The 130,776-nt window shown below is 43.4% G+C and overlaps 3 protein-coding genes across 4 annotated transcripts; 1 reads left to right on the plus strand and 2 right to left on the minus strand.

The window, feature by feature from the left end:
- Positions 1 to 1,312: 1,312 nt before the first annotated feature.
- On the minus strand, positions 1,313 to 6,872 carry LOC134370911 (uncharacterized). Its single transcript, XM_063087853.1, is given in 1 exon segment — positions 1,313 to 6,872. A coding segment is annotated over 1 exon segment (5,037 nt). The 3' UTR covers positions 1,313 to 1,835.
- A 21,919-nt stretch (positions 6,873 to 28,791) lies between these two features.
- On the plus strand, positions 28,792 to 99,859 carry SVOP (SV2 related protein). Its single transcript, XM_063087739.1, has 16 exons — positions 28,792 to 28,826; positions 47,692 to 47,852; positions 50,783 to 50,868; positions 51,905 to 52,003; positions 55,595 to 55,666; positions 63,284 to 63,408; positions 75,564 to 75,627; positions 78,007 to 78,132; positions 79,851 to 79,979; positions 83,103 to 83,176; positions 84,871 to 84,947; positions 91,863 to 91,970; positions 94,570 to 94,681; positions 95,527 to 95,608; positions 98,310 to 98,399; positions 99,653 to 99,859. The coding sequence occupies exons 1-16, from the start codon at positions 28,792 to 28,794 to the stop codon at positions 99,857 to 99,859; spliced, it is 1,647 nt and encodes a 548-aa protein (XP_062943809.1).
- A 6,833-nt stretch (positions 99,860 to 106,692) lies between these two features.
- On the minus strand, positions 106,693 to 116,933 carry DAO (D-amino acid oxidase). 2 transcript variants are annotated; one of them, XM_063088050.1, is made up of 10 exons: positions 116,740 to 116,933; positions 116,205 to 116,319; positions 114,877 to 114,953; positions 114,147 to 114,212; positions 112,668 to 112,722; positions 111,302 to 111,406; positions 110,174 to 110,256; positions 108,987 to 109,104; positions 107,820 to 107,918; positions 106,693 to 106,824 (listed from the first exon to the last, which is right to left on the minus strand). In XM_063088050.1, the coding sequence occupies exons 1-10, from the start codon at positions 116,931 to 116,933 to the stop codon at positions 106,693 to 106,695; spliced, it is 1,044 nt and encodes a 347-aa protein (XP_062944120.1). The 2 variants fall into 2 exon arrangements, with proteins under 2 accessions (XP_062944120.1, XP_062944121.1); XM_063088051.1 differs by lacking the exons at positions 106,693 to 106,824; positions 108,987 to 109,104 and having other exon boundaries at positions 107,858 to 107,918.
- Between the last annotated feature and the right edge of the window lie 13,843 nt (positions 116,934 to 130,776).

Here is a 130,776-nt window from a genome sequence, read left to right on the forward strand (position 1 = left end):
CTGCACTTACCCTGTCATTGATGAACTGGACTAACCTATTGATGATGCAGGGCCCGAGGGTAAACAACAGAAGGAGGAGCAATAGGGGCCCGGCGATGGTTGATAGGAGGGTAGTGAACCAAGGGGAGCTATTGAACCACCCTTCATACCAGTTTTGGTTTTTCTGGCGCTCCAACTGTCTTTTATCTAGTCTCTCTTTGAGTTTTCTCATGGAGTCTCGCACCACACCTGAGTGGTCTACATAAAAACAGCACTCTTCTCTTAGGGCCGCGCAGAGGCCTCCTTCTCTTAGGAACAGTAGGTCAAGGCCTCTTCTATTTTGGAGTACTACCTCCGATAGGGAAGTCAGCGAGTCCTCCAGCTTGCTGATTGAGTCCTGGAGGACCCGGAGGTCAGTATCCATGGCGGTCTGGAGGCTGGCTAGGCCTTGTTGGAGGTCTATGGGCCCTTTAACTAGGGCGGATGCGCCAGTACCTATACCTGCTGCGACCCCCAACCCCAGAAGAACAGCTAGGGTAAGTGAGACAGGCTCTCTTTTAACCCTGGGGTGAGGATCGTCATAGGCCTGCAACAAAGTTTCTTCAGAATGGTAATAGATGCGAGGGACCAGCTGGATCAGGATACAGAAATCTTTAGACTGATTAAAAACTGAGGTGGAGAGGCAGGGGGTGAGGCCGGTGCTGCAGGCCCACCAGCTATGGTTGGTGGGGAGCAGGTACTGATGTTCCGTGGAGGAGTTGATGGGTAGGGTCTGGTTGCAAAGATGCTGATGGGTAGAGGGCACCTTTCCTATGCACGACCCGTGTCCTGAGACCTCAGTGAGGGTAAGCTTTCCTTGGCTCTCCCAGCGGCACTGGGTATAGTTGGAGGTATAAGTGAAGGCCCCTCCTAAGGAGGCAACTCCTTCATAATAAGGGGGACCCAAGGCCAAACAGAGCCAGCAAGACTTCGTGGCGTCTGGGTCGGTAGCATTTAAGGCTAGGAAGGCCCCCCTCACAAGGCCAAAGAGTCTGTCGCCCGTGGTGGGAGACAGGGTGTTCAGGACAACACTTTCCTCCAGTACCGTGGGGACTTGGCTAGGAGCCGCCGAGGGTTGAGAGATGGGCGGCGCTTCCCTCGTTGGGGAAGGGGGGTTTTTGTTAGGGGGTCCTTGTTTCGCAAGGACGGAGTTGGGGCCCACTGTCTCAGCTGGCTTGCTGGTGATCTCTAACCGAATGGTCAACTGTACGCCTGGATATCCAGACACATAGAATCCCAATCCCCAGGTTTTTCCCATTATCCACTCTTTGGATTGCCGTCCCTGTTCTGTGAAATTTATTTTAAGGGGGTTACACCAGCCGGTTTTTTCACAGGTTGCCAGTAGGGCACCCCATGATCGCTCTGTGTCATTCCATTTTACAGTTATGAGGTCCCAGGAGGACGTAGGTTGCCAATAAACAGTCCCCGTGGTTTCACAACCCCATTCTTTACAATACAGGGATTCTAGCCCTCCACACCTTCTAGCTTCTGAAAGGGACCGGCCATCCCGGGGACACACGTAGAAGGTGGAACTTGCCATTCTGGTCCTAGCCTTAGGGTAGCTGCATCCTATGGCTCCCCAGGTGATCTGTCTATAAGCGTTCTCATAGTTTGAGTCAGGGGGTCTGACTCTCTTAGAGGTTGATACATCGGTTTCTGGGATATCCCAGGACTCAAGACCGGCCGCCAGGGCACATACATCAGGTGTAAGAATGGGCCACCAAGTCCAAGGGGGCTGGACTTTTTCTGTCTTCCAGACAACGTTCCCAGTTTGGGACAGTACCTGCCAGGTGAGGGTCACAGGCTGGTGAGGGTTTTCACTCCAACTCGTTCTGCCGCCGCCGAAAACGCAGCTTAAGAGGATGATCAGTCTTTTCCAGCTCCCAAGACTCATCTGGTGCCGAGGGTGGTGCAGGCTTGAGGTGAGAAGCATGGACCCAGGCAGCGATACCGTCGACTTTTACTGCGGTCGGGGTGGTCAGCAACACCAGGTACGGGCCTTTCCACCGAGGCTCAAGGCTGCTGGGTCGGTGGCGTCTGACAAGCACTCGGTCTCCGGCCTGGAACGGGTGGGGGATTGTCACGGTACCGGGCTTGTACACCTCTTTGATCTGGTCCCAGATCTGGGTCCTCACAACTTCTAAAGCCTTTAAATGAGTAAATAAGACAGGGAGAAAATTATCATCGGGACCCAATGTCCCTCCAGACCCGAGTATGGGGGGCGGTCCCCCATAGAGAATTTCATAAGGAGTTAGACCAAACTGGCCAGGGGTATTCCTGGCTCTGAGCAGCGCTAAGGGAAGGAGGGCCACCCAGTCTTTTCCACCGGTCTCTAAGGCTAATTTGGTTAAGGTCTCTTTGATTGTCCTGTTCATTCTTTCTACCTGACCTGAGCTCTGGGGTCTATACGCACAGTGTAACTTCCAATTTATCCCCAGTTGAGTGGCCAGTCCCTGACTTATCTGAGCAACAAAGGCTGGGCCATTGTCTGACCCGAGTACCTTAGGGATCCCGAAGCGGGGTAGAATTTCCTCTAATATCTTTTTGCAGACGGTCAGGGCCGTTTCAGTTTTGGTAGGAAAAGCTTCTACCCATCCGGAAAAAGTGTCTATGAATACCAGCAGATACCTGTTTCCATACCGGCCAGGCTTTACCTCTGTGAAGTCTACCTCCCAGTATACGCCGGGTCGATCTCCTCGTTGTCTCTTTCCGATCTCTCGGTAGGTTGGGACCGCATTAGTCATGACACAAGCCTGACACCGACTGGTGACCTCGCGAACTACAGACTGGAGGTTCGGGATGAGGAGGCTGGTGCGGTTTACCAATTGGAGAAGCTTTTCTGGTCCTAAGTGTGTCAACTGATGCAACCGCTGAATAAATTCTTTCCCCCGGTCAGGGGTGAGCTCTCTTGGCTCGGCCTTAACCTGGGTGGGTTCGATTAGCTCTTGAGGTTTTGTAGTTTCTGCCAGCACTCTAGTCGACAGGGCGGCTTGTTTTGCAGCCTCGTCGGCCCTCCGGTTCCCGGTGGCCACAGGGTCATTTCCCCTCTGGTGGCCGGGGCAGTGGATAATGGCGACCCGCTTAGGGAGGTGAATGGCCTCTAGCAGGGCTAAAATTTCTTCCTTGTTTTTAATGTCTTTTCCTGCAGAAGTGAGCAACCCCCTCTGTTTATATATTGCCCCATGAATATGAGCAGTGGCAAAAGCATACCTGCTGTCGGTGTAGATGTTGATGTTTTTTCCTTCGGCCAGGCGTAATGCCTGCGTCAAAGCCACTAGTTCGGCCTTCTGGGCTGACGTACCTTCTGGCAGGCTGCTTGTCCACACCGTCCGCTTGCCATCTACGATGGCGGCCCCTGCTCTCCGTTTACCCTCCGCGATGAAACTGCTACCGTCCGTATACCAGGCTGGCACCCCGGGCAATGGCTGGTCCTTCAGGTCTCGTCGAGTTCCAGTTTCTTCGGCGAGGATCTCTGAGCACCTGTGTACTGGGGTGGCTTCCGACTCGACTGGTAGGAGGGTAGCTGGGTTCAGGACGGCAGGGGGTGCAAACGATATCCTTTCATTTAGCAGCAGGCTCTGGTAATGAGTCATCCTGGCATTGGTCATCCACCGGTCGGGGGGCTGCCGCACAATGCTTTCGAGGCTATGGGAAGCAATCACAGTCACATTCTGTCCCAAGGTTAACTTATCTGCGTCCTTGAGAAGGAGTGCCACGGCTGCAACCGCTTTCAGGCAGGTTGGCCACCCGCTAGCCACCGGATCCAATTTTTTTGATAGGTAAGCTACTGGCCGCCGCCAGGGTCCTAAAGTCTGAGTAAGCACTCCCCGGGCCACACCGGCCCTCTCATCTACGTATAGAGTAAATGGTTTGGTGAGGTCTGGGAGGGCCAAAGCGGGGGCTGACAGTAAGGCTTTTTTTATGTGGTCAAAAGCTTTCTGATGTTCCTCAGTCCAGGTAAAAGGGATGCTTTCCTTTGTTAAGGGATACAGGGGTGCAGCTAGGGAAGCAAACCCAGGGATCCAGAGCCTGCAGAATCCTGCAGTGCCCAGAAATTCACGGACCTGTCTGGGGGTCGTGGGAGCGGGGATCTTCATAACAGTAGCCTTTCGGGCCGGGGTCAGCCATCTTTTTCCCCCTTTGAGTAGGTACCCCAGATAGGTGACCTCTCTTTGGCAGAGCTGGGCCTTTTTAGCCGATACCCGGTACCCTAATTTACTCAATTCCTGTAGGAGCTTTTGTGTCCCTTCTTTGCAGTCTCTATATGTGGGGGCTGCCACCAAGAGGTCGTCTACATATTGGAGTAGCACTACCTGAGGGTTGAGGGCCCTAAAGGGGGCCAAATCTCGGTGGAGGGCCTCGTCGAAGAGAGTGGGAGAGTTCTTGAACCCTTGGGGCAGCCGTGTCCAGGTCAACTGACCTGCGTTACCTTTTTCTGGGTCTTTCCACTCGAACGCGAATAGCGGCTGGCTGCTGGGGTGTAGCTTGAGGCAGAAAAAGGCATCCTTGAGATCTAAGACTGAATACCAAGTGTGGCAGGGCGGAAGGGAACTCAGAAGGCTGTAAGGGTTTGGGACGGTGGGATGAATATCCTGTACCCTTTTATTAATTTCTCTCAGGTCTTGGACTGGCCGATAGTCATTGGTCCCTGGCTTTTTTACAGGTAGTAGAGGGGTATTCCAGGGCGATTGACAGGGCACCAAGACCCCTAGGTCTAAGAACCTCTGGATGTGGGGTCTGATACCTTCCCGGGCTTCCTTGCTCATTGGATATTGTCGAACAGCCACCGGTGAGGCACCTGATCTTAGTTCCACTACCACTGGTGGGACTTGATTGGCCAGTCCCATGCCTGCCCTCTCTGCCCATACAGTGGGAAAAAGTTGGAGCCAGGATGGGTCGATAGAGGAGGGACCTGGCTTTTCATGTAGCCGGTATTCTTCTTCTAGGTTCAGGGTCAGGCACAGTGTAGGGCGGTCTTCCCATGTTACTTGTGGGCCCTCAGCAGAAAACTGGATCTGGGCCTTTAGTTTGGTTAAGAGGTCCCTACCCAACAAAGGGGCGGGGCACTCGGGTATGACCAGAAAGGAGTGGGTCACCTGCTTATGTCCAGCCTTTAAAAGTCTCTTTGTGGTCCAGGGGTAGACTTTGCTCCCTGTTGCTCCTTGTACGACTGTCCGTCTGGACCCTACCCTTCCCAGGGGTTGGGTCAAAACCGAATGTTCAGCCCCTGTATCGACCAGGAACTCAATGGGAGTCCCCTCCACGGTCAGTGTTATCCTAGGTTCGGGGAGGGGGTCCGAACCTTGACTCCCCTAGTCATCTAGGGACAGAACTTTGGCTTCTCTGACGTTTTTCTTTCGGGGACATTCTCTTGCCCAGTGACCCTTTTCTTTACAGTATGCGCACTGGTCTTTGTCCAGAGGAGATCTTTTATCCCTAGGTGTCTTTCTTGCCTGGTTGCTCAAATTCCCTGTCTGCCTATCTTTAGAACCTTTTTCACTTACCACTGCGGCCAAAATCCTAGTCAAGTTTTTTTCTTGGCGCTTATCGCGCCGCCTTTCTCTCTCTTCTACCTCTTTTTTTTGTCTTTCTTCTCTTTCTTCTTCTGTCTCCCTTTTGTGGTACACCTTTTCTGCCTCCCTCACTAAATCTTGCAAGGAATAATCTTGGAGCCCCTCTAGCCTCTGTAACTTTTTTCTAATATCTGGGGCTGACTGTCCGATGAAGGCCATGGTAACTGCAGCCTGCTGCCCCTCAGAAGAGGGCTCAAACGGAGTGTATCTCCTATAGGCCTCCATTAGGCGTTCTAAGAAAACCGAAGGGGGTTCTGCCGGTCCTTGTAAGACCTCTCTTACCTTAGCCAAATTGGTGGGGCGCCGAGCTGCCCCTTTGAGACCTGCCACTAGAGTCCGGCGGTAGACCAGGAGACGCTCCCTACCTGCGGCTGTGTTGTAGTCCCACTGAGGTCGATTGAGGGGGAAGGCCTCATTAATGAGGTTGTCGAGTTGAGTAGGGGCCCCGTTGTCCCCCAGGACATTCTTGCGGGCCTCAAGGAGAATCCTTTCTCGTTCCTCCGTGGTGAAGAGAATCTGTAGGAGCTGTTGGCAATCGTCCCAGGTGGGCTGATGAGAAAACATAAGAGACTCAAGGAGCCCCGTGAGTCCTGCTGGATTTTCAGAAAAAGAAGGATGATTAGATTTCCAATTATAAAGATCTGCTGAAGAGAAAGGCCAATATTGCAGAGGGACTAGGCCATTGGGCTCGGCTGGGGGTCCTATGGCTCGGAGGGGTAAAATCACAGTGGAGTCAGGACCCGAGTCGTCTGCCGGACTGCGGGCACGGCGACTCCTGGTCCCCGCGGCTGGTCCCTCAGGATCGGAAATATCGGGCGCCTGGACCGGCGCCGGTCCGACCGCCTGAGGGGCCAGAGGAGGTGGCAGGGCTGCCGGATAGGGCGGGGGCTCAGAGAGAAGGAGCGAGTCGTCTGTTGCCGGGTAGATGGGGGGTCGGGGAGGAGCGGATGGCCTCTCTGGACTGGAGACGACAGCGACCTTGACAGAGGGCGGCATCCATGGTGGGGGACTCTGGGCGAGGTCTTGCCACACCACGATATATGGAACTTGGTCCGGGTGTCCCCCGATTTCCTGAAAGACAATCCTTTTAACTGCGGAAATGACAGAGACATTAAAAGTTCCTTCCGGCGGCCACCCGACACCGAACGTGGGCCACTCGGAGGAACAAAAGGTCCGCCATTTTCCCTTTCTGATTTCCACGGACAGATTGTGAGCCCTTGCTCTCACGTCCCTCCAGTGATCTAGAGTGAGGGAGAGAGGGGTAGAGTTATTTTGTCCCATTTCGAAGAGAGGGACCACGACACAGAGGCCTATCAGGAACAAAACAAAAAGAAACCAGAAACGGCGGCGAGATCGAGTAGCGTAGAGACAAAAGAAGGAGTCAGATGGCAGAGCGCGCCTCTCTAGACGCGGCAGTGGGATCAGAACATAATGATCCTCTCCTGAGGGGTCCACCAGGCGTCCCTGGTCCTCCCCTGATCCTGGGACGTCTCCCAGGATTACCGGGCGGTGAGCCCCCGAACACGTCTGTTCGCTACTCACACGTCGCTCCCAGAGCGATCAGCCCGGAACAAACTGAAACCAAAATGCGCGCACTCAGAGGGACAGTCAGAGTTACGGAGTCAGACACAGAAACGAGACACAGAGCGATCGCTGGCCAGCTTACCTCCCGTTGGTGGGTCGGTGGTCCTTGGGTGGGGGTCTGATCCCGGACGAGCCCCCAAATGAGAGACGCCTGATTTGGGCAATCAATCAGTCAGGAGAGACCCTCCCAAGGAACAACGAGACCACGGCTCCGGATGCAATTAGCAAGAGGTTTTATTGAACATACGGGTACCCGGGCGGCTCAGTCTCTCGGTAGACTGGCGCGCCGAGTAGAGTTTTTGAGCTTGTTTTATAGCAAAAAGCGCGGGTACAGAAGCGAGAAGCAAGGTAATTGGTTGGTTTAAACAAGGCCAGGGAAAAGCGCGGGTACAGAAGCGAGAAGCAAGGTAATTGGTCGGTTTAAACAAGGCCAGGGAAAAGCGCGGGTCATGTGGGAGTTCTTGAAACAGCTGAAGGGCGCCCTGGAAACTGCTGTTGATTTTTTTTTTTTTTTTACTAGGGTATTTTTCTGTGCCTTGCGGAATGGCGTTACTGCGGCTAGCTTGGAAAACACTTCTTTCACCTTCAGAATTGTTCTTTTTTTTAAAGAATGTTTTGACTATTTGGGGTCCCTTGAGATTCCTCATGAATTTAGGATGCATTTTTCTATTTGTGCAAAAAATGTTGGGATTTTGATAGGGATAGCATTGAACCTGTAGGTTGCTTTGGGTAGTATTGACATTTTAACAATATTATGTCTTCCAATCCGTGAGTATGGGATGTGTTTCCATTGATTTATGTCTTCTGTAATTTCTTTAGCAATGTTTTCTAGTTTTCGTTGTATAAGTCTTTCACCTCCTTGGTTAAGTTAATTCCTAAGTGTTTTATTCTTTTTGATGCTATTGTACAAGGAGTTGTTTTTGTAATTTCCTTTTCAGATTTTTTATTGTTAGTGTATAAAAATGCAACTGATTTTTTGTGTGTTGACTTTGGTATCCTGCTACTTTGCTGAACTCATTTATTAGTGCTAAAAATTTTTTTGTGGAATCTTTTGGGTTTTCTGCTTACAAGATTACATCATCTGTGAACAGAGATAATTTTACTTTTTCATTTCAAATTTTACTGTCTTTTATTTCTTTTTCTTGTTTAATTGCTTTAACTAGGATTTCTAGTATTATGCTCAATAGAAGTTGTAAAAATTGGCATCCTTGCCTGGTTCCTGATCTTAAGGAAAAGCTCTCAGTCTTTTACCAATGAGTATAACATTCTGCAGCATTGTCTTTAATAGTAAAAGATTGGAAGCAATCTAAATATCCAGCAAAATTATGATATACCCACACAGTGGAGTATTACGTAGCTATAAAAATAGTGAGCCAGCTTTTTGTGTGCCATTAAGGAAGATTCTAAGATGTATTGTTAAGAGAAAATGGTAAGGTGCATAATAATGGTGAAAGAATGCTATCATTTGCATGAGAGAATACACAATTGTTTCAAAATAATCAAGAATCTGGGAACACTACCTCTGGTAAGGGAACTCTGTGACATAGGATAGGGAAGAACATCCTTTTGTCCTTTGTGAATTTTATAACATGTGCTTGCCTTATTTATTCAAAAAATAATTTAAAATTTAAAACTTGAAAAACACAGGGGAAACGCAGCATCAAAACATTCCATCTAGTCAAAAATGCTCATTCAACATTTATGCAATGTGAAAAAAGCAGGCCACCTAATAGGATAAATATGATCTCAAATAGGTAAAAATATATCTATGTATGAGTGTCACAGGAAAATGACTGTAAGGATATACCCCCAAAGTGATAACTCTGTTATCTCTCTGTGGTGAAATTAGTAGTGATTTTTATTTTGTTCTGAATGCTTTTTCCATGTTATATGGGTTTCTATAATGATCGCTTTTTTTTTTTTTTACATAATTAGAAAACAATTTTTAAGAAAAGACTATATAAATTTGTCTTTCATTGTTTTTTTATTTTTTATTTTTGTGGCAGCTGGTCAGTACAGGGATCCAAATCCTTGCCTTGGTGTTCTAACACTATGCTCTAACCAACTGAGCTAACCAACCAGCCCCAAGTTTGTCTTTCTTTATGCAGAAGTTCTGAGTTGGTGCAACCTTTGTAACTCAAATTCTCTTTTTCTGGTTAATCTCCAATTGGCAGAGAGGGATCCTAAAACCAAGATTTTACACTTTCCTTGCCTGAGATCCTCATAACAGTAAATTCATAGTTAAACTTTCCTAGGTAGATCATCAAAGAATGCTATGATAAATCCTTTACAAAAATACTTCACAATGGGATAATCATTACCTAACTTATGTAATTGATAAGTTCATACTTCACATATGAGGGGTCTTCAAAAAGTTCATGGAAATATTCATATTATCTTTTAATTCTATTTTCCCACGAACTTTTTAAAGTGCCCTGTATATTTATTTTCTTAAATCAGCAAGCCCCTACAAGCTTTCAGGAACTTGCATATGATTAATTGTGCTTGTTTCCCTCTATTGATGTTAATTTGTGTGTTGTCAAACAGTGACTGGATTCCTTTTCCGCCACTCCCCCATTAAGAATGGCATTCACTTCAAAGTTAACTCCTCCTGTTCAAATAGAAGTCCTGTAAGTCTTCAGCACATTGCTTCCCCGAAAATTTGATCCTAAGGAATCACAGGCTATTATAAGTCACAATTGTTTCCTTTTCTAATTTGGAAGGTCCCAAACTGAAGAGGCCACCAGAGACTAGCTAATTTGGCTGATGAAGAAACAGAGGCCCAGAGAAGATAAATTGAGGTAAAAACTGGAACCAGTCACCCCATTACCTGGCAGACACTCTGGGTTCTTTCTCCACTGTCTTTTCTGAGAATTTTGACCATGTGAGACAATGTGAAAGAGAAGCTGAGTGTGGTAGCCAGCCTCTAAGTTATTCCCCAGTGACTCCCCATGTCCCAGATTCACAGCCCATATTGAATAAGGCTGACATGTGCAACCAAAAGGTTATTGTGAGAATGTGATATGTAAATTCCAAGGCCAGGTCATAAAATATATTGTTGCTTCCACTTTGCTTTTTCTTCGAATACTCACTCTGGGAGAAGCCAGTCACCATGTTGTAAAGATGCTTAGGCAGCCCTGTGGAGAGGTCCATGTGGCAAAGAACTGAGGCCTCCTGCCAACAGCCATCACGAACTTACCAGTCATGTGAGTGCACCATCTTGAAAGTGGGTCCTCCAGCCTCCGTCAAGCCTTCAAATGAGACTGTAGCCCTAATCAACATCTGACTACAACCTCCTGAGAGCTCCTGAGCCAGAATCACCTAGCTAAGCTGCTCTTGGATTCCTGACCCAAAGAAGCTATGTGAGATAATAAATGCTTATATTTTTTTAAGATGCTAAGTTTTGGGGGTAATTTCTTATGCAGCAGTAGATAAAGGAGCAATGTTCCTAAAACTGTGGGCCTTATAACATCTACCTCAAAAATCCCCTCAGTTGCCTGTTAAAAGTGCAGGTTCCTGGTCCAGTCCCAGCCAACTGAATTAGAATATGTCAGGGCTATGCCCAGGAATTGGAATTTTTTTTTTTTTAAAGATGACTGGTAAGGAGATCTTAACCCTTGACTTTGTGTTGTCAGCACCACACTCTCCCAAGTGAGCCACGGACTAGCCCAGAAACTGGATTTTGACAAGTTCCCCTAATTGTTCCTATGGACTCTATGGAGTCTTCCCAAACTGCAGCTATTTTGGTAGCACTTCAGCACATAAATATTTAAAAGTTTTTTAAAAAAATTATTTTCACATGCAGAAAAAACACAATATTTTCCTAATATATGCTAAAACATGAGCACTGTTTCCTGTCTTCCTGCCCATACCTTATGGCAAAATATGACTCTCCTCCATGGCCAAAATAAACCATAAAGAACTAGAGAATAGGACATGTAAAAATACAGAGGACACATTATCATAAAACACTGTAATAAGACACACAAACTTGAAATGTATTATAGATCTAAGTGCAAAAGCTAAACCTATAAAACTTTCTGAGGAAAACACAAAGGAGAAAAATCTTTGCAACCTTGGGGTAGACAGATTTTTTGATCTCACAAAAAGCACAAACCATAAAAGGAAAAAAATGGACACATTGGATATTATCAAAATTTAATATTTTTTCTCTTTGAAAGGCGCTGTTAAGAAAATAAAAATGTAAGCCACAAAATTTAAAAAAATATTTATAATACATATATCTAACCAGGATTTGTATCAAGAATATATCAAGACTTTCTCTTAAGAATGAGAACAAGAAAAGGATGCCCATTCTCACCACTCCTATTTAATGTAGTATTGTAAGTAGTAGCCACAGCAGTCAGGCAAGAGAAGGAAATACAGGGCATTCAGATTGGAAAAGATGAAGTCAAACTGTCCCTGTTTCCAGATGACATGATCTTATATGTAGAAAAGCCCAAAGACACCACAAAAAACTCTTAGAGTTAATAAAGGATTTCAGTAAAGTTGCAGGATACAAAATCAACACACGAAAATCAGTAGCATGTTTATATTCCAAAAACAAACTAGCAGAAAAAGAAATCAAGAAAGCTATCCTGTTTACAATAGTCACCAAAAAAATGAAATACCTGGTTCTCAATTTAGCTGAAGAGGTGAAAGATCTCTACAACAAGAACTACTAATCACTGCTGAAAGAAATTAAAGAGGACATAAAAAGATGGAAAGACATTCCATGCTCTTGGACTGGAAGAATTAATATTGTGAAACTGTCCATACTACCCAAAGTCATCTACAGATTCAACACAATACCTATGAAAATACCAATGACATTCTTCACAGAAATAGAAAAAAAAAAATCCTAACATTCATATGGAACAACAAAAGACCCCAAATAGCCAAAGCAATCCTGAGCAATAAGTAAGTAAATAAATAAAAAAGCTGGAGACATAACACTACCTGACTTCAAATTATACCACAAAGCTATAGTAATCAAAACAGCATGGTACTGGTATAAAAGCAGACACTCAGACCAATGGAACAGAATAGAGAACCCGGAAATCAACCCACATACTTACAGCCAACTGATCTTTGACAAAGGCACAAAGAACATGCATTGGGGAAAGACCATCTCTTCCATAAATGGTGCTAGGAAGACTGGACATCTATATGTGGAAGAATGAAACTAGACCCATACCTCTCATCCTATACCAAAATCAAGTCAAAAGGGATAAAAGACTTAAATATAATACCTGAAAGTATAAGACTACTAAAAGAAAACATGGGGGAAACACTTCAGGAAGTAGGACTGGGCAAAGTCTTTACGAATACAACCCCCAAAAAACAGGCAACAAAAGGAAAAATAAACAAATGGGATTATATCAAACGAAAAAGCTTCTGCACAGCAAAAGAAACAACAGAGTAAAAAGACAACTTACAGAGTGGGAGAAAATATTTGCAAACTATGCATCCAATAAAGGATTAATATCCAGGATATATAAGGAACTCAAACAGTGTAACAGTAAATAAACAAATAACCTGATTAAAAATGGGCAAAAGAGCCAAATAAGCATTTCTCAAGGGAAGATATACAAATGGCCAACAGACACATGAAAAAGTGGTGAACGTCACTAGGCATCAGGAAAATGCAAATCAAAATCACACTGAGATATCATCTCACCCCAGTTAGACTGGCTATTATCAAAAAGACAGAAAATAAGAAATGTTGGCAAGGATGCAGAGAAAAGGGAACCCTCCTACACTGTTGGTGGAACTGTAAGTTGGTGCAGCCATTATGGAAAATGGTATGGAGTTTCCTCAAACAACTACAGATAGAACTGCCTTGTGATCTTTTTTTTTTTTTTTTTGTCGTTTTTTCGTGACCGGCACTCAGCCAGTGAGTGCACCGGTCAGTCCTATATAGGATCCGAACCCGCGGCGGGAGCGTCGCCGCGCTGCCAGCGCAGCACTCTACCAAGTGCGCCACGGGCTCGGCCCAGAACTGCCTTGTGATCTAACAATTCCAATGCTGGGTATATACCAAAAGGAATGGAAATCATCATGTCGAAGGGATATCTGTACTCCCATGTTTATCGCATCTCTATTTACAATAGCCTAGAGTTGGATCCAATCTAAATGTCCATTACTGGATGACTGGATAAGGAAAATGTGGTGTATTTACACAATGGAATACTACTCTGCCATAAAAAAGGATGAAATACTGCCATCTGCAGTAATGTGGATGAACTTAGAGAAAATCATGTTAAGTGAAATAAGCCAGGCACAGAAAGAGAAATACTGCACATCCTCACTTATAAGTGGTAGCTAAAATAAATAAATAAATAAACAAATATAATTTTATTTTATTTATTTATTTATTTATTTTTATGTGACCGGTAAGGGGATCGTAACCCTTGGCTTGGTGTCGTCTGCACCACGCTCAGCCAGTGAGCGCACCGGCCATCCCTATATAGGATCCAAACCCGCGGCGGGAGCGCCGCACTCTCCCAAGTGAGTCACGGGGTTGGCCCAATTTTTTTTTAAAAAGTAATCATACTAATATGCTGAACTTTCAGAAGAAGAGAACAGAACCAAGGTTACCAGAGGTGGGGATGGGAAGGGAGGTAAAGGAGGAATTGGTAAAATGCCACAAAAATTGATTACATTGTGTTATGTTGAATATACTAATTATCCTGATTGGAACCTCACATATTGCATGTGGGTATTGATATACAGATATGTACAATCAACTATGCTGTACCCAAATGATATGTACAATCATCTTTGTTCCAATTAAAAATAAATAAATAAAAATAAAATGAGTTAAGTTCTCAGGAAGTAGAACACTACAGCAAAAAAAAAAATAATAATAATTCCAGTTTTCAGCAAAAAAATTGTGATACATGCAAAGAAACAAAATGTATGCCCTACACATTGGGGGGGGGGGGTAGGAGGGGACAACAGAAACGGTCCCTGAAGAAGCCCAGTCATTGGACTTAGTAAACAAATACTTTGTTTACTAAGTCCAAAGAGCTCAAGAAAACCAGATATAAAGAACTAAAGGAAAGAATGAGAGCAATGTCTCACTAAGTAGAGAATATTGATAACAAGATAGAAATTATTAAAAGGAATCAAGGAGAAATTCTGGAGTTAAAAGTAAAATAATGGAAATAAAAAATTCACTAGAGCAGATTTGAGCAGGCAGAGAAAGAATCAATAAACATGAAAATAGGTCAGTTGAGATTATTCAGTCTGAGGAAGAGGAAAAAAAAGGTGAAGAAAAAATAAGCAGAGCCTCAGAGACTGTGGGGTGCTGTCAGGCATACCAACGTGGGCATAATGGAATCCTGGAAGGAGAGGAGAAAGAGAAAAGGGAAGAAGTAATATTTGAAGAAACAATGGCTCAAAACTTACAAAATTTCATAGAAAACACTAATCTACACATTGAAGAAGCTCAATGAACTCCAGAGGAGGACAAATTCAAAGAGATCCACACCTAGATAGATCCTAATTGAACAGTAGAAAGACAAAGACAAAGAAAATTTTGAAAGCAGAGAGAAGCAACTTTCACATACAAGGAATGCTCAATAAGATAAATAGCTGATTCTCATCAGAAACCTTGGGGCTCAAAAGGTGGTAGGATGACATATTATTCAAGGTTCTAAAGAAAAAAAGCTGTCAACGAGGAACTCTGTATCTGCCAAAACTATCTTTCAAAAATGAAGGAGAAATTAATACATTCCCAGGTAAACAAAAACTGAGAGATCTGTCACTAGGAGACCTGCCCTATGAGAAATACTAAAGAGAATCCTTCAGGCCAAAATAAAAGGGCACTAGACAGTAATTCAGACCTATGTGAGAAAATAAAGAACATCAATAAAGGTTGCTACATAACTAAATATAAAAGATGGTATAAGGGTATTTTTGGTTTGTAACTCCTGTTTATTATCTGATTTAAAAGACAACTGCATAAAGTGATAATTATAAATCTATGTTTGTGGGCACACAATGCATGAAGATGTAATTTGTGACAATTACAGCTTAAGTGGGGGAGGAATGGAGATATATAGGAGCAAAGTTTTTGTATAGTATTGACATTAAGTTGGTATTAATCCAAACTAGATTGCCCTAAATTGAGGTGTTAATAGTACTCTCCAGGGCAAACACTAAGAAAATAACTCAAAAATATATAGTGAAATAAATGACAAAGGAAAGAAAATGGGACACTAGAAAATATATATTTAATACAAAAGAAGACAATAATGGAGGGACTGAGAAACAAAAAGACTTAAGACACTGAAAACAAATAGCAAAATGGCAGTGTAAATCCTACATTGTCAGTGATTACATTAAATTTAAGTGTATTACTCTCCAATTAAAAGTCAGAGACTGGCAGAATGGATACAACACCGTGATCCAAGATATATTCTATCTACAAGGGTCTCATTTTAGATTCTCAGACACAAATATGTTGAAAGTAAAAGGATGGAAAAAGTTATACCATGCAGAAAGTAAACAAAAGAGAGCTGAAGTGACTATGCTGATATCAGACAAAATAGACTTTAAGACAAAAATTGTCACTAGAGACAAAGAAGGACTTTTTATAATAAAAGAGCCAATCCATCAAGAATATATAACAATTGTAAGCATACATGCACTTAGTGACTAAGCCCCAAAATAGCGCTGAAGAGAAAAAGGACAGATTTGAAGGGAGAAATAGACCATTCAATAGTCGGAGATGTCATACTGCACTTTCAATAATGAATAGAACAACTAGACAGAAGATCACCAAGGAAATGGAAGACTTGAACAACACAATAAACCAACTATTTCTAAGAAACATCTATAGAACACTCCACCTAACAACAGCAGAATACACTTACTTCTCGAGTGGCTCATGGAATAGTCTTCAAAACAGACCATATGTTAGACCATAAAACAAGTCTCAACAAATTTAAAAGGATTGAAATCATATAAAGTATTTTCTCTGACCACAATGGAATAAAATTAGAAATCAGTAACAGATGGACATTTGGAAAATTTATAAGAATGTGGAAATTAAACAACACACTCCTAAGTAACAAATGGGTAAAATAATTAACGAGGAAAATTAGAAAATACTTTAAATGAGTGAAAACAAAAACACAAGTTTTGAGTCACAATACTTGTATCGTGGAGAGAAAACCACCATTTCTTCAGTGATGACTACTCAGATACCCTGAGCTGCTTCTGCTTGATGAGCTATTCCTTAGGTCTGGCCAGGTTTACTGGCTGCAAACCACCTCTTTCTCCTGCTTATTAAAACGCTCTCTGGGAACACATCCTTTTAAAGGTCATGGTATTATTAGGAGTGTTTTGGAGTTTGTCTTTTGAGCCAGCTACATAGTTGTTCTCTCTGTCCTCTTTACGTCTCTCTCTTCTCATTGATTAGACATCTTGTATTTTATGGAGCAATAAAATGTGACAAAGGAATTGTTTAAAATTGTACACTTTTACATTGTTTAACAAGGTCTTAACCTCCTAGCCAAGATGCCTTTCTGCTGGCTTCTGTGACAAAGTCAGGAGGTACTTAATAGACCCCAGCACAGTGCCGGTGACCTGGGAGTGACTCTAGATGGAAATAACCCACTGGCTAGCAGATCGGGGGACTACCACCAAAGATTTATTTTTCCCTTTTCAGTTTACTTAATCGGATAAGATTTAAGTTCCAAAGAAAACAAAACAAATCTTGTAATGAATTTAAATTCATGGGCTTCCTTTTTTAAAAAAAAATTAAGTGCCATTTTCATAACTAGTAGAATATTGTCTTGACAAAAAATAGGATTTAGAACACAGTTGTTTGGGAAACTGCTTGTACATAGCAAATAGTTTTTATTTTAAGTATTTCAGGCTAAGGGGCAGCTTGTCAGTCTATTCTGGCCTCTATTTTAAAATATTCACTTTTGTTTTAAGAATCCAAGGGGAGGAAATCGTGATGCATTGCTCTGGTGTGAAATAAAACCCATCTGGCTTTTGGCATGTCCCCATTTTCCAGACAGATGGGTAATGTGGTTGGCTGTAGGCAGCTGCCTTTACAATATTTCTATCCACTCAAGGGTGTCTCAAAGATCAGAGATATAAATGAACATGGGCTATATTTTTCTTGGCCAATAATCTAGTTCAGACATAGCTTTAGAACAGGGGTTCTCAGTGTGGTTTCAAGTAGAAGCATCGCCTGGGAACTTGTTAGAAATGAAAACTCTCAGGCTTCACCCTAGTACTGATGAATTAGAAGACTCTGGGGGTGGGGCCCAGTGATCAGTGGTTTAACAGCTCTCTGGTGAATGCTGTCACATACTCAAAGATAGAACTACTGCTTCAGAAAAATATAACAATGTTTCTAAGAAATGTAAGAAAAAATATAGCAATTAATTCTCTAAGGTATTTTTTTTAGCGCTTACTGTGTACTAAGTACTGTGCTCCCACTTTTCAGGGGGTGCCCTTGAAAGGCCTCCCTAGAGGAGGCAGGGAATATCCAGGCACAAAGCTGGCTGTGGGCTGGCTACAGTCTGGACAGTCTGGGGCAGACTGCTGCGAGGCCTCAGCTGCTGTGTCTGAACAGAAAGTCAGGCCCAGTGGAGGAACACTGCCCCCTTTTCCCCCAAGATGCTGATAGTCCTCTTATGTGAAATCTCTCACTTTAAATGTTGGAAATTAACTTTAAAAGTAATTATTTTGAAAAAACAGCTTTATTGATTTATAATTCTCATACCATCAATTCACCCATTTAAAGTGTACAATTCCATTTTTTAGTATATTCACAGGGTTGTGCAACTATCACATCTAATTTTAGAACATTTCTCCCCTCTAGAAGAAACCCCACATGCATTAGCAGTCAATACCCATTCCCCATCTCCACCCCCACTCTTAGCAACAACTAATCTATTTTCGGTCCCTGTGAATTTGCCTGTTTTGGGCATTTCATATAAATAAAATCATACAATATGTGGCCTTCTGTGTCTGCATTGTTTCACTTAACACAATGTTTTAAAGGTTTATCTGTGTTATAGCATGAATCAGTACTTCATTTCATTTTATTGCCAAGTAGTATTCCATTGTATGAATATACCACATTTTATGTTTTCATTCATATCAGTTAATGAACAATTTTTGGCATTAGGAATAATGATGCTATGGGCAATTGTGTACAATTTTTTTTTTTTTTGCAGCTGGCCAGAACAGGGAACTGAACCCTTGACCTTGGTGTTACAAGACTGCACTCTAACAACTGAGCAAACCGGCCAGCTAGTGAACAAATTTTGTATGGAGTGTTTTTATTTCTCTTAGGTATATACCACAGATTGGGATTGCTGGGTCATATGGTAAGTCTATTTTTAACTTTTGAGGAATTGCCAAGCTGTTTTCCATAGTAGCTGCACTATTTTACATTCCCACTAACTGTGTACAGGGATTTCTATTTCTCCACATTCTTGCTAACACTAGTTATTGTCTGTCTTTTTAATTCTAACCATTCTCGTGGGTTTGAAGTGATATCTCACTGTGTTTTTGATTTGCATTTTCCAAGTGACTAGTGATGTTGAGCATTTTTTCAGGTGCTTATTGATTACTTATATATCTTTGGAGAAATGTTTATTCAGATCCTTTGCCCATTTTTAAATTGGGTTATTTGTCTTTTTATTATTGAGTTGCAAGAGTTGTTTATATATTTTGAATGCAAGGCTTTTATCAGATAAACGATTTGCGAATATTTTCTTCTATTCTGTGGGTTATCTATTCATTTTTTTATGGTATCCTATACAATATAGAAATTTTTAACTTTGGTATAGTCCAGTGTATCTAGTTTTTTCTTTCATTGCTTGTGCTTTTGATGTCATGTCTAAGAAACCATTGCCTAATGCAAAGTCATGAAGGTCTACTCCAATACTTTCTTTTAAGAATTTTATAGTTTTAACTCTTAAATTTAAAAGTAATTCTTTCTAACCCTCCAGACTACTCAAAACACATCTTTATACCAGATTTGGCTTACGGTCACAAGGTGACCAAATGTCAAGGTTTGCTTGGGACTGAGGGGTTTCCCAGGATGTGGAACTTTCAGTGCTAAAATTAGAAAAGTTCTGGGCAAACCAGGATGAGTTGGTCACCCTACTTATGGTCCTCCAACTTGCAACCATGATATACACCATTATCCCTGCTTTTCACAGATTAAAATAGATCCTGGATCCCTCCCTACCCAGATGAGAGATCGGTTTGTTTCAAATCAGTTTGACAAAAGTTTAAATTCAGTTTAACAAATAGTTTAATAGTTTAATTCAACTTAACAGATAGTTTAACTATTTATTGAGTGCCCACACTGCAAAACTCTGAGGTTGAGTGTAGTGAGGGGTATGACAGTGAATCAGAAGTGAATTCTTTGTTCAAGGTTATTCCCACAGCCTATAAGAAATTTTCTTTCCAAAATAGTTCTGATTTACTTTCTGACTTTTCAGGTCCATTTTTTTGCTTCTGCAGTTTCATGAAAACTCCAGGTGAAAGTGGGCTAAAAAATGGGTGGAATAATAATTACCTAGCAAGTATTTGAGGGAACATACTAAATTTAGGAAATCTCCATTTCCCTATTTTGAAGGAAATTTTATAATAAAAGAAAAAATTCTATAATATAAGGAAGGAGAAATCTTATATTTGAGACCTTACAGAATCACATTACAAGGTGTGTGTCAGCTCTTTATTTTAAGGAACATCTAATAGCTGAAATTATAATCTGCTTACTTTTGGATATTGAGAGGTTATCTAATGAAATTAGTGTTTTTTTCAAGGTGGACAATGAAATGGTTTAGTTATTGATTAGTTAATTAAATTGATTTAGTTATTATTCCTGGGCATATGACCTCACATTGCAGGGGTCTATAGTTACTGTAAGCCAAGTCTTTTTTAAAAATCACTTAAAAAAAATGATACGATAAGTGGTTAAGTTGTGGCAATGACAAATACAAATACACACAACTGAGGAAAGCAACTGTCTTCATGTTTTCTGGAATGGTGCTCATGGGTTGGCTTAACATTGTCAGTGGCTATTATTTTAATTGTGGTAAAATAAACAGAACATGAAATTACCCTTTAATCTTTTTTTTTATAGTAAAAAACACGTAATATCAACTTTACCTTCTTAAGCACTTTTTTTTTTTTTTTGGCAGCTGGCCAGTACAGAGATCCAAACCCTTGACCTTGGTGTTACACCACCATGCTCTAACCAACTGAGCTAACTGGCCAGTGACCATTTTAACCATTTTTAAGTGTACACTACAGTAGTGTTAATTATATGCACATTGTTATGCAACAGTTCTGTAGAACTTTTTCATCCTGAAAAACTTAAATTCTTTACCTATTGAACAATTCCCCATTCACCCCTCTCCTCAGCCCCTGGTAACCACATTCTACTTTCTGTCTCTATGTTTGACTACTTTTCATACCTCATGTAAGGGAAATCATACACTATTTGTCTTTTTGTGACTGGCTTATTTTACTTAGCAACATGACCTCAAGTTTTATCCGTGATGTAGTGCATGAAAGGATTTCCTTCTTTTTAAAGGCCAAATAATATTCCATTGTAAGTATATTACACATTTTCTTTATCCATTCATACATCGATGGACATTAGGTTGCTTCCACCTCTTGGCCATTGTGAATAATGCAGCAATGAACACAGGTGTGCAAATATCCCATCAAGATCCTGTTTTTAATTCTTTGGAATATATACCAAGTAGGGGGATTGTTGGATCATATGGTATATTAGTCCATTTTCTGCTGCTTATAACAGAATATCTGCAACTGGGTAATTTACAAGGAAATGAAATTTCTTTCTTACAATTTTGGAGTCTGTGAAGTCCAAATGCCAAGGGTGCATCTGGTGAGGACATTCGTTTTTCCTTTCTTTTTCTTTGGGCAGGGGGGAGTGGCGCAGCTGGTTTGTATGGGGAACTGAACCCTTAACCATGGTGTTAACAGGCTGTGCTCTAACCACCTGAGCTAACCAGCCAGCCAGCAGTGAGGGTTTTCTTGATGGGGACTCTGTACAGAGTCCTGTGGCGGCTCAGGGTATCACATGAAGAGGCTGGCAAGAGCTCTTTTATGTACTCTCCTTATAAAGCCACGAGTGCCATTCCCATGACAGCCCACTGAACCATTAACCCATTACCCCACGAACAGATTAATCCATTCACAAGGCATAGTCATCATGATCTAATCACCTCTTTAAGGACCCACCTTTAAACACTGCCATAGTCTGGTTTCCCACTCTCTTAATACCCTTACAATGGGATCAAGCTTCAATGAATTTTGGGGGAACATTTAATCCACAGCATATGATAACGCTGTTTTTAATTTTTTGAGGAATTTCCATACTGTTTTCCACAGCAGCTTTACCATTTTACGTCCTTTAATTTTTAACTCTATAATTCAGTGGCATTAAGTACCCTCACAATGTTGTACAGCCATCACCACTACACATTTCCATAACTTTTTCATTGCCCCAAACAGAAACTCTGTACCCATTAAACAATAGCCCCAATTTCCTTCTTTCTCCCCAGCCCCTGGTATTCTCTATTCTCCTTTCTGTCTTTATAAAAACTGTTCTATTTTAGGTACCTCATATGAATGTGATCACACAATATTTGTCCTTTTATGCTGCCATATTTCACTTAGCATAATGTTTTCAACATTCATCCGTGTTGTAGCATCTATCAGAATTTCATTTCTTTTAATGGCCAAATGATGTTCCATTGCATAGATATACCACATTTTGTTTATTCATTCATCTGTTGGTAGACACTTGGGTTGTTTCCACCATTTGGTTATTGCGAATAGTGCTGCTATGAATGTTGGTGTACTAATAACTGTTGAGTCCCTGTTTTCAATTCTTTTAGTTGGAAGTGGAATTGCCAGATCATATAGTAATTCAATGTTTAATTGAATTGCCAGATCATATAGTAATTCAATGTTTAACTTTTTAGAGAAGCCTCAGTGGCAAATTTTAAAAGTGATATAGCTCAAACAGCTGAGATGGAAGTGAAGATGATATGCTCTGGAAAAAACTGAGTTAAGTGAGTCAAAAAGTAGATCTAGCATGATAAAGGCACTGCCATTGAAGATGTATGTCTATGGCTCAAATAAAATAGCCACATAAATATAATGGAGAAAAGGAGTATTTATAAATGAGTTACTGTTTATGTAATATGCCATTTTAAATGTATATAGCCACATTAATAAATTAAAATTTTTAACAGTCATTGAACATTTTTATCTATTGCTATAGAATGTACTATATTAAGTTGGCTCAAAAGTTGTTTTCTTTACTTTTTTAAAATTAAACTTTTATTTTTAAAAAATTTTTATTAGCATATTCATTGTTACAAATCATACTTATTCTTTATGCCCCTTATCCAATCACCCCGTCCCCTTCCCATCTCCCTTCTCCCTACCCCTTCTCCCTCTTCTCCCTCCCTCTTCTCCCCCTGCCCCTGCCCCCAATAACCAAGTTTTGTTCTCTCCATTTGATAGATTAACTGTCCCTCTGTTGGTTTGTTGCCTAGATGGTCTGTCTGGCACTGAGACAGGTGTGATCAAGTCCTCCCTTATTATCATAAATCAGATGCTTCTTCTATTACTCAAAGTGTGCTTTGTGAAGAGAGAGGACCTCTGTTTTTTTTGGTCTCCACTGACAGTTGAGAGTCTGGTGTGTGATCTGCAGGGTGGCTGTGACTGCTATTATAGAGACTAGCCGTTTTTGTGGCAGCCATTGCAATTGCAGTGGCTGTGGTTGACTACCTATGTGGAAATGGTGTTTTTGGTGTGCTCTTTACCTGGTTGAAGCTGGGTTTGGCTTCTCCTGGCTCCATACCGCAGGACCCCGGCAGGGCCCCAGGTTGGTGGCAACAGCTTGCCTAATTGTAGCTGGGTTCGGCTTCCCCCCGCTCCGTGCCTCAGGACCCCAGTGAGGCCCCGTGGTGGTGGTAGCAGCTTGCCTAGATGGGGCTGGGTTTAAAATTAAACTTTTAATTTTGGATTTATAGGAGAGTTGTAAAGATAGAACAGAGTTCCAGTATACCCTTCACTCAGATTTTTCCTAATTTTTTGATATTGTATATATTTAAGATGTACAACTTGATGATTTGATATATGTATACATTGTGAAATAATCACCACAATCAAATTAATTAACATATTCATCACTTCACATATATTAGTCACCATTTTTGCATGTGTGTGATAAGAACACTTAGGACCTACTCTCTTAGCAAATTTCAAGTATTAGTACAGTATCATTACCAATAGTCACCATACTAAACATTAGAACTACAGAATTTATTCATCTTGCGTAACTGAAGCTTTGTGCCCATTGATCAACATTTCCCCATATTCCTCTCTCCCCAAAAGCTTGCTTATATATCTTATATCTCAGATCCTGCTTATAATGGGAGGTTGACATATATTTGGGCCCATATAATAATTGGTTATGCACATGAATATTCATTGTCTAGTTTAATCTTTATAACAGACCTGTTGGTGGGTATCATTGTCCCTATTTTACATGGTGCAGCTGAGACTCAAAGTGGTAAAATAACTTGTCTGTGGTCACACAGGTAGTAAGTCACAGAGCCAAGTCTGTCTGACTCCAAAGCTGGTACCATTACACAGTGGCCAACAGCTTGGCAGGGTGATAGCCTCCTTGTAGGGTGGGAGGGAGGTATAGAACAGGTGCCCTGCCTTGATCTTACAATGTAACTGAGAGAGAGAAGGCATACATGTATTCAACAACAGAAAATATACTTCAAAACTTGAATAATGATTAGCAGGAATAAATACTTGCTTGGTTAAGAATGTAGAGAGTGCTTGCTTAGAGCACAGCCTTTTAACACCAAGGTCACAGGTTTGGATCCCTGTACCAGCCAGCCACCAAAAAAAAAAAAAAGAAGAACCTAGAGAGTGCTGTACAGATAGGAGGGGAAGGATTATGGAGGGCTGGAGAACTTTGGGAAATTTTGCAGAGGCCTTAGTGAGTAGGGTATTATCAATGTCAATCAAAGCTTTCCCCTCTCACTCTACCTTCTAGGAATATCCCGCACCCACAGCCTCTGTCACCTCGGCAGTTGTGTTTTCTGTTATGGAGCTTCCATATACCCGGCCCACAGCTGATTGGTCCAGAGGTAGTCACTTGAGCCCAGTTGCAGTCAATCACTTTCCGTGGGAACTCTCCACAACTCATATAATCTGGTTTGAAAAGATGTACTGCAGCAGTCAGAAGCTTCTCTTAGAAGGTGGGAAACTGACATGATTAATAACTGAGCAGGAGTTGTAAGGATGCCATGTAGTTGAGTAAGGGCCACACCAAGTTAATATTTTTATTATATATTAATTTCTTAAAAATCAAAGAAATTCCTTAACTCAACAGCAAAAAACAAACAACCCAATTAAAAAAATGAGCAAAAGGCTTATATAGACAGTTCTCTAAAGAAGATATACCAATGGCCAATAAGCACATGAAAAAATATTCAACATTATTAGTTATTAGGAAAATGCAAATCAGACCACAAAGAGAAAACACTTCACACTACTAGAATGGGTATTATAAAAAATAAATAAAAAATAACCAGTGTTGAGGAGGATGTGGAGAAATTGGAATTCTTGTGCATTGCTGGCAGGAATGTAAAATGGTGCAACTGCTGTAGAAAACAGTTTGGTGATTCTCAAAAAGTTAAACATTCAGTTACCATATGACCCAGCAATTCCACTCCTATCTATATACCCTAAAGAACTGAAAGCAGGGACTCAAGTAGATACTTGTACACCAATGTTTACAGCAGCATTTTTCGCAATAGTGAAAATGTGGAAACAATCCAAGTGTCCATCAACGGATAAATGAGTAAGCTAAATGTGCAGTACACATACAGAGGAATATTATTCAGTCATATAAAAGAACGAAATTCTGATCGATGCTACAACATGGATGAACCTTGAAAACATTGTACTAATTAAAATAAGCCACACAGAAAAGAACAAATATTGTATTATTCCACTCACATGAATCACCTAGAACAGACAAATTTATAGTACATTAGAGGTCACCAGGGTGTGTGTAGAGGGAGGAATAGGGAGTTTTTGATTAATGGATACAGAGTTTCTCTTTGGGATGATAAAAAAGTTCTGGAAATAGATAGCAATGTTTATACAACAATTGTGATTTATGTAATATGGTTCAGTTAATGCCACTGAATGATATACTTGAAAATGGTTAAAATGGCAAATTTTAGTTATATATAGTGCCATGGGCTGAATGTTCATGTCCCTCCAAAATTCATATGTTGAAACCTTAACCCCCATTGTGATGGTATTTGGAGATGGGGCCTTTAGGAGGTAATTGGGGTTAGATAAGGTCATGAGGGTAGGGCCCCATCATGGGATCAGTGCCCTTGTAAGAAGAGATACCACAGAGCTTGCTTTCTCTCTCTATGCATACACACTGTGTATGTGAATACACAGTGAGAAGATTGTTGTCTTCAGGGCAGGAAGCAAGCCCTCACTAAAACCCAATCATGTTAGCACCTTGATCTTGGATGTCTCAGCCTCCAGAACTGTGAGAATTAAGTTTCTGCTGTTTAAGCCACCAAATCTATGGTATTTTGTTATGACTGTCTGAGTTGGCTAAGACATATTTTACCACAATAACAATTATTTGGAAAAATCTCACAGCAATAGCATTCACATGGTTTTAAAAAAATAAAAATAGCACCAGAAATTTACTGGCATATTTCTAAATAAGATGCTTACATACCTGGTTTTTGGTTTCTCAATTTTGAACATTTTCTGTGGATTTCCATAAGCTTGATGAAGACTTAGCTTTCTCCACACCACCTTCCCTTTCTATCCTCCATAGGCCGGTTAATATTTTGAAGGAGCAGAAAACATATTGGGGATAGGGGCAAAGAGAGATACATAATAATAACCGCTAACACTTTATTGTGTCTTTAATATGTGCCCCATAATATGTATGTATTTTATCCTTGATCTTCATTACCACCCTATGAAGTAGGTACAATTATTTATTCCTGTATTACTGAGAAAACTCAGGCACAGAAAATTAGATAACCTGCTCCAGGTCACCCACCCAGTAAGAGGTGGAGCTTGGAAGAGAGTTCCTGCAGCCGGTCCTGATCTGACAACTCTTCCAGTTCTGCCCTCAAACTCCCTTTTCTCTGAAGGAACTTGAGTGCACCTCTGTTGAATCTCCAAAAATCCTGACATGAATATAACCTAAAATTGGCTGGTAAGGGGACTAATTAGAATAAGCACACTGAATAGTCTCAGAGCCCTGCAGAACCCCACCTGGCTAGAAGGATTGAGGGAAAAGAGGGGTAGGTAGAGCAAAAGTCTTCAGAGACATTTGAATCTATCACTGAAAGATACCAGAATGCCCACCTGTCTTTCCCAGATAGGCAACCAGGGCTACAAACACGCACTTGGATTAGATGTCTACAGGTTAGTGTCCAAACTCTGAACCAATCAGCTGTGGCTGAGAGTCATGTGATACCAAATGTGCACAGCAGAGGCAGATTCTGTTAGAAATGAGTGTAGGTGGGGCAAGTTGTTGTAACTGACTCTCTCCCATGTGAGGTCAGAAGTAGCCAGGAATAAGTTGATAGAAATTATCATGGTGTAAGGCACAGAGTTGTTTAATTAATATTTGCTGGATGAATAGTGCCAATGCATAATTGGTTTCCCCAACATTCAATTTGTTTAAAGTTGCTCAATGTTTCAATAATTAAAATTTCTACTATACCCACAACCGATGGTTTCTTTTGAGATTCTCAAAGAAGGCCTAGCACTTAAAGGTGTGGGCTCTGGAAACAGACTGGAGAAGCCTGGGTGTTAATTCCAGATCAACTCTTTCCTGTATGGGCGACCTCATGCAAGTCACTTGCCATTCTTTGAGTCTTGTTTTCTCATCTATAAAAAGGGTATAAATCATACCTGCTTTATAGGATTGTTGCAAAGATCAAGGGCAACAATGTGGATGAAGCACGTTCTTGGTTGCCTGGTACACACTCACTCAACTCCGAATTCTCAGGTCCTTTTTGGACTTGATATGAGATTGTGATGTGTGTTTGATGTGAGATTGTTTCCAGTTCTCAGATTGGTTTTCTTGCACCCTCTCCCAAACCCTCTCCCCCACTTAGACAACAATTAAAGAAAAAAATGTTTCCCTCTTCCTTCTCTTCCATGTGAGCCTCCATTTGATTATTGTTCTTATACTTCCAGCCAGGTGCCATCATGGGTCATCTTTGTAGGTTTCTGTTGCATAATTTCTCTTCATTTGTTGACACTAAATCAGAGATTTTCACTCCAGCTTTCTGGGGAGCTTTTTAAAAAATACCCAGGCTCAGACCCCACATCCAGAAAGTTGAGTTCAATTGGTCTGAGATGGAGCCAGGTGATTCTTGTGTTTAGCTTGAATTGAGAACCATTCAATAAATAAATATTTAATGAGCATCTTCTATGTGCCAGGCACTGTTCTAGGTACTTGGGATACATCAGAGAAGTCTCACAAAGCTTAAGTTCTAAAGGGGGCAGGAATTCTAGAGAGGAGGGCCAAGGAAACCATTGAACTAGACAGGGAGGACCTCGAAGGAAGGCAGAAACATTGTCTTATCCTGATTCCTCAGTCAGGGCTGTAGAAATCACTCAGTGATGCTTGTTGAGTGAATTAATGAGTGAACTTTGGCTTTCTCATAATTTACTTTTTTATTGATTCACTTCACTAGACCTTCAGCTCCACGATGACAATGACATATCAAATTTGTTCTGTCATATGCCCAGTGCCTATTACAGTGACTGGCACACAGAAGGTGCTCAATAAGAAGTACTTAAATGCATGAATATATGTATTTTAAATGCATACCTGTATTTGTTATAGCAGCCTGGGTTTTTTTTTTTTTTTTTTTTTTTTTAAATTTTTTTTTATTATTATTATTATTATTATTGTTGTTGTTGTTGTTTTTTTCGTGACCGGCACTCAGCCAGTGAGTGTACCGGCCAGTCCTATATAGGATCCGAACCCGCGGCGGGAGCGTCGCCGCGCTCCCAGCGCAGCACTCTACCAAGTGCGCCACGGGTTTTAAGAGGATCATACTAATAACATTAATGAATACCTACAAATAAACATTAAAGAGGTGTAGTCAACCAAAGGGCGCTCATTGGTACCTCGACAGCCATTTCTGAGGCTGCTGTGCCCCAAGGCACCCCAGCAAAGCACCACCAGCCACAGAGAGGCTGTGGCTCCTCCAAGCAGAAGAGCCCTCCCCGCCCCCTCTCTCCGCCCCCTCTCCCCGCACAGCCTGCTCTGCCCTCCGCCCCCTCCTCTCCGCCCACTCGCCGCGGTCTCCTGGCGGCGGCGGCTTTGTCTCGTGGGCTGGTCCCCGGCGGCTCCCTCCCCCGAACAGCTGCCGGCGGAGGAGCGAGGAAGTGGCGCGGGAGCTGTCCGGCACCCCGGTGCTGAAACCCAAGCGCTCATCATCCACCACTACCATGTAAGGGCCATGAAAAGGGCTCGTCCTGGCGCAGCGCGGACATGGAGGAGGACTTATTCCAGCTCAGGCAGCTGCCGTGAGTATTATGGGGGCGAGTAAGAGGCAGACAGGCTTTCTTTTAAAAAACAAAAACCTGCGGTGGGTGGGGAAGAGGGTGCATCTCTGCATGGCTTCTGGAATATAAAGGGAACTGTTTCTGAGAAGGGAATTAGGCCCGGAGGAGACAAGCCATTTTCCTAACCCAACAGCCCAGCCTCTGTATCTGTGACTCTTTTTCAGATCCGTCAGGATTTTATGGAGAGCCACGAATGTTATGCTTTCCCTTTTAGTTGCTCTCAATCCTAAAGGGATTTTGAGGTCTGTGCTTTAAGAAAGCATTAGCTGCTGTTTTGCAATGTGGACTGGATTGATGAGTCTATGCAATGACATCGGTTCTTTCCAGCCCCTCTCCTATGCTGTGAAATTCCTAATTTCTCTGCAAGGTCTTTCGGAAGGCAAAGATACTGATGTTGCAAACTGGTTTCTAAAAAGCCAGGATTCCCTTCTAGAGAAGAGGCTTAGGCGAAGTCCTGTTGTTTATGAACTGTGTGAATGAGAGGGCTGTGCACTGTCGCTGAAACCTCTTGCCTCCTTCTGAATGAAAGGTTTTTGTAACAGCTAGCTAGAGTGAGACTCACCATTGGGAACACCAGGAATACAGTCCTTTGAGGATTAGAATTTTTAAGGGACACCAAATTTGCTCTGATAATCTTGGGGGGAAAAGACCAAGCAATGGAAAGGACAGGGGCCTTCTAGAGGGGCTAACGGATTTTTCCTACTACAAGCAGATGGTGATTTGTTAAGCAAGTCAAGAGTATGAGAGGGGGCATTAAAATGAGCATTTGGGGGGGGGCTTTAATTTTTGGAATCACTAGCCATTTGGATGGTAATAGTAGACTCTATTTGGGTTTGTTGGAAAGGATACATTATCATTTAGCATGTATGTATTTTCTTGACTTAAAAAATGGTGTGTTTTTTTCTCTAAGCTATTGAGGAATTCTCCCAAGTGACTTTTAGTGTGACTGATACAGCTCTCGGAGGCTCTGAGTACTGAAGGGGATTGTAATGTTTGTTTCTCAATAAGTGTAAAATTAATTTTCATTTTAAAATGTTAATTAACTTAAATTTTACTTTTAAGCTTTTATTAATTGATCCACAAATAGCATATTTTGTTATGTAATACAGCATTATTTCACAAATGCTAAGGAATGCTCAGTTATACTATCCAGAGGTTGATGTATGAGTACATAAAAATGTAAATGTCTGAGTGCAAATCTCTCAAAGAAAACATACCACTTTCATTTCAAAATCAATCTCGTGCTAAAAAACCAAACTATTATCCTCAAATTTTAAAAATATCAAAGACAGAAATATGAAATTTGGTACTCAGAATAAAAATACATATTGGAACTGCAGTTGTACTGAGATAAATTTTCAGATAATGTCAGAGCATATGAACTTTGCAAAAGATTAGTGTATATTTAATCTACTAATATATAGACATTATATTATCATGACAATTTCTTCCTTAGTTAAAAAAAGTAAAAATTGAAAGAGGTTTTTACTTATTTTAATTTTAATTTTAATTTAGTTTCTTATATAAATACATAATGTAATGTACCGAATAGTATATATGGTAAACAAAGCTCAAAGAGAAGCACAAGAATGAAAAGTAAGTCTCTCTCTTCCCAAACCCCAGTCTTTTTCCCCATAGTTAAGTTTCTTGATCATTCCTTCTGATGAATATAAATACATACAATACATATTACAGAGACCAACTTGTGTACTGGTTGAGAACATTGGTTCTTGAGTCAGACAGACTTGGGTTCAAATCCTGACTCTGCCACTTTCTGCTGTGTGATTTTAAACAAGTAGCTTAACCTTTCTGAGACTCAGTTTCTCTAGCCATAAAGTGAAGATCATAATAGTACTTGATTCATAGGATTATTGTAAAGATAAAATGAGATATATGCTAAATGTTTAGCAGACACAAAGCACTCAACACATATTAACTATTATTAGTATTATATCTGAAAAATCATTTATGAAAACAAAATATGTAGGTTCTCTGTGCTGGACTTCCAAAAATTGTAATCTGCAAACACCAAACCATATTTGAAAGAAGTCAGAATTAGCCCTGAAATTTGTTGACTTCAATTTATATAAAAAAGAGTAAGCTAAAAGGACCAGCCTAGTGAATCTGAGTGGGTTATAAATCACGACTTAGATGTTTTTACACAACACCCTGTGAATATTATGCACAGATTGCAGGCAGCAGATTTCCTGAGAGCAATATGGTTAAAAAAAAATTCAGAGTGCCTTGTAGAAGGTTGGCAAGAGTGGACTTTGGAACAGGCTCAGTCCTGTAGGAAGCTGAGTGTTAATAGATTATAACCCACTAAGTAGTTTACAGGGTCGGGGGAGGGGGAAAGGGGATGCGGGTGCCTAAGAAAACAGTCCTTTCTTGCACTTGGAGGCACCTTCACTCAGTTCTGGGGTGGTTCATTGAAACAACAAACAACCCTTATCTTTCACCTGCTGTCCACTCAGGGACAGGACCATGTACAGAAGATTTCGGAAGCTGAGATTTTGCATCCAGTTCTGCTTTATTGTATGACCTTGTGTGAGTCAGACTTTTCTGGGTTTTCCCTTTCTAGGATGATTTTTTGAAAGCAAGTTTTGCAGAATACATTGATTGGTTGATTGATTCACTCATTCATTCATTGATTTACTTGGGTATCATCCTTGGTATGAAAGATTCTACAACTGAACAAGGTACAATGGTACCTGCCCTTAAGGAGCTCACAATCTAGAGATGCAGTGTCCTATATGATAGCCACATGTCTTTGCTATAACTACATGTGGCTATTAAACTTTAATTAATTTAAATTATGTGATTTGTACATGAAATAATTTATATAGTATAATATACAATATAAAATATGAGCAGTTTTAAAAATCAGTCTCTCCGTTGCACTAACCACATTTCAGATGCTCCATAGCTACATGTGGCTAGTGGCTACCATATTGGACAGCATAAATCTAGAATATTTCCATAATTGCAGCAAGTTTTATTGGACAGCACTGGTCTAGTGGGAGAGGCAAACATTGAACACATCACTGCACAAATAATTGTGAGAATTTTCTTAAGTGCTATAAAGGACTAGTGCAGCAAGGATAGTCATTCTAGATGGGGTGGGGGAAGATAAAGGAAGGCTTCCTTGAGGAAGTGACATTTGAGCTGAGCCCCCAAAGACATGTAGGAGTCTTCCAGGAAAAGGAGATGGGATGAGGAGCATTCCAGGCAGAGGGAACTGTATGGGTAAAAGCCCTAAAGTCAGAAAAAGCATGGTGTTTGTCAAAATCAGCCAGTGGAGCAAAATGAACAGGTGGCTCAAAGGAAGACTGCAAAGGACGACAGGGACCTGGCCATACAGGGTCTTGTAGTACATGACAAGGAGTTGGGACTTCATCTCATGTTTGCTCAATCCACTCTCTCTCTCTCCTTTCTTACAAACCCTGTCTTTTGAGATTGAGCTTCAGTTCATCACTTCATTGAATCTTCCCCTGATTTCTGCTGGGCTTAATCAGCAGCAGAAGTTAAAACGTGGGATCTGAGTCAGGCAGACCTGGGTTCAAACTTTGGCTCTGCCACTTATCATCTGGGTGGCCTCAGGCCAGTGACTTCATCTTCCCAAGGCTTGGTGTTCATCTGGAAAGTTGGGAGAGTGATAGTATCTGCAAGGTAGGGCTGTTGTAAAGACCAGGGAGATAATCACTGGGAAGCTGTGAGCACAGTGTCTGGCTCTGAGTAAGGGCTCAATTAATGGTGCTGGTGTTACCTGTCTTCCTCCACTGTGTATTTGTTTCCCTTATCTTCCAGCTTGTTTGGGGAATAAAGCACCTGGAAGCCATAATTTTCCTTGCAGAACAGAAAATGTCTGATTTGGTGTGAAGGTACATGCCTTTTTGGTCTTTTGTCCATGTTGCTTCTCTTTCATCTTCACCCATCTTAGTATATGATGACTCCATGCATCCCATTTGGGCCAAAAACTTAGGAGTCAACTTAGACTTCTCTCTTTCACTCACATTTCACTTTCAATCCATCAGGAAATCCTATTGGTCCTTCCCTTAAGCTATACCCAGACTCCAATCCCCTCTCTCCACTTCTACCATGATCCCATGGTTCATTCCCCCATCCTCTCTCACCGAGATGATTGTAATAGTCTCCTTGCTGATCTTACTGCTCCTGCCCTTACCTCACAATAGCCCATTTTCAACACAGCAGCCAGAGAGATTCTTTAAAAATCAGTTCATGTTCCTCCTAAAAGGACAAATGCTCAAAACGCTCCCATGGCTCCCATATCACCTCATCTCTTCCACTCTCCCACCCACTCATGCTGCTCCAGGCACCTGGCTGCCTTGTTCCTCAAACACACCAGGCAGGCTCCTGCTTCAGGATCCACCACCCCCTCTGCCTGGAAAGCTCTTCTCCAAGGTATCTGCTTCACCTTCATCCAGTCTCAAATGCCACCTTCTCACCAAAGCCTACCCTCATCACCCTCTTTAAAATCGCAGCCCTCTCTCCCACACATATGGATGGCTACTCTAAGAAAAACAACAACAACAAAAATAAGCAGAAAATAACAAGTGTTGGTGAGGATGGGTAGAAATTGGAATTCTAGTGTACTGTTGGTGGAAATGTAAAATGGTGTGGCCACTATGGAAAACAGTATGGCGGTTTCTCAATAAATTAAAAAGATAATTATCATATGATCCAGCAACTCCATGTCTGGTTATATACCCAAAAGAATTGAAAGCAGGGTCTTGAAGAGATATCTGTACACCTATTTTCATAGCAGCATCATTCACAATAGCCAAAACTGGGAAGCAACTCGTGTCCACCAATGAATGAATAGATAAAATGTGGTATATCTGTACATTGAAATATTATTCAGCCTTAAAAAGGAAGGAAATTCTGACACACACTACAACATGGATGAAACTTGACGTTTTTCTAAGCAAAATAAGCTACTCACAAAAGGACAAATACTGTATGATTCCACTTATATAAGGTACCTAGAGTAGTCATATTTGTAGAGACAGAAAGTAGCATGGTGGTTGCCAGGGACTTAGTGGGAAGAGGAGATGGGGCGTTATTGTTTAATGGGAACAAAATTTAAATTTTGTAAGATAAAGAGAGTTTTGGAGATGGATGGTGATAATGGTTGCATATAAATGGGAATGTACTTAAAGCCGTAGAACTGTACATTTTTAAATGGTTAAGATGGTAAATTGTATGTTATGTGTATTTTACCATAATTGGAAAAAAAGGAACTTCTTTCTCTGTCTTCGCATACCCTGTTCTCCTTTTTCTTTTTTTCAAAGCAGTTGTCACCTTCTAATATACCATATAGTTTACTTATTTGTTGTTTAGTGTCTGTATTTCCTCTCTAGAGTGAAAGCTTCACAAGGGTGGGGATCTGATGTATCCCAAGTATGTGAGACTTTGCTGTACCATTGTTAAGTTTTAGCAGCTCAACAGCTCAGTGCGTCTGGGAAGGTCAGACATAGCTTTGTTTCTTACATTTGTCTTCTGCTTCTCTGCCCCCTTTGACTGAATCAGGGAGGTTGGGAGAACAGCTGTTTGACTTACTGACTACATGACTATTTTTTAAAGTTATTTTTTTAAATTGACAAAAAGTGTTTATATTTATGGTGTGCAACATACTGTTTTGAAATATGTATACATTGTGAAATGGCTAAATCGAGCTAATTAATATATGCATTACCTCATACACTTATGTTTTTGTGGTGAGAACATTTAAAATCTACCCTCTTAGCAATTTAATCACCATGTTATACAATAGATCTCGTGAACTTATTCCTTCCATCTAACTGAAATTTTGTATCCTTTGACCAACATCTCCCAATCCTCCCCATCCCCCAGTCCCCTGGTAACCATCATTCTCTTTGCTTTTATGAGTTCAACTATTTTAGATTCCACATATAAGTGAGATCATGTGATATTTGTCTTTCTGTGCCTGGCTCATTTCACTTAACATAATGCCTTCCAGGTTGATCCACATTGTTGCACGTGACAGGATTTTCTTATTTTTAGGTTGAATAGTATTCCATTGTGTGTATATACCACATTTTCTTATCCATTCATCTATTGGTGGACACTTAGATTGATTCCCTATCTCGGCTATTGTGAATAATACTGCAATGATTACATGACTATTGTTCTTGAAATTGTCTCAGGTGAACTCTTTGGGCCCTCCTTAACCCTGGTAAGGATTTGTATTTTGAGTTCTAGAGGAGGAGCTAGCAGCAGCTTCTGTTTCCTCTAACCGAGGAGACTTCTGCATAGAAACACAGGATCAGAGTAGGTGGCAAAAGCACACGTGAGACTTCTCGCTGGCTCCCATCCCCCTGAGGCCCAGTGGGACAGAAGGGGAGGATCCCTGGCCAAGGAGGAGAGATAGGGGTTCATTGTCACCCTCTTCAGGCACAAAGTAAGGAGTTATTGTAATAGCCTGGGGATCCTCAAAGGTAACGCACCAAAGCCTTTAAACCCTCAAGCTCAAAGCCACTCATACTCCTTCATTTTATTTTATTTATTTATTTATTTATTTATTTTTTGTCTTTTTCGTGAGCGGTACTCAGCCAGTGAGTGCACCGGCCATTCCTATATAGGATCTGAACCCGCGGCGGGAGCGTCGCAGCGCTCCCAGCGCCGCACTCTCCCGAGTGCGCCACGGGCTCGGCCCATACTCCTTCATTTTAAACACATTTACATTTTATGCCAGCCAGCTTCACCCCTAAGGAATGTGTGTTTCAGTGACATAAGGGGAGCTGTCTGGAGGCCAAAGAAAAAAAAATTTTCTTGCAAAGAGGTCATTGCTTGAGTGGCGTTTGGTCTTAAGGAGGATTGTTCCAGGGCCTGCTGGTCTACAGAATGGCTTTACAGCCCCAGCCAAAGTCTTCTCTGGGTTGTCTACAGAATTATTCAGATTTACATGTGAATCATAATGTAATCTTGGGCAATCTATTCAACTTCCCTGAAACATAAAGGGGTGCTTGGGTCACGTTTAAGGACATTTTCAGTTCTAAAAGACTGTGATTCTAAGCTCTCTAGATGTGTGTGCCTGGTATCATTCTGGATATGGCGATTGTTCTGGAGTAACTATTAGTAGTATCTCTTTCACTCCTTAACCCAGGATTTCTTGACCTTGATACTATTCACATTTTAGACCGAATAATGCTTTGTGGTGGGGGCCCGTCCTATGGCATCAGAGGATGTTTAACAGCATCCCTGGCCTCTACCCACCAGATATCACAAACCCATCCCCACCCCAGTTGTGACCATCAAAACTGTCTCCAGACATTGCTCATGTCCCCTGGGGGGCTAAATCGTCCCAGGTTGAGAACTACTGCTCTAAAATGTTCTACTTTAGATGATAAATCGTTCGGTCACTCTATAGAGCATCTTCGGATCTCTCTTAAAACCTCACTTCTCTGATTTTAGTCATGTTGGAACTCTGGTACGTGTTCTCTCAGCAATGTGTGTATCTTCCACAATCCTCAATGTACCTTTGGTAAAAGGCCAGAAATGAGGGCAAGAAATTGGCCTGACACAGAGAAAGTCCTCACTGCATGCTTGTTGAATGAACGAGTGAATAAATAAGTTACAAAGACAAATTACCTGGAAGGTTATAGCACAGGCCTTCTGTTCCTCCAATCAGAAGAGTTACCCACCTCCTCCACTGAGGCCATGTCAGAGAATGATTAAGTGAGTGGGCTGTCCACTCAAGTAGACTTGGGCTCAGATCCTGACTTCCCTGCTAACTTGATGGGTAACCTTGGGCAAGTTACTTTTCTTCTTTAGGCTTCAGTTTCATCATCTGTAAAGTGGGGACAGCAATGGCACCCACCTCATAGGACACAAGGGTTCCTTGAAGTGCTCATAAAGTGCTTAGCAAAGCTACCAGCACCTGGTAAGGGCTTCATGAATGTTGACTATTACTGATTTTTTATCATTATTTTTGGTCCAGAGTATAAGCTAGTGGTCTACTATCCAGGGAACAAGCTCATTGATATTCAGGTTGATGGGCATGGCAGGAAAATACAAATAAATAAAATCCACATAGAACTAAAATTTCCATTAATTATACCCTTCTAGATATTTGAGTGCGGAAAGGACCTTAAAAATCATCACATCCAGCCCTTCATACCCCATGTCCCCAATTCAGGGCAAGAAGGCATCAAGCAGTGACTTTCAAACTTATGTGGCCACCAGCAACATCTTATTAAAATTTATACTCTTGGGCCCCCTATGCAGAGATGTAAAAGCATTAGGTCTGCAGTATGGCCCAGAAATTAACATTTTAATCAGTTCCCTATGGGTGTTCTTTGCCTCAGTTAGAGAAGCATTGGCTGATCGGTTAAGATCACAGGTTTTGGAGCTACTTGAGCCAGGGTTCTAGTACACTCTATACTGTCTAAGAGACCTGAACCAATTAGTCTAAGCTCTCTGAGCCTCAGTTTGCTTGTCTGTTAGCTAGGGATATTGATAATACCTCCCTCCAAAGGTTGTTAAGGGTTGTTATGTAAGATAGTTCATAGCAGTCAGGCTTGGACCTGGCAGGTTGAAATGATGCATAAATATTAAATATCATTACCCCTGAGCCAATCCCATGGACACCTGTCTCTCCTGGAATCCCTGTCCTGAAGGGGAGCCCACTACTTCTTAAATTAGCCTTTTTCATATCTGAACTTCTCTGCTTGAGAAGACTCCTCCTTTTATTGAGTTGAAATCTGCTTCCTTCTTCCTTATACCCAGAAATTCAGGCTCTGTTCTTGGGGTCCAAGATGAATGGGCACCTTCTTTCACATGCCAGGACGTCAAATATTTGAAGACAGAGGTCTGTTCCCTGAAAAGGCTCTTTCCAAGTCACATGGATCAGGGAGTGCCCCAGGTCTTGTCTTGAAATAGACAAAGCAAGTCCATAGGTTAGTGACCTTGGCAGGTTCTGCTGCTCCAAGTGCACAGTATCTAACTCCATTAGGCCAGGGTTAAGGGGGTTAGGTTTCAGACTCCAAAGAAGCCCAGTGCCACATAGCCAGGGTATGTGGAACAAAACTGAGTGGTGCTGGTTGTCAGTGTTTTTTACCAAGTTCCCCCAAAATGGTGGACCCTTGTTATATTGTGGCCCTCTGCTCAGGAATTGCAGATGAGTCTCTCTATGAAGATGTCTCCCTATACTAATAGGAAAAATGTGAGGAGAGAGAAGGACTCCTATATAATGAAAGCTTCAGTCCTCCACCTCTGCAAGCCCTGAGTCCAAGCCACTGACCACACAGCCTCCTCCCTGGTCTCTCTGCTTCCTCTCTAGCCATATGTCAGTATTAACCATGACTTTGATTTTCTGTATTCTCATGTTTTGACATCTTGGGGGCTAGCTGATTCTGAAATGTCTGCCTCTCCCAGAGTTTACTAATTCCTAGAGATAGCAAACAGCTCACCAGCGAGTGTGCCTTTCATATGCAAACCTACCAATCCAGAGCCCACAAACCCTACCTACCACCTCCTTTTTTAGGTTCTTGCAGGGCTCTCAGATGCTCAGCCACATTGACCTGCCCTTGTCACCCCAGATCCAGGTACCAGACATCTAAGGACAGCCCCTATACTCCAGAGTCTGATAAACTTACTCAAGCTAGCCAATCCTAAGCCTGCTTACCCTGCCTCTCCCAATCCTTTCCATGGAAAGCACAACAAAAGCTCTTGCCCACGCTTTCTCTCTGCCTCCTGACTGTCCCTGGTGCTTCCCCATGTGGTCCCCCATGGTGTGGTATGCCCCTTCTTCTTGGGATCTGTAAGTATAACTGAGTATGTCTTTTCAATGGCATTCTTCTCCTGATCTCTTGACCTAACCATACCAAAATAATAATAAAACCTATATTTAAAATGCTTTCCACCATTTCTCCTCTTGTGGAGGAATGTGCCTGTGTGACCTTCTCAAAACTCAACTCTGATCATCTTCCACCTTCTCACTGCTACTTGAAACCCTTCAGTGGTGATCCATTTGTCTTGAGAAAACACTAACAGTCCTCACCGTGGTCTCCAGAGCTCTGCATGCTCCAGCCTGTTTCTCTGACCTTTGCACTAGCTGCTCTCTCTACTCTTTCCCCATCTGTGTGTGACTGTCCTTGTTCCCCTGACCTCAGTCTCCTCAGGAAGGTCTTTTCTGACCACTTCTCACCCCAATGGTTCTTTACTATGGCACTCCATTTGCTTCCTTCTCAAGATACATTTATTTGCAAGTGTGTAATGATGTATCTGTTTACTTGTATGTTAAGCATCTCCCCAACTACAGCACCCACTTTGTGGGCACAGGAACCATGTCCCTTTTGTTCCCCTTTGTGTTCTGGCACTCAGTACATAGTCAGCCCTCAATAAATGCTTATTAAAATACTGAGAGATTGTTCCAGGTTCTTCCAGCTGCTCTCTGTACATTGACTCCTCTCATCTCCATGGCAACCCTGTGAGGTAGGAATTACCATCTCCATTTTACAGGTGAGGAAACTGAGACTCAGACAGGTAAAGTGACCTACCCAGGGTCACACAGCTACTGAATGGCAAGGGAAGGTGGATTCAAACACAGGTCAGTCTATTTGCCAGAGTCGGGCTCTCTTCTTTCCTAGGGTAGACCACTTCTCTTCATGCAGGACTTTAAATGCTGCTCCACCATTATCACAGTTCAGTTTAAGCTTCCTTTTAAGTCTGATAGATTCATGAACTCCAGGGCTACAAGTCCAGAAGCTCGGATGAAAAGAGAGAAAACTTCTTTATCCAAAATACTGTAATCAAGTCACAGGCCCTAATTTAAGGTTCTAAGATAAATTATATGATGGTACCAAAAAAAATATCTTTAAGTTGACAGCTATTTCCTCAAGTTTTTCTCTGCCTTAAATAGCAAAATTATGTAAAATAGATGTTCCTTGCTATTTTGGTAAATTATATGCCATATATATACATACGTATATATATATACACACAACAAATGCCAAGAAATTGTGAGCCAGGCTGTTTTGAAGCCCTCATATATTTAACATATGCCACTGCTATTTTCTTTTTCTTTCATATGACATCTTTTTTTTCTTGAGAAATCTTGGCTCATGTAATTGTTACATACTTTTAGTAGCCCGACTGATTCAAAATGTAGTCTGGCTTTCTGAGTATAATGTCAGACGGCCCTCTTTATCTCTGTCTTTGCACCAGCAAAGGTGCCCTGGTCTCCAGTGGTTTGCCAGAAGAAGAAATGCGAACAGATCCTGGTTTAAAACTGCAGGGAGCTAAGCCGTTTTCTCAAAGTCACATTTTACAGAGGTCAATGTACTCCATGCTCAGGGTAGAGAGGTGACTTGGATAAAGCTGGTCGGAGGGAAGCTAATATTTACTCAAATGCTCATGGTTTTCCTGGTCATCAAACTCACTTAACCCTCACGAGGGTGTGTGTGTGCACGTAGGCATGTGTTCATTGTGGTAAAATGGACATAACATAAAACTTACATTTCGACAATTTTAAATGCACTGTTAGTGCCATTAAATACATTTACAATGTCGTGCAACCGTCACTACCGTTCATCTCCAGAATTTTTTCATCTTCCCCAACTGTACCCCAGTAAACACTAACTCCCCACTCTCCCTTCTCCCCAGCCCCTGGTAACCACTATTCTACTTTCTATCTCTGTGAGTTTGACTATTCTAGGCCTCTTCCTATAGGTTGAATCATATATTTGTTCTTTTGTGAATGGCTTATTTCACTTAGCATAATGTCTTCAAGGTTCACTCATGTTGTAGCATGTCAAAATTCCTTTCCTTTTAAGTGCTGGATAATACTGTATTGTATGGATATACCACATTTTGTTTATCTATTTATCCACCAATGAACACATGGATTATTTTCCCCTTTGGCTATTGTGATACAGATCAACTTAAAAGTTTTTTTTAACATTTTCTTGAATGGATGTGCCATAATCAATTTAATTTCTCCCCCCACGATTGTTTCTAGTTTGTGCTATTACAAGCAAAGCTGCAACAGCAGGCTAGCACCAGAAGAGAATATCACAGAGTGGCAGGGTGTGGGAACTCTGAAGTCAGATGGCTTTGCCAGAGCCTGGCTTAGACACTTACTGTGTGATCTTCAGCAATCTCCCAGCCCCTCTGTGCTTAAGTGTTCTCATCTGAAAAATGGGGATAGTGACAGTGAAGATTAAATAAAATAAACCATACAAAGCACTGAACTCTCCACCTGGCACGTGGCAAACTAGCAATCCATATCAGTCATTTGTATTGTAAATCATTGCCTGCTGTGTCTGTCCCTATAATGAATTGCCAGCAGAACGGTTCTGGGTGGGAGCACAGAGCATTTAAAATTTTCGAAGATATCATAAATTACCTTCCAAAAGGGTTGTGGTGGTCACTATTAGTCACAGAGAAAGTGGGGCACCGTGGACGGTCCTTGAGGAGGAGATGTGATAAAAGCAGGCCACACAGTCATTTCCTCCTGTCATTTTATCCTCAGAGTCAAGAGTGATCTATTGACCTTCCCTTCATCCCTAAAAGTGAATTGTTACTGTATGTAAATGTTCATTTCCTTCCTTCCCCTAACAGTTCTCTATGTTTACATCTTCTGTGAATTCCTGGGGGAGGACTGTTTGTTTTTGATTTGGGGGTTGCTTCTTGGGACAGGGAGCCCTCTTCACTTGTAGTTCCCTCCCTGAAACCCATTTCACACCAACCCTTACTTCATGGGTTCCAGACTTGAAATGTCATCCTCACCACAAGCCTTTCACAGCACCCAGTTTATTTATTTATTTTTTTTTTTTGCAGCATTTCATGTGTTTTAAACGCCTGTCCCACTCCATGTGGACTATGAGCACTGCAGCAGCACCTCTGGGCCTGGCACAAGGCAGGTGCTCAACAGATATTTGTTGAATAAATGAACAAATGGATTCCAGTAATATCTGTGGCAGTGCTAAGAGTTAATGGGGTTTTTTTTAGATGGCAAAATATACATAATGTAAAATTTACCATTTTTACCATTTTAAAGTGTACAATTCAGTGGCATTTAGTATACTCATAATGTTGTGAATTTTCATCACCCCTAAAGGAAACCCCATACCCATTAAGCAGTCAGTCTCCACTCTCTGACAGTCTCCCAGCCCCTGACAACCACTAACCTGCTGTCTGTTTCTATGACTTTACCTACTCTGTATGTTTCATATAAATGGAAACATATATATGTGATCTTTTGTGACTGGCTTCTTGGATTCAGCATAATGTTTTTAAGGTTCATCTGTATTGTAGCATGTGTCAGTAGTTTGAGGACATTTTTTTACAGTGATGTGTTACAGCCTGCTCATACCAGCTCTAGAGGGCAGATTTTTAAATATTCAGGAATTTTTGGAGCCTGTTATTTAACCATTAGTAGCTTGAAGTTGGCCATCATGGAGTATTTACCCCATGGATATTGGCAAATGTTATAAACCAATATTTTGCAGAGGTGGGGGGCGGGTATTGGAGAGCCGTTTTACAAGCACACCACTGGCTTTACAGCACCCCCATAATTTCCATCAGCATTCCCCAAAAGCTACTCTGAATAAAATTGTGCTCTTGCTGGACAAGTGCTGTTTAAGAGATACCCCAGGTCCCACCTTCTAACCAGATGTCTGGGCCTAAGGCAGTCTCTCTCTAAGGCTTTGCTACTAAGTATCATCTGCCTTCCAGCTGTAAGTGATGCCCCAGCTCCAGACTGCAGGGACGTTTGTCTGAGTCCTGTGTCATGGGTCTCTTAGGTAAGGAGGGTGGCCTGTGGGTACCCAGCTCAGCCACCCGAGACTGGGGGTTCCTCAGGGCTCGGTCCTTTAGCATGACTGCTTCATGATGAGGCGTGGGGGTGGGGAGCAGCAGAATTATTTGTCTGCCTCTGATGCACGAAAGCAGTCCCCAGATCAGCAGCATCCGCACCACCTGGGGATGTGTTAGAAGTGCAAATTCTTAGTCCCCAGCAGAGACCTTTTGAATCAGACCTTCTGGGGGCATCTGTATTATAATCAGCTGTTGATGGGCTGAGGCTCCATCAAGTTTGAGAACTTCAGCATTTAAGTGACAGTCTGAAGAGCTATCAGCCAGGCTGGAATTGAGCTGTGTCTTTTGATTCCTGCCCCAGAGCACACCATTTTCCACTGTCTGGCAAACACATCCACATAGGCCAGCTCAGTTCTGGCCAGACAAGTGAATGCTTGGGAGAGGCACTGACTTGATGCCCAGTGATTGGGACCAAGGACTCTAATACCAATGGCAACCAGGCTGAAGCCTCAGTTTCTTCAAGCTGTGTGACCTAGGGCAAATGCCTTAACCTCTCTGAGCATCTGTTTCCTCATCTATAAAATGGGTGTAAAAATAGTACCTAACTCATATATTATAGGTTAATTTTCAGGGTAACAGAAGGTAATATAAAGAGCTTAACATTGTTCTTGGCTTATAGCAAGTGCTATATACTAGCTGTATGGTTTGAAAGCTTTTACCTAAGGAGTATGAGGGAGCATACATGTATCGCTTTTGAATGAATTCATATAATGATTTATTTGTCGCAGATACAGTTGGTACCCATCACCTGGCTGGTACACCCCCAACTGTTGCCAGTGTTGGCTGTTCACAGCTCACAGCTGCAGTCTTCTCTAGAGGGTTGCTCTAGGGCAAGGGAGTCACCTTGCCTGGGAGGTTGTGCCCTCCACCCCTGGGGATGGGGTGGCCAAGGACTGGTCAAGGATGATGAGGGTATAACAGCCCAGACCCCACACCCTTGGTGGGACCATCTCAGCTGTACGATTCACACTCCAGAGTTCCCTGTGGGATCAGGCTGAGAGTAGACTTCAGCAGGAACCACATCCTTGCTTAGATTTCTCCCCTGCCTTATCCTGCTTCCCTTAATTCCATTGGGTTTCTCTTGAGAGCACTTCCTAAGGAAATCACTTGCATAAGAATCCCATCTCATTTTTTTGCAAAAATATAAAAATCCATCCTAAAATTAATATGGAATCTCAAGGGACACTGAATAGCCAAAACGATCTTGAAAAATAAGAACAAAATTGGAGGTTTCACACCTCCTGATTTCAAACTTACTACAAAGCTATGGCAATCAAAACAGGGTGGTATTGGCCTAAGTACAGACATAGAGATCAATGGAATAAAATAGAGAGCCCAGAAATAAGCCTTCGTATCAAATGACTTGATCAAATGATCTTCAACAAGAGTGCAAAGACCATTCAACAAGGAAAAGGACTGTCTTTTCAACAAATGGTATTAGGAACACTGGATAGCCACATGCAAAAGAATGAAGTTGGGGGCCAGCCCCGTGGCTCACTTGGTAGAGTGCGGCGCTGGGAGCTTGTGCAGCGGCGCTCCCGCTGTGGGTTCAGATCCTATATAGGGATGGCCGGTGCGCTCACTGGCTGAGCACGGTGTGGATGACACCAAGCCAAGGGTTGCGATCCCCTTACCAGTCACGTAAAAAAAAAAAAAAAGAATGAAGTTGGAGCTTTATTACACCATGTACAAAAACTAACTCAAATCGGATCAGAGAGCTAAACCTATAAAACTTTTAAAAGAAAACCTTCATACCTTTGGATTAGGCAGTGACTTCTTGGACATGACACCAAAAATACAGATAGTAAAAGTAAAAATAGACAAATTGGACTACATCAAAATAAAAAAATTTGATGTGTCAAAGGATCACAATCGACAGAGTGAAAAGACAACGCAAGGAATGGGAGAAAATATTCACAAATCATATATCTGATAAGGGATCACTATCCAGAATGCATAAAGAAATATAACTCAACAACAACAACAACTCCAATTTAAAAATGGGCAAAGGACGTGAATAGATATTTCTCCAAAAAAAGATATACAAATAGCCAAAAAGCACATGAAAAGTTGCTCACTATTAGGGAAATGCAAAAATCAAAACCACAACGAAATGCCATTTTACACCCATTGGGATGGCTGTTACCAAACAAATGGAAAATAACAAGTGTTGGCAAATGTGTGGAGAAATTAAAACCCTCATGTGTTATTGGTGGGAATATGAAATGGTGCATCTGCTGTGAAAAATGGTATGATGATTACTCAAAAAATTAAACATAGAATTACCATGTTATCCAGCAATTCCACTTCTGGGTACATACCCCCAAAAAAGTGAAAGCAAGGACTCAAACAGATATTTGTACACTCTGTTTATTACAGCATTATTCACAATAACCAAAAGGTGGAGGAAACCCAAGTGTCCATCAACAAATGAATGGATAAACAAAATATGGTGTTTCCTTCAAAAGGATTCAGCCTTAAAAAGGATGGAAATTCTGACACATGTCCAATATGGATGAACCTTGAAGACATTATGCTAAGGGAAATAAGCCAGACACAAAAGGACAAACACTGGATGATTCCACTAATATGAGGTTCCCAAAGCAATTACACTTACAGAGACAGAAAGTAGAATGGTGGTTGCCAGTGGCTGGGTAGGGGGGAATGGGGAATTAGTTTTAGTGAGTACGTGGTTCCAGTTGGTAAAGATGAACAAGTTCTGTAGATTGATGGTGGCATTGGTTACACAACACTGTAAATGTGATAATACCACAGAACTATACACTTTAAAATGGTTAAAATGGCAAATTTTATGTTATATATATTTTACCACATAAAAAAAATCCTCATTTCAAGCTCTGCTTCTTGGGAATCCAACCTATGACATGATTGTTACACCCAATTTATAAAAGAGGTGAACTGAGGCTCAGGGAGACTACATGTTTATCTTATCCAATAGGGATGATAGCGGTCCCCACCTCTCAGGGTTATTGTGAGGATTAAATCAAGTCACAGTGCTCGTAAAGAGCTCTCTGATCAAGGAAGAGTGTTATCTATGAAGATGAGGGAAAGAGACATGGTGGGTTCAACTGAATTACGGTCAAATGTTGGCCGCTTCATATGGTTCAACCTAAGAGTAGCGTTTAGTCCTTAAGCTAGACAGTAGGAACAAAGATATTTCTCTTTCATTGTTACCTATATAATTTTCTGTGCTTAATATATTTCAAAATAAGTCCTTTTTATGAAAAAAATTAGAGTAAATGGGGAGCAACAGAAGGACTTGGAGAAATAGTATCCTCTCGTTGGCCAGGAACACAAGGTTTTGAGCCAGGCAGACCTGGGATTGAACTCTGGCTGCATATCTCTTTAGCTATGTGATCGTGGACAAGTCACGTGGCTTCTGGGGCCTCAGTTTTCTTGTCTACAAAATGGTAATGATAATACCAACTTCACAGAACTGTTGTGCAGATCAAGTATGTGGGAAACAGCTAGAACTTATACAGAGTATAAGCTCAGTGCTAGTAGATGGTGGTGTTGGTGGTAGATGGGATGAAGTGTTAGCACCAGGCTTCAAACCCAGCTGTTCTGCCTGCAAACCCTGTCTTTTGTGCTGGGCCCCACACTTTCAGCCAAGATGAGCTTGACAGCTTGGGCTTTCCAAGCCCAGCCTTGCCAAGGAGTGGAGTTTCCAGGCATTTACAAAATTGCTGTCATTTCATCTGTCTTTTCTAGAACTTCACAAGCAGGGCATGTTCCCCATACTTGTGAAATCCAAAGATTTACCCTGTCTGTGCCAGTTATTCTGTGGTGAAATACATGGAATAATGCAGTAAATATAATAGCAGTAATATTTTGTACTTAGGTATTTCTCTTTTTAAAAACCTTTTTAAACGATTGATCAAATTTGTTCTTCAGTTGCTCATAAAGCCCCTCTGCTATTCATGTGCAGGACACCCCAGACTTTTTTCAAAGCCCTGATAGAAATGAGCCTTACACATTCCATATTGCTCTCCCCTTGTGAGACTTTGAGGGCAGAACACATCACCTGTCAGTACCAGGACCCCAAAGCCCACCACATGGGTGGCAGACAGCAGGAGTTTTGTGTTTAGAAGTAAGAAAAGTTGGAAGGAGACTGGTGATTTTTCCTCTCAGTCCCAGATGAAGAAACTGCTGCTCAGAGAAACCAGGGCTTTTCCCAGAGTAATGAGCAGCAGCATAGTTTGAAGGAACATATTGCATGGGAGTGGGGTCCATAGGGTCTCAAACTTAAATACCTACTGGGCCAGACAAAATGGGACAAAGGGCCAAGTGAGAGGAACACAGAGCAAGTGTAGGGATAAGTGGCAAAAGACCCTCAGGGCTGGAAGTAATTTGGAGAAGAGGAGACTGTGGTCAACCAAGGAGTGCATATCCCATCTAAAGGGGACACCACTGCCCAGATCTAGCCACAATTACCATGCTGGATTGTGGGCCTCAGATGGCCACTTTTTCAAGAGACATCTGAAGTCTGTTGTTTTGTTTGTTTGTCTGTTTTTTTATGTGAATTCTCCCGATTTGAAAATTTTGGCATCCATTTTGAATTTTAAACTTTTTCTGGGCCTAATGTAACCTTTGGGTGACCAAATTTGTACTACTGTTACATACAAATGAATCTAAATTCTGAAACAAATGTACTTCCAAGTAGTGTTCAGGTTTTGAACAAAAATGTCCTTGTTCACATAGCTTATCATGTGAATAGGACCCCCTGGAATTGTGCAGTGCCCAACTTATTCAACTGTATGTGGCAGCTCTGATATATAATTCTCAAAGTATGTCACTCCCTCCCCTACAAGTCCAACTCAATAGAAATGCAAACTCTGCAAACCATGAGAAAAAGCCTTTCACCTGTCTTGGGCACACGAGCTGTGCAGCAAGGCAATCAAGAGAGAGTTCTAGCCATCTTGACCAGATTTGCTCTGTTCTGTAGGGTGGTGAAATTTCGTCGCACAGGTGAGAGTGCAAGGTCAGAGGACGACACGGCTTCAGGAGAACATGAGGTCCAGATTGAAGGGGTCCGTGCGGGCTTAGAGGCTGTTGAGCTGGACGATGGGGCAGCTGTGCCCAAGGAGTTTGCCAATCCCACTGATGGTAAGAGGACCCAGAAGTTGGGGCATCATCCCAGGCCACAGTCAGCAGCTCTGAGGCACAAGGGTTGCCTCTCCAGGTGGTGCTCTCAGAGGGGTCTTTTGAAGGGGCAGTTGGGAGGACCTGGGGGCCCAAGGGTGACACTGGAAGTGTGAGCTGGGCCTACATGGCTTACTTCAGTAGGCAAGGTTGCATCACATTCCCTGCCAGTCAGCCTCATTGCCTAACAATTGGCTGAGGATTGCGCAGTGATGATGTTGGCGGTGGTGATCATGATGATAGTGATGATGATGGTGATGGTGGTGATGTTGATGGTGGTGATGATGCTGGTGATGATGGTGATGGTGGGGGTGGTGATGATGATAATGTTGATGGTGGTGATATTAATGGTGGTGATGGTGGTGATGATGTGATGGTGGTGATGATAGTGATGGTGGTGATGATGGTAGTGATGGTGGTGGTGATGGTGGTGGTGGTGGTGGTGATGGTGGTGGTGGTGGTGATGGTGATGGTGGTGATGGTGGTGATGGTGGTGGTGGTGGTGATGGTGGTGGTGATGGTGGTGGTGGTGGTGGTGGTGATGGTGGTGGTGATGGTGATGGTGATGGTGGTGGTGGTGGTGGTGGTGGTGATGATGCTGGTGATGGTGGTGATGGTGGTGGTGGTGGTGAAGTTGGTGGTGATGGTAATAATGACGTGGTGATAATGGTGTGATGGTAGTGATGATGATGATGGTGATGGTGACGATGATGATAGTGATGACGATGATGATGGTGATAGTGTAATGATGGTGATGGTGATGATGTTGGTTATGATGATGGTGGTGATGGTAATGATGACAATGTTGATGGTATGGGAGCAGCTGACATTGGCTGAGAAATCACTGTGCCAAGCACTGTTCTAGGCACTTTACATGTATTACTCATTTAATCCTCACAACAGCTCCCAGTGGAACTATTACCATTATCTTCTCCATTTTGCAGATGAGGGAGCACAGAAGGGCTAAGTATCTTGCCCAAGGTTGCACATCCAGGAATTAACCAAGCTGGATTTACAACCAGGCAGTCTAGCCTCTGAGCCCACATTCTTACCCATGACCTTGTGCTGCCTCTGAGTAGAGCTGGTCAAATAAGGGACCCATGGTGTTTCCATGGGACCTGGTCTTAGACCAGGGAGTCCCTGGTGGATAGAAACATTCCATTCATTCTATGCATGGACAAAACATTCCATGCCCCATATTCCCAATATGGGAGGATTAATGACTTGAACCCAAGGTCTGTTGTTGGCAGATCTGAGATGAAGACTGGGGAGGGAGGGGAAGCAGTGGTTAAGGGCAAAGGCTTTACTCTCAGGCTGCCCTGGGCTCAACTCCGAGCTCTACTGCATATAAGCTGTGTAACATGGGGCAAGTCCATGTCCTCCACTGTGAAATGGGGCTGATACTAGGCCTTACTCATAGGGTTATGATAGGGATTAAACAGAATAACTCAAATCAAGCTCTTATCACATTGCCCAGCACATGGTGAGCATTCCATAAATGTACCACAATATTGTTATTACTGCTCTTACTATTGATGATATTTCTGCTGGAGGAAACCAGAACCTGCTTGTGTGATAAACATCAGCTCACATTCTGGAGAAAATTACAATTGAAGTAAAAGATCCATGGTTGAAATTCCGAAACGATGACAACTCTCGGCAGGGTCTGATGAGATCCACAGAGGCTGCCCATGGAAGGGCTGCCTTCCTTTTGTATTTTTATTTTTCAATTAACTTTTTATTTTGGATTCATTTTAGATTTACAGAAAAATTGCAAAGATAGGACAGAGAGTTCCCGCATACCCTTCACTCAGTTTCCTTTAAGGTTAACATCTTACCTAACCACTGTACATTTGTCAAATCTAAGAAGTTAACATTGGTGCACTACTGTTAACTGAACTCCAGACTTTATTCAGATTTCACCAGGTTTTCCAGTAGTGCCGTTCCAGGATATGATCCAGCATACCACATTATATTTAGTCTGTCAGTATTTTTCAAAATACTTATTAGCTTATAAATTATACCTTATTTTTTTCTGAGCTTAAAAATAACATGTGCTTATTTGGAAAGCATTCAGACCTTATAGAAATGTCCAAAGTAGGAAAGTGTTGTTCTCAAAGATGACCCTGTTAATGATTTGTGAGATGTCCATTCAGTCTTGCTTTCCCTGCACAACACACGCACACGTATATCTCATTTCACACAAAGACAGCTCTTCCGGTTCATTACTCTCCACAACTTGCCATTTTTACTTAACAATATAGTGTGGACACCTTTTGATCTGAGTGCAGATAGAATTCTGCTAAAAAAAAACAGCATGTATTTTTTCCTGACTATGGAAGTAATAAATTATAAAAAGAAAGTTTAAGTCTCATATGATTCCTCCCTCCTCCCCTCCAAAACCAACAAAAATAAAGCCATAATTTAAAGTCTTGTACATATTCTATGCATAGACACATGTACATATGTACACGCACACGCATACATTTCCAAGAATAGAACCGTATTAAATATTTTGTTGTTCATCTTGTTTTGTTTTTAAAAATTAATTAATATATTATGTGTATCTTTTTGTATCTGCACATTCTTTTTAACAGATGGGTCATATTTCATAATGTGGATAGTTAATTTTTATACATATACAGGATATATAATAATTTATTTAACCAACTCCCTGTTATAAATGTTCTGTGTTTTCCAGTTTTTCCTGTGTAAACAATGTTGCAGTAGCCAGATACTGCTTCACACTTGCTGGAATATTTTTCTAGGATAAGTTCTAGAAACAGCATGTGCTGCCTTTGATTAGCTTGGCTGGGGACCACCCAGACACCCCCATGCTAGGACAGCTGCAGGGTGTACTCATCCTTCCTCCCCTCCCCCTTTCTCCTTTTCAGATACTTTCATGGTGGAAGATGCGGTGGAAGCCATCGGGTTTGGAAAATTTCAGTGGAAGCTGTCTGTTCTCACCGGCTTGGCATGGGCAAGTATTTCTGGGGGGCAGTGACCTCACTGCAGACTCCATGGAGCCTCCCAATACTGTTCAAACTGGGTTCTAAGGTCTGCAAGGAAAAACATGGTTCCCTCCACATAGAGCCTTTGCTTGAATTCCAACCATCAAAGCATGATAAGTAGTGGAAAAGGACGTCTGTGCTTGCGGGGAGCCGGGTGTGGTTGGTGATTGCATTCAAGGAGGAGTTGAAGCTTCTAGCTAATTAAGTGGTTCTCAACCTCCTTGGAAAAACATGCACAGATAAAAATTTGCCTCCTGCTTCAAGGTGCAGTTACTTGTTAAAATCCCCTTATCTTTATGTATATCTGTGGCAAATTGCACAGCTAGACCTTTAATGCAGCTGAAATTGATTTTTGTGAATGGTGTGAGACAGTGATCTAACTACATATTTTTCCAAATGGATTGTCAATTTCCCCACATCATTTCCCCCACTAATTTGAAAAGTCGCCTTTGTCGTGCACCACATTCCCACAGCCGCATGGGTTTGCTTCTGTACTCTCATTTCTGTCCTTTTGTTCTGTCTAGTCCTGTAAAGGTACCACAGTGTTTAATTACTGGGGCTCCCTAGTGTGTTGTAATATTCTATTAAAAGGTTGCACTTGTTAAATATACTGACAATTCTACATGAGCAAATACCTATAAAGACAAACTAGTCTTTAATTGGGCTAAAAGAAAAGATCGTTGACTCTCTACCTCTATGAAAATGTTTTTCTCAGATTTTAGAAATATGATGTTTTTCCACTTCATTTGGGGAGCACCCATATTTTTTAAAACATGGAAACACACACACACAAGCAACGTTAAATGTCTGTCTGCCAATTCCTGGATGATAACACTCTGTTTTTACACCTAGCGCTTTCATTATGTCTTGGTGTGTGGTAGGGCACTGAGCAGGTGGTAGAAGAGGAGTTTGCTACACTCTCTCACTCTGGGGTCATGGACTTGGCCACTTATCCCTAGCACCGGACCCCATCCTGGCCTCATGGCATCTCCTTCCTCTCTGCAGATGGCCGATGCCATGGAGATGATGATCCTGAGCATCCTGGCACCACAGCTGCATTGCGAGTGGCGGCTCCCCAGCTGGCAAGTTGCATTACTGACCTCGGTAGGCAGCCGAGTAGCTCTCTCCTGTTGTATACATTTCTGGTCCCCAGCGGTGTCCTGCATGATGTCCCCCTTCTCCTGTTGCCAGGGGCTCAGTAGAAAAGAAAATTAAATCCTGGATGGAAACACTGTGACCTCAGCTCCCTTTAGTCCCCTCCCCACCTCACATATCCAGGCAGGTTTGAAGCCAACTCCACTCTACCCAGGGGTCCCACTACTTAGGGGTCCCAGATGTCCTGCTCAATTGCTGGAAACTTGGAGCCCACCTACGCATATCACTTAAACCTTATTAGCCTCTTTTTTCTTGACTGCAAACAGGAGATGCCAATTTCTCCCACACAAGGGTGATTTGAGGATTGGAAAGAACACAGTGCATGACGTATAGTAGGTGTCCAATAAATGGTAGGTAGCTGCTGCTCCCTGGAATTAAGACTTGAAGGAGAGTGTGGCAGACCGTCAATTTTTGTCAGGTGGAGACCAGCAGCAACCTTCTAAAAGAGGGAGAAATGGCCAGTCGAGATAAGAGGATAATAATAATGATAATCACAAAAGCTAATATTTATTGAGCACTTACTGTGCAAAGGGCTTCACATACATTGTGTAGAATCTACGCATGATATACATTGTGCTCTTTGATCCTCATCTGAGTTCGGTACTATTATTAGTTGAGAAAAATGAAGCACAGAGAGATTAAGTCACTCACTCAAGGTCACACAACATGGCTAGTGGCAGAGTAATTGCTAACTACAGTTGCCTCCCAGAATGCTAGGTTTTTTTTATATATAGTTAACCATTCTAGAAAGGCCTGAGTGCCTTCCAGCAAGGCCTTATCTGATATTAGCAATAAGGTTGTGCCGCTCAGTGGGAGGAGCTTCATAGCACATACACCTGTGTTTTTGTGGTTTCCTCACCTCCTCCTAGAAGTGTGACCTTGACTGAGGCACTTTATGGTTCTGCTATGTGGCCTGCAAAATGGGGTGTTAATGCTTGTTTTTCTGCAGATGGACAAGAGACACACAGTACCTAGCACACAGCAGGGGTGGAATGAATGACACTTCTTTCCTATATTCCTCATTTTCACTAATACCTCCTAGAGAGTAATCGCAGGTCTGTGTTCTTGCAACACAGGACTTTTCTGGTCTCTTGTCATTGGTTCATAGCAACCACTGTTTACTAAGCACTTATTACATGCCAGACTCTGTGCTAAGTGTTTTGCGTACATTACCTGTTCAACCCTCTCCACCTGTGAAAGAGGTACTATTAATACTCCCATTTCTACAGATAGGGAACTAAGGCATAGAAGGGTGCAGTGACTTGCCCAAGCTCACATGGCCTATAAGAAGCAGAGTCAGAATTTTTAAAATCAAGGCCTGGCAGACTCAGAACCCCTACTCCCAGCCACAGCCCTGGGCTACTTTCTTATGGTGTAGAGTTTGCACTTGGAGGATAGGTAGAGCCGTGGAGTCCCACAGCCAGGTTTTCTGTGGGAAAGTTAGAGTACTGCATAAAACACATAAGGAGGATGGGACAGGAGCGTCACTGTTGCTACAGGAAATACTGTGCTCGAGTATCAAGATTACCGTAATTACTATGATATAGAATCAGTGCTCTGCTGTGCTTGAATCTCTCCCTTCAGGGCAAGTGGGTGTTTTGGGGGATACTTAACTCTTCCAGGATACGAAGATATCATTTAGGACATGACTAAGTGATTTACTCCAAGGCAGTAATATTCAAACATTTTTGTTCGAGGTAATCTAGAAAAGAATTGACTAAAAACTTGCAGCTTCCACAACTCTCCCGATTTTAACTGGTATTTTCATTCCATTTCTCCATATAATTTTATCTTAATGTAATGTTTTCTTATGCTTTAAAGTATTGCATTTACTGCCCTCATAATTCTCTAGCAAAGTGTATAAATTTTAAATTATTGTTTTTAATTTTCTGAGTTGAGAAGGCTCTTAGCATTAAAATTTTTCTCCTGTCCTGAGTTATCATTATAATCTTTAGTAGTGCACAATAGACCAAAACAAGATATTAATTAAATTTTGAAAGTAATTGTTAAATGTAAGTATGTTTTTATTGGGAATGTACCATTTAGTGAGTAGTATGGTATGTTTTTCAAATATTTCACATATTCTTGGATGATTACTTATTTGCTAAAGGAGACAGGGTTCAGCACCATTTCTATTCCTATTTATCATTTTGACTAAATGAATATGAATATGAAAATCTTTGTTCCCTTTGAAAAAACTTCTGGGGAACTGAAGGCATTTCGTGATAACCCAAATTAATGCCACTTGATTTTTTTAAAACAACTTCCAAGTTATATGTCAAAGAGCACACAGCTATTATTTATGAAAAATTATTTTTTAGTGATCTAATTTGCTGACAACCACATTAGGTTCTCCTCCAGTTTTGCTGAAAATAATATGGGAATTGGAAACGAGATGACTTGCAAGAGGATTTGTAAGTGTGTCATTGGTGTCCCTTTTGAGGCATCCTGGAGGGTTTACATTGCAAAGCCGTGCACTCTGAGGTGCATTGGTGAGAATGGCAGAGTAAGAAGTGGTTGAGAAAGAGGGAGTGGGACAGGGAACAGGGAAGACCCCTAAGTTGTTCTTGGGAAAGAGTCTGTAGGGAAATGGAGGGGCTGGAAATTAATCCCTTTAAAATGGCCCATATCTGCCTCTCCTTGGAACACCTCTATGTATCCCCGCATTTGTAGCCTGCTACCCTGAGACATGCCTGGAGGAATGCTTTTGAAAAAGAAATGCTTTTTCAGACAACTGAAACTGGGCCTTCCCCTCTTTGGGCCTCAGTTGCCTTATCTGTAAAATGGGGATAATAACAGCACCACCTTGTAGGTCTGGGAAGAGGATTAGGGAAGATGTATATATGAAGCATTGAAGTGTGGTGTCTAGTAAGTGTCGAGCACAGGGATGAGGCCCCAGTCAGCCTCCCCAGATTTAAGACCTGGTTCTACCCGCTCTTCCTGGGGGTACTGAGAAGGTTTCTTAACCCATCTGAGTCTCAGCTCCCCATCTGTCAAATGGATATGATCATTAACAAGGTAACAACAACTTTGCCCGACACCTAGTGAGCACTCCAGGAGTGGTTTCTCTTGCTAATAATACACAGCTCTCATACCAGCCTCCTGTCTGCCTGTTTTTCATACCTTGCAAACTCTACCTTGCAACCCTCAATACTTTATTCACAGTAGGGCAAAATATTTCTTTGGTATGGTGAGAAATTGGTAAAATGCTAGCTCTGGAGCCATACTGCCTAATTCCAGTCCAGGCTGCACCACTTAACACCTGTGTGACCTGGGCCAAGTGGTCTCCCCTCTCTGAGTCTCAGTTTCCTCATCTGTAAAATGGGGATAATGATAGCACCCACCCTGTGTGGTTTGGGGGAGGCTTCCATGGGAACGTGAAGGACTTAGAAGAGTGTGTGCACCTCAGCAGGCTCTCCGTGAACATCGGCTCATTTTTATTACCTATGGTGTGATGTCACAGGGTGGGTTGTTGCTCCCTTTGTCTGCAGTGCTGCATGTCTCTGTCTAATCTAACAGAAACTGTCTTTCCACCCACAGGTGGTCTTTGTAGGCATGATGTCCAGCTCCACGCTCTGGGGAAATATCTCAGACCAGTACGGCAGGAAAACAGTAAGGCCACCTCTTCTAAGTGCATGTCCTCTGGGTTCTCTACATGATGATGTTGACAAGTAGCAAAACCTGAGCAGCTTTAGCAGTCGGGAGGCCTAATGAGGAGCTATGCTGCAGTGCACTGAAAAGACATCGCTCCAAGGCTGCTGTGGACTCTTCAAATCACACATTCCTGGGGAGGCCATGCACGCACATTTCAGAATCTAGACAGTGCTGTTGATGCCCACTCATGTCCCCTGGACATTCACCATTCCCTTACTGCCCCTGGCTGGGGCAGTCAAGGGATGGTAGATAAAGACAGCAGCTTCCTTGTCCGAAGTGGGCCATTTCTCAATTCCAGCAGGATTAAGCTCTGATGCCCACTTCATAAGCAACCTGCTTATGAAGGTTAAATTACCCTCCTTCCCTGCCCAATCTCACCTCTCTACTCCCCTACTGGGATCACTGCCTAAATAAACTATTTGTACTAGGACTCTTATCTCAGGGTCTGCTTTTGGGGGAACCCAGACATGACATGAAATGGATTTTCAAATAAGAAGAAAAAAGGAAATTTACAGGTCTGGGCCCTGAATTCAGGCGGACCTGGGTTCAGTCCTGACTTTGCCACTCCTGGCTGTGTGATCTTGGACAAGTGAATTGGCCTCTCTGAGCATCAATTTCTTCATATGTATAAAGAAGAAAATAACAGAACCTACACTGGAAGGTTAATTGCAGTGATGGGTATGAATTGCTTTGTACAATGCCAAGCACATGGTAGGCACAGAGCACATGTGAGCTGGCACTGCCATTACAGCATTTCTGACAAGTTCCCAGGTGATGTTAATGCTGCTGGTCTGGGAACAACACTTTGGGAACTATTGGATTAGATTTATAAAAGTCTACTTCTTGAGCTGGAAATGGGCTGGATACCTAAACAAACTTAGAATTCTGTTAGCAAGGAAGAAGGGAGAGATGGATGCTGGGTAGGTAACAGGCAATTTCAACTACAAATAGTATGTCATGGGCTGAACATAAAATAGTGCCTTGTATAGCAGACAGTATACCAAGCATTATTTATTCATTAGCTCATCCAATCCCCTTTATAACCGTTGAGGTAGGTATTATCATCACTGACTTTACAGAAGAGGAGACTAAGGCACAGAGAATGGGCATCTTGCCCAAGGCCACACAGTTTACATGTCACAGAGCCAGGTCTTGTTCTTTATAAGTCTAGATGTTTGTCTTAACCATGAGCCAGTGGCTTGAAACTGTAGTTGCTCAGTAAATATATGTTGGCTCAATGAATGATTGAAAGTTTGAGCAGCACTGTACAGGAAGTAGGCTCCAGCTGTATCCCCTCTGACTGTTACTGGCCAAGAAACACTGAGTGAGCAGGCACCTGGGAGATAGTGATCAATGTAACTGCCAGAAGGATTCTGACTTCCCTTGGAGGAGCATGTTTATTCTGCCATGAAGGGAAGTAGGTCATATGGTGTTCCCAGAAGGTATCCCTGTAGACTATAGACATCTTCATGTTTTTGATGGGCTCCAGAGGGGAAAGCTATGAGCTTGGATTTTTAAAAGATTTGTAGGTGGGTTTTCAGTAATGCCATTTACTGAATCTTGTGAATCATGACCACATTTTGGCACTTTCTAGAACAGTGGTTCTCAGTTTGGGGGGAGGGGGGACTTGACAATGTCTGGAGACATTTTTCGTTGTCACAGCTGGGGGGAAGGGTCCTACTGGCATCCAGTGAGTAGAGGCCAGGGATTTTGCTCAGTATCCTACAGTGCACAGGACAGCCTCCATCACAAAGAATTACCCAGTCCAAGACGTTAATGGTGCCAGAGTTGAGAAACCAGGCTCTAAAATAAATGTGCGGACAATGCCAGGTTGCAGTATTGTGAAGAGTTAGTTCTTCATCATCTTACTCTATCACCTCAGACTACTCAGCCTTCAAGTCAATATTTACTTAAGGAATCATTCTGACAAGTGAAATAATAGAGTCTCATGGTGAAAAACATGAGTTTTGAGGCCACACTGCTTGGGTTCAAATCCTAGCTCCTCCACTTATAGGCTGCATGACCTTGGGCAAGTTACTTAACCACTCTGTGCCTCAGTTTTCTCATCTGTAAATGGGATAATAATAGTCTCTCCAATAGAGCTGTTATGAGAAGAGAAATAAGTAGCTTTGTACATAAAGTTCTTGGCACAGAGAAGAGTTTCATAAATGTCCATTATTATTCTTTTCCTTTGCCAAGCTTGTACTGCCCATAATGGCAATGCCAGCATTAAAATGCAGGCATATCTGGCTCCAGAGTCCACATCCTTCACCTGACCTTGGCTGCTGCGAGACATAGCTGAATTTTATTTTCCAGAATTCAGTTGATCAGTTGAACATTCATCCATCTCAAATAAATAAAGCTTGGGGTGGGGTGTGGGGCTGCCCATAGGGTGTCCTGCCAGTTCTCCCAACCAGCTTGGTAAATTCCACATCCAACATGAGCTGGCATGACCAGAGGGAGAGGAGAGAAAGCGTCCCCAAATTGCAGAGCTTCCTCCTCTCTAGCATGGAATTCTGGCCCAACCCCAGGGAGGATGGATCAGACTCTAATTATAAAGCTTCCCCAGAACTCCAGGAGTGCTGGGCAAGCTGGGCAGCTGGCCAGCCTTGGCAACCATGGAGAATCTCCTTGATCTGCCTTGGCCCAGCAGAGAGGTGTTGGTGAGGGCAACTGCTACATGATTTTGCAGGGCAATCGCATATGCAGTTAGGACTCAGTGAGCCACTTTGGTTCCTATAGAAGTTTCTACAGCCTGGGAGTTTGTGGCAGCCACAGAAAGGTGAAGGCAGGTGTGGGCGTGTGTCATTAAAGTCATGGAGGTAAACACATGTGGGTTCATATGCCAGTACCCCTCTGCTGAGCGAGGTGATCTTGAGCAAGTTGCTCACATCTCTTGAGCATCAGTTTTCACATTTACAAAATAGAGTTGACAACAGGTGCTTAAGGGTTTGAGGGATGATTAAATAAGAAAATATATGTATTATACACAGAACAGTGTTTGCTGATGCATAGTTAGCCTGTGATAAATGGTAGCTATTATTGTTTGGGACTCAAAAGGAAAAAATTTCAGAATATTGTATGGTCAGGTCACTGTCTAGTTCAAAAGCTGCTATGTCTATGTTATCTTTAAGGAGGAAAAGGAGGTGCCTGGCAGGCACCAGGACTCTGTCTCTGGGGATCCCTGGGTCTCCTTGGCCTGTGAAGATAGTCCTTGAAGTTGGACATGATTAGAGAATAACATGGGCCATATGTGACCCATGGGTCACCAGGCTTTCTAGGCTATAGGTTACAAACTGGTGACCCATGGGCCAAATATGGTCCCCCATGTGTTTTATTTAATCCATGCTATGTTTTATAGGATTTTGAATTGTTGCCTCCACTTCAAAAATGACATATTTTGCATAAAAATAGAGTTATGGGTTTTCTTAAAAATTAGGTCATCCGGGAGCCTGGGAATCACGTTCTGTCATGGTACCTTTTGGCTAGAACTGAGTAGAGGCTGACAAGACAGGGCAAACACCCTCCCATTCACCCAGCCCCACCTGTCCTTGCTGTGTTATACCTGCATCATGCATTTATGTTTTCTGTCAGAGGTAACAGGAAGCCATTGAAGGCCCTGCAGGAGGGCAGTGGCTCACTTAAAGTACAGCATTTGGGGTTGGAAGACCGGGCTCCAGTTCTGAGTTTGCTACTTGCTAATCTTGAGCAAAAAATCTCCACTACTTCAGCCCTTGCTGTGCTAATTTGTAAAAGAGAAATTAAAACAACCTCTTTCCACAGGACTGCTAAGAGGATACAGTGTTCTGATGTGACAGTGGTCTAAAAAATGCAGATGAAAGTTCCCTGAAGTCAGAGCCTCTGGCTATCAGGTTGCCTACTGTGGCCCAGTGCCTAGCAAGCAGCATATGTTCAATACATACATATCGTATGGATGAATGAATGAATGATATATATCAGTACCTCTACTGCCAAGCACACAGCAGGTGCTTAATAGATGCATATTGAACAGATGAATGAACGAATAATATATATCAGTACCTCTAGTGCTGGGCACACAGCAAGTGTTCAATATATGTATACTGAATAAATGAATGAGTGAGTAGTATATATAAGTGGCAGGCATACAGCATGTACTCAATGCATGCTTATTGAATAAATAACTGAATGAGCAAATTAATGAGTGTATAATCTCTGTTCATCTATCCCTGGAGCCTGGTATATAGGGGATGCTCATTAAATGTATACTGAAGGAAAGAAGGAGCTATTTATAAAGGGCAGAACAGATGTTAGGCAGAAAGACAATTGTAGTACTGAGCAGCCCAAAGGTCCATAAGACATTTCTGCACAGTCCCAGGGTAGCTCTTGAATGGGGCTTGCCAGCAATGCCCCTGCCTTTGTTATGGCTATGCCAGTACTTACACATGGTTGTTAAGTCCTCATTTTCTGGGCAGCTGGAAAGCCCTGGCATCAGCAGACAAATGCAGAGCCAGCTGCAATCTGTTGTGACAAACAGGACAGGTTAGCATGCCTGTCTTTACTGCCCAGCAGGAGGGATAAGGGCTCCCCACAGCCCATGAGGGAGGGTTAGCTCCCAGCTGAATGCCCTCTTCTCTCCCCCTCCACTTCTCCTGCTCTGTTTTTCTTCTTTCCTTTTATTTTCTTTGCTGCTAATCATGTCCGTTTCTGATTCAAGAATTCTTGGTTTCCAATGAAGAAAATCCCTATTAAGTTAGCTTAAGCCAAAGGAAAGGAACTAAGTATCTGTGTGGCAGGCATTGAGTTCACAGTCAGAAGTTTGCGTGTGCAAAAATGTTGCTTTATTATTATTGCTTCCTAGACTTTAGGAATTCCTGTCCCACCTGTTCTCTTAGGTACTTAGTATTTTTCTTTATATCAACTTGCTTTTTTAAAAAATTAAATGCATTTCTTTTGGAAAGAAAACTTTATAGAGAGTCTTAAATGGAAAACCAGTAGTAGTTGCCCTAAGAAGGAAATGTCTGCAAAAATAAATACAGTGTAAACAAATCAATGTTATTAAATTCTAGCTGGTTATAGTTGCCCCACTGACTTCTCTGTTAGAAAGAGAGATGCATAGGTGTTTAGAAAGGTGTTAAAGACAGACTAGCACCCCTTGGACACTTTTTCTGTGACATAAAGAATGAAGCTTGAAATGAAAAAGAAATAACTTTCTTGCAAGGTGATGCAAAGTTATTTTAAAATATTCTCTCTACCACCTAAAATCATTTTCTACATGACCTGAAATCATCTGGTAGACCTCTAAATTTCCTCTCTAGTCTCTTTTAATACAGTTTAAGATTGTAAAGCTAAAATCAATATTTTTCACACTTTCTCCCTGAAGTGTCCTCAGGGGGGCAGGAGTGTGAATTTAACCTTGAAGTTCTGGGAGGGGTGTTGCAGAGAGAGGCCTGCCCCAGACTTCACATTGCAGGTTTAAAATTCATGTAAAATTTGCATTCTACTCCATCATATGTTTGGCATTGATTGTGATATAAACATAGTATTTTAAATTACATTCACCCTTAATTTTTTTTACAATCATTAAGGTAATTAACATTCTAGAAATATCCACCATGTTTGCCTTTGAACCATTGTGTCCCTCTGTGATTCTCAACCCCGCCAAACACAGGTCCCTTTTACTTAAAAAATTTCATGAAAAATTTTGGTAATGCCTCCTTAACTATCCCAAAATAAATTCCGAAGGTAAAATAACCTAGCCACTCACATACTTTAAAAAAGAAATTAGGTCCCCAGCGCAATCATGGCTGAGGAGCAAACATAGGTGGAATTGTTCATGAAGGCTGGCAGCGATGGGCCAAGACTGGGAACTGCCCCTTCTTCCAGAGACTGTTCATGGTGCTCTGGCTCAAGGGAATCACCTTCAGTGTCACCACTGTGACACCAAGAGGCAGACGGAGGCAGTGCAGAAGTTGTGCCCAGGAGGGCAGCTCCCATTCCTGCTGTATGGCACCAAAGCACACACAGACACCAACAAGATTGAGGAACTTTTGGAGGCAGTGCTGTGCTTTCCCAGGTACCCCAGCTGGCAGCTCTGAACCCTGAATCCAGCATAGCTGGGTTGGACATATTTACCAAAATTTCTGCCTACATTAAGAATTCAAACCCAGCACTCAATGATAATCTGGAGAAGGGTCTCCTGAAAGCACTGAAGGTTTTAAAGTTACTTGACATCTCCCCTCCCAGAAGAAGCAGATGAGACTAGTGCTGAAGATTTGGGCATCTCTCGAGGAAGTTTCTGTATGGCAATGGGCCCACCCTGGCTGACTGCAACCCGTTGCCAAAGCTCCACACAGAGCAGATGGTGTGTAAGAAGTACCAGGGAGTCACCATCCCGGAGACCTTTGGGGACTGCATTGGTACTTGAGCAATGCCCGTGCTTGGGAAGAATTTGCATCTGCCTGTCCAGATGGTGAGGAGATCCAGCTGGCCTACGAGCAAGTGGCCAAGACCCTCAAATAAGCCCTTCCTGGGGCTCCCTCACACCCCCACATTTTCTACACAAAAGCCCTGAGTGGTTCCCACATTGCTACCCGATGGACACGTTCCAAAATGGCCAGTGGGCAGGGAGTCCTGGAGCACTTGTGCAGGGCAGGGAATAGGGAGGATAAGGGAAAGGATTGGAGACCGGGGTGAGGTTTTTATTGTTGGGGGGGGGTAAGACAATATGTATTTCAGTAATAAAACACAGAATGAAAAAAAGAAGAAAAAGAAGTCAGTGCTAATGCTCTTAACTATGATATGAGGGAGAAATTTTATAAAGATCATTAATAAAATTAGATTTATTTTCAATATGCAAATGTTCACACACAACTCTGCCTGGATGATAAAAGGAAGTAGTCAATATTTGCCCCTGATTATAAATAAGTTTGGATTTAATTGAATATTGCGTATGCTTTTTCTTTGTTTCTGACATTTTGAAATAAAGTTTAGATCAGTCTATTCACATAAGCCCAGAGAATGCAGACTGACACCAAGGCATCCCATCAGAGATGCAAATACCACATGCGGAGTTGCCATCGACAACATGGTTTTCTAAAATGAACAATTTTGTAAAGTTCTGGATAAAACAAAATAAATCTTTCTATGATTTACCCGGAAGTTGCATTCCTGAAAAATTAAGCATATATTCAAATCATTTTCCCCCATCCTGTTTATATGTAAAATAGAGTGAGGGTCTCTTACTTCCATTAGTGCAGATAGCCATAAACAGAGTTTTCAGCTGCATGATGGTTGAGTGGGACATTTGAAATGGCATGGAACACAGGGCATCTCATGCATTGTGGAATATCTGACATCTCTAGGCCCTGATTGACATTAAATGCCAATCATTGGGACAACCAAGAATGCCCCACAATTTTTTCACACACTCCCTAGGGGTTGATACCACCCATACAGAGACCCCCCTGGCATCCCCTCGACTGTGTAGGTTACTATTTAGGGTGACCCTATTGGTATCTTTAAATGTGGTGCAGGAGCCATGCTACCTGGAGGTTCTGAGAAGCCCTTGTGATTTGGTGTCTTCCTTCTCCACAGGGGCTGAAGATCAGCGTGCTCTGGACTCTGTACTACGGCATCCTCAGTGCTTTTGCACCCGTGTATAGCTGGATCCTGGTGCTCCGGGGCCTGGTGGGCTTTGGGATCGGAGGGGTCCCCCAGTCGTAAGTAAATACCCAGCTCTGGCCAGTCAGCCAGGCAGCCAGTCAACGATGTCTGTTCATGTTCTCGGGGGTATGCAAAGATGGCTATGCCAGGGCTTCTGGTATCAAGGAGCTATGGTGTAGTAAGAGAATAGCATCGCTGTCAGTATTGTTTTTTGTTTTTGTTTTTTTGTCTTTTTGTGACCAGTAAGGGGATCGCAACCCTTGGCTTGGTGTCGCCTGCACCGCGCTCAGCCAGTGAGCACACCGGCCATTCCCATATAGGATCTGATCCCGTGGCGGGAGCGCCGCTGCACTCCCAAGCGCTGCACTCTCCCGAGTGTGCCACGGGGCTGGCCCTTGCTGTCAGTATTGTAATGATTAACAGCAACTACACAATAGCTGGAAGGTCATAAAAGTGAAATAATAACAGAGATCTTTGATCTAGCATGGACTGGACATTTCACTTCGAGGCATTGCAGCAGCCAGGAAGTGTGTTTTATCGTATTATTGCAATCCCCATTTTACAGCTGAGGAAACAGCCTCAGTGGGTGAAATCACTTGCCCAAGTTACACAGTGTGTAAGTGGAACTAGGAAGCTGAGTTTGTCTGCCTATAACACCCACACTCTTAAGCACCATGAATGCTGCCTGCCACACCCTTCGAACCTAAACACAAGGCAGGTATGATGCCAACCATATGTGAGCTGGGCATTGTTCTGCTGTTGCTGTTGTAGTGTAAGGCACTAAGAATATTCAGAGTTGTGAGAAGAAGCCACTCTCTCCTCAGAGGTTGGGAAGACTTCCCATTTATGCTGAGCCCTAAAGCAGGATTGGCAAAGCACGTGGGCCAAATCTGACCTGCTGACTGGTTTTATAAATAAAGTTTTATTGGATCATAGCCACATCCTTTACTTATGTATTATCTATGGCTGTTTTCATGGTACAGCAACAGAATTCAGTAGTTTCAGCAGAAACTATACGGCCTGCAAAACCTGAAATATTTACTATGTGGCCCATTATAGAAAAAGTTTGTTGGACTCCACCCTGAAGGATGATAATAGCCAATACTTAATGTTTTTATGTGGCAGATACTGTTGTAAACAGTTAGCCTAGATTATCTCCTTTAATCTCAAAATTTTCCTTAGGAGGTAAATTCTATTATTGACCCTGTTTTACAGATAAAGAAATGGAGGTGCAGAGAGGTAAAGTAACTTGCTCCAGGTGACAGAGCCAGGAAGTGGCAGAGCTGGAAATGAACACAGGCTTTCTAACTCCAGAGCCTAGGCTCTAAACATTGCATTTTACTGCTTGCCTTTTAAGGATGTGAAGGATTTGGAAAGACTCAGAAGGGAACTTGGGGATGGTGTAGGATATTTCTAGGAAGGGAACTGCACGAAAAGGCTAATGTTCCGGGTTGGTCAGCTTGTAGGAATGTGATATATGAGAATTGAAAGCTGAGAGGCAGAAAGGTAGACTGGGGCAAGCTTGTTAAAGGCCTTGAATGCCAGGCCAAAGAGATTGTCTATAGGTAATGGGAAGCCACTGAGAGTTCCTGAACAGTGGAGGGACTTTACAAGTACTATTAATCTGACAGTGGTGGGTAGAATGGTTTGGAGGTAAGGAATCCTATTGAGAAAATTTAAGGAAATTTTGTCAAAGGACCAGGTAGATCCCTTTTAGTTTGTTCATTCATTCCACTAGTATTTCTTGAGCACCTATTTTGGCACAGGCCTGTGCTAGGTGCTACGGATACAGCAGTGAGCAAGACAGACACGAGCCGTTATAGGATGGGATGCTGGGAAATAGACTCTGAGAGAGACTGTGTGCAGGTGGTCATTGGGATCAAAACATGTATGCAAGTGAGAAAAGCAGGACTGGGCAGAGGGAGAATTTGAGTCATGATGCTGTTGCCACAGAGGCCTCAGCTGAGCCCATAGGTGTTCAGAAGCTGAGGTGGCCCCTTGTTCCAAATTGAGGCCAGGGGCCTAGACCTTTTTACCCTCACATCAACCAGTCAGTGGATGTGTGCTGCCCTCAGGAGGGAGCATGACCTCGGGCAAGGCAGCTACTTTTGGCCAAGACCATTCCTGCAAAGGACTCAGTGATGAGCTCTTAGCTGCTGTAATTCCTGGTCATTCCTGAGGGAGCAAGTGCCTGAGTCCTGAGGGTGAACAATGTGGCACATCACAGTATCCACTACAGTCCACCCCTTGCACCTCTTGGGTCAACTTGCTTCCTATTATAAGTTCATCCCATCTGGAACAGTTCCTCCAGGATTCTGGTTGGTCTTTTTCTCTGCAAAGACTTATAAGAGGATGGCTAGAGGGATCAGCTACAGTTCCTGCAATTGCTGCGGGTCTCATGGCTGCAACAGATGCCTATTATCCCCTCCTCTTCTACCCATTCTAAATTCCCCTCACCTTGGCTAGCACTTCCACTGATCTAGATGGTTTACCTGGTGGCATGACTCATGCTTTATGCCTAAAGGGTCTCAGTCCCTGGTCACTGTGCCCCTCTCAAGCCATAGCTGCTGCACATGTCCATTTAACACCAAAACTGGGCAGGGGAATACCAAGAGATGTCCAGTGTATCACTTCGACAGTAGCCCACCCTCCTCCGGATGGTCAAGATCAATTCAGACTCAATTAGAATGGTCAAGATCAGTTTTCTTTCCTGCTCATATCTTGACATAGGGAGCCCAAAGTTACTGGGTGGCAGCTGTTGCTTAAAGTCTAATAGGACTCTTGCTACATTCCTGGTGGAAGCATACCCCCTGGGAGCCAGAACCTCTAGACCTACAAAGCCTAGAAGTTGTAGGGTAGGAAGTGTAAATTCTCCCAAATGGGTCACTGGAAATGGTGGCAATAGATTTGATTAAAATGAATGACAGACTTGATTTCAAGAATCGTGTATTCTTTCTACTGGGGACATAGCACCATTATGGTGATTGATTTAAGTGTATATTGTGTCCTGGAGGATAGTCCCCCATTGCCATAGGATGTCATCTCCAAGCTGGTGCCTCAGAGGCACCTTCAAGAGGCTCTTGTATTGCTCTCTCAGGCCAGCAGCTTCAGGGTGGCAGGGATGTGACAGGGCCAGTGGATTCCATGGTCACATACCCACTGCTGCATCTCCTTTGTTATATATTGGCTCCTTTGGTCCCATGCAATGTTATACAGGATCCTGCCAGTGGGTCACTCTGTAATCTCTTAGGTGATGGTGATGCTGAGGCCCTGAGGGCAGGAAAGGCAAACCATTACCCAGAACATGTGCCAGTTTAGTCAAGATGAATCACTGCTCCTTCCAATATGGAAGGAGTCCAATGTAAATAACTTGCTACCAAGTGGTATGGAGATGGCTCTGTCCTGGGAACTCCATGTTGGTCTCTGTTGCTAGCACTGAAGTAGCAAGATCAGCCTTGGTGAGTGGGAATCTGGGCTTGCACCACTATGGTACCTACCCTACAAGGCTAACAGCCCAGTGACTGGCTTCTTGAGACTGCTGAGTGTCATGAATGGGGAAGACTGGAAGAAGAGTCTAGAATGGTAATGCTAATTCTAAAATAGTGTGGTTAGATCATGGGCTCTGAAACCAGACTACCCAATTCAAATCCTGGCTCAGTCATTTAATAGCTATGTGACCTTGGGCAAGTCACTGAGCCTTTCCACCTCAGTTTCCTCATCTCTAAAATGGGGGTAATAACGTACCCACCTCATGGGATCACTTAGGATATTAAATGACAGCATATGTAAAGTGCCTGAGACAATGCCTGACAGAGCACTCAATAGATATTAGCAAGCATCTGATCTGCAGGAGACTTTGGTAAGAAGCTCAAGCGTCCATGTTATGGACCCTGTACCCAGTGTGTAATTGTAGAAAGAACAAATAGGGAAGGGAGGAGCTGTGACCACATGGATTTAACACACAAGCAAATCCCCAGACTTCTCTTGCCATTGGGAGGCTGGAAGGATAGTGAGTGGCTCTCAGTTCTGCTCAGTCCTGCCCTTCCTTCTTCCTGACCACTTCCTCCAGGGCTCTGCAGACTAGGCATTTGATATCTACTCCTGGATCTGGAATGGGCTTAAACACCACCAGAGCTTGAAACAGTAGCCATCACCAGAGCCACATCCATAAATCTGGGCTGGCAGGATATTGTGGCCAATGCGTTCCACCTCTGGCCCAAGTGCAGGAATTCCTGCAGACACAGCCACCCCCATTCATGTGCCATTCATTGACTGGGATATGGTTTTCCCCTACTGGTCAAAAGGAATGTACTCACAGAAGAGCAAATCAAATTCTCTTCCCACGGATGCTCAGGTGGATGCCAGCAGAAGTAGCCTCTAAACAGTCACCTGGATTTTCTTCCCATATGAGGAAAGGGAAAGAAACAATATTCAGAACATCCACAGTGGCTCTTGTTCAAGATAGTGAAATGAGAAATGCCATTTTCTATTTCCCCTTCTTCCAAATTTCCCCCAAATGACGTAAAAGTGATAAGAAAGAGATTAAATCTCTAATAGTGCTGGAAAGCACGAATAGGGTGCCCTCAGTGGACCAGAAATTTTGAGGAAAGGGAAGGGAAAGGAGGGGGAGAGAGGGAAGCTGATAAGCAGATGGGATTGCAATGCAGAGTAACAGAGCAGAGAACAGACACATCCTAACGCAGCAAAGTGGGGGAGGAGGCCACAGAGGGGAGAGAGATTCTTCCCAATGGAGTCTGGGAGAAACGCCATTCCCAGAGTCCACAGGTACAGGGAGAGAGGATAGGACATCGGAGGAATAAAATGGAGAACACAGAGCAGCTAGCAGGGCCTTGACCCCTTACCCTTATGCCATGAGGGTCCCCGCTTGCCTGTCTGCTTCCCACCCCTAAGAGGTCATGCCTCCACATTTAGCTGTTCATTCATGGAACACTACTACAGCTCTTCCATTTATATACTGAATTCCAGACGCTGAGCTATGTATTTAATGTACATAGCCACTTAAAAGCTCACAAAATCTTAAGATATAGATAATATCATCTCCATTTTACAGGTAAGAAAACAGGTTTTAAAGAAGTTAAGTAACATGCCCCAGGTCACACAGCTAGGAAATGGCAGAGCTGAGATTTAAACATCACTTGATCCTCCAAACCTATTCTCTTAACTACTCCACCATACAGCTCTTTTATTGGTGAGGAGGGTAAATAAAAATTATCAACAAAATTGCAGAAGTATTTATCCACCCAGGAGAGCCACTGGCTTCCCAGCACTTTATAGCCATTTACATAAAAATAATTATGCCTTAATTATACAGTGTTCTTATATAGTTATAAAAATGGCTCCCCTAAGTTCATTATTTGGAAACATTTAGTTAAAGATGTTTTATGTAATTAAGTATAATTAAGAGTTTTCATTAATTTAGAGTAGCTTTACCCAATTTCAGCACTTCATAAAACCAGATGAATATGATTTTGCTGCATAATTTTTAAAAGCCCAACAACTGGTGATACTTATAATATACTCTGAATTTTCGGTATAAATACAAATTGTATTTTTAACAAGAAGCCCATCCTTCTGCCCTGATCTGTGCTTTTCCATGTCCCTCTTTCTCTTCTTCTCTTTCTTCTTTCCTTTCTTCCTTCCCCCAAAATAGGTATTCACATTGGTTCTTGGTGATAAGAACAATAATACCTTTAACAGTGATGATGAGAATATTAATCATGATAAGTGAGTGCTTGCCAAGGGCTGGGCACTATGCTAAGTGTTTGCCTCATACTATCTTATTTGGTCCATTGAACTACCCTATTATCCCCATTTAACAGATGAGAAAACTGAGGCTCAGACCTCATAAGTGACTTGATTTCAAGTCAGGTAGTTATTAAGTGGAGTTTAAGGTTAGCTTTTGCTTTGTAACAAACCACCCCAATGCTTGTAGCTTAAAACAACCACGATTTATTTAACTCATGATTCTGTAGTTGGGCAGTTTGGTGGCTCTTCTGGTCTCGGCGGGGATTGCTCACATGTCTTTGGTCAACTGGTGAAGTAGCTGGGGGATGGAAAGTCTAGCATGGCCACAGCTGTCTCATCTATGTTCTTCCTGCCTCTCATCCTCCAGTAGACCAGCCTGGGCACCTGGTCACATGGCACCTGGGCAGGGATCTAAGATAGCAAGCAGAAGCCACGAAGCCTCTTGAGGCCTAAGCTTGTAATTAGCATGACATCACTTCTGGTACATTCTGTTAGTCAAAGCAAGTCACAAGGCCAGCCCAGATTCAAGGGAGGGGGAAACAGATTCTTGATGGAATGAGCTACAAACTTACACTGCAAAGGAGCATACAGCAAGAGAAAATATTTGGGCAGCTGTTGCAAAACAGTTGCAGCTGGGTTCCAAGCCAGGTCTGTCTGATGCCAAAGCGCTTACAGTGTTAAACAATGATTTCGAAAGGGTTCTGCACATACATAGTCAGAAGACCCTGGTAAATCATTCATGTCCACTAGGTCCCTGATACTGATTTGGAGATGATTCTGGAAATGTAGAGCTGCTGTTTCTTAGGTTTCTCTCCCCTTTAAGGCAGGTAAGAGGAATCACATTTAAGATGCCAAATAATCACACTTTGTCTGTGGAGAAGCATCACGAAGGAAGTCACTTGAGTTCAAGCATATCATTTTATTTTTATTATTAAAAACAATACAATACATTTTTGTTTTAGAAACTTTAGAAAATGCAAATAAGCACCAAAAAATGATACTCACCTCTAATTGCACAAATCTCCTCACAAAAATACACAAGATACAGGTTGGTACCTGGGCTGATGGTTTTTTATTTCCAGGAGAGGGTGCTGTGTACTTGAACAGAGGACCATGTACAGCAGTGGCTGAGATGGAAAACCTGTGCTCACTGGCACCCTACTGTTGTACCTGCTCTTAGAGATTAATACCCCAGGCAGCTGCTTACCTGTTCTACCTTGGAATCTGCCTCAGAACGTTCTTCACATTTTTGTCTACAATAAGCTTACTCACAAACCCGTCCTTGAAACTGCTCTTTCCTCCAAAGACTGAGCAGAGATGCCAAATTGAGATCACAGGTCATTTCTTTCCAAGCATGTGATCCAAATGGCAAATCTCTAATTGCCTGGTGCTGTAAATGCGATTATTTGCAGTGGGAATTTATTTATGCCAGAATCAGCTGCTTCTTGGCATTGCTAATTTCATTGCTCATTCTTTTGTTTTTTTCAGTGTGATTATAATCATCACCATACTTTGGATGAAGATCAAGCAGCTCATTTTCATAATGAACTGCTATAAATAATGGCCAAATGTGGGGCACAACAATTACAGGAAAAGAGACTTCTTGTGGCATAGGTTGCAACAACAAGAAAATAAAAACAACCTGAGTATTAATCAACAGGGACTGGGTGAATAAGTGGTACAACCACAATGAGGAAGACTATGCAGCTGTTAAAAATAATGCAGTAGATGTATCTATATTAATATAGAAAGACTTCCAAATCGTCTTATTGAAAAGCAGATCCTGACACAGAGATTCAAGAGCCAGTAGTTGACTCTGGGAGACTCTGCAGCACATAGTATAAAACGTCCCACTCAAGGGATAAATGAACTGCCATTTGCTGAGGGCTGCTACTGGGAATTTAAATTCTTTGGCATTCTGGCCTGCTACACGGTTTGGCAAAGCAAACTTTAGTGACCAGAGAAGGCCCTCAGGAAAGAGTTTCAGGTATTGGCAGTTGGGAGTTGGGCTGGCGGGCACAGGAGTGCTAACAATGGGGGTTTGTATGGGTGGAACACTGACAGTATGCTGCATGTGATAAAAAAAGAAAAGGAAGGGAGAAGGAAGGAAGGGGAAAAGGAAAAGAAAAAGGACAGAAAGGGAAAGGAAAAAGCAAGAAAAAAAGCATGTTGCTTAAATTTGTTTGTTTGTTTATTTATTTATTTATTTATTTACATAGAGAAGGGGCTGGAAGGTCGCAAAGCAAATTGCTGGTAGTTACGGCTTTTGGGGAGGAAAATGGAAGTAGGGTCATGGGGAAGAGGAAAGATCATCATATGTACTCTGTATACTTATGTATTGCTAAATTGCTTTACAATGAGAATGCATTCATGTACTGTCCTATAACTAAAAAATTAAAAGGAATAAAAAGGCTTTATGCTATAGGTTATAGGTTAATTACAGAAACAAATTTTTGACATCTAAGGACAGGGATAGCTTTGCCCTTAGAATATACTGCTGTACATTTTTGAACGGTTGGTAGTTGAACTTTGGTGGGAGAAAGGTAAACATTCTTCTCATTTTAGTATTATTGTTGATTTTTAAAAATAATGTAAGCACACCATTTGGAAAATGGAATAAAAATTTAAAGAAGTCATCCATGATAATCATTGCAATCTTTAGCACCCTCTGTAATCTTGGTCCTTATTCTTGGAGCTTAGTTAATGAAATTCCTCATGGTTTTTGTTGAGAGAGGTACTAGTAGGAATATAAATTAGAACAACTTTTGGGGGGAATGGTAGTATGTATCAACAGTCATAAAAACAAGCATAGCCTCTGACTCCAATTCTACTTAGGGGAATCTACCCCAAGGAAACTATGTGAAGACAAAGATTTCAGCCTACAGATGTTTAAGGGAAGTGTTGTTTACAACCGCAACTATCCAAATAGGGAAGTGATTGATGGGCGGCGTAATATAGACATACCTAGTTAAAATTTTGGCTCTTCTACTTACTAACTTGGGGGCTGTGCAATCCTGGTCAAGTAAGAACTTCTCTGACACAGACAGATATAGCCATGACAATAGAGATTAAAAATACACACACACAGTGAAAATTATAATTACCTACCCCACTGACTTGCAGTTTTTTAAAAATTTATTTTATTTTATTTTTACTGCAATGTTTATTGAGTAAGATAATTCATGTAAAACATCCAGGATAGCGTTTGGCACAAAGTAGATCCTCAATAAAAGGTAGCTGTTATTAAGTAAAGTATGCTTCACACATGTCATATGTGTAAGAGGTTTAAAATGGCATGGAACTGCTCATTTACAAATCAAATTAATAATACGGTTCAAAATTCTTCAGTATAAATTTTTTTAAAAACCACAGAAAAACAAATTAAAAAAACCAAAATCCTTGAGTATGATCTCAGCTGGGGTTTGAAACAGAGAGAAAGAGAGAGACCAAGACAGAAAGAGGAAATATACTAAAATACAGTGTGAAGTGAGACTAGATGGCATTTACTTTCCCTTCAAACTCTTCTCTAAAGAGAGTCTATCTGAACTACAGAAGCCTTAGCCTTTCCTCTGTGGCTCCTGAGGATTATTCCTGCTCTGAAAAGAGGTGCCTTTGATCAGAACCCTAAGAACTTTTACTGGTGATAGACCTGTGTCTTAATCTCAGTGGTGTTGCTGAGGCCCACTTTTAAATTAGATTCTCTGCAGGGAAAGGTGTCATAGGTTGGGCTCCATAGAAGCAGAGCCTCAGGCAGAGATTCTCGTACAAGTGATTGATTGAAGGAGTGTTCTCAGGAGGAACCTGTAAAAGAGTGAAAGAAACAAGAAAGACAAAAGGAAGAAATTCAGCAAAGATGTGGTTTCAGGGGAAGTCTGGACTCACCCTGATCACATGGGGAGCTCAGGAGGTGTCTGTCCCACCCTGAGGCAAGGGAGTGGGCCTTCTGTACCCACTCCCCAGTCTACAGCCTGCCCTGGGGAGAAGGCACGTCACTCCCAGGTGCCTCTTGGCGAGCCGGCTCTGTTTGCTCAAGAGTAATCTTAAGAGAAGGCTGCAGGCTTGAGTCATGAGCAGCAGCTACAAAGTGGGCACTTAGCCTAGTAAGGGGATCCTAGGAGGTCCAGACAGTCACCAGCACCATCTGCCTGAAAAGGAGGAGAGGAAATTAGTCTCCATTTGCCCCCCACTCCTACCCCTTAAGAGGAGCCAGGAGAGTAACAAACAGGTTATCTGGTAGCTCAGATCCTGGCTTAGGTGGGAGATGTGGGGGAAAAGAAGGCCTCTTCTTCCTAGCAAAATGGAAGACAGCATGGGGTTGTAGTTTAAAAGTCCTCTTCTCTTCCCAGCACACCCAAAGGCTCAGGAAGTGAAGGGGTGGGGGCTGGCATGGAGGCAGTAGATGGAAGAGGCAGCGGGTGCAGTGGGGACATTGGTTGCATTGAGCACTTAAGTAAATTGAGCAAATAAGTAATCATATTGAGGACAATGAGATCCAAACACGGAAATTGGGAAGGTTAGAAAGAACCTGTTTTAGTCTGTTTTGTGTTGCTACAACAGAATACCTAAGACTGGGTAATTTATAAAGAAAAGAGGTTTATTTGGCTTACGATTCTGGGACGTTTGCATCTGGCAGGAGCCTCAGGTTCCTTCTACTCATGGCAGAAAGTGGCAGGGAGCTAGTGGGTATGAGCAGATCACATGGCGAGAGGAAGCAAGAGAGAGAGAGAAGGTGCCAGGGTCTTTTTAAGCAACGAGCTCTCGCGGGAACTAATAGAGCAAGAACTCACTCATTAATCTCCCCTCCCCCAGGGAGTGCATTAATCCATTCATGAGGGATCCACCCCCATGACTCAATCATTTTCCAGCACTGCCACATTGGAGATCAGATTTCCACATGAGTTTTGGAGGGGACAACACATCCAAACTCCACCAGAAGCCTAAGGTGTTGGACTGGAATTGAAGTATCAGTATGGACTCATTGTTTTTTAATAAATACACACAGATAGGTATAGAGATATATGGTGTGTGTGGAGAAAGAGAGAGATAGGATAAGTAGGTAGGTAGAGAGATAGATAGATGGATGATAGATAATAGATGATAGAGAGATAGATGACAGATTTTAGATGGATGATTGATGATAGGTAGGTAGGTAGATGATAGATGTTAGATGATAGACAGATAGATAGACAGACAGATAGATAGATAGATGTTAGGTGGATGATTGATGATAGGTAGATAGACAACTATCTCTTAGCTTTGTCTACTGAGAGGAGTTAGAACAGTAACACTCCACCTGCAATAAGCACACTGAACACCCAGATCCTGGTTTCTAAATACTGTCCTCTGCCAAAGGGAACCCAGGTTTCTTAGAAAAATGACTAACTCCAGGGCCGGGGCAAGGAAAGTACAAGATGAGCTAGACAATTTGTCATGCCAGAAAGTAAGGAAGAGCTCAAGGAATGATGGAGACATGTCAAAAAGACAACAGGAATCTACTTGAAGGGATCCCACTGGCCAGGTCTGGACAGTCTGAGCATCAAAATAATAATGGGTTACAATGCACTGAATAAAGTGGGAATCTGCAAGTCCACACTGATTAAACAGATGGATGGATAGATATACATTAGGTAGATAAAAAAGAGAATGGAAAGCTATTCCTTATAGAAGAATGTTGAAGAATAAATGTAGAATTAATAACAGAAATAAACGACACTATTGTTACCATCATGGTGGTAGTTGGTTTAGGCAGAAACAGTCAATGGCTAAAGCTGGGATTATTGGCATAGTCTCTGAATATTTCCCCACAAGGTACTTATTAATCACAAATGGAAAAATGATAACTTTAGGGTGGAGAAATCTGTCAGACACCAACTTGGTATGGTGGTGTAGATTAATATCACCAGTGACGGGATGTGTTCACATCACATGACCCTGCTGTAATATGCCGAGAAGAGCTCAGCATCATTTCTGTGGTGTTCCTGCACCACAAAGCCTGAGTCTGGTCACAGGGAGACATAAGATAGACCCAGGATGAGGGGCATCGTGCAGAAGGAAAGGCCCGTGTTCGTTAACACTGCTAAGAACATGAGGGACAGGGAAGGCCTGAGGGACTGTTCTAGATTGAAGTTGCCTATAATCCCACTACCCTATTTTCCCCTAGACTTGCTGGGTTGTGGCAGGGCTCAATGGCAACATTTATGAAATTTGAGAACCATTTGTGGAGTTAGTTAAAAATGCAGATGCTCAGACCCCATCCCTGAGAGTCTGTTATGGAAGGTCAGGGGGTAGCCTGGGGATTTATATATTTAGCCATCATCCCAGGAAACTCTGATGTAAATGGTCCACTGACCACCCTTGGAGGAACATGGGCCTAGAAATCCAGGAAACTGTAGCAATTTTCTCGCCCAGTCCTGACCTTAACCCCCTCTCTGTCTCTTTTTCCCAGGGTGACGCTGTACGCTGAGTTCCTTCCCATGAAAGCCAGAGCTAAGTGTATTCTGCTGATTGAGGTAAGGAGGGTGGCCTGAGTCTCTAGAGAATGCTGATCCTGGCAGGAGGCTCTCAGATGTCTTGAGTCACAGGACTGGAAAGGGGAGTTTAATAAAAATATAACAGACTCAAGATACAATGACTTAAATGGATCAGTTATGTCGATTCTGACATGGCTGTTTTGCAATATGGATAAATTCTTTGACAAGAAAATTCAATCCATCATCTCTTTTAAAAAATGGTGGCAGGCAGGTGGTACATCCTTCTTGAACTGGAAATGGCAGATAAGAGAGTTGGTGCCGAACAGTACAGCTTGAGTGGAACGAACTCCTGCCCCTACCCATATCATCACCCTCTCTACCTCTTGTGTGCCATCTCCATTCTTGGCCACTTATATGCCCTATAGGCCACCTTGAAATGCTCATGGTCTAGCCAGTCCTTCTCAAGTCCTTTGTGACCCATTTTCCAACCATGATCTGGAAGATCTCAGGGCAAACACAGTGGCCCAATGCCCCTGTCCCTCTCCTCATGCAGCTGCTCAAGGCCCCTCCTCCATGCAGTGACAGAATGGCTTATTTGCCCCTGCTGGATACACATGTCCATAGTGAGAACTCTGAAGCCACTCTGACATCCCCAATCACTGTGACCATACTGACAATATTCATCACGTTGACCCCACAGCCCAACTTAGCTGTCCTGAATGCATCCACTCCTGACCAATTAGGATGGTCAGCTGGCCCACACCGGTGTGGATGAATCAGTTGTTTAAATGTTGAAATGCATCTGGCCAGCTGATCTTGAACCCTGACTGCCCCTCTGTACCTAACAACCTGTTTTCTCTTAGGACCTCCCAGAACTTCCCATGATGCGGCAACTAAAGAGTTAATTCCTGGCACAGTGGGGGTGGGGATAGGGGTGTCTATTCTGATTGGTTGGTGCCCTGGCGGTAGCAGTTGTTAGATATTTTGACTGTAAGCAACAGTAATAGACTGTGTTTTGTTTAAACAAAAGGTGATGTATGAAGGCTCTTGGGGGCTCCAGAACTGATAGGGAGGCTGGAAGACCAGATTATGGAATGGACAATACTTGCAGAGCCAGGGTTCCAGCAGGAAAAGCGTACTCGACTTAGGAGCATTTGAAGAGGGTTTAATAAAGGGACTATTTATAACGTTCCTCAGGGGTCTTACCACCCCACGCCTGAAAGAGCAAAGGGCAGGAGTCAGCAGCCCAGAGAGTTGTATGATGAAGGCTGTTGGACAGGAGCTATGACCTTCAGCTGAGGGATGCAGCCAGCCCAGGACCACCCTGCAGGGAGTGAACCAGGGGAATAAATGCCCCAATCTCTCCTCCCTACCTCCCTCCCTCCCATCTCCTACAGGGCTCCCCATTGGCTGTACCAGTGGGAAGCCAAAGGACAGGGAGCCATTGATGGAATGCATAGAAAGGTGGAAAAGAATGGAGAGAACTCAGTGCAGTACACAGAAGATATTCGGCCCCATAGGGAAAAGGCAATTTTGATAAAGAATACCGGGGCCCCACTGGGCAAGGGAGATGGATGTCAGTAGACAAAAACCAGTGTGTCCCTTTGTACAGTGATGTTCATAGCAGCAGCATTCACAATAGCTAAGACATGGAGACGACCCAAATGGCCATCAACATGGGTAAGCAAAATGTGGTCTAGTCATACAATGCAGTATTACCCAGCCTTAAAAAGGAAGGAAATTCTGACGCGTGCTATAATATGGACAAAGCTTGAGGACTCTACACTAAGTGAAATAAGCCAGTCACGAAAAGACAACTACCATATGATTCTACTTGTATGACGTAGTTAGAGTAGTCAAAATCATAGAGACAGAAAGTAGAACTGTGGTTGCCAGGGGCTGGTAGGAGGGAGAAATGGGGAGTTAGTGTTTAATAGGTATAGAGTTTCTGTTTTGCAAGATGGATGGGGATGGATGGGGTGACAGTTGCACAACATTATGAATGTACTTAATACCACTGAACTGTACACTTAAGAATGATTAAGCTGATACATTTTAGGTTGTGTATATTTTACCCCCCCCCAAAATGATAAAAACAAACAAAACCCCCAATGTGTTCACTACCATACTGACATCACGTGATATTGATCATATTGCTCTTCTTAACCAGAGCTGCCACATTGCACAGCCCTGGCGGGCACCATGCAAATATTATACATTGTGGATGGTACCCATGGGAGATGGACAACATGGCAGCCCTGGCCCAATCTACAGACCACGGGAAAGGGTGGCCCTTCTGACCTGGCTGACCCCAGTGACCCCTTACCCATATCGATACTCTGGTCCACAATGACCCTGTCATTGCTCGCTGTGTGGACCATGCTACCCCCACCGCTGACCCCAATTCTCCTGTGCCAGATCTTCTGGGCCATCGGCACAGTGTTCGAGGTCATCCTGGCTGTGTTCGTGATGCCCAGCCTGGGCTGGCGTTGGCTGCTCATCCTCTCTGCTGTCCCGCTGCTCCTCTTTGCCGTTCTGTGTTTCGTAGGTATCCTTTAAGAGATCTCAGCTTTTGCTACCTGGCACCCCACTGTCTACTGTATCTGGATGGGGAGGGGTTGGAGGAAGACACCAGATAAAAGATAATTTTTTTAAATCAGGAAATGAGACAAGGAACGAAGCCTGGGGTAACTTTAGTATGGGGTGTTAGATTTCCTTTAGACAGGCACTTCTGGAATGTTCTCTAGGGAGATACATTGACCCTATTGTTGCAAGATCTGCATTTAAAGTGACTGTTTTAGATTAGTTGGAACTCTTAAGTTGCAAGTGATAGAAACCCAGTTCAATCTGGCATGAGTGAAAGAGAGGAATAGACATATTACAGGGGATAAATAGCTGGCCTCAGGTGTGGCTGGGTCCAGGAGCTCAAATGATCTCTCCATCTCAGCTCTGCATAAACGGTACCCCCTAGTGAGATCATGCCACACACTTATCATTTCATGTGTACACCACACCCATGAAACACTTTATAGCCAGTACTGCCCCCAAATAAGCCTTAGGTCTCACCAATGGTTAATACTGCAATATGGGCTGGCCAGTTAGCTCAGTTGGTTAGACTGCGGCCTTGTAACACCAAGGTCAAGGGTTCGGATGACACCAACTACTGTAACAAATAAAGACCACAAACTCAGTAAATTAACACAATAAGAGTTTATTTCTCACTAATATAACAGTTGAGAATGAGCATTCTGGTTGACAAGTGAGATTCTGGGTCCAGGTTTTTTTCCAGTTTCTGGCTCTGCCATCCTCTAGGGCTTTGGAATCTTCTACATGCAGACCACAGACTGGGGATGAGCAGGTGGAGACTGCACACTCACTTTTTAAGTACCTTGGCCAGGAATAGTCTGCTCATATGCCATTGGTGAAAGTGAGTCACATGGTCTCACCTAGCTGCAAGAGGTGCTGGGAGATGTAGTCCCTAGCTGTGTAGCCACATCCAAATGCAACTCTACATTATGGGAATGGAAGCATGAATTTTAGTGGACATTGGCAATCTCTGCTATATCCCCATTTTACTGGAGAGGAAAACTGAGGCCCAGAGAGGCTGATTGACTTGTCAAAGGGCATACAGCAAATAAACAACAGAACTCTATTTTGAACCGGATCTTCTGACTTCTAGTCTCAAGCTTTCTCTACTACAGCTGCTGTTTCACAGATAGCTGTTGCTTTATTTTTACAGAAATGTATTTATCTAGTCACTTAGAGTTGGTACCCTGTTAGGCCTAAAGATCTTTCTGATTTCTTTCTCTCTCTCTTGGACTGAGCTTGCAAGATGATGCTGAACACAGATGAGGATGAGATTTCTGATGGTAATCTTAATTTAATTCAACACTCACCTAGAACTCTGAAAGTAGCACCAAGTAATAGTAATGGCAGCAGTGACAATAATAACTACATTAACCCATACCAGGCATTGTGCTAAGCACTTTGCCTGAATTATCCCATTTAGTCCTCTCAACAATCTTAAGATAGGATCTATTACTGTTCCCATTTTATGGATGAGGAAGTGGAGGCACAGAGAGGTCAAGAAATTGCACAAGGTCCCACAACCAATATCACAAATGGCATAGTCAGGATTTGAAGCCAGATCTCTGGCTCCAGATCCCCCACCCTTAAAGACTCTACACAGAAAGAAGGATGTGGCTGGAAGTGAATGTTCTGTTCTTCCCTAACCAGCATGCCTCGATCTCCTGTCCCCCTAGTGGTTGCCAGAGAGTGCAAGGTACGATGTGCTGTCGGGGAACCAGGAAAAGGCAATTGCCACTTTAAAGAGGATAGCAACAGAAAACGGAGCCCCCATGCCGCTGGGGAAACTCATTATCTCCAGACAGGTAAGTGCCTGGACCAGCTGAGTCTGTCGCATGTGTGTTGGTGTGCATTCAGGGGAGCCTGTGTGTACATATGGGGTAGGGCATGCAAGTGTGTGGATACACACATGGGTGAGCGTGTGTACCCAGGGTGGGGCATGTGTGCATGTGTGTGCATGTGTATGTGCACACGTGTGTACATAGAGCATGTGGGGGCACGGTGGGCAGAACCTGCAAGGAGAATTTGGCAACTCCAACCTGTGTTTTCACTGCCAGGTTCTAAAAATGCTACCTAGAGGATTTAGCCAGTGACTAAATTCTCATAAATTCAGATAAGTGTAATCTCTGCTAACGGGTCCTGTAACTATACCTACAGTTTCACCTTTCAGCACCAATGAAGCCTGATTAGCAAATGCAATTGACTGGCAAAAGCTATGCAAGAAAACCACATTAGAGAGTGAGGTGTTTAGATCCGGGGAGTCAAACTGCACCCTGCATAGATGTCCTTAATGGATGCTGCATCAGTTCCCTGGTGACACCATCAGGGAATCCGCCGAAGTGAAACTTTATGAGCACCTACTACATGTAGGCACTTGTACTGTACACTGGGAAGAAGGGTACAGATTTAAGGCTGCAGTCCCTGCCCTCAAGAATCACGCAAGCCCATTGGAGAAGCATGACTAATACCCTTAAGCAGACAACAGACCCTATAAGGAAATGATCCTGTAAAATAAAATTCTAGGCTGGCCGATTAGTTCAGTTGGTTAGAGCATAGCCTTATAACAACAAGGTCACAGGTTCGGATCCCTGCATCAGCCAGCTGCCAAAAATAAATAAATAAATAAAATTCTATTTCTGATTGTTTCTATATTACACAAGAAGAACTGAATGGAATTTTACCAGATCTGGAGTTGTTTGGCATGGTCTGACAACACAGAAGGCTATGAGATATCCCCCAAATCCACTTTCAGGATCATAGGGGTGGGGCAGGGAGGTGTCCCAAACAGCCCGAGGTATAGGAGGCCCATTTGGTTGCATTTGGGGTGAGACTCATCCCCTACATGAAGATGCTCTAGATGGAGAATGCACACAGTGGTTTCAAATATGTGTCCCAAGGTGAAAGTTGCAAGGGTGGAAGCTCCAGTTGTGGGTGTCACTTTGGAAAGGGACTGCTGCCTAGGGGCCTCTCTCCATGTTCCAGGGTACCAGGCAACAGGTTTCATTTATTTGCTGGGGGTCATGATTCCCTGGTGGCAGCAGAAAGGCCAGCTGGGGCAGGCCCACTGCATTGCAGCCTTTGCAGCCCAGAGCAGCAGTGCCCTTAGAGAGAGCTCACTTCCCATAAGGTGGTCCAGGAAGGCTCCAAGGAGGTGGCAAATCCTGAGCCAAGAAAGAAGAGGAGAGTAGGGCTTTCCGGAAGCATACAAGTCTCCCAAAGCCAATTTTTCTGAATTAATTTGCCAAATGTATTGATTTATCAAAAAGGTGTTTTAAGGTTTATTCTTTCTGAATATATTTAGTTATTAGGAATACAATTGACCCTTGAACAACACAGGATTGAACTACGCAGGTCTACCTATATGTTTTCTGTGGTTTATGTTCTCAAAGTAAATTTGGGATGTGTCTCATAGCCTCCATATTCACAGATTCCGCATCCACAGATTCAACCAACCACAGATCGCAAAATACAGTATTCTCAGGATGTGGGACCCACGGATATGGAGAGCCCACTTTTCCTATCAACGGGTTCCACAGGGTTGACTGCAGGACTTGAGCATTCATGAATTTTGGTATCCATGGGGCACCATTGCACCAATCCCCTGTAGATACCAAGAGACTATGGTATATATCTATATATAAATATGTATGTTCTGCATACATAAGTACACTATTCATCAATATATTATTTCTATAAATATATTAAGAATGTATTCCTAAATATATAAATAAATCTATTCCAAAGTATATTCAATAAATATAAACCTTCCCAAATATATTCAGTAAACATATTTAATTAATATTGCTTCTCATTCAAGAATATATTACAAAAATATTTTTATTCATGAAAGTAATATATATATATATTTTTGACTGGTAAGGGGATTGCAATCCTTGCCTTGGTGCTGCCCGCACCACGCTCAGCCAGTGAGTGCACCGGCCATTCCTATATAGGATCCGAAATGCGGCCTCTGCGCTCCCAGCGCCGCACTCTCCCGAGTGAGCCACGGGGCCGACCCCATGAAGATAATATTAATAGATAGACAAGACCACCTATGACTTGTAATTTTTTTTTTTTTTTTTTACTTTTAGCATGTTTAAGTAAGTGAGAATTTCTCAAACTGCTGCTAGGAAAAAATATGTTCATTAAATATATCTAAGAAGAATATACAGTCATGCATTGCTTACCGATGGGGATACATTCCGAGAAATGTGTCATGAGATGATTTTGTCATTGTGGTAACATCATAGAGTGTACTTACACAAACCTATATAGTATAGCGTACTACACACCAAGGCTAATTAGTATAGCCATTATATTTTATGGGGCCACTGCCATTTATACAGCCTGTCATTGACCAAAACGTCATTATGCAGCACATGACTGTAATTGTTGTCTTAGAATATATTTTTAAAGGAACAGTGTAAAGCAAAGATTTTGATAAATTTGTAAATTAATAAAATTGGCAAATGGGTCATTTAGCTAATCAATCTTTTGGCTAAACAGCCTTGGTGAATTAGTTTTTCAGCACGTTAATTGTCACTTTGACCTGGCTTTGGGGGAGGGTGTGTTTGTGGAATGGTTGGACACCCCTTGGACTGGTTTTCTGTTCCCTGGTCCATGGGACTTCCCAAGAGGCCTGAGGGAGCCAGGCCTGAGGGCTCTGCTGGCCAGCTGCAGGTTTCCAGGTTGGAGGGTATGGGGCAGTTCGCTCCTGGGGAATCAGGCCCTTGGACATTGTGGGGTCCTAGCTGGAGAGGCAGGGAGGCTGAGTACTGTGGATTTGAGTCTCAGGTTCATAGAGCCCAAGTGTCCTGCCCACCAGAAACCTCCCTCCCAGCAATGGTGTGCACCAGTCTCAGGCCGCCAGCTGGTGCCTGCACATCTGGAAGTGAAAGAATAAACAGCTTCTCTTTGTCTTGAAACAGGAAGACCGAGGCAAAATGAGGGACCTTTTCACACCCCACTTCAGATGGACAACTTTGTTGCTGTGGTTTATATGGTAAGAGCTGTTTGTTGACTACTCTGACCCCCTTCCATTGTGCTAAATTTTGGCTTTTGTTTTAAAGCAATGCACCAACAACCCTTTGATTTCAGGCAGCATTTGCAAATTTCAGTAGTTTGAACATCACCTTGCTGATTTCTGATTTATCCAGGTTATTACCTGTATTATTATTTTCTCAATCTTTTTCTTTAACTTGACTGGCTTTTTACTCAGATAAATATCTCTTAAAAAGAAACTTTATATCTCTACCTTAAAGGAAAACACCTTAATTGCAGGCCAGAGATAGAAGGTGCTCTTAAAAACAAATACAGCTAGCTTGATGCTTTGCCGGGGCAATGAGACTCTATTTAAAAGTCAGAGAGACTGAGAAAGAAGGGAGGTGTTAAGCACTTATCAGCACATAAGTGAGACTGGGATATAATCAAAAGAATTGAAGGACACTTAAAGGAAATTTTGTTTTACAATAAGATTTAATATTTACACTGTATCAGTGTCTTCCTCTCTGCCCATGTTGTCTTGGGTACCACAGGGTGGCACATGGCCCATATTTTGAGAATCAATGATTTGGTCAACGTGGGCATCCATAGAACTTCCAGTTCTGATCCTGTCGACTTCTTAAACAACAGCCATGGGAGGGGGTTTGTTTGCAGACAGTAATTACCTTAAACTCCGCAATGAATCAAATTTCAGCCACTCTTTCAACTCCTTCTACCAATTCTTGTACACAGCATTAACAGTATGCAAAATTGGCCCAGCTTAAGGCTTTGTGTTCTGTTTTAACCAGTTCTCACTTTTCCTTTTCACCGTTGAACAGAGGTGCAAATTAGCAGGGGAGTTGTGAAGGTGGTCAATTAAAAGGAAGAGGAGAGAAAAGCTCTGATTATATACAGAACTGGGCTCCAGCTCTGCCCCCACATTCCTAAGAGCTGAATCAACTCACCAAGCATTTATTAAACACCTGCTGTGTGCCCAGTTACAAGTGTGGAGTCTGCAGGATTTTTAAAAAGAGGGTGGTGGGGGGACAGAACTGAGAATACCTACCTTTGAATGCATATAATTCTGTTGAGCCCATACTACTTGAATACTGAAATAATTACCTAGAGACTAATTTTAGCACACTAGAGAAGTCACTAAATTTGCTAGCACAGATTGTAACCTGAGGAAATTAAACATCGGCTTCTGATTATGACTGAGTTCCCACATAACTATTCCACTGGATGAGAATGTTCTGGCCCTGCAAACTTGAGTATTCTGGTTCCTGGGTCAGTCTGGAATTAATAAACTGTCATTCTGCTCTGAAATTCTAAAATTATATATCCAAGTTGACCAAATTGACCCAGAAGTCCTGACAGATGTCAACAGAACTGTTTTCTCTCAAATTTTCATCCCCAAAACCTTCTTCCCCTATTACCAGTTAGGTAGACAGCCTTGGGGGTTGTGTGCCTCTGAGGTATAATACTAGTATAGTTCTTGATCTTTCAAAAGACACAGGATCACTTCCCTTTCTCATATCATAATGCTTTGTACCTGCCATCTTCCTGCTCAAGGTCCCCAGTAAAGCTCACAGAGATCCACTGTGACCCAAAGACTGGTCCCCACTGCTAGAGACACAGGTTCTTCCTAAGGGAATGGGGAAAGGGAACTTGCATCTCTCTGATCATTTCTTTACCTTTTTTGCTTACTCCTGGCAGGTTTTCCAATGCATTTTCTTACTATGGATTAGTTCTGCTCACCACAGAGCTCTTCCAGGCAGGGGATGTCTGCAGCAGTGAGTATCGCAGTTTTCTTTACCAGTTAACTACCTGCACCCCTGGCACACACACAGTCATACAGACACTCCGACTGCAGGTTCTTCCCTTCTAGGGCCCGGCCTTGCACAGATTCTGTAGTTTCCAGGACGCTCTGTAGGAACCTGGACAATCTTGTCACAATGAAGCTGACATTAGCAGAGTCACATCTTATGTCAGGGTTTGGGTTCAGAAGTCAGCACTGTTAAAAGATAACCTGAGGCACATTAAAATTTTGAAGACTTTATTTGAGCAGACAGCAACTCATAAATCAGGCAGTGCCAGATGGCAGGCAGTTCAGGCTCCACCGACAGTTCGGGTGCAAGGGGAAACCATAAGTGTCAAAAGACTAAATGACAACAAATATAGATTAAAGTTCTAATTGATGAGCTTTTATTTGAAATTCTAGAATTGGACAGAACCTCATTCTATAAAATAGAATGAGTGCTCCAATGATCAGAGCAGAGGAGTTTGGCTTTACAGGCAGAAAAGGCTGAAGAAAGCAGAAACAGGGAACAAAACGTGGACTGGTCATTTCAAAGTTATTTTCCTTATAGAGTTAACACAGAGGGGACTTCCTTGTCATGCCAACTCAGGTAAACTGGGACCCTTCTGACTGGTTGCTGTGAATCTCCTCTTTTTGCAAAATTGGTCCCTTTCAAAGTTCAGTTTGATTATGTCACGTAGCACAAGTGACTCCTTTCTGGTTTGTCCTTTTGTGCTGGGGCCCGGCGCAGGAGGCTAGACCAAAACAATGGCCTCTCATAAACTTGAACATAAGGTTTACACAGAAGCAAGATAAAGAAAATATTTGGTTAAAGTGGAACAGTAGCCTTAAAATCCCTAGTAAAGGTTAGATGGTAGTTTCTGATTGATTAAGTTACTCTAAGTTGGGTTTCTGTTTGCTTAAGTAGGAATCTTAAACAGTGGAGCTGTCTCAGCCTAATGGCCTCCCAGTTATTTTTTACTAACAGCATTTAAGGTGAAAATTGCATATAGGATAAAATTATCATTGCAAATCCCCTAAAGAGCCCCGCAAACTGCAACACTTGGAATTTTATGATTATGATCCTGCGCAGCAATTCTAATGTACACATAAGTTTGAGAACCAGGCTGGATCTCCACCCTAGCCACTGTAACAGAATCACCTGGGAAGCTTTCAAACAGTGCCGGTGCCATTTAAACAATGCCCAGACCAATTTATTCAGCATCTCTGGGGGGTGGGGCCCAGGCAGTAGCACTTTCTAAAAGCTCCTCAGGTGAGCTTCTATTTTATTTTAGTTGAAGATGGGAGCCACTGAACAAAAGGAATGAATAAAAAGAAAAGTCTGTATGCACATGTCTGGGCTTTCAAACCATTCTGCCTTTAAGATAATACTAGATTCCTAGCACTGAACCTAAGATAGGAGATAAAGGAATCAAGTTCCTGCTTGTTTTCGGGGTTTGCCCAATTATCTTTTTTGTATTAACCCTGTGTAATCTTAGTTCATAGTTTTGTTTATTGGTATAAGGATTTAAGGAGAAAGTGGGGGTCACATCTCACTGGGGGGTGTAGGAGAGTCTAAGTTAGATGTTCTGCAGAAGAGCCTCAATTGTAGATTCGACTGCAGGGTTTGGTGTTGATTGAGCATATACTGCATCCACTAATAGTGGACGTGCTTAAGCTAGGTGGAGGATCCAGGGGAACATTATAAAGCAGAGGTTGGCAAACTTTTTCTATAAAAGGCCAGATAGTAAATATTTTAGACTTCGTGGGCCATACGACTTTGCCATTGGCAGCAGGAAAGCAACTATGGATAATATATAAATAAACAAGCATTGCTTATGTTCCAATACAACCTTATTTATGAACACAAATTTGAATTTTATATAATTTTCATGTCATGAATTCTTCTTTTGATTTTTAAAAATCACTTGAAAATGTAAAAACTTTTCATGTAAGGGATATGGCCCACAGGCCAGAGTTTGCCAACCCTGTTAAAAAGCTCTCTCCAACACCTGGCCAGGAAATTGATGCTGTGCAGGAAGCCCACCGGTGGAAATCAGGTGACCCGGGTTCTGGCACCAAGTAGCTGCGTGACCTTGGGCGAGCTGCTCATTCAGTACTTTCTACATGCCAGGTACTAGTCTAGGTGTTAGTGTCAAAGAAAACCAGAGCCAGACAGAAGTTAAAGCAGTGAAGACAAATTTTATGCAGGAACTATTACAATAGAGGAAGAGAGACCTTGGTATAGACCTGGGCTCCATTCTGAGTTCAGCAAGGACAAGTGAGGATTTATAGTTAAGGAGCAGGGTGGACACTCAGTGCATGGAAAATTACTAAGAGGAAACATCAAGGATAAGACGGTTTCTGGCTAACTTAACATGATAGAATTATTGCTGAAGGTAGGTGTAGGAGAGGAAAATATCTTTCCTTCTACCCATTATGGGTTTGTGGGGCTGAGGCCCCTATAACAAAAGACAGATTAACAAGAGAAAAGCATACAAATTTATTTAATCTAAGTTTTACATAGCACAGAAGCCTTCAAAAAGAAATGAAGACCAGAAGAAATGGTTAAACCTGAGTATTTTTATGCTAGGTTTGATGAAGAATTGAGAGTCATCGAGAAATATGATAGAACAAAGAGTATGATCTAATGGTAATAAACTGGGGGAAAGTTAGTGTATTAGTCCGTTTTCTGTTGCTTAGAACAGAATACCTAGAAATGGATAATGTATAAAGAAACAAAATTTATTTCTTACAGTCTTGGAGGTTGTGAAGTCCAAGGTCCAGAGGCCATGCCTGGTGAGGGCCTTCTTCTTGGTTGGGACTCTCTATGGAATCCTGTGACAATGTGGGGTAACACATAGTGAGGGTTGAGCAAGAGTATTTCCACATGCTTCCCTCCCCTAGTCTACTCCCTAATAACCCATTAAACCATTAATCCATGAATGGATTAATCCATTCTTGAGGGCAAAGTCCTCACCATCCAATCACCTCTTAAAGACCATACCTTTCAAATATAACATTGAAGGTTAAGTTCCAACATGAGCTTTGGGGGGACAAACATTCAACCCACAGCAGTTAGCAAGGCCTGTTCATTCTGTGTCCCTGTGTTTTTGGAGATAACGAAGTTCCTTTTTCCCTGGGTATAGGGAGGGCATCTCTCACATGAGGGTCCAAAGGAAGGTCAGAAAATCCTTTCTAGGTTTTATGATGTGCTTTAGGGGAATAAGGCAGGGGAAGGTCAGAGAGAATTTCCTGCATGTGCTGTTTCTCACATTCCTTCACCTTAAAATGTTCAATATGTCAAGGAGCCATATTTTGGGGTAGCATGTCCTGAACCCCATCACAGGTCAGGGTAATAAGCTGTGGATGGAAGGGGATGACGAATTTGATCAGATAACAAGGGAGGGCATTTTCCCTAGACCAACCCAGCAGTGTTTTGCTAAAACTTGACAGAGCCCAAAGGTGAGGGAGGATGCATCAAAAAGAGGTCTCAGAGGAGCCTGACTAAAGTTTGGTTAAAGAGGGTCTTTGCCATTAGGATATATGAACACAAAAGACAAATATCTCTTTCCCATGAGCTTATATTTTGGTTGGGGGATGGGAGGGAGAAAGAGAGAAAGACAGAGAGAGAAAATAGCATAATAAGAAATTATATAGTGCATTAGAAGGTGATAGTGTGTTAAAGGAAAATTTTTAAAGAAAGGTAAAATCATGCCTCTTGTAGAAATATAAAATGAATCCATGTCATAGAGTTTATCAAGTAATTAACTCATTAATTAATAAATTAATGAGTTGTTAATGAATTATGGAAAGTCTGAAATTTTTACCTATTTGCCAGCTAACAAATTAGCTTTTTTTCATTTTCCTCACATCCTAGCAGAAGACACAACACTCCCAGGTCAGAGACAAAGGACTCTATTACTCATAGCAATAGTAGTAGCCTGGGTATCTGCATTTTCTTATACTGTTACTGAACCCAAGTCCAGCTGCCTGCCACCAAATAGAAACAAATGACTCAAAAGTCAAATGTTGGTGAAAAAGTAAGACAGCTTTATTCAGACCCTGAAGGGGGATGGTATGCTAACCCATCTCCAAGGCTCAGATTTACCAAGAGTTTTTAAGAAGGAGGTTGAAGGAAGTGAAAAGCAGGAGGGAGGGGACATGTAAGGGGCCAAGTGCAAATTCTCACCAAGGCTCCATCTGGTTTCTGTTCTCATCCTACACATTATCTTAGGGTCCTGCAGGATTTTGATTTGCTTTGGGATGGAATCAGCATAGCTTTATCGATGTCTTCCTTGGTTTTTTAGGGTCTGAAAAACAGCTCTATACTTATGTAAAAAATGTCATCCTGCCCCATAACCAAGCTTCAAAATATCAAGTAACCATGGAAAAAGAGGGAACTCAGAGAAATGCATGCTACGCTAGCCATTATGCTTATCTTATATTCTGCTAGAAAAGCTTACTTCTATTTCTGGGGACTAAGCCGGCAAGTTTGCCTTGCAAACTTCCTCCAAGACTGAGGCCTGCTCCAGCGCTAGGGGAAAATGATCAAATATGATCAACTATGGGGGTCCTGCTGTTATAATACCAGTCCCTTGAGCCTCAATTCTCTCAGGGTGATTTGAAGAGTGGCAGGTGATACCTGCAAAAGGAGTGTTTTATTAGAAGAGAGAAGTCCTGTGGTTAGAAAACCCAGATCTTTTGTATTAGACAGTAAGCAAACCTACCCTTTGCTCCAAAGGGAGATACTCACTATCTTCCATGGCTGTTGCTAGAAAAAAAAAAAATCCTTAAAAAGGCAGTCAGTGCCTCTGCTCATAGAACATGCAGAAATGTGAATGACCCACTGAGAATTGTCTACTAACACCAGTAAGAGGTTATACAACTAGTTCAAAGGAGAAGTCAAAACACACCCATATAGAGGCCATCAGAAATGCTGAAATGGATTTACAGTTAGAGACAAAACTTATCAGTATGCATAGAGAAATCAACTGCATCACCACCAGACACAATTTGCATTTATATGGAAAAAATAATTTGCATTACTATCAGTTTTTCTACAACTTGCAGAGTTGTAAAATAGCTTAAAAACAATGAAAGGCAGGGATAACCTTTTAGGGTGCACTGGAGGACATTTTTGCCCATTTCAGTCTTTTCTGCTATTTCCCTACAAGTGATATGGAAAAACCCCCACAGTAGAGCAAGGTAAGGAAGATCAGGAGTGTAGGGCAGGGCAAGGGGAAGTGGGTAGGTTGAAATTTTCAATAGGGTGGTCAGGGTGGCCTCGATGAGAAGGTGAGATTTAAAGGCTTGAAGGAAGTGAGGAAATTAGTCATGGGGATGTATAAAGTACAATCCAGAAAGAAGGGGCAGCCAGTGCGAAGGTTCTGAGGCAGGAGAGTGCCTTACTTGTTGAAAGAACAGCAAGAAGACCAGTGGGGCTGGAGTAGAGGGAGCAGGGCAACAGAGAAAGAAGTAAAAGGTGGGACCAAGGATGTGTTGAGTGCCAGATAACACAGAGCCTTGGAGGCTTTTTAAGGACTTTGGCTTTTACTCTGAGTGACATGGGAGGTCACTGCAGAGTTTTAAGCAGAAGAGTGACAATGGTCTGACTTAGGTTTTAAAAGGATTCCTTTGACCGAGGTGTTAGAAATAGACTACGGTGGTGTAGGGTGGGGGGGAGTGGGCACAGTGTGGAAGCAGGTAGACTGGGTGAATGGCAATTGTGGTAGTTCAGGTGAGAGACGATGATGGCTCAGACCAAGAGGGTAGCAGCGGGAGTGGTGAGACGTGGCCAGTCACATTCTAATACATTTTGAAGGTTGAGCAGACAAGATTTGCTGATGGATTGGCCATAGAGTATGATAGAAAGAGAGGAGCCAAGAATGCCTCCAGGGCTTTTCACCAGAGCAACTGGAAGGATGGAGATGCTCCCAACTGAGCTAGGGAAGCTATGGGCAGCAGGTTTGGGGGGTGGCCACCCTCTCAGAGTCTTATCTGTTAAATGACAGTCTCAGATATTACCCCTTTATCTTTAGGAGATCAGTCCTATAGTTCGAGAGTAAAGCAAAGTCTGGAAGAGAGCAGTGTAGCATTCACTATTAACTCAGCCTGGACCAGGGGGTGAGACTCTTATTGCCATCATTCCTTTGGCCACTGGGTTGCGCTCTGATTCACTTTCAATAAAAAGGGGGGTGAGGAATATGAATAGGAGATTGCTGCATAACAGCATTACCACAAACTCAGTAGCCTGAGACAACGCACATTTATTACCTCATAGTTTCTGTGGGTCAGAAGCCTGGTACTTTGTAAGGATGTAACAGAGGCATCAGCCAGGACTGGATTCTCACCTAGAGGCTTGACTGACTGCAGGAGGATCCATTGCCCCACTCATGTGGGCAGTTGGCAGCATTCAATTCCTGTGGTTGTAGGACCTAGAGTTTCAGATTCTTGTCAGCTGGATAATGCCATCAGCAGCTAAAGTCATCCCTCAATTCCTTGCTGTGGGGGCCACCCTAGAATCTGTCTCCCACAAAAGCACCTCCTATGTGCCAATTCTGGGTTAAGTACATTCATATGCACAATCTATTTTCATTCTCTCAACCACCTTGCATGGTGGTTTCATTAGCCCCAGTTTTATCAGGACACTGAGGCTCAGAGATGAAGCTGTAGCACTGCTAGTTGGGATTCAAACCTGAGTTTGTCTGTCTTCTGAGCCTGGGCAATTTCTGTGGCACCCCAGCTGAGTGATACCTAGGGGAGGAAGTGTGGGGAGCAGGAAGGTTTGATTCAAGACTATGTACATGGCTTTTCCTCTCTCTCTCTCTCCCCCTCTCCCCCTCCCTCTCTCTCTCTCTCACATCTCTCTATCTCACTATCTCTCTATCTATCTCTATCTCATCCCCAGTCTCCAGCCGGAAAAAGGCAGTAGAGGCAAAATGCAGCCTGGCCTGTGAGTACCTGAGCGAGGAGGATTACATGGACCTGCTGTGGACCACCCTCTCTGAGTTCCCAGGTGAGGAACCTGTGCAAGGTGAGACTGGAGCAGGCAAGCCTGAGAATGTGGCAGCTGTTCAGCTGGTAGCTCTATCTGTGCCACCTGGAAGCAAATTTCATTTCTAGGTCAGCCAGGGATTTTTTTTTTTCCAGTCCTTAGCTACAAGTTGTCAAGAACTATGTAGGGGCTAAGATTTCACCCTATGTGAAGGTTAAGCCGGCTTTCATACATGCTTGCAGAAGACATGAGATTCCTGGGTCAGAGACAAAAGACTATTATTGCAAGCAGCATGAGTAGTATACAGGTGTAGTTCCCCTTGTCCCCAAGTCCCACAGGGATGAAGAGGAAGGACCCAGGTGGATGCTACACATACAGTAGATTTGCAACACAGCTGAGGAACCCCAAGCTTAGGGAGCTCAAATCTATTATAATGGGCTGCCAGAAACCTGCCTAACCTTTAACCCAAAGAAAGGTATCCTCTTTATTACATTACTCAGTCAACAGATCTGCCCTTTGCTCCAGAGGGAGACAGTATCTCTATTTTCCAAAACTGTTTGCTATACAAACAGTCTTGAAATGATAGTCTGGAACAGAAGAGCACCTGGTGCCTCTGCTCACAAGATGTGCAGGAATACAAAAGACCCACAGAAAATTGTCCCCCAACACTAGACACACTGAAAAAGATCAGTGGGGTGTCAAAAATCCAAACCCGCACATGATGCAAAGTTGAACTTTTTTCCTTTAGAAGGAATAATTATTATAACGATAATATCTTGTACTTGTTGAGTACTTACTGTACACCAGAGACTGTGCTAAATATTTTACAGATATGGTCTCATTTGATCTTGTGAAGTTGTATAATTATTGCCATTTTACAACTGAAGAAGCTGAGGCTCAGAGAGGTGACATAACTTGCCTAGTGTAGCAGAAACTGTTCCTGCAACTTGCAGCTGCCAGCTTCTGCATTGCTGTGCTTGAGGACTATCTCAGAAGGAATGAAAAGCCTCTATCTGAAAGCAAGCAAGGTAGCCAGAGGTGCCAGGGAGTTAATGCCTAGGAGCAGCCTTCAAACAATAATTGCAGGAGTTGGTGTATAAACACCCCAGCTTCCTTGCACATCAGGCAGGAAAACTCTAAGTTGCATGTTCTACACTGGCTCCCAGAGCCCCTGGTGGAATTCAGCTCCAATTGCCCACAGTGGTAACTTGTTTGATGTCCCCTTTTATTAGCTGCCTTCCCTTCTCCATCCTACTTCTCCACTCTCCTACTGGTGCTTGGTTGGATTATTTCCCAGCTCAACAGCTTGCTCTTGTGTCCCTGTCCCAGGGTCTCCTTCTGGGAAAACCCAGTTAAGACATGGACTGTCCTACAGCTGGCCAAGCTAAGAACTATTATCTCATCCTAGAGCCCAGAGTCTTCAATCCTGTACTATACTGTCTGTCTTTCTTCTAAAACCATTTCCCCATATAGCTTCATAGATAAGAGTAAAGGCTCAGAAGTTACACTCAGCGTTGCCAACCTGCATTTCTGTGGCTCTAAGCACGTGACATTTCTGAAAATTTAAGCACTCTCCATTTCTGTGATTTTACCTCTCTGGAACTCAGATTCTTCTTTTCTTCTTTATTACATTTATTGTTTTATTTTTTTTTTTTTGTGCACTGACACATGAACAGTTCCTGACACACTTAATTTATTGACTGAATAAATGTGGAAAATGGGACCAATAATAGCATTTATCTTAAAGGGTTGTTTTGATGATTAAACAAGATAATAGATGTAAAAGTGCTTAGCCCAAATTTAATTATTAGTAGTAATAATCAGCACTATGCTATATTGCCTTTACTGACGTAGGGAGTGTTGCTGTCTTTTAAGTCTCATTTAACAGATGAAGAAACTGAGGCTCAGAGAAGGCAAGGGACTAGCCCAAGACCACATGGCAAGATAGAGGCAAGATGAGGCCTTAGAACAGGTGCTTCCGACTCTCAGCCTTGACATTCTACTGCCTGGATTCAGTGAATAGTACCCTCCAGGCTCCCCTTGGTGCCTGTATTAGTTATATATTTCCATGTAACAAATCATCCCAAAATTTAGTGGCTTAAAACAACACACATTACCTCACAGTTGCTGTGGGTCAGGAGTCTTGGAGTGGCTTCCCTGGGTCCTCTGCTTCAGTATATTTCACACAGCTGCAATTAAGCTGTTGGCCCAGTGTCTGTGGTCTCAACTGAAAGCTCAACCGGGGCAGAATCCACTTCCACACTCACTCACATGGCTGTGGCAAGATTCAGTTCCTCAGGGGGGTTGGACCAAGGGCTCAGTTCCTCACTGGCTATTGGCCAGAAGCCACCTGCAGTTACAAGTGACCTTCTCCGTCAAGGCAAGCTCATGAGAAGAGCCAGGGAGAGAGAGAGTGCTGGCAAGACAGATGTCACAGTCTTTTAGAACCTGATCTCAGGAGTGACATCCTATCACTTTTACTGTCTTCTAGGCATCAGAAGTGAGTCACTAGGTCTAGCCCACTCTCAAGGGGAGGGATGATACAAGTTGTGCATACCAGGGTAAGGGTCACTGGGGACCACATCAGAAGCTGCCTATCATTCCACTGCTCCCCTTGCAGGTGTCCTTGTGACACTGTGGATTATTGACCGCCTGGGTCGCAAGAAGACCATGGCCCTGTGCTTCATCATCTTCTCCTTCTGCAGCCTTCTGCTGTTCATCTGTGTTGGAAGGTGGGTTATCTAGGGATCCTGCCCATCCCCTCACTAGGACTGAGGCTCATAGCTGCCTCACAATGCCCCAAAGAACAGCCTCAAGGTTGGGGTCTCTGATGGGATAGGGGCGGGAGGACATTTTGGCCCTGGTTTCACTCTAATAACATTAAATTTATACTTTTGACGTCTCCCAATAACTGCTTGATTTATGAGTGTATTAAAAGTATTAATTTGTTCAATGGAAATATTCCAAACAGACCCTGTTTTGTAAACTGTTTTATCATTTCTCCATTCTTCCATCTACCAAGAGCCTCAAAATATAGAAATGGCCTGTGCCTCTCTTGACCTTCAAGAGGCCCCAGACCAAACCTGTTGAGGAATTTGTGGGCCACATCTTGGTCTGAGGAAGGTGGGGAGATGTAGCTTAGACCCTGAAATGCTGATATTCCGGGGTATTTATGGGATCAATGGAAAAGAGGGTTAGGGATCAGGATTATCCTGAAAGTACTGAATAGTGGTTGATTTTCCCTACCTCAGCTGGCTCCTAGATCAATTTCTGCCCACACAAGTTCCTGTCTGGGATTTGATTCTGTATACCATTCCTGCTCTGTCTTGCCCCAAATCTGGGCACCACACATGTTCCCATCTCTTACCCTGGAGCTTTGGGGAATGATATACTCATAAAAGCTGACCTTTAGAGATGGTAATGGGATGTGAGCGCCATAAGTCTGCATGAATGTGTGTTGGTCAGGGTGGCCTTTGCCCATTTCCGGGGTGTAAATTCTGCCTGGGAAGACAGGACTTTGCTAAAACAAGCAGATAAAAAATAATACTTGCTCATCTGTTTTTTCCCCTTTCCTTAGAAATGTTCTCACTCTGTTACTCTTCATTGCAAGAGCGTTTATTTCTGGAGGCTTCCAAGCAGCCTATGTTTACACACCTGAGGTAGGAGGGGTGTCTGGGAGCAACCGGGGCAGGGAGGGGGGATGCTTTGCCTCCAGAAACACCCAGCGTGAGCTGCTTGGAATGAAATTTGTCCTTGGTCTGAGTGGTGACTGTGAAGTCCTTCATTATTTCAGCTTATTTTTTTTATTATTATTTCTGCTTATAAAAGCTTATGCTCATGTCAAAATTCCAAATGTTCCTTAACTGTATGAAACCAAAAATGAAAAGGCCCCACATTCTCCCTTCCTAGACATGACCTTCTTGAATAGTTCAGTGAATATTTGTCCAGAATCTTTTCCAAATATATATATGTTGGTGCATGTATCAGTCAAATTGGGTAACTGTGTAATTGAGAAGAGTTTAAAAGAGGGGCTAATTACAGAGCTATGGGGCAGGTGTAGGGAAACCAGCAAGTCAATGGAGCAGTGCCCCAGGGCTCACCATGCGTGGAGGGGGCTGCTGGAACCAGTACCATCCAAGGTCGATGGGGTGAAGGAAGGGGCTGTTACAGGGTCTCGGGAGAAAGTTGTGTGTGGTTTTTAGTTGAAGGGCTCAGGTGAAATTCAAATTTCAGTGTTTATTAATAAAATTTTATTAAAACACACCACAGCCTTTCATTTACTGTTATTGTCTATGGCTGCTTTTGTGTTACATTGTCAGAGTTGAGCAGTTACCAGAAACCATATGGCTCCACCAAGCCCAAAATATTTAGTCTCTGGTCATTTAATAAAAAGTTTGCTGAGCCTTGTCTTAGCTACTTGTAACCATGAAGAATTGGTTAAATAAATGGTTATTCATCCAACGGATAGAATTCTGTGCAGCTATTAAAAATCATACTATTGTAGCAGACCAAATATGAACATGAGAAATGTCCACAATCTTTTCCTAAAAGGAAATTCTTCAAAGCAGCATGTCCAGAAGTATCTAGTTAATGAAATGACAACCCTTCTGGGATTTGCTTCAGTGTAATTCAGGAAGGGAAGAAGGGGAAGGAGTTGTCACTAAAACAATCACAGTCCACAGTGCTTGGTACTGGAGAATTCATTCTACCATTCCACTTTAGTCTATGTTTGAAATTCTCCATAATAGAAAAACAGAAACAGGATTATCGTACTAATTCACTTATTCATTTAAAAAAGTTATATTGAGTGCCAACCATATGCTAGGCAATTATATATTACCTTACATTACACTACATTATATTATATTATATGTATTATATATGTAATGCACACACATAACATAGTGTCCATCAATCCCTATTGAATTGTAAACTGTAGACTATATCCATTGTGGAATACAATTGCAGCACTTGAAAAGAATGAGGTAGACGTCTTTATATTAATGTAGATAGGATTTGAAGACATGGCTGAATGGAAAAAGCAAACTGCAGAATGATATATATATGGCATTACACCATTTATATTAAAAAAACAATGCTGTATATTTTCTATACGTACATTTTTAACATATCTGGGAGGATACATTCAACACTTCATAACAGTGGGGTTCTATGGGAAAAATTTTCTTGGCAAAGGGAGTGGATCAAGAGAGAATTGAAACATTTTGATTTTTTACGAGAAGAATATATTTATATATTATGTAATTGAGTGAATTAAAACATCACAATATATAAATGCATATGGTATGTACTCAATAAGCATTTGATAAATAAATTAATGAATATATATGTATATACAATCATAGAAAAGATATACATGAAAATGTGACAAATGTCTGAGTGCTGGGATCATGACTGAGTTTTATTTTTTCCCCTTTATGTTCATTCTTTTCAAGCTTTCTGCACTGAGCATGGTATTTGTTAGAGACATGCTAACTGTTAGAACAAATAACTCCCCAAAATGGAGTGTTTTGACACAATAGAAATTTCCCTCTTATGAAACAGTCCAAGATGGGTGTTCTAGGTTGGGGAACAGCTTTCCTCCCCACAGAGATTCAGAGATCCAGGATCCTGTATCTCATGCCTCCCTCATGTGGTTGATTTGCCCCAGCGGACATTTGGCAACGTCTGGACATACATTGCGTTGTCATAATGGGGTGGGGGTGGGGGAGCAGAAGTGCTACTGGCATCTAATGGGTAGAAGTCAGGGATGCTGCTAAACATACTACAATGCACAGGACAGCTCCCATGATAAAGAATGACCCATCCCCAAACCTGCCCTAGGGCCACAGAGTCCTCCTTCCAGCAGACAGGGAAAGGGAGTGGAGAAAACAGGCCCCCTTCTTAATTACCTTGGCCTGCAAAATGCACAATCTCTTCTCACTTTGCCTAGGAAAGAACTAGGCATGTGGTCCCTACTGGATACAAACTGAGAAACTGTAGCCATTTCAATGCCTGTCTTTATGAAATTCCTTGAAAGCCCAGTGCTTCAAGGTGAACTCGTGAAAAGTGGATGCAAGAGCAATATCTGGGTCCGGAACGTGCAGCAGTTCCTAGTGGAGGAATCTTGCAGGACACCCCCCCAGGCCAGGGAGGACCCCCTCACTGGGTTCCCACCCACAGCTCAGCCTCGTGTCCTCTTTCTCAGTTGAACTTCCTGTCCCCTTTGGGATGAGAATCTGCCCCAGCCCAGTCTCCCATCCCTTAATAGGGTCACCAACACATGAGGGATTTGGTCCTGAGCTGGAGAAGAGGAGGGACCTGATTTTCCCGAGCTCACATCTGGCCACTGTGTTTCAGGTCTATCCCACGGCAACGCGGGCTCTGGGCCTGGGTACCTGCAGTGGCATGGCAAGAGTGGGTGCTCTCATCACTCCGTTCATTGCCCAGGTAGGTGTCACCCCAAATACAGAGGGGTTGCGGGTGAAAAAACCCAGTGCACAGCCAGCAGTTACCATATGCTGAGCCTTCTGCGAGCCCTCCATGTGCATTATCTTATTTTATCCTAACAACCCACCCAATAAGAGAAGAAATTGCTTGCAGGTGAGGAAACTGAGGCTCAGAAAGTAAAGGGACTTGCCCAGGTCACGCAGCAGGGAAGGAGACAAGCCAGGAACCAAACCCAGTTCTTTCCTGTGTACACCCTGGGAGTGCCCGATGATTTGGCTAAAAGTGATCTGCTTGTTTTGCAGGCTAATATGATTTAATGGAGCCACAAATGTCCCAGTCCCTGCTTTTTGTGTTGGATAATTAAGTGTAGTTGCAAAATTTTGCAACTTTTCGTGTATCTTGAAGCATTTCTATCCATTTTTATGGATCTTATTAAGTCTTTTTGCTTTTCGAATATCCAATTATTTTTTTCTGTTTTTATCATTTTTGTATTGAGGTGAAAGTCACATAACATAAAATTAACTATTTTAAAGTGAACAATTGAGTGGTATTTAGCACATTCTCAATATCATGCAACCACCTCTATCTAGGTCCAAAACATCTTCACCACCCTAAATTAAAACTCTGTGTCATTCAGCAGCCACTCCCCGCTCTCCCTTCACCTCAGCCCCTGCCAACCAACCACACTTGCTGTCTCTGTGGATTTGCCAATTCTGGATATTCCAGATAAATAGAATTCAAACACATGTTTTACCCAAGTATTTCTGTTTTGCACTGTTGTTTTTAGCCATTGTATGTCATTCCTAACTGGTGTTGGTTGGGAGCTTGCATGTGGTACAAGGTGCCAGGTGCTCCCCAGGTCGCCTCCATTAGGAAGTGACACTGTCCTTATGCCCATCTGGCAGCTGAAGAAATGGGATTCAGCTTTGCAATGTGGTTTGCCACATGCCATAAAGCTAGGAAGTAGTCATAGGCATTGCTCTGGGAGAGAGTGTAGTTATAAGGAGTCCAGACTCTTGAGCTTGATGGGCCTGAGTTCAAATCCCAGCCCATCCTTATTATCTGTATGAACTTGGGTATGCCTCTTTGAGCCTCAGTTTTCCCCTCTGTCAAATGGGAGTGAAGTACGTAGCTCACAGAGCCGTCACATTGAGTGCTTACAAGGGGGCCTGGTGTTAACAATATTGTTTCATGGTTGGTGGTGCCTGGGCTTCAGAAGGGATGCTGTCACCATCTTGTGACTCCCTCCCTAGGTGATGCTGGAATCCTCTGTGTACCTGACCCTGGCAGTTTACAGTGGCTGCTGCCTCCTGGCTGCCGTGGCCTCCTACTTTTTGCCCATTGAGACCAAAGGCCGAGGACTGCAGGAGTCCAGCCACCGGGAGTGGGGCCAAGAGATGGTCGGCCGAGGGATGCATGGCCCAGGCGTCACCAGATCGAACTCTGGCTCTCAAGAATAGTGACCAGAGTGGGGCTGAACTGGTCTTTGAGGCTGGAGAGCACAGGGAGCTGGCAGAGCCCGGCTGGGGCACCAATCGTCACTGCCGACATCAAGAACTCGCCCAAGAGTATGAACTGGACTGATAGGGTTTTGTGTCTTGACTCTGTTTGCTTGTATTCATTGAGATCCACCCAGGGATGGGGAGGTGTTTGCTCTGGGGGGTTCTTGGTATGTGTGGGGGGAGGTTTGTTAATAACCTCTGGATCTGCATGAGAAAACTACCACATTAGGAGGGTCCAGTGATGCCAGCAGCCAACCAGACGCCATCCAGAGTTACCCTGTCACACCCTCAGTGAACAACAACCAAAAGATCTCTGTAGATACAGTCCAGGCCCACACACATGAGACACCTGCCATCCACCAACTGGACCTGTTCTATAGGTTTCACCTACACCCCGGCCCCAGGCTTTCTTCTTGGAAATTGCAGGTGACCAAGTATGGCCTGAGCAGTTTTTTCCTGAGTCATAGAAACACTCCTTCCCTCGGCAGGGGCCCCTCTGTTTTCCTCCCCAGGGCCTGACTGGGGGGAGACTTTGGCAGATGGACATGTATTTGAGCTTGAGCCACATGCCCCCACCTGGCCCTCTCTGGGGTTGCTCTCCCTGCTCCGGGGATCCAGATGTGTTCCCAGTGTCAGCTGGGCTTGCACCAGATGACAACCTCAGAAAGGTGTTACCCCACTCCCACTCCCAGAAATGGGACTGAGGCCAAAGGAGGTGAAGATGGAGCCCAAAGCCAAAGCAGGGGGCTCCCCTTCTGAAGCAGCGAGGGCCACGCAGCGACTTCTTTTCCGGCCCCCTCCTTGGTCAGGCTGAATGATGACTTGGGGAAAGAAAACCGTTTTCATGTGTCAGGGCTTTGGATCTTGTGCACAGCTAGATGGTGGAATGGGTTAGAAACTGGAAGAATCCTATACCACCACCTCCCCAGCCTCCACTCCCACCCTCATAGGGGTCAGGGACCAGGAATCCCTGATGCAAAGCTGCCCCTCTGTCAAGGGTTGCCCTGGTCTTTACACAAAGGCAGCCCTGGGGTTCCAGCGATGGCGCCTGCAGCAGGGATGCCATGGAGTCGGCGGGGAGGGAGGCAGATGTGTGGAATGTGTACACTTTCAAAGGAGGAGGGGGAGGCCAGTGGGGTTTGGGGTTGGCCTTAGGAGGAAGGGCTGGAGCTGCATCTCAGCAGACTACATCCACTTCCAGGATTTGGTTTACACAAGCCTTTTGCCCATGGTGAAGGCCAGAGACCTAGAGAAGGCAGGAGGAAGCTGCCAGATCCCACCAAAGGCCAGAGAAGACCAATCCTCGGCTTGAGGTAAACATTGCAAGGAGGCCAGATGTGTGTGTTCATCTCTTATTAAAACGTGTCAGTGACAGACATTGCAAGGGGTCTAAGTCTGTTCATTTGTCATAATGTCCTAGTGACAGTTCTGCCTAATGGTCCTGCTAGCTTTGTCCATCCAAGATCATCTAGGTGCTTTAAAAATGACAATCTCTTTTCCAAGAAGGGGGAAAGGTTGCCCAGTTGACTGCCAACATTGCGACTCTGAGTTTGTTGTAGACAACTCTTTCTTCTAACGGTGTGGAGGTCACAGTGGACGACTTCTTCAGGCTCAAGTTCTGGGTCAACTGCAAACCATCCTGTGTCCCTGAAGTATGGGCAGCTTGGCCTAGGCAGTCAGAGGCAGCAGCTTGGCAGATCTGTCACCAGCTCCACATTTTCTTCATTTCAAAAGTGGCTGTAGCTCTAATTATTTCTAGGCAGCTGAGCTCTCCTGGGTAACATAGAACTTTTGCTTGTCTTGTTTACCTTCCAGCTGGTCAGATGCTGTTGGATGATCATGTCTCCTCCTTCACCCTCAAACAACCCAGTGGAGCTGGGGGCTGGGCAGGGAAGGACTGCTTGGTGGACAGGAATGTTTTCCAGGGACTGGTGTAAAGAGGCTCACATCTGAGGGCTTTCTGTACTTGAGAAAATGAAGTTAAAAACTCTTTGCCTTCTAAATAGCCTGCCCTTTTCAAAAAAATCAGTATTATCTAGTGATATAGGAGCTGCCGCAAAAGTTGCTCAAGCCTCTGAAATGCACAGGGCCTTTAACTGAAGACACTTGTGTCTAATCTTGAACAATCCTGTTCAGGAAGCTCCTGTTTCCATTAATGGAAATGTCATCTGTTTCTCAGAGTGTTAAGAAAGATATCAGAAAACAGCAAAAAATGTTCAGTGTAGAAAGGGTCATATATTTCTTTCTCTTACTTCAGGTAGTCTCAAAAACACATAAATGAACCTGGTGGTGTTGGCAGAGATGAAAGAGTATCTTTGGGATCAACTTTGAAATGAGTATGGGTATTCATTATTTTTAATAATATTAAGCAACAGAAAGCCTTGAATGATGATATCAAGAGTCTCCTCTGGTTATTACTAATAGACATCAAAGGACTGAGATACCTTCAACTGCAAGCAGCAGTAAACCCATTCAATAGTGGCTTACACCACTGGAATAGTAATTGTTCACTTAACAACAAGCCCAAAGTCAGGCAGAGTCCAGGGAAGCTTTAGCAGCTCATCAGTATCAGCAAGGACCCAGCTTCTCCTTGTCTTTCTTCTCCATCATCTTCTGCATGTTGGCCATTTGACCCTATGCTTGAAACCTCATGTTCACAAGATGGCTGCTGAGGTGCCAGACATCGTATTCCTTTTTAAAGGAAGTAGAATGGGAAAGGAGCAGTCACAAAAAGTTTTCTTTCACAAGAACCTGTTGTTTTGGGTTGGTAAGGGAAGTCCTCCATTAGATTTACCATTGCTTCTCACTGTTAGACCTGGGTCACATGCCCATCCCAGCATGAATCATCCCTAGCACCAAGGGATACCACAGCCTCTTGAACACAAAATTGGGATTCTGTTAGCATGGAAGAGGGATGGTGATGGCTGTTGGATGGGTAATGGTTGAGAGGAGCCTGCCAAGAATGTGTTGGCCACAGAGCTCTCATCAAGGCTGTTTTCACTGCAAGGAACAGAATTTTACTCAGGCTAATTCAAATTAAGAAGTAGAGCTTTATTATTATAAGAGATCAGTAGTTAATGTCCTACAGGGGATAGCCTGGGAATGTAAATGAGTGAAATGGAAAAGGTGTAAGGAAGAGCAGGAGGAGAGGAGTGTGGCAGGGAGACACAGGCCCCAAACAACGTGGAGGGCACTACTCAGCTCCAGCTGATTCCGTTGCACGCAAGTCCAGTGTGACCAGATCTCCCAATTTTCAAGATACAAATCTGGGTTTTTACATGAAAGCTCCAAATTTTAGTACATTGGATCAAAAGTGTTTAAATGATGTGTGAGCCAAATAAAATTCATCTGCAGTCCAGGTTGGTCTGATGGTCTGCGAGTTTGCAACCTCTGAAGTGTTAGAGAGATCTTGTAGAGTACAGCCTGGGCTCACACCCTGGAACTGGGAACTGGGGAGCCACCTCGGCCCAAGGCAGCACCCTCTCTGAATCTGTGGCTTTCGTTTCTGCCCTTCTCTGCAGCCCGGCTTCCTTTTCTGTCCTCGTGGCTGCTACAGTGCATAACCATGCATATGGCTTCCGCTCACTGTGGCTTCATGACCTTATAACTCAGCTCTGCAAACACATCTGACTCAGCTGCTCCATGTCCCACTTCTAAATTCTCAGGAAAGGAAGCTTGATTGGCCCAGTTTAGTATTGGTTCCAGTCCTGGTCCAATTAAGTTGGGTCAGGGAGGGGTGATCAAGAGGTACGAATAGGGTGGCTTTGGCCTGACCTTCAGCAGGGTGGCACAGATATTTGCTGGTATGTCTGGAATCCACAGCAACACATACATAAACTCTTGAGTCTATTTACCATAACTCTCTATTATGGACCATGTCATTGCATGTGGTCTGTGTGCATGGAGTATCCACCATGTGCATAACATGATATTCAACAATGAGGATGCAAAAAATCACAAGACACGTTTCTTTACCTTCATGCACTCACAACATAAACGGATCATTGCGACACAGAGTGATAGGGGCCCCAATGGAGGGATGCAGAGTGTTGTGGGTGGCACACAGAATGCTAAGCCTGAAGCTGCAGAGCATCCTGGAGCTCCTTCCTACCCCTCAAAGATTCAGTGGTTTCAGTCAGACTTTGGTCACTGGTGGCACTTTACTATATTCTGTATTTCAACATTTGCATACATCACGTATCATCATTCTCAATTAATCAAGAATATTTGATGATGAACCACTTCAAATGCCCCTACCACCACCATGCCAGAGAACAGAGAACTTTCTAAATTCATCAGGACACAACTCCACTCACAAGGGCATAAAAAGAACAAAATAGGAATAATTTAACAGAAGGAATGCAAGACTTATACAAAACATTGCTGAAATTGAAGATATAAGTGGAGAGACATTTCACATTCATGGATCAGAAGACTTAAAATGGTTACGATGTCAATTAAAATACTCCCTGAATTGACCTATAGATTCAACACAATCCCATCAAAATCCCAACTGGCTTCTTTACAGAAATTGGCAAGCTGATTAGAAAAGTCATATGGAAATGGGAAGGACCCAGAATAGCCAAAAATAAAAATAAAGAGTCTTGAAAAAGAAGAAGGAAGTTGGAGGACTCACACTTCCCAATTTTAAAACATAGTACAAAGCTACAGTAATCAAGACGCTGTGGTCCTGGAACAAGGATAGCTAATACAAATCAATAGAATAGAATTCAAAACTAACCCACGCATTGATGGTCAATTGGTTTTTGGCAAAGATGCCAAGACAACTCAATGAGTAAAGAATAGTATTTTCTAAATTCATCAAGCTGCTAAGATTTCACCGAAAATATGGTTGTAGATTACCTTCAGGGAAGGGGCAGGAGTGTTAGGTTAAGGGAAAATACAGAAGTCAACCATTACAAAATTTACAGAACTTTGTGGGTTATGGAATTCCCCCATGCTCTTTCTATTCTGAATTTTGGGACAGAATCAAAAATAAGCCACATTTCAAAGAGGTTCTTACCACTTACAAAAAGAGGAGGAGGGTCACTTTGGGTGTGAATGTGGACTTTCCTGGCCCCATACAGTTTCATAAGTTCACCATATACTGGGTCCTATAGGGTTCCTGTTGACAGCTAGCCTTGACTGATAAGAGTCACTCTTCCTTAGAGAATTTTAGGTTGGGTAAAGAAATTGCTTTGGTCAAAAACTAAATGCTGAGTCTTGGTCCAAACACCAGGAAGTACCCCCTGCCTGGGACCATTGTCAGAGTCCCTTAGTCTTGGCCCAAATGTGACTATGAGGAGGAGAGGTCCAGTTCCTTTTCATTGTGTTTGCAGAGAGAGTTGGGAAGAGGTCCAATTGATTCCTTCATAACTAACTATATTTTGCCCCCAACCTGGGATTTGGCATTGTGTAGTGGTTAAAAGTGAGGCACTGGAATCATGTAATTTCTAGGCCTGAATCTTCATTCTACCCCTTCCCAGCTGTTGACCTTGGACTGTCTCTCTGTGCCTCAGTCTTCTCACATATGAAATGGGGATAATAGCTACCTCATGGGGCATTTGTGAAGATTAAATGAGTGATGCGTGCAAGAGTTTAGCACAGAGCTTGGTACCCAATTAGAATGTAGTAAGTTCTAGCTATAATAGTAATTATTATAATTGTTGTTGTTAGGACAGAACTCTTAACTTAGATCTTGGCTCTCCCACCCAACTTAGCTCAGGACTAGCATCATGGCAGATGCTTCCAGAGGAGCCCACCAGATGAAATGGCATGAGAAGGAGCAGACAGTAATGGCACAGGCATAGCATGGCATGGCTTGGGCCAGTCAAGACCTCTTCACAGCATAGAGGGTGACACTAGTCCAAGACGCAGGGAACTTCCCAGGCTCTGACCTTTCACAAAAACCCAGACAAGTGAAAATTCAGCCTCAGAGGCTGAGACCTATAATTGGGGATGAAGATAGATGTTCAGCGGTCTGCTAGCCTCATTTAAGGCGTTCAAAAACATCTGGGAGCCTGTTTGTCTCAGAGAGTGCCCACCTGAAAACAAAAAAAGACATTAAATCTGCCCCCCAAACACGGAGCACTCTTGGTGAGTTTAGTTCTTTATGAAATGATCCCTCCAGTGGCCCCTCATCAAGGGTTACATGGTAGCCCCAGGGCCATTCAGTGGACAACTGACACTATTTGGAATCCCGGATATGGAGCAGGTGTCATATGTTACAAATTCAATGCCTCACTACTTCTGCCTTCTTCACACCCCAGTTCTACATATAACTTCCTACAACAAAATTTGTTACAGCATCTCCTCAAGTGTGTTCTGTTTCACTCATTGGTGCTTGCAAAAGGTTTCCATGGACAGAGGTCTAGGAAGCACTAGGTTAAACGACATCAGAAAGGTGGCTGCTGCAGGATTATTCAGAACCTTTACTACGTTAGTGTAACTTATAATCAAGTTACTTAACCTCAACTCTCCTCGATTTTCTGTGGGTCTGGGCAGCTGGCCTTTTTGGTTTTCTGAGGACTCACAGAATAATAGCTCCCAGCTGTCATTCATAAGGTCAGACTGAGAGAAAATGGAGAAACCTCAGTGACCAGAGGGAGTCCCAGGATGGGCTGGACACTCCTCCAGGAATTGACCTTGTGGTTTTCTCTCACCTCATGCTTCTTTGTGGAAAGAAGCCAGGGGTGGGGCAGGGGTAAGTGACAGCTAAGAGAGGAGCACATGGATTAGTGGCCGAGGGGAGTGGGGAATCCTTGTGGGCGAGGGGGTGGTCCCTGGAGCCTTCAGAGGTGGGATGGTGGCGGCACGGACAGCTTCTTTCCTTCCAGCACTTTCCCAAAGAGCTTGGCCGCCTCCAAGGCACAGCCCCAGTGGATGGTGAGCCCAAAGCCTCCATGGCCGTAGTTGTGGATGACCTAGGAGAGGCAAGAGAGAAGGGGGCCAGGTCCAGGAAGGACAGCAGAAAAGGGATAGAGGTGGCTTTTCTGCCCTGGAAGACTCAGAAACTTCCCAAAGTGTCCTGGGCTAAGCCAGCTGCCACCTGAGCTTCTCTGAGCACCCTGGTGGGACAGCAGTAAGGGGAATCATTTGCAGAGCTGGAGGACACCCTACGCTCCTCTCTTCTGCTTGGGAGATGGGCCTGCTTTGTGCACTCAGCACAGGAAATGTGGAATCACATCTAGAACTTGAGGTCAGAGATTTCTTCCACATCAAATTGTCTGAAGTTCCCCAAATCGCCTTCCTCTCTCCCCTCCCGCTCCAGACTGACGAAACTTCTGCGTTAATAGTCAGGCTCTTCTACCCACCAAGGAGGAAGAAAAAACAGGGGCACCGTGTGGGTGGATCTGGAGAATGTGGTAATTCATTCTGGGACACAGGCAAGACCTCTGGGCCTTTTTCAAAGCTAATGTCATCAGGAGGGAGTTAAATTCCATATGTGACTCTCCTGTCTATACACACATACATACACACACAAACCCTTTCTACTTATACACACGACCCCTCCACACACACGACCCCTCTACAAACATTACCCCTCTACATGTACACATACATCTTCTACATACACATACACACACAAAACCTACACACACACCCTCTCTATATATACATACACAATCCTCTAGACACACACATGACCCTCCATACATACACATACAACCCTCTAGACACACACATCCATGCACCCCTTTTACACACACATATGCACACAACCTACCATCTTGAGCAGGTCCTTTACCATCATTGAGCCTCAGCTTCTCCATTTATAGGGAAGGGACATTAGCCACCACTGCCCCTGCCTGCTAGGGAGGCTGTATGGAGCCTGAGGTCTGATGTGACAGTCCCCTGGGAATGCCAGGGCCATCGCAGGAGTCTGGGAAGGCATTGTTTTTCTTGCCAGGGAGCATACCTCTGTGTTTGAAGTTCCAACACAAAGCCGTTCTCTTTCTAGCCGAATCTGGGGGCGTACTGGCCGGAAGCCAGTCCATTCACCAACAATTCTTGCATCCTGGAAAGAAAAATGCTGGCAGTTCACCTCTGGATATTTTTTTCCTGCCACCATTTTGAGGTTGTAGAGAGTTAGCTTTTAGAATCTCATTACCATTACCACCACCACCACCATTATCACAGCAACCTTTATTAATCACCAACATCATTATCATCACTTCTATCACATCATGCCAATTCTATCAACGACTCCATCCATCCCAACCACCACCATCAGCCACTGTCATGACACTATCCACAGCCACCACCTCTTCACCATCATTATTACCATTCTCAGAGTGCTCATCACCATCAACACCAACCACCACTTCCACCCCCACCCTCATCACCATCACTACTGCTCGTCATCACCACCAGAGGCAAATGTGAAAACTGAGATGTACGCAACAAGTACATCTGCTCATTGTGATGACAGACTAAGTTATCTGGGGGATGTCACCTCAGGAGATAGCACCTGTTAGCCATGATCCAATAGTCTTTATCAGCCCATAAGAAGATTTCCACATACTTTGTCAAATTCTGATGTATTCCAAAGTCTCTGCTGCAGTTTGAATATATCCCCCAACCCCACAAATTCATGTGTTGGAATCTTAATCCTCAGTACAACAGTGCTGGGAGGTGGAGTCTAATGGGAGTCGTTCAGGTCACAAGGGCTCCACCCTCATGAGTAGATTCATGCTGTTACAAAGGGCTCAGGGTTGAAGGAGGAGGTCTTTTGCCCCTTTGCCCTTCTGCCTTGTGCCATGTGAGAAGGAAGCATTTCCCCCCCCCACCCCCAGAGGACACAGCATTGAAGGCGCCATCTTGGAATCAGAATCACCAAACATGCTGGCACTTTGATGTTGGACTTCCCAGACCCCAGAACTATGAGCCAATAAATTTCTGTTAATTATAAATTACCCAGTCTGTGGTATTCTGTTATAGCAGCACAAAATGGACTAAGACAGTCTCTTACTGGAATTAATTTTGCTCAAGGACCCCAGTGGTGGTATCTTCTCATTCTCAAGTGTCCTCATGAGCAAGCTGCCAGGACCCTGGTCTAGGGCACTGACTCCCCTCCCCACCTTACCTTCAGTGTGGGTTCCAGCCTGCAGCAGCCTTCCCAAATCATGTTGTGGTCCTGGATATTGTTTAGCTCACTCCAGTTCCCCAGCTGGAAGATGCCTCCGAGAGTAACTGTCTGGATCCTAGATAAAAATGAGGAGGGTCAAGCAGGAAGGAAAATGAAGCCTTTGAGATGAATGAGGGTCATCACTATGCTCACCCTTACCACCAGGTCTCCTAAGTCATCACCACCATCAACAACATCATCCCTGCTAACAATGCCATCATCACCATACCAGTTCCATTGCCAACACCAACCACCAACCCTACCACCACCATTAACATCACTGTCAATATTGTTATCTCCATCAACAACATCTTCACTATTATCTTCCCTACTACCACTAATATGTCATCACCATCAACCCATTTACCATTTCCACCACTGCTATTAACAACACCATTGATATTGTCATTTCCGCCTCACCATTAAACATCGCCATTGAGATAGTCAATGCAGCCATGCCATTAACGTTGCCCTAAGATTGTCATCTCTGCCACGCTATCAACATCACTGATAGTGTCATCTCCATCAGAACCACTACCATTCCCATTCCCAATCACCACCTTCAACACAGGTCTCATCAACACTACACCACCACCACACCACGTGCATTAACATTGCCACTCTGCAATCTTTATGCCAATCACCACCCCCCATCAACATTGTCTTCCCCATCAATACTATCTCTACTACCACCATGTGGCTAATATTGTCATCCCATCAACACCACTACCATCTTCACTAATATCACCTCCACCATTAATTTGAGGGGTTTTCAAAAATTTCATGGAAAGATTCATATTATATTTTAATTCCATTTTCCATGAATTTTTGGGGGTGCTGTCATGTTATTACTGCCATCAACCCCAATCACCATTCCCACCCCCACTCATTATTGCCATTCACACCACTTCTAGTGTTACTACCTTTGTCTCAGCATTGCCACTAGTCATCCAAAAGAATGTTCAAGACAGAGCCCATTCAAGGCTGAGTTCTGCACTCCCTGGGATTTAATGGCTCAAACTCTCTTTAACAACACTGGAAGAAAACAACTTCAGGGACTCAGCAAGGGGCCTGGTGCAGGCAGCAGGGGCATAAAGAGGGCATAGGGTATCCCTACTTCTGTCCTGGAATGGTCAGATTCTTACCCTGGGATGATGTATGGGGACTTGTAGATACTGCCATCTGGGTCATGGGTGATAATGAAGTGCTTCATCCAAGGGGCATCCACCTGTTGATTCAGGACAGAGAAGTCTTATCAGGGGAGTTGGATCAATAGTCTCCTCAGCCTTGCTCCCCTCTATGGGCAGATTCTCAACCCTCTCTAGCCCAAGACTGTACCTGACTGCTTGCCTCTTGCAAGAAGAGCCAACTCTGTTCCCTGAAGCATTGCTCATCCTCACCCACATGTCCACAGAAAAGCCCCAGCCCATGTGTATAAACGTGCATACATATGCACCAAACACTCCTGCACACCTAGGAATGCATGCACACACAGTCACATATGCACATGCACGCACACATGCACTCACACACATGCGTGCACACACAGTGAGAGGCAGCGTGGAATGATTGTTACACATACAGGATCTTAAGCCAGGTCACCTGGTTTCTTTTCTTTTTTTTTTTTTTTTGTCTTTTTGTGACTGGTAAGGGGATCGCAACCCTTGGCTTGGTGTTGCCTGCACAGCGCTCAGCCAGTGAGCGCACCGGCCATTCCTATATAGGATCCGAACCCGCGGCGGGAGCGCCGCTGCGCTCTCAAGCCCTGCACTCTCCTGAGTGCGCCACGGGGCCGGCCCATCATCCTAGTTCTGCCACTCACTACTGTGTGAACTTGTGTACGTTACTTAACTCCTCTGTGCCTCAGTTTCCTCATGAGAGGAAATGATGGCAATGCTGATAATGATAGTACCCACCTCAAAGGGTTGTGGTAAGGATAAAATTAATTAACACAATAAAGTGCTTAGGCCTGTGCCTGGCACTTAGAAAACACTCCATCGAGGTTTGCCATTTTCATTCCAATACAGGCATATGCAGGTACATATAGGTACAAACATATACACACATGCTTTGCTATCAAGAAGAAATTACAAAAGAAAACATTTAGGGAGAGAGTAGGTTGGTCCTTCTTGTTTCTTTAGCATCAATTTCGTGAAGTCTGGGGGTTCCTCTAATAGATGTTCCTGATTCGTCCACTATCTTTGGAGATGAAATAAGCATGCAGAACAATCTTCATATCTAAACAAAGCTGGAGTTCTCACCCTGACTCTCACCTTGATGATCTGCCCCCGTCCTGGCTGCAGCAGGGGGTCCGGTTGCAGCGCCCCGGCCCACACCCCGGTGCAGTTGATAATCACATCTGTGCCTCCTCTTGCCACCTAGCAGCAACCAACAGGGCGGGGCAGGGGGTTAGGACCCTGATATCCCCTGTCCTCTCCCTTCCCTCTCTCTCTACCCTAAAACTGTCTACTCCCTGTGGAACAGAGGGGAGGGGTCTCAGTGAGGAATCAGATAGGCCTGGTTCCAAATCTCTGCTCTGCCGTTTGCTTAACATGTGACCTCAGAGATGTCCCTTTACCTCCTTGAGGCTAAGCTGCCTGCATTGTAAAATGGAGCCAGTCATGCCTGTTCTTGGGCTGTAATGAGAACCCCATGCAACTCTGGATGTAAAAGTGCTTGGGAAGGAATTCTGCGAAAGGGGGAAAGCTTGGAGCCTTCCAGAAGTCAGAAAGGATACAGAAAGAGTTCTCTTCCTCCTTCTGACTCCTTGTTATTTCATTCTTTTGCCTTCTACTCTGCCAAGATGTTTGCAGAAAATGTGTTGGAACCCCTAGCTCTGTCTATGTATAGGATACTCGACAACTAAAATGTGCAGCAGAGTGGTCACCCAAGCTCCCTAGCCCAGCTCCAGTGACTCCTTCACAGTGAAGCATGGGACACACAGTCAGGCGTGGGACACACACATTGCAATGCATTGTTATTGTGCCGAGCCAATGCTTGAGAATGAGGACTGCATCTGAGTCAACAGTGTATCTCAGGTGTCCATCAGGGCCTGACCCAGAGCAGGTAGGTCCTCACTACATAATACTAGCAGCTACACATACTGAGTGCCTTCCATGTACCAAGCATTATTCTAGGTGCTGGGATTAAATGCAGTCATACAGTAAAGCTCCTGGTACATAGCCAGGGCTTGATGATGGTAGCTGCTACTATCATTATTAGTGCTGATGGTGTTACTTTGAAAGTGAGTCAGCTGAGGGCCTGGACTTTGCAGAAACATCAACCCAGATGTCAGTAGGAAGCAACAAAGGGTCTGGACCTTAGGAGTGGAGTGCAGCTGATTCTGGGAAGATGCAGCCAGCTCTCTAGCCCTAAAACTTACTGAAACTCAGATATAAATTAGCCTCTAATGGCCCCACGATCCTCCAGTTCCCTTGTTTCTGCCACCAACATCAGGGCAGAGAACTCCTCCTTCAGAATGCCTGAGTCCTCTTGGGATTGAGCAAAGACCTAAGGTCTGGAACAGGCCTAGGGGATCCTAGAAGCCCAAGAAGGGGACCCCCAACCCAGCAGTGGGAAGCAGAGGCCTGCCCTCTTCTCCTCCCTCTCACATCCCTTCCCCCTCAGCCCTGCACTCACCTCCTCAAGAGACTCCACCTTCCGCTGGAAGAATTTTACTCCCCTCTCAGTCAACCTGGGATGATCAGACACACCAAAAAGCCCAGTATTCAGTTCTCCACCCCATCCCTTCAAGAGGGTGGCATAAGGGACACTTCCCAAAGAAACTTTGGTGGGCATTATATATCCCACAGAATGCTCCTTGAGAAAATGGCTGTGTAGTCAAATCAGTTCATGAGCACCTTGCTGGGCTAGTGGTCCACCAAATGTCCCTTGGGAACCCTGAAATGGTCCAAGCCCCTTGCTGGGCAGGTGGAGATGGAAGAAAGGCCTTGATCAAGGTCATATAGAGTCAATGATGGAGTTAGGACTCAAACCCAGGGCTCTTAGATCCCAACACTTCCTACTACCACCACTTTGCTTTGTAACATCAAAGAAGATAAGATGCAGGGCAGAGGAGGATCAGAGCTGGACCAATGATAAATGCCCCTTTGTCAGAAGCAGAGCATGAGGATGGAGGTGGGCTGGGGACACACATACTTCCCTTTAACTGTCCCAGAGGAAAAATATCTGTCACTATTAAAAATGTAGTAGAAATATCAAAAGAATAGGAAGTAAACCATATACAAGTTGAAGCATAACCTCAGATCTATTCTATCTACATAATTTCCTCAAACACTGGGAGCATTTACTCCTGGAAAAGGTTGGACAGGAGTCATAAGTGTCCCAAGGTTAGGAGAAATAACCATGTCTAGTATAATGGTTCCCAACCTGACCCATAAATAGAATCATCCAGGGAACTTCTTAAAATAAAAATTTCTGAACCCCACCTCAGGAGTTCTGATTCAGTAGGTATAAAGCGGGGTCCTGAAATCTATATTTAAAAGAAATCTCCTCAGGTCATTTGATAAAAGCCACCACCCATTCCAGATTTTTAAAAATCTTAATAAAGTAGTAATACAGAGGAAATATATGGAATCTTACTTAATATGAATATATGTTAATACAAATATCAATGTATCCCTCAAGCCAGTGTTTGCTACTTTGGTATACTACAAGATTTTTATTAACATCAGGAGCAAAACAGAGACATTCACTATCATCTTAGTTAACCTTGTTTTGGAGGTACTGGCCAAAACAGTTAGAGAAGGAAAAAAAAGAGACATAAAAATAAAAGTCAACTTATGTTTTGCAGATGATGTAAATATATCTGGAAAAATTAAGGGAATTCATTTTTAACTATTATACAAAAATTAGAGCTTTTAATGAGATCGCTAATAAATATAACATGTAAAAACTGTCCAGGTGGTTCTGATGCCCAGCCAGGTAAAGGAACCACCGCCTCAGAGCAGAGTGGTGATCAGGACCAAGGATAGCTCCGACACCTAGCCTAAGGGGTTTTCTTCAACCCTTGGGGCTGATCAATGCAGAGAGGAATCCCATGAACAATCTTCTAGGTCCTTGGGGGTGCCTTCCTCAAACTGAAGCTTAAAATCTCACCTTTCAGTCAGCCACCGCAGATAGTTCTTCCCCTCCAGGATTAGGCTTGTGTTGAACCAGCCATAGCTACAGTCACAGCAGGCAGAAGGTGGGAATAAAGGTCAGAATCAGAGCTATATCTGAAGGCTATCAAGTGGAGGTGGGAGCAGTGATATTCTGCGGACCTCCAAAGGATAGAGTCAGGACCATTTGGTGAAGTTCAAGGGGAGAAGTGGTTTACAGCTCAATGCAAGGAAAACATTTCCTATCAGAAAAAGCCATCCCTGACATCTGGATATGCAATTGGGGATTGGATGTGCATTTGCAGAGGGGATTCCGGCATGGGGTAGGGTGAGGAGAGGAAAAGAGAGACATCAGGCTGTAGGGAAAAGAAGAGAGGTTTGAAGTCACACACCCTGGGTTGGAATCTTAGTTTGGTCACTTGGCTGTGTGACCTTGGGAAGTGACTTAGCCTCTATGAAGCCCAGTTTCCTTGTCTACAAAACAGGATAGTGACATGGAGTTTCTGGGCTTGAGATCTGTGATTCCATATCTCCTACCTCCCCAGCCTAAGGCCTAGTTTGAGTGGGGGATCCCTCCGAAGGAGCTGGACAGAGTGCCGGGAGACCAGGGTACCAGGGGCTCTAGGCCTGGGATGGGACAAGAAACTCGGGGCCTCCACCCTCTGCTGCCTTCTGGATGGGTCTGTCTGAATTGTGGAGCCTCGATCTACCCCTGACAATGACCTTACTTGTAATTGGGAAACATGTCCAGCTCTCTGGGGGTAAGCTTCCGAAATCCCAAAACTGTGTCCTTCCAGAAAGGGTCCTGAAGAGGAGAGAGAGAAGGGGTCACAGGGATGGGTCGTAGTCAATAATAACAATCATAACGAAAACTTGTATAACGCTTACTGTGTGAAAGGCACTGTTCTAAGCATTTTACTTACATCGATCTATTTAATCTTCACAAAAACCCATGGAGTTATGTACGTTTCTTATCCTCATATTACAGATGGGCCAATTGAGGCTTGGAGAGGTTAAGTAATTGGTCTAAGCTAATAAATGTGGAGCTGAGATTTGAACCCACAGAATTTGGCTCCAGAGTCCCTGGTCTTAACCACCATACTCTGTGACGAGTAAGAGTAAGACTGAGGATGAGTGATAGGGTAAGAGTCAGAAACAGGGAGCAAAAAAGGGGCAACAGAGAGTTACCAAGGGGTGAGAGTGGAAGGCAGCAAGGTGCAGGGTCAGACAACCTGGATGGAGACCCCCAGCCTTGCCATTACCTTGAATTCTCTGAGACCCATTTTCCTGTTTCATGGAGTTAATAATCACTCTTGGTCCCGTGGAAAGTAACAGAGATAATGTGGACAAAACCCTTAGTGCTAAAGACTGAATAAATCTTGAGAGCTGGCACAAGTTTCTGGACACCGAGCCAGACCACCTTCTCCAAACAGCCTGAGCACATCCCCCAAAGCAGTGCTGTTCCTCTTAGCACACTGGGCACCATGTGGTCACAGACTGCCTGGGTTCAAATCCCAGCTCTATCACTTAAGAGCTGTGTGGCCTTGGGCAAGTTACTCCATTTCTCTGAGCCTCTGTTTTCTCATCTTTAAAATGAGGGTAAGGATAGCACTTACTTTCTGGTTACTGTGAGAATTAAATGGATGACTAGCTGTAAAGTAGTTAGGACAGGGCCTGGCACATAATAAGTGCTTTAGCAGTTTCTGCTGTGACATGTGTTTCATTCCATCTTGAGGAAAAGCCCTGGGGCCTCTAGGAGCACATGAAATCTTTTGGCTTCGGCACCAAGTGCTGAATGTTTATGTGTTTTACCCGTACCAATCAAGGGATAGTTCCTCCTATTCGTCCCAAGATTCTTTGTTCTCTGCTAATTTAATAACAAAATTTGAAACAAACAAACAAAAATTAAAGCAAAAATAGAATCTTAAGTAAACCTGTTTTGAACCCAGGAGTCTGTCACCTATGAGATTCAAAGTGCTCCCCAAACTCAGGGTCTGTGGTCAAGGCTCTGCCCCTGTGGGTCACTCGTCCCCACGGTCAAGGACCCCTCACTTACCGGAACGGCTTTACAGAAGAGGTTGTAGCCTGAGATTAGCGCCAGGCCCATTTTTTCAGCATTGGGAGAATGGACGTGGCTCAGTAGAAAGTCAAAGGTCTGCTGGTTCCAGTCCCTGGAAGGGTCACCCAGAGTCTTAGTCACTTATTGCCCTGAGCTGGGCAAAAAACCTCAGAAGGTCAGTGGGCATGGGGCTGTGATCGGGCTGGTAGGGACAGGTCCAAAACCCAGAAATCTACCATGCTCACTCCTGCAATGCCCCAGATGCCTATGTGTCTTCACCTTCTCAAACTTTCCAATATTTCCTCATCAATAGGATAAAGAGGAGGATGAAGTTTGTTCAGTCATAACCATGTGGAGACAAAGCCTCCCGGTGCGCAGTATCTGGCACCCAGTGTTGCCTTAATATTTATTTGTTTACATCATGCCAGATCAGAGCTTCCACAAGGGGCTTGTTCTTAGTGATAGGACCCCGAGCTCCTCTGCAGATTCAGTCCCGTGAGCCCCCAGGGTACCCTCTGGGATCCTCACTCACGCCTCCTGTGGGTTGCTGGGGTAGGAGAGGTAGGGCTGCCAGAGGCCAGCAGCCACGTCGGTGGTGGTGAGCGGGGTGAAGCGGTCCGCGTAGACCTTCATGTCCAGTGGCTGCAGGACTGAATGGTAGCGCTCATGGATGCAAAGGGCAGTGGACAGTCCAATGACCCCGGCTCCAATAACCACCACGCGCATTGTGCCAGCCTGCGGGAAGGAAGGGTTGAGGCACACCATCGTCACCATCATCTCCATCATCACCGCTGCCATTACCACCACCTACTGAAGCCTTAGAGAGCACCGGACACCGCTAAGGACTTTCTGTACTTGATCCTCCTGATGACCCCAGGAGGTAGCTTTATCATTTTTCCCTATTTCACAAGTGGAAACCTTGAGGCATGGAAAGGTGAAGGTCACAAGCGGGTAAGTGATGCAGCTTTTTCTGAGGAGGCTTCCTGGACACCTGTCCCCAGTCTGGGAATTTAAAAGGCCTAGCAGAGTGCCTGGCTGCCTGTAGGCTGGGTAGACTAGTGGTTAGGGCTGTGGGCTCTGGCTTCAACTCTCAGATCTCAGCTCTGCCACCTGCTGGCTGTTAACTTTTGGCAAGATGTTTCATGAGCTTCAACTTCTATTAATTCATACCTCAGAGGATCAATGGGAGATTTAACAAGGCAAATTTAAGAATCTTAACCAGGTGCCCAGTGCAAAAGAAGTGATTTACTGACATTCATGAAACACCTGCTGTGTGCGGGTCCGAGCACTGAGTGTTTCTCATGCATTTCATCTAAGTCACCCAAGATTCATTCTTATAAGGCAGGGGCTGCTGTTATTGGCCCCATTTTATAGATGAAGAAACTGAGGCTCAGAGAAGGGAAGTGACTTACCTGAGGTCACACAGCCTATAAGTGGTGCTGCTGGGATTTAATTTCAACTCAAGTGAACTCAACGCACACTTATTGCACACCTACTATGCGCCAGGCTGGCAGCAAGCAGATGTATCTGTGAGCATGTCAGACACAGTGTTGGGCATCAGAACTTGGTCTCGCAGCACAGAGCTCCATCTGCCTTGGGGTGCTGGGCTGGTGGGGCCCTCAGAAGTTTAGGAGGCCTAGCAGCTTTTGACCTTGAAGCTGCTCAGGCCTGCACAGCAGGGAAATACTCTGCCGGCTCCTGCTGAGGCAGAACAAGAGAACCGTTTGTGCCCGGAAGGGCAAATTCAACTTTCCCTCCTCTTTACTCACAGCTCTCCTCCCACAGACCTCGATTCCTGGCAACTCTGCCCTGAACAGCAGGACATTCTCAATATGGCCTAGTTTTGTAAAGGGGGTAAAATGGCTCCAGCCCACAAGAACTGGACTCCATTGGAGTTTCGGAAGCCAAGTTGGAGATAGAACCAACACACGGAAAGGTATTGTTTTCTAGGCGATTCTCCTTCCAGCTTTGGGCCTGAGCTTGGATACTGGGAATTGGGAGGTAGACCCTCTTAGTGACCCCCAGCCCCCTCCCTACCCGCCTTCCCATACTTTCCTGGTGACCTCAGGTAAGTTACTTCACCTCTCTGAGCCTCAGTTTCCTCATCTGTCTCCTCATCTGTGAAATAGGGGTAAACTGAATCTCATGAAGTTGTCTTGAGAATTAAATAACAAGTTCAGTGATGGTGTGGCACCTGCTACAGCATAGGCGTTCAATACATAGTAGCCTCTTCTGTCCCCCAGCACCTTGAAACTCACATTGGAAAAAAACATTGGATGCACAGAAGGAGAGAGAAAGAAGGGAGAGTCAGACTGGGCTTCACTTCTAGCTGGCTGTGTGACCTTGACCAAGTCACTTCCCTTCTCTGGGCCTTCCGCATAATCTCTGGAGAGCTGACCACTTTTATATGTTAATGATAAGAAGGCAGAGGAATAAAGGGTTTTCCTGTATTTTCCAACTTCCCCATGAGGAATCCAGGAGGTGGTGTGGCATGAGGAGGTGGCAGTACAGCCCAGGCTGAGGGTCAGATGTGCCCAGGTTCACTGCCTGGCTCTGGCACACCCCAGGTGAATGACCGGGGCAAGTTGCTTAACTTGGCTGAATGAGGGTGACCACCCTCTCCAGTTTGCCCAGGACCGAAGGTGTTCCTAGGATACAGACTTTCAGTGCTAAAGCCAGGAGAGTCCCAAGCAAACCAGAATGAGCTGGTCAACCCTAACTGAGCTTCGGTTCCCTCTTCTATAAACTTTTAAAGGCTAATAAAACTCCCTGCTTCATTGTCTCCCCACCAGAATGTCAGTTCCAGCAGCGCAGGGACTTCTGTCTTGTTCACTGCTCTATCCCTAAGGCCTAGAGTAGGGACATAGCAGGGACTCGATGAATGAATGAATGAATGAATGAATGAATGAATGGAGTTCTTATGAGGATCTGAAAAGAAAATACTTGTAAAGTGCTTGCAAACTCATAAATGACAGCAGCAAGGACCATTGTACCCAGTTTACAGATGAAGAGCTGAGACTCAAAGAGAGCAAAGTAAATTATTCAAGCTCCCTGCTTCATAACAAGAGTTGGAGGTAGAGCTGGGGTGTGAACCCAGGTCTGCTTTTTCCAGAGCCCACACTTTGTCCATTCCCATGCTGCCTAGAAAATCAGCAATTGAGGTAAAAAGGAGCTTATAGAGGGATACTTCAAAAAGTTTGTAAAGAAGTAGAACTGAAAGATAAAACAGATCTTTTCGTGAACTTTTTGAAGTACTCTCATATAGTAGGAATGTGTGAGGTGGGAGAAGGGGAGTGTTGGAAAACCCTTAGGAGGCTTCTGGGAACAGAGAAAGAGACTGCGGCCCAAAGTCACATGCACGACTCCCATAACAAGGCTGGTTGGGCCCATGCCAAGGCTAGGAGCAGGGGTCCATGCCCCATAGAGGAGCATGAGGGGGGACCTGGGGCAACACCGAAGACATGCCTGGTGGCAACTTCCAAAACCAGCCGACCAAGGTAAAGAGGGATAATTACAGTGTGGAGCTTAGTTTCTCCAGTGTGTAAAACTTTAAAGATGAGCTAGGGGTCCTTACACAGATGAGGAAACTGAGGCCCAGAGAAGAGGAGTGACTCAGCCAAAGTCACAAGGCTAAGATAAAAGGATTTGTGGGGTCATGATGTTAAGTCTCTGTGAAAGGCAGGAATAGGTTGAGTCAAGAAAAGAACTGGCAATTTAGAGATAACAACAATAGCACCTACTATTTTTTTCTTTCAGCTCCTAGTACGATGTCCACATCAGTCATTGTACTAAAAACTTATTACTATATTTAGTTTTTTGGTGGCTGGCCAGCATAGGGATCCAAACCCTTGACCTTAGGGTTACACAACCACACTCTAACCAACTGAGCTAACTAGCCAGCCCTTGTGCTAAATACTTTACATGCATTATCCAGTGTAGTCTTCATAACAACCCTATAACTTATTATTATGCTCCTTTACAGAGGAGGCAACTGAGGCTCAGACGAGTGAAGGCCACTGCTCAAGACACCCAGTGGGTGAAGCAGAGCCCAGGCTGGCCTGACTCACACATCTGTGTGCTTGAACACCATGCTATGGAGCAAATTATAAGATCTGGAAAATCTGAGGGTCAAGCAAAGAGAAACAGCCAATGTTTCAGAGTCCTGCATTTCTGAAAACATAAAATGCAGCATTTGTAAGAATTTTTTGTGTTGAGGGGAATAGAATTGAAAAGGAAAAATGTGAGTCCTAAGTCAATTAATTATCTTTAAAAAAAACCAAAACACCGTATGAATAAAATTTGATACTGATTATAGCAATTCCATTTGTGTACATATTAAAGGGCACTATAAATGCATGCGGTTCTCATTAGAAGCAGGAGCCAGTAGGATCTGACAGACCCGCCTCAGGTGAAATCACTCATGCATGTGGGTAATGAACTTCTGGACTCTTAGGCACACAGCTCAGTTATTAAGTCAGCTATTTTTCTGTAATGGCTGATGTTTATATTGGTGTTGCAGTTCTCTGTCTTATACCATTACTTCAACCAAGCATGCTTGGAATGTGCATCCAGGAAGATGCAAACAGCTGGGGTTATTCTGTTTATGTGTGTGTGAGTGTGTGTGTATGCTCACATGATTATAACATCTACATAAGCATGGAGCAGGAAGGGAATCTACATATTTTGGCCTCTGCCACTTGCAAGACACGCATAGATACAGTACAGACGTAATTCCCTTAATCCTCTCAACTGCTCTTGAAGGTAGGGACATTATTATCCTCACTCTACAGACTGGTACTGAGGTGCAGAGATAGGAAGTCTCTGAATGGGACAGCATGGGACAGCATGCGGTTCTGGACCCAGTTCTGTCTGAGCTTCCTGCGCCACACCATAAAAACATTCAGGTAGTGGCACTAAACTGGCACCTGACACTTTCTGCTTGTCTTTCAGTCTTTTATTCGTTTGCTTGTAACCTCCCTTGTCCCCTAGAAAGAATCTGAGGCAGCTTATGCCTTTGATTTCTACATGCTCATAGCAAAGACTAGGAAAAGACTTGTTCTGAAAAAAAAAATCAGTCACGGGTGAGGCATTTGAATGAACATAATCAGCTCTTCCTGCATGTACTGCATGGCCACATCTTATGAGGTTGATATTTTCAGAGTTTATCCTTAAAATGGAATAGAGGCTATAAAATCTTGAGAGCCAGGTTACCAACTCCCCCACAAAAAACCATCCTAACTACCACTCGAGTACTTGCTTCGTGCCCAGTTCTGTGCTAAACACTTTACATTCATCACCTCTTTTAATACTCAAATTCACCCCATAAGTGGTGAGTTATGATCCCCGTGTTCCAGATGAGGAAACTGAGGCTTGGAGAGGTGATGTCACTTACCTGCTGTCCCTCCCTGTCTGACTCCAAGGCTAAAGCTTCATCAGTCTGCTGGATGTTTGCCCGAGGCTCAGTTTGTCCTTCCTCTGTCACCTGCCTCGGGCGCTAATGTCAATCCTTGTCTGTTGACACCAGGGGGCCATTGAATCCTTCTGCCTCCCCACCCCCAGCTCAAAGTTACATCTGCCACTCACCAAAATTCTGGAGAAAGGAGGCAGCAGCTGGGGGTGCAGGATCCTATTTCCTGAGGGGAGCCTCCTGATTCTGGGGCGTCTTGTTCTCTGCCCACCAACCAGGACTGAAGTGCAGGGTCAAAGTCTGGAGCTGTGGACAGGGCACAGCTCAAGGGGTGGGGCACTGGGCTGCCCTTGGGACTGAACCCAGACCAGCCGGGAGACCTCCTCTCCCCTCGCTCCCAGTCCCTGAAAAGTTGCCTGACTTTTCTGGCTGATCCCAAGCCTCTGTGGACAGGCCTCAGGGGAGGGAATGAGGGAGGGCGGATGTTCTTGGAGGGCTGATGGGCACAAGAAGGTCTGTCTCTCTGGCCAGCTGGAGACGATCCCCTTTCTTCTCTCTTCCTGCTGCCACCCTGGGGGAGGGGAGGATCGTTCCCTGGGCCACTGCGGGCCTGGCCTGCAGGGTGGGGGTGGTCAGTCTGGCAGCCCCAGAGCCAGAGGCACAGGACAGGGGCTCCCAGGGCCAGCCAGCCAGCCCAATGCCATTCTCAGACGCTGAGTGGAGGAGGCCAAGGAGAGACTTGAGGTGACGCCTGTTTGGGCTGTGAGGATGCGTGGCTGTTTGCTCCAGTATCCCAGAGACACAAGCGGCGGGAGTCCAGGCCCTTCCTCTGCCGGGGCTAGACCTGGAACTGTGATTGTTAGAGCCCAAAGATCATCAGGATCCTCACTGTACAGATGGGAGACTGAGGCCAAGAGAGAGGGACCAACCAGCCCTGGATGAAGCAACTTTTGTCTCAGCTTTGACGGTCCAGCTGCCACCACCCTAACTTCAGCATCATCAGATCAAAAGGTGAAGGTGAAATAGAAAATGCATTCAAAATACTTAGTGCATAGGATTTTTTCTTTAATGGTAAAAGACGGATGGGGTGAAACCCACCTTTTACTCTATAACCTTCCATCTCGCTTGAATTTTTTTTACTATAGTCGTATATCACTTTTATATCATATGACCCTAGCAAAGCTCCTTGTGCCTTTAATTCATCATGTGGCACTTAAAAATTCACAAAAGTTAGCCAGATATCTTCACGCTCCTCCACTCCCATCCTAGCAATGATTCATGTTTTGTGAATTTCAATGTACCAGTTCTAAATACTTTACCTGGATTGTTTCATTTAATCTTGGAAAAGCCCTTTAAGGTAGGTGCTGTTATTATCATCCCCACTTCAGAGTTAAAATTTAGAAACTTGTTCACAGTATCCACTAAAACTAACCATATGCCTATACTATATGTCCACTCTTATGTATATACCCAGAAGAAATGAAAACATACATTGATCAAAAGGCTTGTATAAGAATGTTGTATAAGGAAAAATACTGCTACATACTGCAACCTGAATGAATCTTAGTCACTACGTTGAGAAGAAGCCAGACATACAAGAGCCCAAGCTGCACGCTTCCATTTTTGTGAGATTTAAGAAGAGACAAAACTAACTGGCAGTCATAGAGGACATGGGAAGAGTGACTCGGAGGTAGGTGCTGACCAGGAAGAGGCATGAGATGCTGGAAACATGCCCCTCAGACTGGGTGGTGGTTACAGAAGTGTGTGCATGTGCAAAGAGTCATCAAGCTGCATATTTAAGATTAAGATTAATGTGCTTGACACAATTAGAAAGAGGGAGAAAGAGAGAAGGAAGAAAGAGGGAGGTAAAGGGCCGAGCCCGTGGCGCACTCGAGTGCCGGTCACGAAAAAGACAAAAAAAAAAAAAAAGAGGGAGGTAAAGAAGAGAGAGGAAAGGGAGGAAGAATGGAAGGAAAGAGAGAAACAGAGAAAGAGAAAAAAAGAAGAGGAAAAAGGAAGGAAGAATGGCAGGCTGGCTGGCAAGGAAGAAAGGAAGGAAAGAACTTGCTCATAGTCACATTGCCTATAAGCAGAGGCCCAAATCTGAACCCAGGTAAGAGTTGCCATATCTAGCAAATAAATTCCAGGATACCCTGTATTTTACCTGGCAACCCAGGCCATGCATGTCCAGAGCTGGGGCACTCAGCCACCACACTAAAGAGCTTAACTGAGAGCCGGGGAAGGGCCTTAGCACCGGTGGCTCCCCGCAGCAGGGCTGGAGGGGGACCGTGGCACCACAAAGTCCTGTGCTGAGTGCAAAATAGCATACTCAGTATTGTTATTTAATTTTAGAAAATGAGATTGGATACACCTACTGTTTTCATGATACAAACTACCAAAAGTTCCACAGAATCTCCTTGGCTCTTAGGATAAGGAAAAAATATCCCGAGGAAGGACATGAGATTGTTATCTTTATCAATAATGGGTGTGAGTTTAAAAAATGAAAAGAAAAAGCTGAGAAACACTGATCTGGTTGAATCCGTCCATTTTGCAGTTAGGGAGACTGAAGTCCAAAGAGAGGAAGGAATGTGTCCTAGGTCCCACAGGTGTAAAGGACTCAGACAGCCACGGAGAGCAGGCTCTTTTCACTGCCCTGTCCAAAGCTCACTGATAATAGCCATAGGAGGCCCCAGATCTCTGGAAGCAATTTCTGTTTATTTGGCTGGAGTTGTAGGAGCTGAAGGTCCTGCTCGCCCACTGGCTGGCTGATAAACAACTTGGCCTCCTAGTAGCTCTGAAATACACTCAGGCCAGTGCAAAAGACATGATTACCTAGAGAATTCTCTGCAGAAGTCAAAAATGGGGGGCGGAAAGGGGGAGAATGGACTTCAGGTTACAGAATAACAAATCAACCTCTACTCTCTCCCTCAAACAAAGTAGCTTTATTATAACGTGTTTTTCAAGTATTAAGGTACCCTCCGTAAATCTATACAATGCAGAAGGTATAAAGAAGAAAGTAAGAATCACCAGCAACTAATCCCACCGCCAGGAAATAGGGGCCGTTATTTTGGTAGAATCCTCAAACGTTAACATAAACACACCCAGCTGACAAAAAATGAGATCATGTAATACATGTTGTTTCCTCTGTCTCTCTTTTCACTTACCGTTATGGTATGTCCCGAACCTCTTTCCCCAATGACTACAGAATGGTGGTGTCCTTTATGCACAGGATACCATTTGTTGACCTAAAAGAAACTGAGGCCAAACATAAAGCATAGGATTTATTAAGCCAATATGACAATTGCAACTGGAGACACACGTACATAGATCAGGTCACCCTGAGAAATGCACTCTGGAGAGGCCAGTAGAGCTCAGCATTTCATCATCACAGAGAAGGGAAGGAACAAAGGAGAGAGAGGACAGCCCTGCCCAATCTCTTCATCAGTTCTTGTATTGGCTGTATCGGATGTATAGGTTTGGGATGGTTACTAGGTCACATTCTACATGCAGGGATCTACGGTAAGAGTTATAAGAAGTCTTCTAGGTTATTTTTGACTTTCTGGTGCCATCATGTCTGCTTCTAAGTAAAAACGGTGTTATGAAAATGTTCTCCAGGACAGGTGGACATGACTACTGACTTATCCCAGATCTCCTAAGGCACTCACTACAATTTAGCTGACCCAGTCAGAACAGATTTTTTTTTTTTTATCACATTGTATGTGGTTGTAACAATTTTTTAAGTCAATCCCTGTGGTTGAATTTACCTGTCATTTCTCATTTTTTGACATTACAAACAAATATCCTAGATGTGTTTCTGGCATACTTGTCTGATCATTTTCACAGGGTCGATTCCTAAAAATGGAATCATTGTGCCAAAGAGTTCGCACACTTAAAATATAGATCCGCCTTTTTTTTTGTATATAGTATACCATTTACATACATTCTTAAAACACACAAATATTTACGCATACATATGTAACAAAATATTGAAACATACAGGCTAAAGTTACATGCCAACTTTAGGATGTTAGTTACTTCTGGGAAATGATGAAGGTGGACAGGATGAACAGAGAGGATTATAGCTCTCTGTATAACATTTTACTTCCTTTAAAAAATTTGACAGCATTGTAACATGTTAACATATATTACATATGTGTGATGGGCTCATAAGTATCTATAAAATCATTTTTTCTTCCCTTCATATTTATTAATGTGATTTAAGATAAAGAAAAGTAGAGGGAAAATAATAGGTCTTTAAATATTGATCCGCTTTGCCAGACTATCATCCAAAGGGATCAATCTACAAATTTAAGGACGCACTCACCCTCAGATACCACCCTGCACTTGCAGCACCCAGAGAGTGAGAGCCTCCTTAACTTTTGCACCCCCTCCCACTTGCCCCACCCTTGCTAAGGAGACTGCAATTTTTTCATATGTTGATTGGCCTTTGTATTATTTCTTTATAAAATGCCTATTCTTTTTCCCTCATTTTTCTATTTAGGTGTGTTGGATATTTTTAAAATTAATTTGAAAGAACTCTTTATATGTACAGGTATTATCCTTTTATTGCAAATATTTTCCCCAATATGTCTGTCATGCAAAGGTTTTAAAACTTTTTTGTAGTCAAACCTAGTCGTCTTTTTTTTCCTTTAAGGTTTCTGCCATTAATGTCATGTTCAGAAACCTTGCTTCAACCCCCTCCCTTGCTCCATATTATAAATTACTCACACAGACTTTCTAGAACCTTTATTTTTTGTTTTTTTTAATTGAAATGAAATGGTTGTACATATTTGTGGGGTATCTTTGGGTTTTTTTTTTTTAACATTTAAGCATTTGATTCATTTGGAATTAATTTTGGAGAATAGGACAGGGGGTAGGGATCCAGCTTTACTTGCTGGCCAGTAGCAGCAAAACCACTATTTGAGTAACACATTTTCTTCTCTGATACCTATTTTTATCATTTGCTAAACTTTCCTGTGTGTTTGAGTCTATTCCTGGACTCTTTTTTGCTCTCCACTGATCTGTTTGAGGCTAAGCCAGTGCCCATTCTGTTTTAATTTCTGAAGCTTTGTCATATGTTTTACTATCTAATAGAACAGATCCCTTCTCTCTTCTCTTCTTTTTCAGAGTTTGCCTACCTCTTTTCCTGCAGTTAACTTTCTGGGATGGTTAAGTGATTAAGGCCAGGAACTCTGGAGTCAGGCAGCCCCAGGTGGTACCCCAGCTCCATCCTCCCTACCTTTGTGACCTTGGGCCAGTACTTAAGGAAACTAGAGCACAGTTGGGAGGTCAAGAAGCAGGAGGTCCAGGGACAGACATTTTAATGTCTAATATGCCTGATGTCAACCCCCAACTCCACCTTCCATGGTCCCTGGGATCTCAGCAATTCCCCTTTTGAAACCTCATATGTAGAATGGGAGGGTTACTAATAACAGTTCCTTACTACTGAAAAAATTAAATAACCAAAGATTTCTCCTATGGTGGAATTAAGATGAAATAGTGTTATCACATGACAGAATGCACAGCATATGCCCAATAAATGTTAGCTCACTCAGTTATCTGTTAACCAGATGCCTTACTCCCCCCCACCAAAAAAAAAAAAGTTCAGATTTTTATTGGATTTGCCTTTAATTTAATTTAGAGAGATTGCTAACTCTAATGAGTTTTACCATCCAAAAACAAAGCTCTATCTCTCCATTTATGTCTTCTTCCCTGCCACCTTAGTAGAATTTTGTAACTCTTCATACTTTTCTTCCTAAAGTAGGATCTACTGTCCTATATATCCCCCACACTTCTCCACCATCACCACACATGTAATATTTACAAAAATCTTTCTGCAGTGTGCATGGTTTTATAATATTTTTATATGGCTGCATATAAAAATTATCTAAAAGTTATCTATTGATGCATAACAATTGACCTCAAATTTTTATCAGCTTAAAACAATAAATATTTATTATCTCACATGTTTTCTGTGGGTCTGGAATCTGGGAGCAAGTTCTGGCTCAGAGTCTCTCCTAAGGTTGCAGTCAAGATGTTGACCAGAGCCGTGGTCTCATCTGAAGAAGTGACTGGGGCTTGAGGATCCACTTTCAAGGTGGTACACTCACATGGCCAGTAGGTTAGTGCTGGTCATTGGCAGGATACCTCAGTTCCTTGCCATGTGGCCCTCTCTGCATAGGGCTGCTGGAAAGTCCTCATGACATGTCAGCTGGCTTCCCCCAGAGTGAGTGATCCAAGAGAGAACAAGATGGAAGCCACAGTATTTTTAATGACCTAGGCTCAGAAGTCACATGCTGTCATATCTGTGATATCCTGGTGGTTACACAGGTTGGTCCTTATTGTGGAGGAGACTCCACAGGCCATGAATACCAGAAGGTGGGTACCATTGAAGGTTTCCTAGGAGGGCCATCATATACATGTGACCAAATTTACCTAACCAAATCCCTCTTATGGGACATTTAATCACTCTGTCTTAAAAGTTGAGTTTCTGAGGCCCAGCAAGTGTTAGTGTATTGCCTGTACATGGTGAGTTAAAGGCAGAGTCAGGCTAGCCCAAGTCCTGTGAGCAACTCACTGGAGAGGCCAGGGCAGACCTGGATCTGGCAACCAGGTTAAATTAGGGGGTGGGCATAGGATGGGAGCTTTCAGCTGATGCCATATGGGAGCAAGGATCCTGCAGCTGCCTGGCTGCTGGCACCCTCGACCCACCCAGAGATGCTTTGACAGCAGTCCTAGATACCTAACTTCTATATCCATCCTAGACACCATGGGCCAGGTGGCTGAGGCTTTGAGTCCTCAGAAGACCATTCCCTGTACACAGGGGCACATCTAAACTGTCACATCTCAGGCTAGAAAGGCTAACAACCTGTGCAGAGACCCTGGAGTCTGGTCCATCTGGGTTCAAGTCCTGGCTTTGCTCTGAGCCTCAGTTTCTGCAGCCAAGGAAATGATAATATTAGATGTGTCCATTTCCTATGGCTGCCATAAAAAAGTGCCACAAACTGGTGGCTGAAACAATGGACACTTATTCTCTCACAGTTCTGGAGGCTGGAAGTCTGAAATCAAGCTGTTGGCAGGGCTGGTTCCTTCTGAGGGGTGTGAGAATCTGCTCCGTGCTCCTCTCTCTTAGCTTCTGGTGGTTTGCTGGCAATCTGGAGTGTTCCTTGACTTGTGGCAGCACAACTCCATCTTCATGAGGCATTTTCCCTGTGTCTCTGTGTCCAAATTTCCCCTTTCATAAAGACACAGTCATATTGGCATGGGGCCTGCCCTAAAGACTTCATCTTATCTTGATCATCTACAAGAACCCTATTTCCAAATAAGGTCCTAGTCACAGGGACTAGTGGGTCAGGACTTCCACATCCTTTGGGGGGACACAAGTCAAACCATCACATCAGGCACCATTAATGAACAGGACCGCACACCACACCTTTCAATATCATCCCATTCAATCCTCACAATGAACCCATGATGTAACTGCTATCACTCTGAGCCCATTTTATAGAGAAAGAAAGTGAGTCTCAAAAACAGGAAGTGCCTGACTCAAAGCCCCGTGGGTCCTAAGTGGGCAGGCCAGTTTGAATGAAGTAGGTGGATCCCAGGGTATCTATACCTCCCTGGGGGTTGTCATGGTGATTCCTGTGCTCAAATGTCACCTTGCCCAGAGGCTGCCCTGACCACTTGTCTAAACAGCCTCTCCATCACCCTCTGCCTTTAGCCTGCTTTGTTTTTCTCTCACGCCCTTTTCACTACTACACATCATATTTCATTTATTTGACACTTATTTGCCTATGTCGTTCTAAAAACCTTACCAATATGAATTCATTTAAAATGCAGTATTCTCATATTTAGCATATATGAGGGTACTTCAGAAAGTTCATTGAAAAATATAATTAAAAGATGAGGAGAATCTTTCCATGAACTTTTTGAAGTATTCTCATATTATATTCCATATACTTGCTTATATATTTTTTTACTATATTCCCTACTTGATTGAATACTCCCCAAGGACAGTGACTCTGTTTTGTTCACTGATGGACTCCAAATTACTAGACTAGCACCAGGCAGAGCAAAAAACATAAATATTTGTTGAATGAGTTGAGTGAATGAGAAAATGATAGCATGCCCAGGAAGTGCCTGGAAGATACTGGGTTATGGCATTGTAATGATATATTTTTTAAGGTATATGTGCAGGTTAGGTTTTCTATTTCTATTTCCTATGGCCGTTATAATAAATTACCAGAAACTCAGTGGCTTAAAAGAAAAATTTATTCTCTTGCACTTCTAGAGGTCAGAAGTCTAAAATCAAGATGTCAGCAGGGCTGCATTCTTTTTGGAGGCTCTAAAGATGGAATTAATTTCCTTGTCTTTTTCTGCTTCTGCCAACTGCCTGCATTCCTTGGATGTGGCCTCTTCCTCACATCATTCTCACCTCTGGATTTCACTGTCACATCTGCTACTACTGGCTCTGATCCTCCTGCCTCCCCCTTGCAAGGACCTTTGTGATCACACTGGGCTCTCTCAGGCCTCATCCAGGATAACTGTACCATCTAAAAACGCTTAATAATCCTATCTGCAAAATCCCTCTTATCATGTAAGGTAACATAGTCACAGGTTCCAGGGATTTAGGATATGGACATCTTTGGAGGGCTGTTATTCAGCCTCCCGGAGCTTTACTACCTCTGAATTCATTTCCAAATGAATAGTAAAGGAGGAATTATAAATTATTTGCTGTAAAAAGGAAACTATCAGTAGAGTTATCTTCCCTTTCCCCCTCCTAGGCTGTCCTGGAACTACCACTACCTTGTGCGTGAGTTCTAAAGCAGAAAAACATGGGTTTGAATACGAGCATAACCACTTCCTACTTATGTGACCTTGGGTGAGTGACTTAACCACTCTGCATCAATTTCCTCATCCATGAAATGAGAATAACAACAATGCGACAAGAACTAATGTACCTAACGTGGCCCAACCCAGGAGCTGGCACAGGGAAGACCATAAATCCATTGTCACCAATGCATGGAAGTTGCAGAGAGAAGAGGTGCCTAACCCAGGCTTGGGCCAGGGAAGGTTTCCTGGAGGAGGTGACCCTGGAGTATGAGTGGGGGACAATCACATGTTAATAAACCATGTCCCCAACACACTCTCAGAGCACTTCGC

This window comes from Cynocephalus volans, chromosome 2, assembly GCF_027409185.1.
Source record: "Cynocephalus volans isolate mCynVol1 chromosome 2, mCynVol1.pri, whole genome shotgun sequence".
Taxonomy (NCBI): Eukaryota; Metazoa; Chordata; class Mammalia; order Dermoptera; family Cynocephalidae; genus Cynocephalus; species Cynocephalus volans.

What these genes read in the sequence shown, in the direction of transcription:
- SVOP (XM_063087739.1), top strand. Translation starts at nt 28,792, where the DNA reads ATGGAGGAGGACTTATTCCAGCTCAGGCAGCTGCC. An exon ending in GTTTGCCAATCCCACTGATG is followed by an intron (nt 47,853 to 50,782) that starts GTAAGAGGACCC and finishes TCTCCTTTTCAG; the next exon opens with ATACTTTCATGGTGGAAGAT. An exon ending in GGCAGGGGATGTCTGCAGCA is followed by an intron (nt 84,948 to 91,862) that starts GTGAGTATCGCA and finishes TCTCATCCCCAG; the next exon opens with TCTCCAGCCGGAAAAAGGCA.
- DAO (XM_063088050.1), bottom strand. Translation starts at nt 116,933, where the DNA reads ATGCGCGTGGTGGTTATTGGAGCCGGGGTCATTGGACTGTCCACTGCC. An exon ending in CCCAGCAACCCACAGGAGGC is followed by an intron (nt 116,320 to 116,739) that starts GTGAGTGAGGAT and finishes TGACCCTTCCAG; the next exon opens with GGACTGGAACCAGCAGACCT. An exon ending in TCCCCATACATCATCCCAGG is followed by an intron (nt 109,105 to 110,173) that starts GTAAGAATCTGA and finishes ATTTTTATCTAG; the next exon opens with GATCCAGACAGTTACTCTCG.